Source organism: Oreochromis aureus, linkage group 7, assembly GCF_013358895.1.
Source record: "Oreochromis aureus strain Israel breed Guangdong linkage group 7, ZZ_aureus, whole genome shotgun sequence".
Taxonomy (NCBI): domain Eukaryota; kingdom Metazoa; phylum Chordata; class Actinopteri; order Cichliformes; family Cichlidae; genus Oreochromis; species Oreochromis aureus.
In genome coordinates this window covers 62307833-62426682 of record NC_052948.1, presented here as the reverse complement: position 1 = coordinate 62426682, position 118850 = coordinate 62307833, and the positions used below count along the sequence as shown (strand labels likewise).

Sequence of the window (118850 nt, the reverse complement as noted above, 5' to 3'; positions counted from 1 at the left end):
ACCCATGGTGTCAATTTGAAACACCTACGTCACTTCATTCTCGAGTTATCGCATTCACAAACTTGGATGTATACATCACCCATCTTGCAGAGTGATGACCCCATCAGCCTTTTATAGCTGAGGGTAAAAAAGGATTGGCCCAAGAATTGATCCTTGTGGGATTCCATTTGACAGAAGGACTGAGAGACATGCAGAGTCACCAAGGTGGACTGAGATCCTAGCGCCAAATCACAATAACAGCCACCTTTGCTTTAAATTTTTTAACTCTAATACAGAGGTCACAATGATTTAAGATTTAGTGCATCTTGGAATCAGTAAGCAACCAAAACGAAGCAAATGAGCATAAAACCACCCTTAAAATAGATCAAAACATTAGAAATGATTACTGTTAATATTCTAATTAATTGTCACGAGCACCTACAGATGCATCTTTGTTTTGGCTTTAAATTCTTTCTTAGATCCCAACTTTTCTCCACATCAGTTATACATTATGCCATCACTGACATGCGTGTGTGTTTCTGCTGCGCGTGTGTGAGTGTGTATTTAGAGGAGGTAGAAGTGTGTCTCTGTGGAGGTGGACGGGCGTCTTGTTTTTTTTTCATTTGCCCTGATCTCCAACATTTGTTCCTGCAGCTGAACATGTGCAGGACAATTTCTCGATTCTTCCAGCAGTGGACAGCTGCGGCATGAATTACACTAAAGCTGCTGCTTTGGGAGGGATTAGGTTGTGCACACTGTGTGTGTTTGTGCGTGTGCGTGTGTGTGTGTGTGTCTCCTGGGATATGTTAACCCTGTGTAGTCTGAGCTTCTCCAGGCCAGGACCAGACCCAGGATCACTGTGTTTACTGTTACTTCTATCTTTTTTTTTCCAAAATAAGGATGTGTTCAATAAAAAAAACATTTAATTTTTTTATACCTACTGAGTTTATTCTTGAAACTTGTGAATGAGAGGTGCAACTTTCACAGAGACGGGAGACTTCAGAACAACTGTATCTTTTTCTATTTACTGCTGCAGTGATTTTACTTCCTCTTTGGGATTAGTTTGATACATTGTGACAAATCACAGATAATATCACGGCTGTGCAAAGAGACGTTGGAAGCTGGCTGCCTGCTGGTTGAGTGTTTCAGTTTAATCTGAAAGTCTATGGATGACGACTTTGAAGTATGGCCTTTCAGCAGCAGCAGCGGGCTGCCACTGAGCTCAGAATTCGCTTTGGTCAGACATTCACTATGCATCTTTTTTTTTTTTTGCTATAGAGAATATATTGATCTCCACAGGAAGACTCTAAAACCCCTGAAAATCGTGCTGAGTAACAGGACACTGCGCGGCAGAGAGGAGATTTTTGCCACTCTGAGAGCCTCTTGTGCGTTAATGGTCTGCTCAATCTGCAGAATCTAAGCGTTGTGCCAAGTTGGAATCCTTTTATTGATAGTTTGAAGAGGCAGAGCGGGAGGCCATGCCTGTGCCAGAGGTTTAAAGTTCAAGTTTGGTCTGAAGCCAAGATTGCTATACTGGAAAAGACCTCTGACCTCTGACGGGGACAATGCAAGATTGAATCTGACTTTCCTGAGTTTCTGTATATTTATCTGTGAACTGCTTCGTGTATAGTTGTTTTCATCACAGAGTTTTATTTGTTACTGTTGAACAACAAGAATTCAGATAGGTTTAGAAGTGGGAACATCAGAAGCAAGGCGCATACAGAACATCCCACCGAAGCAGGTTCTTGGAATGAGGCTGTTTGCTTATAATGGGTGAGATTCAGCCAGAGTTCCTCAAGGATCTGAATGTTGTGGTGTTGTCCACAAAGTAGTCTGTGGCTCGTGGACCTGGAGAAGTTATTTCGCCGGTCGGTTATAGGCACAGCTGCGGCTTTGTAATGCCAGCAGTTACCCCGACTCATTCCCTGCGAGCACTGGGCGACACCAGGGCCGCCCTTGGTCAGAGGATCTGCTGCATGGAAATTGTTAATGTAAACATGGTGGTTTACATTAACAATTCTCCAAACTTTTTTCAGTAGTTGCATAATCAGACAATAATTGTTTGCACAGCACACAAAAAGGCAAAAAGCTGACCATCGTTCTGTTTGAAATACATTAGTTAGAGGGAACTGTTATTCCATCTGCAGTATTTTTATTGTCTCTGTGGCTCTTTTTCGGGCCCTTCCCATCCTTAGGTGCACATACATGTAGGGAAACAAAAGGAAAAAAAGGTGCAGATGGCAGCAGCAGCAGGACCCACTCACAGCACAGAACAGAGCCTGACATATCAGAAACTGCATGGAATAAATGAGGTGGGTTGCAAAATAGCTTGCACAAGTAGCAGCCACCAAATGCAGATTGAAGCAGTTTAAGAAGTATGGCACATATGAGACTGTCAATAGGATAAGCAGCCGGATGATTCAACACCAGCTTTCAATGAGGGGATGTGGGGATGAGCCTGACCCCGTGGCCAGTAGAACTAACGCGATGCTTAATTTACAGCCATATTTTTTTGCTCATAGCACTACAAGTTTGCTGATAAAGTGCCGTGTTCAGATGGATGAAAAAAGAGAAAGTCCAGAGTTAGCTTCAGCTGTCACCTCTAAAAATACTGTAAAATACTGAAGAGGCAAAGCATCTCTGCCCTGATTCTAACATCAGTTTTACAGTAAAATGGCATCTAAAATGGCACAAATGTTGCCCAGAATTTTGCAGTTTTCTTGAAGCAGTTTGTTACAGCGTGGAGAATAACTGCACTGGGCCCACAGCACTTTTGATATCAATCCTCTTCTCTAACCTGGCCTCCACTGAAAATAATACCATCCATCTTAAGTGACACTATAAAAGAAATGTTTAGCCTGACTGAGACACAGTATGTTTCCTTTAAAAGGTGAGCAAAATGGCACTGATCAGCAGTGAAAGCTTTGTCTTGGGGCTAATTTGTCTTTTGAAGTTAAAAACCATCTGTGTGTGTTGGTGAGGTGATCTTTTCTCGGACTACCATACTGTCCAATGATAACGCACTCTTTAACAAGGTGTTTTTATGCATTGGGTAAGTGGTAGCCTCGTGTGCCGCCACAAGGCTGAGTTTACAAGTGACCACACAAGCAGGTCACGGAGGGGCCCCAGTCTTTACTGAAAGCCTCTTGGGGGGCCTTTATACGGCCTCTGAAAACACGGAGGATAGGTAGATATGAGGATTAAGTAGACCAGGTGGAGTAGTGTTGGTGTCTTTAGGTAATGCTTAAAGTTTAACAGATGAACAACTGCCACAATTTTACATGTTTAAACTCAGCAGATCATCATTGCTGTAATGACCTTTCCTCCTTTGTCGAGAGAAGTATATGTGACCTTTTTTCCAGCGTAGACCAGCGTAAATGTTCTCTGATATCTACATTTCGAATTGATGCCAAAACCTACAACAATAATTGTGCAGCACACAAACAGATTTATATAACAAAACTGCAAAGGTTAACTTGTTGAATAATCAGTTTCAATCAATTTAAAATTGACTACCCCATATGATTCCAGTATTTCACCACAGTCATAACCCACTGTGAATATAGCAGTATATCAGTATGCTAATATAATATGTCTGTATATTAAAATTATTTCAGTTTTATTTATTTATATAGTGCCAAATCACAGCACCCATCGCCTCAAGGTACTTTACATTGTAAGACCCTACGATAATACAGAGAAAATCCCAACACTCAAATAACCCTCTGAGGGTTATTTATGGAGAAAAATGGCCTCAAGACCAGACAGAATACTTCAAGCCAGGCATTTGCATTGCATCATGGCATCATGTCTACCACTGGCGAGTGGAGCTTTTTACTCGAATATCCTTTGAACTGAATGCACTTTCTGTTTCTACTGTATGACAGCTTCAGTGTTAGACTAAACAAGAAGCAAAGTTTTAAAAAAGCCTTCTTAATATTAATAAAGCCTGCACACAGGCCTCTGTGGGTTTGAAACGGGGATAGACAGTATCTGAGGGAGTTCCAGCTGTAACTTATACATTAGCATGATAGGAGGAGCAATTACAAAATAACTGGAGCAAGTTTATAAAAAACCTTGCCTGGTTTAAAGTTGTCTGAACTCCTACTGAAGGTCGTCTTCTTGGGCATGCCCAGACAGCTCCCAGTGTGGCTGCTATATTCAGATCACTTTGTGGAAGTCCAGTTCTAACATTTACTCTGTGGTTTCAGCACAGATCTCAAACTCATGCAGAGAGCAAACCAACTTCTGCTCCATTTCCAAGCCTGAAGTCATGTCAGTTGAGACCAGGACCATACACACAGTTTTTCCTGATATGGATCCCAGAGGCTAGGATCAGATAGTTAATCAAACTTTAATATTGTTTACAATTTTGGCTTCAGGTGATTATTTAGTGGATAATTCTGATCAATGGTTGTAACTGAGTATCCATACCAGATATTTTTGTTAAATACCAAATCAAGTTAAAATTGATTTGTCTTCTTAGAAATTACGATTACCAGAATTTTAAAGATTGTGTTATGGAGCATATGATTTGAGACTGCATATATACAATTCCTAAAAATTTAAATACCATTAAATTCCATTCGTATTGCTGAAGATATTTTGCTCCAGGTTTTGGATTTTGACTTTTAATGTAAAGTGGCTAAACCTCAAAACCTGCATCCACTTTGAATCAAATTCATTGTGTTTTTGGGCTAAAGTGGCTCTCTGCAGACTATCTCTGAACAGCACAAGCAGAAGCAGCAGCAGAAGTGAAGTGACAGCTCCAGGTGGCCATGGGGGGCTACAGAGAGGACAAGAGGCAGAACAGCAACTGTTGGCCCAAGGCCGGCAGATAAATAATAAACCAACTGTGAGCTGAGTGCTGCTTGTCAAGACGAACAGAGAACAAGAAGCGATGCAGACGGGGGAGGAGGGCAGCAGCTTAAACCTCTGCACTTGCGGTTTGGCACAGATTGATCAGGCCGGGATTTTTGATTAAACAGATGTCACCATGAATATATCAACTTTTGAGTAACACGATATGGATGTTGGTGGTGTAATCTTTGGATCAGCCACAGTCACACTACTGCAGAAATTCTACACGTAGAGAGATCGTTCCCTTTGGTAGTGCATTTGGTGCACCAATTCAATTTGCCCTGGGTCCTCAAGGTTTGGTTTATCCAGTGGAGATTGTCATGTGACGCACAGTTAGACCATTTCTCTGACTTTAAACAGTATAAAAAACTAAGTGGCCCATTAGTACAGAAGATGGAAAAACAAAATCTGTTTCTTTGAGATTCAAAGCCATAAGATGCAGTCTAATCCACATGTGCCTGACCCCTCTGTCCTCATAGGAAAACTGGGACCTCTTACACAGCAGTGTGCCGAATGACCAAGTGACACGATGATGGAGTGAGATGTAGTAAGAATGACATTCAGCAACAGCCAACAAGAACAGGTAGCAATGCTAAGTGGGCGGGTCCCATCTTATTATCTTTTTTCAACTTTGCGGTCAGGAATTGAATGAGCTATCAACCGGATCAAAGGATACCACCGACTGACATATGACTGGGTGCGTTACCAATGCAGCGAGGTGCTGGAACCTCTACTGCCGACCAGCCTGCCGCCACAGAGCGATGGCTGATGAGTGAATCCCTTTATATGTGTGTGGAACAATAGGCACAAGTGCTAGGACCAAGCAGACCCGGGGACTGTGCCAGAAACTTTGGAGCTCCCATGGTATCAGTATCACGACTCATGAGTACTTTCAGTTTTAGATAGATCTACTGTGACAAAAGGACAAAACATAATGATGAAAACATAGAAATAGTTGTAATATCATAAACTTCTTATAAATATTAAATCACTTATTAAATCTCTAGCAGTTTGTGGGCTTTATACAGAACTGTTGCTCAGAGAGAGATGACCAAGAAGACCAAGCTTCTGATTTACTGGTTGAACTGTTTTCTGGCCTCTTTTTAGAGACCAAAACAGTTACACTGAGGGCAGAACATGAGTTTTGCTCATAGCTTAGCTGAGCTCATTGTCAGAGAAAGGAAAGAACTTTGAGATCCCCTGGAGCAGATCTGCTGTTCTAGTGAAAAGGAGAAGGTTTCAGTTGTTTTGGGCATCAGGATGCATCCTTGCCCTTCCTTTAGAGGCTTTCTGGGCCACGGCCAGCTTAGAGGAGACCTCAAGTAGTAGGAAAACTGTCTGCAGAGGTCACACACTTGCTGACCACAATTCCACGTGCATCTCTTCAAATACAAATCAAGGCAAATATTCAATCAACCAATCACACGGCAGCAACTTAGTGCATTTAGATGTCAAGATGACACGCTGAGGTTTACAGTTTTTTCTGATGGCTTGAGCACATTTTTTGTAACTATTGGCTATCTTTGCAAAACTCTACACACAAATAAGAAAACTCTTCACCCAATCAGCAAAACGTTGTAGTTTTCTTGTAAAAGCGAATAACCTTTGCTTAACTCTCCACACCTTTGTAAAAATGGTATTTTTGTATCAGACAGTAAACACAAGCCATCATATTAATAAGCACACAATGCACCAACTACACACTGATGGTATGAATGAAAAACACATCTGGCTTTTGCTTTCTCCGTGCACAAGGTAGGCTATGTCAGTTTGAGCTCATACTTTTGTCATAGATCCGTAAGCATAGAGGGATCCAAACTTCAAGTACTGGTGTTTATTCACACACATCAAAACAAACACAAGTGTTTATTTCCAAGTCAAAACGAAATAGTAATTTCACTGAGGAAAAAAAAGAAATCAGTCTACATTGTGTCATCTCTGTGGATCTGGCCACAAAATTTCGTCTACATCACATGAAATGTCCTCTAGTGCAGCGGCCCCCAACCTTTTTTGTGCCACGGACCGGTTTATGCCAGACAATATTTTCACGGACCGGCCTTTAAGGTGTCGCGGATAAACACAACAAAATAAAACTAGTACCGGTACCAAAAAAAAGAAGATTTATCCATAACACACGTGAAAAGACCCAGGAAAAGCGAGTTAACGATAAAAACGATAACAAAATAACACTGAAAACCGATAAAAACCCTGAAAACCATACATTTCACACCTGAGCCTCAACTCTCGCGGCCCGGGACCAAACGACTCACGGACCGGTACCGGTCCGAGGCCCGGGAGTTGGGGACCGCTGCTCTAGTCCAAGGCACAGGGGAAAATATCTTCTGGAATTTTACATCTATGGTATTGTTGTGTTTGTCATTAGCATGGCAGTGCTACAGATCTTAGTGCAAAGTGACTGTACGAACTGACTCTCATTTCAAAATGTCCTTATGATGCTTGCTACAGTGTAGCAGCTCGAGTTAGGCTGAACCCGTTGGCCAGCTTCCCTCAGGGTCACTCCATGGTTGATTACATGGTCCACTATTGTAGCTCTGATGTCATCAGCAGTTCTATTTCTTACTCTTCTTACCCTTCCTCTCCCCCCTCCTCGTCCTCTTCTTGCTCCTCCTTGTCCTTGTTGTCCTCTTCGTCCTACTTCTTCACCTCCACGTCCTCTTCCTCGGCCTCCTCTACTTCTCACTCTTCCTGCTCCCTCCACTGTACTCCACACACAGAGCTTACCTGTATTATAGTGCTTAGGCTGATTGCAAAGTGAACTAATTATCTAAAAAAGTTTTCACATGTGACAGTGTGCCAGACAGTTGGCAAAATAGTGTAAATAACAGCCATAAATGTGTATAGTTTTGCTAGGAGTGTGTTGATCCTTTGCAAATTGAGTGTAAAGCCGTGAGTTGTGTTTACAGTTCTGCAAAAAGAGTGCTGTGCAGTGGATTGTAGCTACAGGTTTGCAAAGTGTGTGTTACAAAATGGCAAACCGAGTGCAAAGCAGTGTTTGTGCTTTTAGTTTGGCAAACTCAGTGAGTGGTTTTGCTATAAGTAGTAATAGTTTTAGAAATTGTGCTATAAGAATCACAGTTAGGGTTTAAGCATTCAGAAAAAACTGTAAATCAAGCATCTGAGTGGGGAAGAAAGGTGATTTAAGTGACTTTGAACATGGTGTGGTTGTTTGTTGTTGTGGCAGAAAGGCAGGTCTGAGAAACTGCTGATCTTCTAGAATTTTCCCTCGCAGCCATCTCTGTTTACAGATAAAACGCCAGAAAATAAGAAAAACGAGTGTCAGTTCTCTGGGAAACCTGTTACGTTCAAATGGTAGGGTTATATTTCAGTTTTGTGTTTGTTAAATGCTCTGCTGTGTCACTGTGTGAGACGCATCCTATAAATATACAACTTGGATTCCCAGTTATTTTTATCCAGAACATCATCAAAGGTGTGTGTGTGTGTGTGTGTGTGTGTGTGTGTGTGTGTGTGTGTGTGTGTGCGTCTGTGTGTGTGTGTGTGTGTGTGTGTGTCTGTCTGTGTGTGTGTGTGTGTGTGTGTGTGTGTGTGTGTGTGCGTCTGTGTGTGTGTGCGTCTGTGTGTGTGTGTGTGTGTGTGTGTGGGTGTGTGTCTGTGTGTGTGCGTGTGGGTGTGTGTGTGGGTGGGTGTGTGTGCGTCTGTCTGTATGTGTGTGTGTGTGTGTGTGTGTGTGTGTGTGTGTGTGTGTGTGTGTGTGTCGGCTAGATAAATCCAGTCAGGAACCAGTCTGGACAGGATGGTGTCCACACAGAGATCATGTTTTATTCATCAGGCATATTTGCTCATGTATCTTGTCTTCTCTTTTTGCACACAGTAAATGCAGCACATGATGTTTTAGTTAAAGCATTTATTTTTATTTAGCAGGAAGTGAATAACTTGAGATTGTCAGCATCTACTACACTCACGCTGTCACAGCTTCAGAAGACACTCACGTTTACAGCAAACTGCAGTTACTACGGAACAAACAGAACACGTTCCTACAGAAAACCTGGAATTTTCTCTGATAACCTGCCATTTACAATATCTGTCTACAGTAGAAACTTCCTACTCCCCAAAACTTTCAAATTAAAAGCCCTAGCATCAGTTCACAAGGCTTTTACTATGAAACATTAGCAAACTGCTCAACTACCCCCTCTTACCCCCAATAAGTCACAGCAGATGGCTACCCCGGTTCTGTAGGAGGTCTTTTCCTCTTAAAAGGGAGTTTTTCCTTCCCACTGTCACCAAGTGCTTACTTGAAGGGGGTCGTCTGATTGTTAGTCATTACCTTACAATATGAATCGCCTTGAGCTGACTGTTGTTGTGATTTGTCATTATATGAATATTCTTTTTTGGGGGGGGGGGGGGCATATTTCCTGCTTTTAGTTCAGGAAATATAGTGTGTATATATTTTTGAAGTAATACGCTGAGAAAAGCAACCTTCTATAAAAACGAGAATCATCAACTAAAGAAGCATATCATATTTTCTCTTTCTTTGTGGCCCAGTGAAGGAGCTGTGAGTGCTTAATAAATCTAGGCTTCATTCTTATTTATTTCTCCTGTTTATTTTCCTGCTGTTACAAAGACAGTTTGTATCCCTGAATTGTACAAAGTATTCCCTGTGAGCTGGCAGGCACATGAGTCACCTCATCAGCGAGAGAGATTGACAGCTGCTGCTTTTGATGCTTTGATTTGACAGCCGATCACGTGTTGGTGATATAAAAGGCTTGACGCTCGAATTGTGACACGTTCCGTCTTAGAGGGTGAAGCAGCTGGGTGACGTGGAGCCCACGGGTTACAGGGGAGCGGGGGGTTCGGGCAGCTCTGTTGGTGTTATGGTGGTTGTTACCCCCACACCACCTTCTACTTTACTCCCCTTCCTCCAGATGCCCTATGATGACAGAGGCCCCCGCCATCGGCCACACCAGGACACTTGGCATTGATGTGAGTTGTCGGTTCTCCCCGAGACCGGAGCGTGCCAGGCGACAGCTGCAGGGCTCAGGGTCTCAGTGCATAACAACCTCCTCGACCAAAAAACATCCCCGCCATCCCCCCAAACTCCTCCATAACACTCCATCCATGCCAGGCCACGTGGGGCAATGTCCTCCTCAATGCGGCCATTGTTGTGCTCAGGGCTGGCTAAGCCATGCATATCACAGGGATGAAACCCCCTCCTCACACACATACACACACATAGTGTTGGTCATGAGTGTGGTGGTGTGTTAACACGAGGCCAGAGATGATGGACTGGACTTTGATAGCTCAGCAGCTGCTGGGGTGGGAGGCAGGCAATTCATTATTCAAAATACACAAAATTGTGCAGAACGATAATATGTTGACTTTAAAGTGCAGATGTTCACATAAAGTAAAGTGCGCTCATTAATGACTCTACTTCTAAGACTGCTCTAGCTCATCATCTATACCCCCACCGGGTAAAGGTATATGGTTACCCGTCCCTAAACCTGGTTCTCTTGCTCTTTTCCTGTTAAAAAGGAGTTCTTCTTCCCAACTTTCACCAAGGGTTTGCTCATAGTAGATCATCTGATAGTTTGTATCTTTTTGGCGTTTTATTTCATTTTCAAGCTTTGTCACTTTCTTAAATGTAAAACAGCTAACAGTAGGTTCAAAATCCATTAGCTATGATCATAGCTTGTGATATACTTGAGAAGGCTGCTTTTTAATAAGACAGCTTCTGCCCTTGAAGAATTGGACAATAAGACAGGTTTTGTATCCACAAAAGATTAAACTGTACACTGGCCAGGATTTCGTTGGACAGCTGCATGTGGAGAAAGCCAGGCAGCTACAACGGCCTGAAAAGGCAAAAGCACAAAAGAACCGAACTCTGAACCACTGTGTGTGTGTTTGTGTACCATGTTTACACATCTTTTTGGGGACCAAAAATTGGAAGTTTACTATACCTGTGGGGATCAACAACCATTATGGGGACAAACTCCCCATCCCCACGAGTTTGAAGACAGTTTTGAGGCTCAAAATCTGGTTTTAGTGTCAGGGTTAGTAGGTTAGGCATTCATTTTTGATCGTTACAGTTAGGGTAAGCAGCTAGGGAAAGCATTATGTCAATTAGATGTCCCCACAAAGATATGAAAACATGAGTGTGTGCGGGGCTGGGTTCGCTCAGCATGCTGGGCAGAACCCACAACCAGCTTATGTTACAGAGATAAACAGAGCTTTTAATTATAGCATCTGTGCATTTTCTGCATGGAGAAGTAGGCTGAATTTTACGAAAACTTTTAATAACGTTTTGGTATTACTCTGTAAAAAGGAATTTTACCAAAGCGGAATAAGATGAATGGATGGATGGGACTTCATCTTGGCACAGGATGTGCTTTCCTCGTGCCCCGGCCAACATATTTGTGACCCCACAAACTGGTAACCTGTGGGAAAGAAACAGGTTTTTTTTTTTTTTTTTTTTTTTTGGGTTCTGTTGTTGGTGCATTCTGGAGCATTTTAAAGGAATTATATGACAAATGATTATGGCTTAATTTTAAGATAACTATACAGTCTATCCCATGAGCCTTTCCAACACACCAAAATGAGAAAAATTCTCAAATCACTGGTTCCCAATGGACCTCCACAAACCAGTGGATGATGTCAGAATGGTTTGGAGCAAACTGCTGTTTCTTTAAGTGAATGAAACTCACACAAAGAATCTTGACTGATCAGCACTGATCTTAAGTATGTGGGAAGGTGGTTACGCAACTGCCCTCTTCCTGAGGACACCGCCTGACCTCTGACCCCATGACAGGATTTGATGAGCCCAGTGACGCTGTGGCATGTCACACTATGTGCCACATCAGGTATCACATGTCCAACTGCTGCTGGCAGGAGCACGGTTACTCTGAGCATGTACAGAACTCTGAAGTATGTTTACAGGTCTCCTTCACTGGATCCCTTATGATGTGTTTAAATTCATCAGGCATGATGAAAATGTAGGTCTCACTGTAAATTATTCAATGCTACGAAGACAGGATAGAGGCAGTTGGTCCAGATCGCTTACTTTACTAGACTGTTTAGCACAGTCTTGGAACGTGAGAGGACGTCCAGGGAATTGAGACGTGTACTGGTACTGATTTTCAAGAAAAAGGTTCATGTGCAGAGCTTTAATAACGGCAAAGGCTTAAAATGAATGAGCCAAACCATCGAGATACAGGAAAGAGTTGTTGAAACTAGGTTAAGGAGAGAGGTAATGATCAGTTAGCAGTAGTATCTTTATGCTGAAACTTCACTTCCTGTTTGTGGCTCTAGAGAAAGCATGTGACAGTACAAAGCGAGCAACAATGGCACTGCGTGAGGAAGAGAATCATGTGAAGGTGATGTAAGACATAAGTGAGCACAGCGGGACAGTGGTACGAGTGACGGATGGGTTTGAACACTCTTACATTTATCACTTAAAGCATTTCTAACAAAGCTAACGGCAGCGAGGACCTGATTTTGTGCATTTTTTCTTGTTCTGAACTGAATCTTTTCAACTCTGAGATGGCCGAGTGGAGGGCATCTGATGAACTGACATGGAATGTGCTGAAGTACCTTTAACGTGCATTCTTTTTACTGACCAGCAGGGGGCTGCAAAAAACAAGTGTGACCGCATAATCACATGCATCTTTTAGAAAAATGAGCTTTCTTGCTCTGTAAGCTCAGTAGCTGTTTCCTGATGACTTTGTGTTCTCTGTAGTCCTCTTCAATACATCATGATGTTAATTTTGTTTCAAAATTGATGGTGAAAATGCTCAAAGTCAGACTTCAAACACTGAATTTAAATTTGGCCCAGATAACTAAAAACTGTCAAAATGATGCTCAGTCAAAGTGTTGTGTTATTTCCTGATAACTATTCACACACAGTGTGTGTGTGTGTGTGTGTGTGTGTGTGACACTAACTGTGTGATTTACTCTCTGCTCTGACACTGAGAACAAACTGTTACCAGATCTTCAACACCACCCAGAGGACCTGAAACCCACCTAATCAGCACCTTTACACACACACACACACACACACACACACACACACACACACACACACACACACACACACACACACACACACACACACACACTTGCAGAGTGCTGAGGCAAGCCCCAGTGAAGAATGTGAGGAATCAGTCATTGGGCATAAAAAGGATGAAGGCGGTTTGTATTCTAAAGCTTGATCCATATCTTCATGACACCTTCACATGCTTAATTTTTAGTTTGTCTTTTGATCAGAAAATCCTCCAGAAAGTGAATTCAGATATGCTCAGTGGCGATCACCAGCATTCGTACATTTCTATAAGTGTCAAGCATTCACACATGTCGATTACTTTGAGGAAGGATACACTTCCCCTCATGCTGCTTATACATGTGTCTTATATAATCACACAGTTGTGTTTCTGTTTGTTGTGCTTGGTCTCTCAATCTCCATCTTTACTCTCCTCTCTCACCCCTCACAGTGCAACTGGTCACAGCATCCATGGCCATAAGGCTTTTAACAAGCTTATGATGAAAGTCCTGAGGATGATTGCAATGCAAACAGGGTATCATACAGCTGATCGTCCTGTTTTCCTTTCTGGAGGCTCCACGTCATCACTTTGGTTGAAACTGAGTCGTCCTCTTTACTTTCCTCTCCGTCCCTTCACACTCCAGCTGAGCCCAACAAAAAGCTGGACCTCCCTGTGCTTGGTTCTGCTGCAGATCTCCTCCTGTTAGAAAGGAGTTCTTCCTCCCCACTTTCACCATACTTTCTCATAGTGGATCATTTGATTGTTGACGTTCTGTCTTTAGTATTGTAGAGTTTTTACCTTGTAAAATATACATTTCTTTATCTTAACACATAATAAAAGTGTTTCTTTCATTTTTGTTGTTTGTGTTAGCCATTAAAATATAATACGATGAAAGATGCTGTCACAATTTGTGGTCACCTTCTAGGAGAAGCACTTTCTTTTAACACCAGTGTAAACTGTCCAGCAGATGACAACACTAAGTGAGACTTAAAATGTCTTCTATCTTTCTAGTGCTATGCTTTTTCACTAGAGGGAGCTGTTGGCTCATTTTCTTTTCTTCTTAGGGTCGGGTACATGCATAAGAAGAATGCTGAGGCCATTTTGCATGCCTTGACCTTCTTTCAGGTTGATTATTTCAGCAGTCTCTTCCCCTGCCCCAACCAAAATTTCATTCATTTGCTTCATTTTGATCAGACTCTGCTGCCAGGGTTTGAGAAGTGACCTTGTGACCTCTTTTAGCCTCCTGTTCTGGCTCACAGCATGTTTCTGAATTGAATTTAAGACTTAATATCAACTTTAAGGCTTTTATGATCCAGCCTGTGTGATCTGTTCCTGAGGTGAGCCCCAAAACTATGAAATGACCTGCCAATACAAATCCAATACACAGCCTTAGTGACCCCTTTAAAAACTCTTCAGGAAAACACATTTCAATCCGTCAGCCAGATTCTTGATTTTTTCATCTGGTTACATTTCCATCGTTTCTGTATTTAAATACCTGCTTGTGTTTATGTGTTTATCTGTAACTCTTTTTGTAGTGGTTGCCCTGAGCTTATTTAAACAAAAAGACTGTGACAGGAAAAAAAAACTACATCCAATAACCGGCAACTATTTTTAATCCAGTGTGACTGAGCCATTAAATAAAATCTGAGGCTGAATCTGAAGTTGTTTTAATAAAATTACCCTTCATTATTTTTATCTTGCCTCTGAAAAGCTTTTGCCAACAGTAAGTTGAGTCATGACGGACACTTTAAAGACAAGATCAGTGTCGCTTCTTAAAACACAGAGTGGACCTGATGCGGTCACAGCAGTTAAAGTTTGGCTCTTCTCTGACACTCTGATCTATTGATCACTCTGTGGTTATTCTTGTGACTCTGATCAATAATTAATGGGCGTCTGGGAACTGTGAAACCACCAAACTGCTGCCAACAGACCTGCACTTACAGTTCACTTTGATTTCTCCACCTGAGCACCTGCTAATTCTGCTCCTGAGGGGTTTTTACATGAACCGAGATGACGTCTCAATGTTGTGAGGAGCATTAAACTTTTGAAGTGAAGACACTCGCCCAGAAAGGAAGTAAAAACAAGTTGCAGGACTCTTAATGTGAAAGTCAGGATGGGACAGAATTGTGCAGCAGGAGGAACTGCGACTTCAGACTGACTCAAATTTCAGATTGATATGAGGCGGACAAACTATTTAGAGAGCCAACATGATGTGATATTTTTTGCCTCCCCTAAAAGTTATTTTTACTTCATGTCACCTTTCACAGTCAGGAGCACTAAAGGAGTTTTAATCTTAAAATAGTTTAGCAGTGTTTAACAGTGTTTATGTGTAACATAGATAATATTTTAGTTAGGCTGAAGAGTTTTTTGACAAAGCCGAACTAGATGAGCTTCACTTGAAAATAACAAATCTTACATAGAAACCGTCTGGAGCTGGTGTCTGACTGTAGCCCCAAAATCAAACTAACATGTTTTTCATCAGGCCTTTAGGGCTCTTTATTCATTTAGATTGTTCAGGGTGGTGGAGCTTACACATAGCATAGCATTGCACATATCCATCCATCCATCCATTTTCTTCTGCTTATCGAATTCAGCCTACCCCAGCTATCATAGGGTGAGAGGCAGGGTGCATACTGGACAGGTCGCAAGTCTATCGCAGAGTTAACACAAAGAGACAAAATGTTCACATTCACAGCTCTGGGCAATTAACCTAATCCCACTAACTGCATGTCTTTGGACTGTGAGAGGAAGGAGATAACACAATGTTTACAACAGATCAATTTTCTAAGAATTTTGCACCTCTTTTTGCCTTTTCCAGTTGTCGAGATAATGTTGTTGATGGGGTGGGATGACAATGGTGATATAATGGTGAGCCGTAATTGGTCAGCAGCTTTACCTCTAAGTGGGTTTTTATCAGCTTACTGAAGGTTTAAAGTCTTGGTGGATCTGGATCAGATGGTAGAGAGAAACCTTGGACTGTGTGTCTCTGTGTGTTTGGTTTAGCTTCATGACTTTAAACAGTGTCAGTAAAATGTAATTTATGTGAATGCTTGAGTGTGGGGTTTTTTGTCAATCAGCTGATTGTCTCTCTGTGTGTGTGTGTGTGTGTGTGTGTGTGTGTGTGTGTGTGTGTGTGTGTGTGTGTGTGTGTGTGTGTGTGTGTGTGTGTGCGTGCGTGCGTGCGTGTGTGTGTGTGTGTGTGTGTTGGGGCATTATGTCTTGTTAGCTGCTCTCTCTCTTTCTCTCTTTGAGCAGCCAAACTGAACCTGTGCTTTTTTTTTTGCTTTTTTTCTCCCTACAGCAGCTGTGATTGGTTGCTGGGGAGTCTGTCTCCACAAATTGCTCTAATCCTCTCTGATAAAACAGAGCCTGCATCCAATCCCCTGCTCCAATCCCTCCCCACTCATCTCTCTCTCTCTCTCTCTCTCTCTCTCTCTCTCTCTCTGTGACGCTCTCGTCCACGAGGAAGAGGAGTTTTTAATCTAAGTGGATTACGCCACAGATTGGGCGACAGGGAAGGCAAGTGGCTGCAGTGTCTTCTGCAGACAACCAGCTTTATGTTTTCTTTAATATCTGCAAGGTGGTGAAATGAGCCCACTCACTGTTCCTGGTCCCATAAGGAGTAACCTGGTGGAACTTGCTACAGTGGTCCTTCCTGTGGACCATCGGGTGGATTTGTAACTCTTTGTCCCAGTGTGCAATGATTTTGAGTCTCTCTGGATCTTTTGGAAGTTGCTCTGATGAAGATGAGAGGCTGAAGCAAACAGAGAAGATGCTGGCAGCAGGACCAGTTTATTTAGATGTGATGGAAAGAGTTCAGGGTGAAAAGTCTGTAACTATAAATGTCACCGTTTCCTGTCTTTAGCCAACATGAGGAAACCATTTCCTACAAACTCTTTATCATCTTCTTGAACATTCAGAGCTTCTCCCAGTTTGAGAATCTGCCTTTAAAGTCTGAGCCGTGAGGAGCTCCATGTCCGGACTTCAGGGATACAGGATGGAGAGTATTAATGTGTTGGGAATGAGGAACCTTTTGAGGCTGATGGGAATTCTTTGCCTTTTGATCACAGCTGAGGCTCAGATGAAGATCCCACCTGAGACGTAAGTGCACAATGTTTACTTCTCATAAGCTCTGCAGAGGGTTAAAAGGTTTTTTAAAGGCCTGCATCATTTTAAGATAGTGGATATCTTTGGAAACCCATGAATGGGAAAGCTGAAGGTCATTCACAGTTATGGTAACATGACTGACATGTTAATATGAACGCATATAGAATATAGTAAGCGTGTAGCTTGTAGAAAATAGTCCTTATTTATAGTCCTGGGCTTATTCCAGCTTCTGATAGTCAACTCCCAGAGTGCACTGCGCTTTCATGGAGGTCCTGAGAGAATAACTGTGTTTCAGCAGGCTGTTTTCCCTCAGGACTCCCTGAAATCTGCTCTCCACTGTCTTTGATTTTTGCAGGTGTGACAGTTAAAAGTGATGCAACACTTCTAAAAACTCAGATTTAGGAAACCCAAAACGTTATTGTAAGTCAGCTGTTCAACATGGGTCACATAAACTTGAGTACAGCATCCAGTTTGGCCAAAACACTGCAGTAACTTTGTTAGTAGGTTCTAAGCTGTGTAGGTTTTTTGTGTGGTTTATAAACTTTTTCTTTTGTTAAAATAATAAATATATTGCTTTGCACATTTTTGACTACATGCTCCTGCTCTCCTCTATGTGTGGGACCTGTGAGAGGCAACTGGAAAAATAAGCAAGGAGCTGAAATGACCTTCTTTGGAAAATGCCTGGTCTCACTCTTGGAGAGAGGTTGAGGAGCTCATAATAGAAATGCTGCTCCTCTACTTTGAAAGAAGTGAGTGGTGGAGGTTCAGACATCTGACTAGGATGCTTGTTGGATGGGTCCTAGGTGAGAAGTTTCAGACATATCCAGGGCAGAACCAGGACTCTGCCTTTCAGCTGACTTTTCAGCAGCTTGAAAAGGTTTGGGAATTTCTGCATTGATTGTTGCCTCTGCAACCCAGATGAGCAGGACAATATGGATGAATCAAGGTTTTCTAATACATTTCTATAAAGTTTTCATCATACGAATAATCTCCACTATAGCAGACTTCTGTCCCCCAAATTTTTGTCTGATTTTGAGTTTCTGGTTCAAATTGTTGTTAATATGTACAGAGGAGGTCAGGAGAGAACTACCAGACTGAGTGTCTACATGTGTAAAACATGCTGGAGGCTTTGTTTGGTTTGGGGCTGCGTTTCAGTCAGTGGTGTCTGAGATGTTTCCAGAATTTATGGAATTAAGAACACAGATTTTGATCGACCAACACCATCTGAAAAGCATCTGATTGACAGTGGCTTCATTTTTCATTGTGACAATTATTCCAAACTCTGCCAGCGCAATAAAAACACACCTGGATAGAAAAACACACTGGAATATCCATGGATTGGCCGCCCCAGAGTCTGGACCTCAACATTATCAAAGCAGTGTGAGATCATCCTGACAGAGAGCCGGAAAAAAGGCAGCCAACGTTCAAAAAGCTTTGAACATCCTTCAGGAATTCCAGAGAACGATCCCTGAAGACTACTTAAGGAAATATATAAGAAAGCTGCCTAAGAGAGTTCAGGCTGTTGAAGAATAAAGGTGGTCGTACCAAATATTTATTTTCAAGCTCATTTAAATTGTACCAACTGTGTTTTTCTCTTATACACTGTTTGTGACATGCAAAGCTCTTGCAGTTTGTTTACCTACCCAACATGTTTGTGGTTTTGTGTTGTCTGTTTTGCTGCCGTTGAAGCTCATTATCATGAATCTGTGAGGCAGTTAGAGAGCAGCAGCTCCCTGCAGCTGCAGTCCTGCATGGCTGCAGCTTCCTCACACGCTCCCTCCTCACCATCTGTGGGCCAGCATGGCTCGCTGGCCACGGTCACCTTTCCAAGCCTGACCCACATTCTCCACCAAACCGCCATAGGCCTGGACAAACAGGGCCACGTCACCTGGCTACAAATGCACCTAAACCCCTGCAAATCCACCTCAGCTGCTGTAACATGCAGCGCTAAAGAGGCAGGACACTCAGTGAGCGGTAACTGAGGTAACGCTATACTGTCAGACTTTCTCGCAGGCCGTCACAGAGGCAGCACCAACAAAATGAAATAAGAAGCTGCAGAGTTCACCTTCACTGGCAGTTCTGATGTAGAAGATCAGGCGTGTATTTCACACACAATAGTAATATTTCTAGGATTTATTTTATTTATTTTGCAAGATTCATGTAAAGTATCGATCTACTGAACGCTTTGTTTTTCATCCAGCTTGTTGTAGTTGTCATATTTTACCAGCCTGCTGCTGCTTGGTTGCGTGCTCATGCATCCATGCATGGATCAAAATAGGAAGATGCTGTGCTGATGTAGTGACCAGTTCTGCCTCATTACTGGTCACATTAACATTTGACCAAAAGTGCTTGACTAGATTAAACTGACTTTTTTTTGTCCATTATGTAAAGTTTGTGTTTCACCTGTGGGAGCGGCTCGTTTGTTGATATTGGTGATTAATGCCGTCTGTTGGCTGATTTGAGCTAGTGTTGCTAACTGTGATTCTATGAGATGGCAGATGAGGTTCACAGAGGCAGGAGCGAGTATAAAAGTCTTGTGCCTTGAATCCAACCTGCACACAGTCTACAGGCTGTCAGAGGCAGCCGGGAAACTCTCGGAAAGTCTTATTTTTTAGTTGCGTTATAAACACTTAATATAAAGCAATAAAACAAGTATTTAATGTAAGTGCTGCATCGTGCACAGTTACCTGTAGCTTGTCTCCAGGCTTAATCATAAAGCTGTCTTATCGGTTGTGTTACACAAAACTGATTTTTTTTTGCCATACATCAAAACGATGAGTTAGATAAGCAGTTAAAAAAAACCCTTGACATCGCTCCAGGTCACTGTCTGGACTGCTGACCTTTGACCTGGTTGTGAAATGAAATGATGGCTGTGTATTTTCTGTCAGTCAGTCTGCTGGGCAGATCACCCTCGGCACAGGGGATTAGCTGAATAGACTTCAGAGGTGATCTTGCTGGAGGATTTATTTTGGGAGCATTTTTAGATTGAATTGGAGACGGATGGGAGACCGTTGCTTTCATATATGCTGCAGCATTTTTAGGACTCTTAAACCTAACAGTGAATATAGAGTGATCAGCTGGTACTGTTAGAACTCTAAATGTGAGAAAATAAATTGCTTTATAGGGCTCTGCCCCCTCAGACTCATACTGGAAGCTGTTTTCACACGTGGACTGCAGCCCAGAACATTTCTACACGTTACCCAACATCGACGCAGGCGAGAACAGGTAACTGTCCAGTAACTGCACAGCGGTATGGCGTGTACTCACCTGAACCGAAGAGCGTACTTCTAGTTCTTTTTTGGACCGACCTGGTTTTGCCAACGTTGTCTGGAGTTCATGACCTATATAATCAGACTTTCAGTAGCAGGAATACCAACCCAGTATCTCAGTTGCTTCCATTCACACCTCTGAACACATGAAATACACTTTAACATTCTTATTTATATTTTAAAGGCTCCCATGCCTGGTAGTACTTATTTTAATGTATTTTTTTTTTAAATTTATTATTGGAAAAGGCTAGTAATTAAAATTATGACATCTTAAACAATGTGTCAGAAAAACGAGGCAACTCGGAACAGATGAGTTTACAGGGATTAATGAGCACTACCCGTTGTTTGTTATCAACAACTCCCAGATGTTTGACATGTGACATTTTAAGTTTATAGGCAGTGTAGCTGATTCATTTATTATTTATTTTTTTCAGACCTGCCACAATTCGTATTGAAAATGAAAACATTTTTATGTTATACCAGGTAAAAAAATGTCAGAGTAATCATTGCTACCTGTTCAGTGCGAAGCTCTGGTAGGAGTGTTGAATAAATGAAGTTTATAGTTTCGATCAATGATATCAGTCAAATGATTTGGAGACAAGGGTGCTGACAAAAACACAGAAGGTGGAGATAGAGGGGGCAGAGATTAAGGTAAGATTTTCCTTGGGAGTCACTTGGATGGACAGGCTTAGAAATGAGTATATCTGCGGGACAGCTCAGGTTGGAGACACAGTTTAAGAGTTGGGGCTGAGATGGTTTGTATATGTTCAGAGGAGGGATAGTGGATACGATGGAAAAAGGATGATGTAGATAAAGCTGCCAGGCAGGAGGAAAAGGGAAAGACCTCAGAGATGATTCAAGCATGTGTTGAAGGAGGACAGGATGAGCGACTCAAGGCATGAACACCAAAGGCATCGTAGACTCTAATGCACAGCCAACTGATCAAACTCAAGAACTTTGTTGTTTACAAGAAGCACTGATTTTAAAACACAGAATAACTTCCATGGGGGAATTTCTCTAGGATAGAGGACACTGGCAAAAGGCGGAATTCCTGAGTTTCCAGAGATGCACTTAGACGAAGGTTCACTGGGGGAGAGGAGAGCAGTATTAGATCCAGAAGGCTGGGTTCAAGAGAATAAAGGACTGAATGTGCAGGCTTACACATGAGGGTTGTTGGTAAGATCCAGGAGGGGTGCAGACCCACACTAAACACAGGGAAGGTCACAAGGAAGGGTTTGAATACCACACTGAAAAACAGACAATTGGGCAAAGACTGGATGTGTGAGCTGGTTCTTAAATACTTGGAGACAGGAAAATGAGCAACAGGTGTGCAGGCTGGTGTGCGGGAGATGGTGGCACCTCCACCCAAAGGTAGAGCTCTACCTGCCCAACCCAGCCAAGACCTGAAGAAGGAAAACAGGAGCGAGACAGAAACACAAGCAAACCAGTGCCTACCATGACTCCAGCTCAGTTTATGAGTGTTCATCATCTCTCTGAGCTCAGATTGAATAATTTGGGTTGTTCTGCTGACTGTTACATTTTGAACAGTCATTTTGTCTCTCTTCCACAGCATGTCTTTCATCCTGTTTTCCTTCTTTCACCCCAACCGGTCGCAGCAGATGGCCCCGCCCCTCCCTGAGCCTGGTTCTGCCAGAGGTTTCTTCCTGTTAAAAGGGAGTTTTTCCTTCTCACTGTCGCCAAAGTGCTTGCTCATAGGGGGTCATATGATTGTTGGGTTTTTCTCTGTATTTATTATTGTGCGATCTACTGTACAATATAAAGCGCCTTGAGGCGACTTTTGTTGTGATTTGGCGCTATATAAATAAAATTGAATTGAATTGAATTGAAATACGTAACTATAAGATGTTATCCAGCCAGCCTACTGATAAAATGTTCCGGGGTCAAATTTATTATTCTATTCATGGTGGTCAAAATCTGCCATCGGTGATATTTAAAAGAGTAAAGAGAAAAGGGACAGAAGAGATCCTTACAGGGGTGAACACAATTCAAACAAAATTATTGTTATTTTTAAAATTTTATACTGTCAAGAGTTCTGGGATTAAAGAAAAAACAGCTAAAAATCTAAAAAAAAAAAAAGGCTAAGCATTTTGTACTTAAATCACATGATCACTGATGACATCGGGAGCTTTAACAAACTACAGTTTTGGCCTCTCTTTGCTGCTGAGAGTTGCTCATATATAATAAGACATGTGCATGCTGGTACATTTCATAGTTTAAATGATTCATCAAATTAATCCAGCACCCAGAATTTAAATGAACAGTAATTAGCTATGTCTATAGCAGAGCAGTGTGTCTTACATGGGTTATTGTCAAACCTGTTACAAGCCCACAGTGTATTTACTGTGTGTGTGTGTCTGCACTGAACTTAGAGGATTAATGTCCAGAACAGATGGAGCGTTACCCTCCTCTTCAACACATGCTGGGAAAACTCTCTCTCGTCTCTATCTGTCTGTGTGAAGTGTCGTGAACACTGCTGACTTCACACTGTCTTCATTACGTGTGATTATTCATCACCTGGACATGGAATATTCTGATGATGTTTTTCCTCAGAATGGTTAAAGTGATTGTTATTCTCCTAATCTCCAGACTGGTATTTTTGCTCTCCAATTCCAGGAGTAACTTTGAATAATTCATAGTTTGAAATGGGCCTTCAAGTCATCCTGTGTCTGAAACAAACTGTTTAGGCAGTGTTTCTGGATCTATGTGTGCATCTATGACATGATGGAGCTTTAACCAGCCTGTGTGCATGGCCTTAGTTCACAATCAGTGATCATCAGCTTTCTGCTGAAATGCAGAAACCATGACAAAGCTTCCACTGGTTTTTACAGATGGTTATAGTACTTCACTCTTCTACAGCTCCTTCCTGTACATATTTTATTATATTATATTTCTATATCATATGATAGAAACATATAGTGTCTGTTGTGTTAATTGTCCGTTTTGCTATTCTGACACAAACCAAAACTTTCAGTCCCCTGGACTGCAGCTTTGTTGCGTTGCCTCGTTGCATTGCTGTGGGTCTGTGCTGAGTGGACCCCTGCAGCTCTCTGCTGTGACCCAGATGACGAGCAGATTATCTAAATCTCTTTCATCACTGTCATATTTAAGGGCCTTTTACTGCTGTAATGCACCGCTACTGAGCCAAGCGTTGTCATGGAAACACGCTGTCAAGCTTACGCTAAACACCTGACAGCACAAGAACTTTACCTCAGGATGAAAAGTTCTGTTGTTAAATGGTGGTATAGTATAAATAAAGAGTCCCTGCCTTTCTGCTACACAGACCATTGACGAGAAGTGTTCCACACTCAGTAAGAGTCCAGTTAGTCTGAGTGCACCAATGAATTGCAGTGGCTAACAGCAAATTTTAAACATGGACTTCTTTTATGACCCTTTTGCTGCAATGCTTTCCTCAACTAATATTTTAATGTTTAATCAAAGAAGTTAGAGGAGACCGTGTATGTAACAGATGGAGATCAAAAGGTCCGGCACACTGCGTTATTCAAACCCAGCTGGCATCGATAGCAGCTCAGACAGGTGCTACAAATCAGGCCAGCCAACCCAGGTGGTCAAACGCGATCCACATGAATCAGGAAACCAAGCAGGGTGAATCATATTATACAGGAATAAAAACTCATATATTCAAATCGGTAAGTACACAGAGTGAAACTTAACACAAAATAATCTATGGCATGACACTTTATACACACTGCTCCAAAAAATTAAAACAACACTGGAAAAAAAACAATCATGCTGGATATCAATACAGATATGGACTGCATAATGTGTTGGGAATAAAAGGATGTCACATCGTTTCAGTAGTTTCTACGGCCCGCATGCTTGTATGCATGCCTGACCCGGACCGTGCTCCTAATGAGATGATGGATGGTGTCCTAGAGGATCTTCTCCCTAAGTTTGAAGGCAGCGACACGTCTCAAAAAGTTGGAATAGGGCCATGTTTCCCACGGTGTAGTATCCACTCTACTTTTAACTCTACTTTAAACATCTGGGAACTCAAGAGAGCCACTGCTGGACTTCTGGGAGAGGACAGTTTTCCCAGTCTTGTCTGATAGAGGATCCTAGCTGCTCAGCAGTCCTGGCTCTTCTTTGTTCTATTTTTGCTTTCTTGATGCTTCAAATGTTCTCACACAGTGAAAGGTCTGGACTGCAGGCAGGGAGGTTCAGCAACCAAACTCTTCTACTATGAAGCCATGCTGTTGGACTAGATGAAGTATGCTGTATAGGTTATCTTGCTGAAATATACAAGACATCTCTGACAAAGACATCATCTGTAAAAAGTGTATATTTCTGTCAGCATTGATTTCTCCTTTCCAGATTTTCGAGCTGCCAGTTCCAGACACTGACACACCTCCATACCATCAGAGAGGCGGACTGAGCTGAATGCTAATAATGAGCTGGCTGGTCCGTCTCCTTATTGCTTGCAGTGTTCTTGTTTTCAGCTAATGTTTGGCTCAATTGTTCTAAAAATCACACTTTTACCTTTAAATTCTCTGACTCAATGACTTGTATCAGACTCGTTTCAAATCAAATCAAATCAAATCACTTTTATTGTCACGTCACATGTGCAGGTACACTGGTACAGTACATGCGAGTGAAATTCTTGTGTGCGAGCTTCACAAGCAACAGAGGTGTGCAAAAATACAATAACATAAAACAAGCAAAATATAAGAATGGCTAAATCTGAGAGTAATAAATATGTGTACAATATAAGAGTGTATGCATTACTGGATGTGTATACTAAATATGTTTTTCTACGTGTGTGTGTGTGTGTGTGTGTGTGTGTGTGTGTGTGTGTGTGTGTGTGTGTGTGTGTGTGTATACATATTTTACAAATTAAATAGAGTAAACAATAGAATAAAATATATAATATACAGAGGTTGGCAGTTGGATATTGTGCAAAACAGTGGCATTTATATACAGTGTGGAGTGCATAATGTTGAAGTTCCAGTAGTGAGGGTGAGGTGTCTATGACGTGTTCAGCAGTCTGATGGCCTGGTGGAAAAAGCTGTCTCTCAGTCTGCTGGTACGGGACCGGATGCTGCAGAACCTCCTTCCTGATGGAAGTAGTCTGAACAGTTTATGGCTGGGGTGACTGGAGTCCTTGATGATCCTTCCCGCTTTCCTCAGGCACCGCTTCCTGTAGATGTCCTGGAGGGAGGGAAGCTCACCTCCAATTATCCGTTCAGCACACCGCACTACTCTCTGGAGAGCTTTGCGGTTGTAAGCGGTGCTGTTGCCATACCAGGTGGTGATGCATCCAGTGAGGATGCTCTCAATGGCACAGCGATAGAAGGTCCTGAGGATGCGGGGGCTCATGCCGAATCTTTTCAGTCTCCTGAGAAAGAAGAGGCACTGCTGCGCCTTCTTCACTGTTTTGTTTATGTGTCCTGACCACGTAAGATCCTCAGCCAGATGTACACCAAGGAACCGGAAGCTGCTCACTCTCTCCACAGCAGCGCTGTTGATGGTGATGAGGGTGTGTACTTCTCTGCACCTCCGGAAGTCCACTATCAGCTCCTTTGTCTTTGCGACGTTGAGGGTGAGATGGTTGTCTTGACACCAGTGGGTCAGGGCGCTGACCTCCTCCCTGTAGGCCGTCTCATCACCGTTGGTGATAAGACCCACCACTGTAGTGTCGTCCGCAAACTTCACAATGATGTTGGAGTTGCTAGTGGCCGTGCAGTCATAGTTGTAGAGTGAGTACAGGAGAGGGCTCAGTACACACCCCTGTGGAGCACCAGTGTTCAGTGTGATGGGGGATGAGGTGATGCTGCCCAGTCTGACCACTTGGCGTCTGTCAAACAGGAAGCTAAGGATCCAGCTGCAGAGGGAGCTGCTCAGTCCTAGATCCTGCAGTTTTCTGTCCAGCTTCGAGGGAACGATGGTGTTGAATGCTGAGCTGTAATCTACAAACAGCATTCTCACATACGTGTCTCTCTTCTCCAGGTGTGACAGGGCAGTATGTAGTGTCAGGGCTATGGCATCATCAGTGGACCTGTTGTGGCGGTATGCAAATTGTAGAGGGTCCAGTGAGTCGGGTGGTGAAGAGCAAACGAAGTCCCTGACCAGCTTCTCGAAGCATTTGCTCACGATGGGGGTCAGGGCTACAGGTCGCCAGTCGTTTAAGGAAGAGATGGTGGAGGATTTGGGTACAGGGACGATGGTGGCCATTTTGAAGCAGGCTGGGACTACAGACAGAGAGAGGGAAAGGTTGAAGATGTGTGTAAACACTCCAGCCAGCTGAGCCGCGCATGACTTGAGGACACAGCCGGGAATCCCGTCCGGACCAGTAGCTTTGCGTGCGTTCACCTTCCTGAAGCACTTCCGCACATCCTCCTCAGACACAGTGTGCGCACTAACGTCATCCGCGGTGCGCACACTGTCCGGTCTCATGGTGTTCGCTCACAAAGTTTTACAGCCCAAATAGACATGGACACATTGACAGCTGAGGTAAACAAGAGCCTAAGAGCCTGCACTCACTTTACAGCCAGAGCAGTTTGTCTTACAGCAGCCATCTTAGTTAGAATAATACATAAAGTTCATTTGACTGCAATCTACTAACATCTAGTGGTGAGATTTTCTTTTCTTTTCTGTTTGCTTGTTTTATTTTGTTTTGTTTCCATATCTTTTGTTTGTGTCTCTTCGTGTGGTTTTCCAACAGTCTGTAATGTGAGTCCTTGATATTATCTGTTGTCTTTCTGTCTTGCAGGGTGCAGCAGTGGGCGTTGACATTCTCTGCAGAACTTCGAGAGTTTGCAACCAAATACTCTGGATCTCTGCTGCTGCAGAAGGTAAATGAAGCCAAAACTGGTAAAAGCATATTTCAAATTCAAAACTCTTCCTAAATAAAAAAAATGTTCCAGGATTTGTCATTTCGACAAGCCTCAGACTTTTACCAAACATTTGCACAAGGCTGCAAGAAAGCATGAATACTGACTGAGCAATGATTTGGCCAATGTGTCCAAAACTGAGAGGTTCTATTTCAGCATTTCATACTTCTAGAGCTTTCACTCTCTGTAGGTTCAGACACCATTGAGGTTTGTATTTGTCTTGTATTTGGCTTAGCCACTACGATGCAAAATGACTTGTCTTTTCTGGTGTTGTATTCATTTGGATTGAATTTTCTTTTGATAATTAAAACATGGCCAAAGTGTACTTTAGATACGAGTTTCTTACCCTCAAACTGGTCCTGAGACTTCTGACTGTTTGAACTGGAAACAAAGAGCAATTGGAAGAGTTCGGATGTGCATTCGTGTATGCTGGTGAGCGTGCCTATCAGTGTGTGTGTGTGTCTGTGTGCACATTTATGCTTGTTTGCCAGGACAAACACACACCCAGGGATCATGATAATGCCCAGATTGAGGACTGAGCCCTCTTTACCAGCGTCAGGATTTGCGGCCTGTTCTGATTTTAGACATTCATCCATTTATCTGTCAGATTTAGAGCCGTCAAAGGCAGTCAGCAGTTTGTATGCTTTCAAACACACATCCACCTTCTGCAGAATAAACAACATGCGTGTATAGGAACCAAAATAACCCCCAGATAACATTGTTTTCTGCCTTGCAAGTTTCATCTTGTTTTCATGTACGTTTTCTCTGGCTATGAATGAGAGATAAAATACAGCAGTTGTTAGAGGATAGCAAATCTATGAATGTATCAGTGCTAAAATGAATGTTAAATGATGTTAAAAGGTTGACCGTCAAGATCATCCTGTATAATAACAATCCCATAAACTCTATGGCATTACTTTATGTGCCTCCTTATCCTTCTCACGTCAGTGACATCTGAAAGATAACACGAAGAAATAAAAATACTTAAACAAAGGTTCAAACCACATTTTATCCACCATAAATGAAAAACAACAATGAAATGCCAATTTCAGGAATAGTAGTGCTAAGCACATCAATAATGGTGAGCTGTGTTTGTGTGTTGTTCACACTTAAAGTCTGGTTTGCTTGCAGAGATGGCCAGGGCAGAGCTGCTTCAGGCCAGGACTGGGACCAAATAAATGACTGGAACATCCCCAACTGCCTGATCAAGAAAACTTTTTTTCAGGGAGTTTAAGCCCACGTTACATCATCAGCATCACTCAGCAGTGTGGGGGAAGACAGGAAGTCAGAATATCCTGAAATAAATCCAGTTTTGGAAACTAGCATTTAAAACTAAGAGCACATGCAGCTCAGTGCCCTAGCACAGAAATATTAGGAGAAAAATGATACTACGGGTAATTACCTCTGCCAAGGAGGGTTTTGGTAGTGTTTGCATCCATGTGTCATCATTCTGTAAACATCATAGCTTAAAAAGGTTTGAATGATCTTGTGATAAAACTGTGGGGGTGTAGAGTGGGGTCATGTTAGCAGTCCATTAAATCTGGCTTACATCCATCGAGGTCTTCAAAGTCAGCTTAATGATTTATTGGTCACAATTTAACAAAACTAATTTACTAAACAATGCAGTTAATGTTATACATGTAATGTATCCACATAAATGATAGAAAATAATTGCACTTAAAATGATGTCAAGTATATTTAATTTGTTTTTAAGAAGGCAAATTTTAATAAAGCCTGCACTTTGCACTTGTTTTTACAACACCACAAATTTCTTAAAGTACATTTGGTTTGCACTCTCTGAATTATTCTACTTTTCAACATTGTTGGGTTTTTTGTGTTGGTTCCCTCGTGCTAGGACCAGTTCTGTTAACAATATTAATGGTTTCCCTTGGCAGTATCTTCAGAAGGCATAGCTTTTTCACTGCTGTGCAGATGACACCCAGCTTTATCTATGCATGAAGCCAGAGGACACACACCACTAGTTAAACTGCAGGACTGACTTAAAGACATAAAGACCTGGATGACCTAAATTCATTTATTGTACTTGGCCCTAAAAATCTTGGAGGCATGGTGTCTAACCTGATAGTTACTCTTGCATTTCCTTAGCCTCCAGCAGTACTGTGAGTAATCTTGGAGTAATCTTTGATCAGGATACTGTAAGCACTTTAATGTGTAAATTAAACAACTGCTGACAGATAGGAGTGCTTTCTTGCATTTGCACAATATCTCTTGTCTAGCTCTGTCTCCTTATACTGGCTCCTCTTCATTGGCTCCCTGTTAAATCCAGATTTGAATTTAAAATCCTTCTCCTTATATACACAGTCTTGAAGAATCAGTGCTGTCTTATTCTAACCTCCCAAGACCCGAACTCTTTCATGGCATGCATTTTTAATTTCTCCTTGCTATTTGGGCTGATTGGGACCTGATGAATGTAAAAACAAAGAATTACGTGATTTTTTTTTTTTTACCGATTTTTGTTTCTGAGAAAAATGAGACGCACATATGAGGACATTCGCTTTAAATTTCGATGGAACAGTTGCAGTATAACGTCCTTGTCAGTGGATATCAGGCCCTTGTAGAGCAAAATTTTGTATTTTGGTCTACACAACCCAAAATGTGTCCTAGGAGGCTAAAGACCTCATAATAGCGTATCACGCCAAAGGAGAGTACTGTTGCTGCACAGCAAGAAGGTCCTGAGTTCAATTCCACCATCAGGCCAGGGTCTTTCTGTGTGGAGTTTGCATGTTCTCCCCGTGTTGGCGTGGGTTCACCCCGGGTACTCTGGCGTAATGGTGCGAATGGTTGAATGGTTGTCTGTCTCTGTGTGTTAGCTCTGCAACAGACTGGCGACCTGTCCAGAGTGTACCCCGCTTCTCGCCCTATGACAGCTGGGATAGACTCCAGCGCCCCCCGCGACCCTGAAAAGGATAAGTGGAAGTGAATGGATGGATGGATATTATTAATCTCTGGCTCTCTTCCACAGCATGTCTTTTGTCTTGTCTTCCTCCCCTCACCTCCAACCGGTCATGGCAGATAGCCGCCCCTCTCTAGCCTGGTTCTGCTGCAGGTTTCTTCCTGTTAAAAGGGAGTTTTTCCTTCCCACTGTTGCCGACTGTTTGTTCATAGGAGGTCATTTGATTGTTGGGGTTTTCTCTGTATTATTGTAGGTTCTCTACCTCACAATATAAAGTGCATTGAGATGATTGTTGTTGAGATTTGGTGCTATAGAAATAAAATTCAATTGAATTGACCTCTCAGTGATAGGTCACTCTGCAGCAACCCATCATAATCAAAGGTACACTAGGTCACATTTCCACGGAGGCCCCTTCCTCTAAGATACCAAACAACCACTGAGAAACCCTTTCTGTGAGTTCATAGAGCTTTATACGGCAAGTGTGCAGGACTGAGATAGAAGATTTTCACAGAGGTTAGACTCAATGTTTGGCTCTGCTTGTGTATTTGCTTCAGTTTGGGCAGCTTGAACTAATTGGAATTAGGGAGTGACTTAATGAAGAGATTCAGAGTGTAAATACCCAGACTGGGCTGACCCTCCTCACACTCAGCTGGTTGATCCACCTCGAGCTTCTTGATCCAGAGAAAGTGACCCAGTTACCTCAGATATCCCCTCAGTATAAAAATACAGACAAACACACACAGCACACACACACATACAGATAGAGAGAGAGACGCCTCCACTGCAGTTGATTTAATCTGAATTATCTCATAAAAAAGGCAGCCGCTTTTTATTTATACTGTAAACACAGGATAAGACATCAGATCTTGTTGGGAATATGCTGAAATGTTGTAATAACTGATGACACTCAGTGAGTTTGTCTTTCTAAAGTTAATGTTTATGTAATATACAGATTAAATGCTTTTCTTTGTTATTACCAGAAATGTATGCATATTCTGGTGGCTGCAGCTCAGGAGTTAGAGCCTTGGCTGCTCCACGGTGCTCTCTGATGCATTCATCTAAGTGCGGATGTGTTTAAATGTTAGATAGAAAAACAGTTAGATGTTGAAGAAAGTGCCTGTAGGAATGTGTGTGCGTGGGTGCATGGGGGATGATGTATAAAGTGCTTTGAAATAAATATTAAAATGCTAATGTGGTGTCAGTGAGACACGGCGGGTCCAGAAATCGTTAATCAGAGCCATCTTTATTCATTCCGGCTGCAGCTCACAAGCTGCCAGCCGCACATAATGTCACACCACACCTCTCTCAACCCCTGCTTCCCCTTGGTTCTAAAGACGGTGGGCGTGACAGCGGATGCCATGCAGGTGCATCTGCACGGCACCGCCGACCACGCCTCACCACAGATATATGTGTTGTTATTATATTTTTTATTTTTTTTTTTAACTTCTGGTGTGCTCGACTCTGTCTTTGTTTTCCCCTCAGAAATTGAAGGATGTGGAGCCAATCATTAAGATCATAGAGGTGGATGGACAAGACCTGGTGAAGGACTACTCTGATGAAATCGAACGAATGTTGGGAAGTAAGATGAAGTCGGTGAAGGTGAGGATCATTAAAAGGAGGTTTTTCAGGATTATTCCTGGGAGACCAAACTAGTTTGAACCCATCTTTTTTAATATAATGCGATTCCTGCTTTTGCCTTACAAAAGCAGAATATCTTTACAAGATTGTGTTTTTCAGTTCATGCCATTATAATTTATGTTTTATGTGTATAATTTATATTTATGTCAAGAGTTTGCTGCCTAACAAAATACAGCAGAATGATCCGTTAGACAGTTTTCTTTGGGCTTTGTGGGATGAACAATATCACTGTGATCACTTTGTATAAAGTGTGCAGCTGGAGCAGTTGAAGTAGAAGTAGTTGGGTCTGACTGGTCTCATGGAAAAACGTGAGATGGTCCTAAATGTATTTCAACTGGAGGAATGTTTCATGGCTGCACATCAGGCTGGAAGCTCAGAAAACCGAGCTTTAAAAAAAGCCTCTGTTATATATGCATTCGAATCATGATCTATTTCTAACCTTGATAAAAATCATTTGAGTGCTTAAAAGTTGCCTTTGTTGTTGAACTCTGAGCTACAGTAACCATTTCACTTTTTCCCAACGCAGCTAAATCCAGCTGTGCATAGTCCTTTAAAGCCATTCATATCTGGATATTTTCTTAAAGGAAGCGCTTCTCATATTGTTGTGGCTCTAAAGTGTCCTGTTAGTATTGATAATAAAAATGAAAAGTATCTGCTCACAGAAGTCCTTTTCTTTCTATACTCTTTTGAGACTGTATAGTAGTAATAATAATAATTCTTTAGCTCATTGTAGCAAATGAACCTTTAAAATGTGAATTTTGCACGTTTCATCATTTTATTTCTCTCCTCTTTTTCTTGTGCCAGAGGTTAGCAGAATCTGCAGAAGACTCAGATTTGTACCATGAATTCAACGCTACATTAGAGGTCAGTGCATCTCTTTGGTTTTGATGATGCCTGATCAGCTGGCTGGTTTGGAATTACCCAGGACGTATTCTGTATGTTTAAATAATGCTTCCAAGTCTGTCATGTGTCAGTGTCGGGTGTATTTGTACTTTTCTTATCTTTAGCTGAATGCTATCATTAGCTGACTGTGTGTGGATCAGAGTTGACAGCAGGCTGTGAGGCCGGAGCAGACTGGGGGTTTAAACCTCAGCTGACACCTGAAATTAGATTAGGTCAAACTTCACTGATCCTATGAGGAAACTGGGTCGCAAAGAAACGCACAATAAGCATCAGGGAAGTTTAGTATTTCTGGATTCTTCCATCTGTAGTTTTGTATTTCTGATAATTTGCCGTAAAATTGTGTGAATGAAACAAATGTAATTTGTTCTGTGCACATTTTCATATTGTGAAGCTAGAGATGTTTAAGCAGTATATTCAAACACAAGCACCTAATGATAGTTAGAGTTTGTGATGTTGTACACGATAGAAGTCAATTCAGCTTCATTTAAGCAACACTAAATAAAAGTTATATCAGGACACCTTATATCATAAGGTCCAAAGAATAACCCAACAATACCATTACCATCACTTGGTGACAGAAGGGAGGAAAAACTCATTTTTGACAGGAAGAGATGCAGAAAGGTACTGTACAAGGAGAGAGAGGACAAAGAAAAACCACAAGATAAAAGCTTAATGATATACAATATTAGTGAGAGAGTACACAAGAGGCACTCATGCATTATGGGAAGTTTAGGACCTCAATGAGCCTAAAGCAGCATAGGGTCCCTGATCCAGTCGAACCTTATTAAAAAGGAAATGTTTGATGCAACATGTTTTTATAGCTTCTGTCAACATCAAAAACCTTTTTCTCAGCCTTTGCTGCCAAAAACCTGACAGTTTTCAAGCTCTGCATGCTTATGGTGGCCCTGAGGGGTCAAAAACACTGCAGACTAAGAAAACTAGATTAGAGCAGATTCTGACTCCTCAATAATCAGAATAAACTGAAAATCAGGATTTCTGTGTAAAAAAAACAAAACAAACAAACTGAATTTCCTGTTGCTGCCTCTCCCAGTTTGATTACTACAATTCGATGATGATCAACACCGCGGATGAGGATGGGAACTATGTGGATCTGGGTGGAGAATTTCCCCTCGAGGAGAACGAACATTTTAATAAACTGCCTGTCAACACCCAGATGAGCAACATCCAGGTTCCCACCAACGTGTACAACAAAGGTCAGAGGTGCTTCCTGCCTGACTCCCTCAACATAGGCCATGGCTCTTTAAAAGAAAGCTCCAAATCAGCATGTTTTTCCTCTGTGTGCAGATCCTAACATCCTCAATGCCATCTACAACACGGAGGCTTTAAATGACGTCTTCATCAGTAACTTCCAGAAGGATCCCACACTCACCTGGCAGTACTTTGGCAGCTCCACAGGTTTCTTCAGGATCTACCCTGGTGAGTTCAGCCATAAAGTGGGTCTCTCCTGCTCGTTTCCAGCTCCATGATTTTATTTTTGGCTCTAATAGAGTAGCTTTGCATTATTTCACAATTCAAAATAATCCTTATGGTATCATTTACTCTTTTTCATGCATCTGTTGTCACTGATGGCGCCTCTGTTCTGTTCTGGGCTCTTGCTGTGGAAATAGCAGTCTTTGTTTGACCCTAATGGTCCTGACTGAAATAAAACAAGTGAAATTAGACAGTTTGACATCATTTTGGAATGATCATATAATAAAATTTCATACAGCCCACACAAACTTCCCTGTTTGTCTTTCAATATTTCTTATATCCCTGTATCCACATACGTTTTTCCTGTTGATATCACAGGTGTCACTCTGAACTGACTCCTTGTCTTTCGGTCAGGTATTAAATGGACTCCAGACTCCAACGGTGTTGTAGCCTTTGACTGCAGGAACAGAAACTGGTGAGTTTGTTCTACCAACCGCTTCTCATTTGTCATTGCCTTCTGAGGTAACTCACAGGATTCTAAAATTACTGCACAGCTCATTTGTATGTTTTTGTATTTATGGTAAATGGTAAAGTTCAGTGGTGATAATCATGCGGGGGACACATTACTCCAGAACCCGAGAACCTCAAAAGCTTAATGGGCCCAGGTTTTCCTGCTTTTTATCTCTGAGAGGCTTTGAAGTGAAGTCACACTACTCACTGGGGCTCTGCTATTTTTGGAACAGTAAAATAATAATTTGTGAGGTTATGTGCTTTAGCATAACAAGGTCTATATTTCACCTTGGCTGTTTGGTTTGATGACCCACTGCAGCCTGCTTGATTAGAGTTATCTCTCACTTGAATGATATTAAATACTTAAATGTCCTGCGGGCAAACACTGAGGCAGCTAGGTTGCTAAGTTTAACATGTTAATTTTAAAGGTGTCAACTCACCAGCAGCAGAGAAACAGAAACACAAAATCCACTAATGAGGGAGGCTGGAAGCACCTCAGTCAAAGTGTGAATTTAATCTTTTCACAGATGCAAGAAGAAGAAGACTTCATTATATTTCACTGCCTTCAGCTCCCTACACAAATAAAGCCATTTCAGTTAAATACATAAATGTTTCTGCCTGAAAGTAAACCAGCCAAACATGGTGCTTACTCTTCCAGTGGGAGTTAGAAAAGCTTCCAAAATTCTGAACACTTGTAGAATCATCATCTTTAAGAGTAAAACCTCATTATCAGGGATGTACCAACTGTGCTGCTGTGTATATACTTATCTATATAACAGCAGGAATTAGTACAATGCAAAAATGGAATAAATCCCTCCATGAGGCTGAATTTGAGTCAGTCTAAGCGGCCACTCCGCTGGCTTTGCATTGGTTGAGCAGAGGCCAGACAGACACTGATCCTCTGGAAAAGACGATAAGCTGCTCCTTAGCCGGGTCACTGCAGCCCACATGGCACCATATGTGACTGCTCATGCATTTCTAAATAATACCAGAGAACTGCATATGTCCCCGAACGCCTCATCACTCCACATTACTGCAGCTGAGCTGCCATACATCTGCAGGGACTTACATTGAGAGAGACTGTGAAACATGCAGATTGAGTTTGTGATGATAGATGATTACGTTTTTATCTGCAGGGGCTCACAAAGAACCTGTTGAGGATGTTCGCTGGAAATCAGACAATTCTGCCAGAAATTAATAACAAACTACTTACATTGATTAGAATTCACCAGACTATAAAGATTTGATTCTTACACAAATCCCCAGTTCCCCTGTCTGAAGCCAACAATCTGTTCAACCATGAACATATTTTATTCTGTTCATTGCTGGACAGTCACAGTCTAAAAGTTTAAATTCACCTTTGCAAAGTAAAGGAACCAGATTTCTGTGGGTTATATGATGGGTCCACTTTTCTTTTCTTTCTTTCTTTCTTTTCTTTTTCAAAATTGGCCCAGGAGCATCCATACAGTTTTCCCCAGAGACGAGAAGATCTGCAGTTCATTGTTCCCTCGAATATCTCTGTCCATGTTTGAAAATGACAGCTTAAAGTATGTTTTACTGCTCAGCTTTTAATTTTTATGTGTTATCATATTTAGTTAAGTTGGACATTTTGCAGCCAGCCTAAAGTGGCCATTAGGGGAAGTGCAGTTTTTGGTTCTTCTATATTGGCTGTACTTTGCAGGCTCGGAGGTTGCCTGATCCTCCTTTTCACATTTGACGTTTGGCTGCTGGAACTGTTGCAGTTAGATTTTTTTAATGATGTTGAAGGACACTCCAAGATTCCTCAGTGTTACTGGAGGCCAGTGTAATCCAGAGTAAGTATGTCGCCGCTAAAACTAGTGGATATAAATCTTCACCTCCTAGTCCGTTCACATACAAGAGGAAGGGGAGTGAGTGGGTCAGCGCTCAGGGCACAGAGACTAAGTTGGCCTTAAACACACCATTTATTTCAATGGAAACACAGACACAACCAGAATTACAAATAGAGTTTAAAATCCCCCTATACAATAAAAAGATTGTTCTCAATACGCTAAAAACCCTGCCGGCAGAAATAAGTATACACTATCAAAATAAAGGCTAAACAAATGTTACCCATATGGTAAAATCCCCCCCACCCGCCACAGTCCCATAATCCCACAGTCCAGCCACACGCGGGCAAATGTTCCTTATCTGAAACAGGAGAGGGATTTCTCTTCCGGGATGGAAACCACGCCAGCCAGAAGAACAAGGAGGGAGCTCCTGTCGCAGACCTGTCTCCTCCTGACAGCGCGTCACCGCACAGTCCCGCCCCACTCCACACCTGAACACGGCCTCCCGCGTAGCACCGCCAGATGCAGGCAGAGGGACACCGCTGCCCTGCTGTGGCTTGCGGGCATCGCCTCCCACTGTCGCTGTTCCTGCCGTTGGGACTGGATCGCTGTGTTCCGCTGGCCGGTCCATCACCGAACGACTCGTGGCACCCCACCATCAGGCAGCAGGTCCTTCGACACATATGCTGGCTTGCACGCGTTTCTTTTCCTCCTGCTCACCTTTCGTGCGTCGCTCTCTCGTCTCTGCGCTGACTATCCCCTTTAACAGGTCAGTTTGGCGGCTGATAGGCCGCCTCGGTGAACGCCCCCACCTCCACAGGTGCCTACTATTGTCCGCTTAGTCCACAGTGGATTAAAAGAATATTGTGCAACAATACTAAAACACACAATATAAATATCAGGATAAAACCATGCAATATAAATATCAATAAACAAACATGCAATATAAATATCACAATAAAGTCATGCAAATAAAATCAACACTATGTACCAACACACAGTCTGATCCAAAAGAACATTTATACAAAACATAAAACACAATTTTCCACTGTGTGACAAGTATCGGGTTAGACACCATGCCTCCAAGATTTATAGGAGTGACTACAATAATTTCAATTTTGTCTGAATTTAGAAGCAGGAAATTCGAGGTCAACCCCTCCTTTGTCTTTAAGACATTCTTGTGGTTTAAGTAATTGGTGTGTGTCATCTGGCTTGGTGGATAGATAAAGTTAGGTATCATCTGCATAGCAATGGAAATGTATGCTAATAATACTTCGTAAAAGAAGCAGGTATAATGTCAGGGGCACTGGTCCCAACTCTGTGGAACTGCTCCACTACTCTGTGGAGTTGGGACCAGTTTTATTGGTCCCAACAGCCATTTTTTTATATCCTGTAAACTTGGTTGCCTCCACTTCCTGTGTACAGGTACATCCAGGCTGCCACGTCTCCCAAAGACATCATCATCATGGTGGACATTAGCGGCAGTATGAAGGGACTGAAGATGACCATTGCCAAACACACCATCAACACCATTCTGGATACACTGGGAGAGAACGACTTTGTCAACGTCATCGCTGTGAGACATGCGCACATCTACTTAAAAACTATTACAGTGTTGTGACTCTGAGCAGTGTTTTAGCGAAAAATGGCAGGAAAACAACAGTGATGACCAAAAGTTTCACAAGTGGCATAAATTTGGAGTTTCATACATTTTTTTTATTTAAATTATTTTTACTGGTTTCTAGAGTTAAAAATAACCATAATTATTTACTTACTTTTTAAGACTTATTGGATAATAAATCACGTTTATGCAAAGAGATGGTATTTACAGTGATGGTAATCCATGCCTGCTTCATTAGCGCTACAAGCTCATAAGTTATCATATCGTGCATATCCTGAACCCCTGAATGCCCTGAAAGGATTCAGATGCAGTACTCAGAAAACTAAATACAAAGTACCAGAGACAAACACTATTCAAATGAAATGGAAAGGAACTAAACAAGAACAAGGAAGAACTCCTAACACAGAAATGTCACAAGCCAAAAGTTATAACCAAATAACTATAAGATCATTAGATTAACGTGTTGGAACCAACATGTTAATTTGATGTTGGATTAAGACCTGGCTGGTCAGGAAACCCCTCAGATCTTGGTCCAGTCAAGAATCTATGGTAAAAATTGTAATCAGTTCTCAGTTTCATTATCAAAAGCATGTGTTGTGCTGGTGTGAGCACTTTTTAAGTCTGGGTAACATCAACATCATTGTTATTCATGGCTTTATTACTAAAACAATAAAGGTTCAATTACTGGATTCGTTAATGGAACCACTGACTGCCTTTTTTTGCTCATGAGCCTGGCTCGTCCTGTGTTTCTTTCCCTGTCTGCAGTACACAGACTATGTTCGCTACGTGGAGCCGTGTTTCAGAGGAACTCTGGTCCAGGCCGACTTGGACAACAGAGAGGTGAGACCATTATCTGCTTCATGGAAGCCTAAAGAGCCCAGGAGGCATCTTAGCAGCCATTACACAGACACAAACACAGAGGAATTCCCCGAGTGTCATTATCAGATCAGCCTCTTAGCCTGCTTCTTAAAGTGGCATCAGAAACCACAGCAAGTCAAGCTGGAGCTAGAGAGCCTCTATGCTTGTGAGAGTTTCAGGGTTAAGGCTGAAGGTACCGTGTTTTTCAAAACTACCTCAAACATAAGATAAAAATTAGTCACCTAAGTTATAAATGATTGAAACTTGGTTGTAGTTGACTGACAGGATATGAGGAGGCACATATATTCAAATTTTCTAAATTAAATCAGAATTGCTTTAAATCTGGGCAATAAAAATGAATGTCTGTCTGTATATGAACCTCTTTGTATTCGTTTCCTGTCTCAGCACTTTAAGGTGTTGGTGGAGGAGCTGCACGTCAAAGGTGAAGCAAAGATCAAGAATGCCATGAAGGAGTCCTTCAAAATCCTGAACGAGGTTAGTGTCCGCTCAGCCCGCTTTTTACGACTCCTCTAACCTATATTGATTTTATCTGCTCCATCTTTGGCTGATTTCTAAATAACATGGCCTTGTCTACCATTTTTTTTTATCAAGATGACACTTACATTTACCTGCCAATGAAAGTAAAAATCAAAGTAAACATTCCCATCATTTTTTATCCCTCAACCGTCAAAGGCTCGTGGGTTATTTTTGTCACCCCGCCGAGTAATTCTGAGTGACCTCGACAACAAAGTCAAGGTCAGAGGTCAAGTTTTCTGAAAATCACCTTGGATTTTTCCCATTTTTCCCAGTGGTGCATTGAGTAGCACTACTGGCTTTTAGTCAGACTACTTTATCTTTTTATGTTTTTGAACATCTTGTCCATGCTTTTATGACAAGATGTTTGGACTACTGTAATGCACTTATTGTTTTCTCTGTTGGGTGTTTTTGCTGCTCTGTACAATACTTTGTTAAACTGTTCTTTGGATGTTGTTTCCCTGGCTTAAAAGGGGCATAAATCTAAAAAATGATATCTAGCATCACAGAGTGCTTTTTTATTCTCTTTTAAGAGTAGAGATCGATGTTGGAGTTGTTGCTGTGTCTAAGCTGTGCGTTTGTGTGCAGGCGAGGGCGAACGGACAGGGCAGCATGTGTAACCAGGCCATCATGCTGATCACAGACGGCGCCATGGAGGACTTTGAGTCCGTCTTTGAGGAGTTCAACTGGCCTGAGCGCAGGGTGAGGACCACGAACTGAGAGCTTGGAGATTTTTCCATATTAGAAATTAATTAACTCTATAATATCATAACCTGTTTCACCTCATTACTTACTATTATTACACCATTAATATCACCATATTTGTTTTTTTTTTAAATTACTGTTACAATAATATGTAAATATATGAATATAGTTTATAGTGACATCACTTAAATGTCACTATATACTGTAACCTTTGAATGTATTTTGTCTATTGTTAGACACTTCTATATGCAATTGTTATATCAGCTTATTGCTTGTGTATTACTTTGGTAATTTATTGATTATTACCTCTTTATTGTCAAAGTATCACCTCATTCTTACTCAAACTGAGTAAAAGTCAGGTGCTCTAAACCACCTGACTTCCTGTGTTTAGCTACAGTTGCCTGCACAAAAACATTAGGAGGTAACTTTGTAAAGCCAATCAGAAGCTGAATTTTTGTAAACAGGCAAACACAGTAACAAACATAAACAGGTGAGCTTCTCTGTTCAGGTGCGAGTCTTCACCTATCTGATTGGCAGAGAGATGACCTTTGCTCAAAACACCAAGTGGATCGCCTGCAACAACAAAGGTTGGTCCTGTGTGTGATAATTTCCTGCTTTTTCTTCATGCAGACACTAAAATGCTCACATGTGTTTTTTCAGGTTATTACACACACATCTCCACACTGGCAGATGTGCAGGAGAACGTCATGGAGTACCTGCACGTGCTCAGTCGGCCAATGGTCATCAACCATGACCATGATATCATCTGGACAGAGGCCTACATGGACTCTGTGGTGAGCCTGCCTGGCCAATCAAAGGGCTTAAAGAAGCCATTAAACATATTTACAGTATACTTTAGCCATTCTATTTAAATCTGGTGGAAAAGGGCTCATTTCAATCAGAACAATGTCATTATTGTCATGTCATCTTCATGTGTGTTTTTTCTCCTCATCTCCATGAACCCATTATCCCATGATCCTCTGGGCCTTCATCTCCATCACCCCAACAGCTTCCAAACACAGAGGAGGTAAAAAAACAGAAGTTGCAGTTTTAGATTAATAGTTAGTTCTTCATCTGTTGGACTTGTGTGAAGCTCCTACAGGTTCGACCATCAGTATATAACATGGAGTTTAATTTGGCATTTTAAAGGCAGAATTACTTATCAAATTAAATGCCTTAGTAAAAAAAATTATCGGGCAACTTTTCACCTCTTATTTTATTTTTGGCATTTCTTTTATCAGAAGATCCAAAAGCAGTGCAAAGTTCAGCTTTTTAAGCTGAAATGGTTCAGAGCTGCAGAAACAGAGCTAACAAATAATACAACACACCTGTGTGAAGATATCTGAGAACTGCATGGGCATGTTTGGATCTTAGGTTTTAGGCCATGTTCTTCCTCCTGTGCAACAGGAGAAGCCTTTCAAATAGCCATTAGCAGCCATGCCTGAGCATGAAATGCTCTGTAGGTAAGGGTGAGGATTTTAAACAGCATTGTAAGTGCTACAGGGAGCTTGTGAAGTGACATCAAACTGGAGTTTTATGAGACTGTCTGTTTGATGTAGAAAATTTGCATTTTTAAAATTGCATCCAGGCAACCCAGGGTGTAGACTTACTGACTGCAGAAAAAGAGAGTCACAGAGGTCTATACAAGAAGAGACCAAACACAAACAAGCACCTTGCTTTGATGATTTTAGAAATGACTGATATCAGTGAGTTGGAAAAAACAGCATTTGGAGAACTCTGGGTGTCGAAGGACAAGGACTGATCAACATGAACCCTTAGATTAGGTACACTAACAGGAACAGTTGAGGGCAAAGGCCTAGATTATTCTTGATCAGGACGGGCATATTTTCTGGTGCTGAAACTAGAACCTATGTCTTATCAGCTCTGAGCTTCAGAAAATTAGACTTTTTAGATTCTTTTATATTTATTTTGTTCATGTAGAAGATCATCCATTCATCCATCCAGCTCATATTGCCACATTCAAATAAATAGATATATGGGTTGACTTTTAAAAACATGTCTTTTTCTCATAGTTTCCTGAAAGTTGCTTGATGACTCCCTGAAGTGTTCTCAAACTGATTGTAGTGCTCATATCATGGCCGGTTGGCTGGTCTGCATCAGGACCACACCACCACCTGGAGTTCAACCTCAGATGTGCACATCAACACACCCACAAATAACATTGTCTTTTTTTAAATCTGCAAAACACCTTTAAAATTAAGAAATAACCCAAAAGGCAAACATATTATATAAAACCAAAAATTTAAAAACTGTACGGTCCCGTCTGTCAGAGTCTATCCAGCGACACTTTGTGTAATGTGGACAGTAATACTGTGTGCACCTGTTACAGATTTGTTGTTCATTATATTGAGTGTTTGTCTGTGTACTTCAGATAATCACACTTTGTGCCCAATGTTCTCCCGTCTCTCAGCTTTTCACCACCAAGGCTCAGAGTCTGCTGCTCATGACCTCAGTGGCCATGCCGGTGTTCAGCAAGAAGAAGGAGACGGTGAGTGTCAGCTCTGATACACATCAGCCTGACGATGCAGAGCAGCACGTCTGTGCAGTCAATGAAAACAGAAATAAATCGATACATAGTTCAGATGACTTGTCATGCCGTCTGATATCTTCAGTAAATTTACTATGACATTTAAATTCTGCTTTGCTTTGGAAAACGTGAAAGAGAGCAAATATTTTGTACTTTTGAACACTAAAAACTGCTGCAGAAATAGCCTGCTGTTGAAATTGCATATCTTTTCTTATATTAAAATTTCACAGGCATTAAATGTGTAGTTAAACCTCTTTACGGTGATAGAAAAGGAAGCTTCACTGGGACACCGCACTGAAGGTCAAAGTGGGCTGAATGTAAAAAGAGCTTCATCCTGCTCTGAAAGAAGCACAAACCAAAAACACTGGTGCTTGATTATAACTCTGAGTTTTGACTGTGCGTCTGTCTCCAGCTGTCCCATGGCATCCTGCTCGGTGTGGTCGGGTCCGACATCCCACTGATGGAGGTGATGAAGCTGGCACCCCGATATATGGTGAGCTCTGGGCGGTTTACTCTGTCCGGCTGTTTCTGCTTTATTTTATTTCCAAAATAAAGGCTTTAACCTCCTAGGACCTGGCGTCCACATATGTGGACATCACATTTTGGGTTATTTAGACCAAAATACTCAATTTTGCTCTACATGGGCCTGATATCCACTTACGAGGACATTATACTGCTACTGTTCTATCAAATTTTTAAACAAATATCCTCATATGTGGCTCTTATTTTTCTTAAAAACAAAAATAAGGTAAAAAAAAAATATCTGGTAATTCTTTGTTTTTACATTCATCGGGCCCCAATATGCCCAAATATCAAAGAGAAATTAAAAATGCATGCCGTGGAAGAGTTCGGGTCTTAGGAGGTTAAATATTTTCTGCCTTCCTCTCAGCTGGGAGCTCACGGCTACGCCTTCCTCATCAACAACAACGGCTACATCCTGGCTCACCCTGACCTTCGACCTCTGGTAAGCTCTGTTTCAAGGCCACTTTGGAAGACACATTTAGCTCAAGGGCTCCGTGGCAGCGGCTCTGATTTACTTGAGCTATATTTAAAGTAATAAAAGTTTAGCAAATCTCCTGAAGGGTGCATTAAGAGGGAACGGTATCAAATATTTATGAGAAGCGTTGTACAGTATTACACACACACACACACTCAGTGACAGTGCCTCTTCTGTCCTGCAGTACAAAGATGGAAAGAAACTGAAGCCGAAGCCAAACTACAACAGTGTGGATCTGTCAGAGGTGGAGTGGGAGGACACAGACGAGCTGGTAAACACAAACAGATTATTTCAGGACACAATTATTGATGGTTTTTTTCCAGATATCATCATGTGAATGTCAAAAGTTCCAAAAGCAGGAAAAGGGAAACAAAACCCTTCACATATAGTAATCTGATTTCTCTCTGCACGAGAGAATTTCTATTCTTCTTTTTTCTTCAGGCAGAAATACATCAAAAATATATCTCAGAGTTTGTTTTAAACTCCTTTCTCTACTTTCAGCTGAGGACGGCCATGGTGAAAGGAGAGACGGGCACTCTCAGCCTGAACATCAGAGCGTCGGTGGATAAAGGGGTAATACTGATGTCTCAGTCAGTCGATCGTAGAGTTTGTTTATTACATGTGCTGATAAGCTGCAGCATCACTGATAAAATGATTCCGTCTGCCACAGAAAAGGCCGCTGTACCTCACCAACGAATATTTCTACACCAACATCGATGACACGCCTTTCAGGTAAACGCGCAGTGCTTTGTGCTTTTGCTTTGACTAAAAAGATCCATCAGGCTGCTCTAGTGCCCTGTTTGACTGTTTGTTCTTCCCATTGCACACGCGTAGCACAGTGACATCATCACTCGCTGAATTTTCAGTCATACTTGTCAGTCAGCTGTAAAAGCATGTAGGGCTGCATGACGTTTACATTTAGTCAGGATAAAGGAAGGAAAACTTATCATAATATATCACATAATTTACACAACATAAAATTTAGGTCGTCACATGTTGAATGTTATGCTTTATTCTATTGGAACGCCAATAAAGGGCACAAAAGAAAAGAAGAGATTTAAAGAAAAGAAGAGATAATCAAAAATACAGAGGGATGGATCAAAACGTTTTTTACTGTATATTAGTACAGAAAATAAAACTATCATCTTTAGACGTCCTGTAATTTTTTAGCTTCATCCAGGAGGCCTCTAGAGGGCAGCATGGCATACTGTACGGTGCAGAAATCAAATCAGTGTCCTTCACCGTCTCCCCATCTGTCTCCACAGCTTCGGCATGGCGCTGACCAAGGGTCACGGGAAGCTCATGTTTATGGGAAATGTGTCTGTGGAAGAAGGTGAGATTTCCCACAACTGCCCTCAGCACAGACTTGAAATCGTGTGCTGTGTGGAGACTGTTAACTACATGCTCTGCAACACATTTCTTCAGCTGAAGTGAAGTAAACTTCTGTGTTTTCATTTGAACAGACTAAACTTTTTGTACCTTCCTTCTCAGGGCTGCATGATCTGACCTCACCGGATCTCACCATCGCGTCTGAGTGGTAAAAACCGTCCTTGATGATGATTTAACACAAACATTTTCAGCCATTTCATTTTTCTGTGCTGACACAGACACTGCTCAGACAGCCTATAATTATATTAATGTTATTGGCCTGAAACCCTGTCAAACGTCCTGCAGAATACAGAGGTTCTGTGAACCTGATTTAATAGATCTGTTTTCCTCAGGACTTACTGTGAGACGGACATCGACCCTGCTCACCGAAAGTACTCACAGCTGCAGGCCGCCATCCGCTACCTGTTGGGGAAGGAACCTGACCTCGAATGTAGGTTTTTGACACTCGAGCTTTAGTTTGTTCCACTTTTCTGCATTCAGTTTGAAGCTTTGGTCCAGGCTTCATTTAACTGAAGCTTTCCCATTAACCAGGTGACGAGGTGCTGCTATCGCAGACGCTGTTCGACGCTGTGGTCACAGCTCCACTTGAGGCCTACTGGAACACCCTGATGCTGAACGACAGGTCAGGCAGGAGACATGACATGCCCTGACGTTTTATTGGTTATGAGATGTCCTAAAACCTAAACAGATAAAACCAGAAATATCTGGAAGATCAATCGAGGTGTTTTACTTGTAAAAACTTTTGGGGCTTTTCTTGGAACGTGTGACGTTGTCAGGTTTTTGCTCCTGATAAGGAGCTGATTTCCCTTTCAATCTCGTGTTACTGTTGTTTGTATGCAGGGTGGAGCCAGGGGTTGAGACGGCTTTCCTCGGTACTCGATCAGGCCTGATGAGGGTTGTGAGATATGCAGGAGTGGAGACCAGAGTGGCAAAGTAAGACCCAAAATGAACAGAAGCACCAAAAATACCTGAATAGTGGAAAACATGATGGCAATTTACTTTATTTTTTAATGATAGCAACTCAGTTATGTTATGTGCAAGCATAGGGTTTACCTAAACGCAGATTCCCTACTTTTCCTGCTCCCAGGACTTTTTAGCAGCAGATTATTTGCTGCAGAGATGAGCCGTGCCCAAAATCATGAACAGAATACTAATGTCTCTACATTTGCCCTACCAAAAAGTAAAAAGCAAAATATTGAGATTTTTGTGACCAAGAATATGAGAAAAAGGTGCTCAGCAAATAGGGCTTCTCACTCCTGCTAACCTGACACTAAGTGCTCTTATTTTCAGTGTATGATCACTAGGTTTAATTTACTATTTACAGAATATTTACAAGTGGCTCACAGCTATATAGAAGCCTGATACCAGCATCTACAAACTCCAGTTCTAATTTCCACTCATCCTATTTCCTCCAAACTCGCAGTTTAAACAGGAAACTTGATGCTGGCTGATTGTTGGGTGCGGATTGGGGTGAAGAGAGGAAAGAGGTGGATGTGACCCGTGTCACCATCAAACACTCACACACACAAACTCAGCTAAGAGGAGCCAGAATATACCTGCAGCAGTTACAGTGTATGCTCAAATATTTTTTAAATTAATAAATATACAGGAAGTGTTTTCTTAGCTGATGCGCTCTTCTGCGTAATATTAAAGGATTAGACAATCAGTCAAGTCAGTCAAGCTCTGTGTTCAGGCAGGGCCTGAGCTTCATAAACACTGATTATGTTACCGCAGTGCTGCAGTCCACAGCTTCAGATGTTCCCGTGCAGGTTATAACTGGTATATTGCACTTTTATCCTAACTCAGACATGAAACCAATATCCCTGCCTGAACACTCACATTATCATATTCCAGCGATTTCCCTGTTTTAAGCAGCCGTGTTTGTATTATAGTTCAAACTTGTCTTGCTTCTGCATTTTTACAGTGGCCTGAGCACGCACTTGTGGCTCATTCGGATGCTTTATAGCTGTACTCAAACCTGCATCTAACCTTCTGTGCCATCACTCATTTTAAATTGGTCGTATAGCTCATCTCACTGCACAGCTGCTATCATTAACATGTACGTTTGCACAGTTTGTTAGAACGTATATTGATCGACTTTATCTGCAATAACTCGAATGATAATAACTGTAAAGTTAATCAGAGCCTTTTTACAAGCTCTGTAATAATCACAGTTACCTCCGACAAGAGAAACAAAAGTAAAATAAATAAAAACAAAACAAAGCATTATAACGTCTTCAAGGTATTATCGCTTTTCTGCAGGTCTGCTGCATTGGTTCCTTTTGAGAAACAGCCAACATCTCCACATTTCCAGTATTTGCTATTCATTATTTAAATCTATTAAAATTCAGCTGTCACATTAAGAGTATTTCATGTAAGAAAGTCAATAAAGATAAACTGAGCGGACCAGATTATTAACAGTCTACGTCATCAAACCTTCTGGTGTCAAAAAGCTGCTGTTAGGTTTACCAAAGAGGCTCAGGGGCAGTTTTGGAACTGATAGCCCACGACAAACAGAAGCCTGATGCATGCTGGTTCATACACGAAGATGTAGTCGTTCATTTCAATAACTAGCACAACGCAGTGAGGGAGTCAGATTGTTGAGGGAGTGATTGATATCCTAACAAAAATATTCCAGTGTAGGTTTGACTCGTGCTTCTCTCTGAAAACAGTGCAGCAGTTCAGATACATGAGAGGAAGCTGAAGAAGAATCAGTTTGGTTTTCTGTGAGGATGAACTCGTTTAATAAAAACTGCTGTGTGAGGTCCTGAGGACTGAGGCTTAGGTGGAGCGCAGGATTTATCCAGAGGAGATCTGTGTTACTACAAACTATTCTGCCGGATAAACCTGAAATCTGTGTGGAACAGCTGACCTGTGTGATGTGTAGAAGAACACCAAACATTATTTACCCCCAGATTTGAGATACAAGTGGGGCAGGCCACGAAAGCCCTTTATAGTGTTTTAACTGAAGCTCGAGATTTGGGATTATCTGTTAAAGTTGTTTGACCGTGTGGTTTCACGAGAATTGCTGTAACGGTCAGAGATGTGAGGCCATGAAGAAATTTCATTTATTGAATCTTTTCATGCTTTATTTCTAAAGGGAGCTACTTAAATTGAATACAAATGCTGCTGTTTGTTTGCTGCATATGGAGAAGTGGGCTGTTAAAGAGAGCTGTAGGATGATTGGCTTCTGGTGTAGATCATCAAATGGCAGAATGAATAAATTATGATTTCGATAAAGATATTTTTGAATCACAGTGGATTATGAAGCTGAAGCAAACGTTTGATTATACAGGATTTTATCATTTGTGGGGACAAACCAGAGTGGTGAATGACAGGTACATAAAAGCAGCAGTTGAGATGAAACTAACTGATATCCTGAGGCAAAATTAGAAATCTGACATGCTTCACAAAAGCCTCTGTATAAATCATAGAATATTTAAGCAAGAGCGCCAACTGAAAAATTACTTGTGTTGTTTAGACTATTCCATTTGGTGTTATTTCGAGAGGTGTAGATGCGGGGCTATAGGTATTCCCATGGTTATGGGCAGATTTTATGATGTTCAACATGCTAATCATTTATGCATACTCTGCAGCTTATGAAAGCTGGTACATAAGTGTCACTGTTTATGTGAATGTAAGTAAATTAAGCTGAAATAACAGAAATCTCACTGTGTAGTTTAGGTTGAGACCAAACGCATATAAGATGTAGAATTTGTTTAACTCAAACCATTATAATTAAATTCCATTCAATTCAATTTTATTTATACAGCGCCAAATCATAACAACAGTTTCCTCAAGATGCTTTATATTGTAAGGGAGACCCTACAATAATGCAGAGAAAACCCAAACACTCATGTGAACAAGTGCTTTGGCAACAGTGGGAAGGAAAAACTCCCTTTTAACAGGAAGAAACCTGCCGCAGAACCAGGCTCAGGGAGGGGCGGGGCCATCTGCTACGACCGGTTAGGGGTGAGGGGAGGAAGACGGGACAAAAGACACGCTGTGGAAGAGAGCCAGAGATGAATAATAACTAATGATTAAATACAGAGAGGTGTATAAACACACTGTGAGGGAAAAGGGGACTAAAGAAGAAGAATAATCTAGAAGCCTAGACCTATTGTAGCGTAACTAAGGGAGCATTCAGAGTCACCTGATTCAAACTTAACAGGTCCTAGCAGGTCAGAAGGTTGGTGGTTCGATTCCCATCTGCTCTAGTCTGCATGCCACATATCCTTGGGCAAGATATTAACTCCTAGTTGCTCCAATATTTGTGAATTTTAGATCGAAGAGCATAGAAAAAAGTGCTTGTGCAATGGGTGAATGAGGCAAGTTGTGTAAATCTTTGAGTGCTCAGATAGAGAAGAAAAGTTCAATATAAAAACCAGTCCAATTACCTTTTACATGGTATAAATAATAACAAAATGACTGGCAATGTGCACATTTACTCACGTGACACAGTTACAGTGTAACTCCAACAGGTGGTCTGGACCTGACAGCAAATATATCTTATGTGCTCCTGCAAAGAGTTCAGGTTTATGTGGCGAAATACTTTGTAATAAAGCAGTTCTGCTTTCAGACGCGCACCTTCTGTGGTGCTCTCCTAGCTGCAGCTTTTCAACACTGTGTCTGCTCATTATTTGCTAGACAATTCATCTGTACTATTACCATCAAGAAAATTGTGTTATAACACTAACTGCTGGAACCATATCTTCTCCCTCCCTCCTTCTTTCTTTAAAAAAAATATTGTCACACTTCAGAGCACGATCCCAGCTGATACACTCCAGCTGGTTTAAGAATTGTTGTTATACCTGCTTCCTGCTGTGCACTATCAGAGTTTGTAACCTTTGTGAGTTCTTTGAAGTGACTGAAGTAAAAAAATATTCATCAGTAGCATGAAAAACAGTTTTTTGTTTGAAACAGTCGATGATTAGAAATAAATAGTAAAATTAGAGCTTCCTGTGCACACTGATCAGTTCAGTCAATGAGCCTAGGAGTGAATTTCAAAGTAAAATGTTATCTGAGGATTATTGCTCACTTTGCAGGAAGTTCCTGACTCCAGCTGATAAAGATAATCTGTTCACCATCGATCACTTCCCGCTGTGGTACCGCCTGGCTGTAGAAAACAGTCCTGGAAAATTCTACTACTACCCAGTGAATGACAAAGGTTTGTTTGTGACGAACCTCTGAACACGTCTGCAGAACAAAAAGTAACTCATTATCATTGAATAACTCCACATTTAGGTGATCTGTAGTTAATGTGGGTGAAATGTTTTGCTCCTCAGGAGTGAAGTACATCATAGCGACGACATCGGTGACCGTGTCATCCGAAGGAAAGACAGCCATGGCTGGAGGTGAGTTTCAAACAAGTGGTGGAAGAGCTATGATGTTCACCTTCTTCATCTTCATCACAAAAACACAGCACGCACTGTCATTATCGCGTTTTCCTCTTGCTTCAGTTGCTTACTGTTTCCTTTATTAATCCGTGACAGCCAAAGCAAATCAGCATCTAACAGGGAGCTGGAGCTAGCTGTGGAGACCAAACATGTTTATTTCTGTTGGAAAATTAGACATTTCAACATGGGAGTCTATGTGGACGGAGTCACTTTTGAAGCCAGCTGAGAGTGGCACTTATGCTGACCATTTTCAGTTGTTCTTCTTGAGTTGGGCAAGTAGCAAAAGATAATGATGAAAACATTGAAGGTGGAGCAGTGGTCAGCAAGAATCCTCACTAAAATCGCTTTGTGGGATTTTTACACCACGTGACATGAAGCATGTGGTGAAGCCACCTGCAACAGCTGCGGCTATCGTCTAATGAAACTGTAACATGCAGTGGAAATGAGGTTCAAGGTAACTTCTCCTCCTCTGGTCAAAAGAAAAGGAGAACATGACTCTCAGGACTCTGTAAGGAAGTAGTCACCTCATTGGCATTTCGGAATGGTTATTTGGAGGTTGTGAAATGGACCAAAAACACTCCAAGGATTGTATTCGCACAAGTAATGCAAGGTTAACCACCATTAGGATGCTTGCCTAAAGGACATACCATCATGTTTGCAAGTTTGTTGGTAGAACCTACACTAGACGCCACATTTCTTAAATATTTTCAGATGAAACAAGAAAACTGACTGGCAGAAAAGAAGGATTGCCACTCTCAGTGATTCAACCATCATAACACTTGGGTGTGTAATAATGAATGTGATGAATGAGCGTTTTCCTGACTGTTTGTCACTGGTTAACTCTGTCATCATGTTAGAGTCTGTCTTGTCGTGTGGTTGTGAGGCATTTAAAAAGAAAAAATACCCAGTTTAGATAAATAAAGAGTTTATTACCTTCAGCATGATTAACAGTCCTTGAGTTCAATTACACTTCAATTTATTTCATGTGCTTATCACATGTGAGCTGATCTCCTCACGCTCTTTCTTTACTTCACAATGCTGGAGATAATAGTAGTAATCGCTGTTTCTTTGTGCTGGATTAGAAGCTGTTGCAGCTCTAAGCTTGGCCTCTAGGCGGCAGTACAGTTCTAGTATTGTTTGAATGCAGTTAACCTGTGATGAAGCTTAAAGCAGCGTTTACCTGACAGCAGCAGGACTCTGATGTGGTTCAAAGTGTTTGTTATTCTGAGAAGATTCAGCAGGGGCATCCACCTAACACAGGTACAAAGAATTATTCTGCAAAATGGGGAATGTAAAACACGCACAACTGATTAAGAGAAAAGTAATTTTTTGCAGCACACATCAAGAGAAATGTCACACATTCACAGACGTTTGTACTTTTTGACTTTGTGCTTCTTGGGCTCAGATCCAAAGGTGGAAACTAAATGTAGATTCATATTTCTAAAGAAGAAACACACATGAAGGGAAAGTCAAGCTGCAGAAGTGCCAAACAGCAGCTTGAGAGAAGTTTCAAAGCTGGCTGAGGAATGCAGCGCAGGGAATAACAATTCACAGAGCATCCATACATTAAAAGAAGTACTGCAGAATCACATCTTCACTGGATTTAGTCCGCTCCATTCAGCTGCACAATCAGTCCCCACCCGGAGAGTTTCGCCCAGTGAGCTGCAGGGTTTCTCTCTGCAGACCTCGTCTCATCAGTGATGAGAGCTGAAGTACAGAAGCAGAAATCAGTGTGTTAGAAACTGCTGATTCTATAACTGTGCACGAAGCTGCAGGCCTCTTTGGGCGGCGTCTCCTCCAGTGAGGTCGGGGATGACGTCTGCCCGTCCTCCAGGTCTGTGTCAGCTCCAGACTCAGCCATCAGGGGCTGCCCGCGGCTCTTCATCTCTTTCTGGTAGCGGGCTACCAGCGAGGCGTAGACGCACCCATAAGTTGCTGCCACCACCATCATGACGCACACTGTGCCGCACACAACGGCCGCAACTACCTGTGTGCCCTGTGCCCGGCGGACGCTCACGGGTCTGTAGCGCTGACGGATGCAATCATCGGCACCTCCGACCCGGCCGGGCGGGCAAGGAGGCCGGGTGGCACCTTCCTTGGTTGAAGTCTGGAGGCAGTAGCTGAACATCTCTGCTGGCACGCTGCGGATGTCCCTGCCCTTCAAATCCTCTGGGAGGCTGCACTGCATCACATCTACCTGCCCGTCTATAAAACAGATGGAGAGGGGACACAAAAACAAGGGGAAAAGAAGGAGGAAGGGAGGAAGAAGGGAACCAGGAGAGACAGGGAAGGATTGAAAGATATAGAGGTCATTGTACTCTTAGATGTCTTTGCTCAGCATACATCCATCCTGCAGAGCGGAGATTAATACACCCCAGACTCACTCCGGTACAGTCTTAAAGTATTTGAGATATGGAGAGGCCTGCTAACAGCCCTGCTCACCCCTGTAAATCAACCACTCCATCCAGTGCTTGAAGTCTCTCAGCTTGCAATCGCATTTCCAAGGGTTTCCCACCAGCAGGAGGTGCTGTAGCCCCACCAGGGGTTCAAATGTGACTCTGTCCAGGGTCACAAGCCAGTTGCTGGCCAGAGACAACCAGGTGAGTCTCTGAAGCCCATCCAGCAGGCCCTTGGGCAGCCACAGAAGGCCGTTGGAGGACAGATCAAGTTCCTGCAGCTGCCATAGCCCCTTGAAAACCTCCTTGCTCAATCCAATACTCCCCTGACTTCCACTGAAGGCCTCGACTGTCACTGTGCTGCTGTTGAGTTTACTGAGGTAGTTGGTGGACAGGTTTAAGCGGCGCAGGCTGTTCAGGCCTAGGAAAGCTCCAGGCTGCAAGGTTGAAAAGTGGTTCTGGGAAAGATCCAGTACCTCCAGGCTGCTGAGGTTGGACAGCTCAGCTTTGCCCAGGAAGGTGAGATTGTTCTGGGGTAGGTGGAGTGCCAGAGAGTCCTGGGCAACCAGCCCGAGGATAGGCGTCAGAGAGAGGAGTCCAACAGCAGTGCAGTCAGTGGTATTGCCATAGCAGGTGCAGACACCAGGACAGCCTGTGACGGATCCCAGAAGTCCCAGCAGAACCAACACCAGAGTGGACAGAGCCACGCAAACTGGAAGACACGAGAGACAAACAGAACAACAGCGTCTTTTACACTTCCAAAACTACTCAGTACATATTTTAGAAACATTTAAATCTCATACATTAACTCTGTGAAGCTATATTCAGTTTAATGTTGTAAACTTGCAAACCTGCTTCCCTCAGTTCACCTAAATTTGCTTTTTAATCAATCATAGTAGATTTTCCTCTGTTATAAGCAGATCACTTGATCACTGAAGCTCAGAAAGAGAGCGATGTAGAGAAGAGTGTGCTCCACATCTTTTCATGTGAACAGGAGCATAAATGAAAGTATCAGATTAATTCCTGTAGTGATTCATGTCGACGTCTCAGTCACCAGTGCTGGAGTCTCTCAGGCACTTAATTTTAGCTTAGTGGTAGGTAAACTATACGTTATATTTAGGTGAAGATATAGGTTATGTATGGTATAAGGATTGGACTCACCCAGTCTCTCCAGATGACTTCGTCCATACTGGTACTGGTTCTTCATGTCTGCCACATCAAATCCACTGAAACCTCAGGCTGCCATCCAGCTGTTCTTTCTCTCTGCCGGGTCACGCAAACTTTCAGCTTTGGAGAGAGTCCTGAAAAAAAATGTACAAGCAGAACTAAACATGTACATTAAAATGTACTATTTTACCTTACTATAAAAATATAGTAAGGTAAAAGTGCAAAGAAATACTGAAGTAGAGTATAAGTATTATATGAATATAGTATATGGGCATTGTAATAGTACCATTACTAAGGCTACTGAAACAAATGTAGGGTTAAGAGTCAAAGGAAAAGGTTCAGTCACCAGTGCCGATCGCGCCATCGGCCGATATGGCAGCCTCGCTTCTGTCAGTCTGCCCCAGAGCAGCTGTGGCTACAACTGTAGCTGCCTCCACCAGTGTGTGAATGTGAGAGTGAATGAATAGTGGAATTGTAAAGCACTTTGAGGGTCTCGAAAAGAGCTATATAAATGCAATCCATTATTATTATATATCCTGTGTGGATGCGCCCCTCCCCCTACACACAGAGTGGAGAACAAATTTTATCCAAAATATGAAAATCACTCATTCAAATGACTTCAAACTCAGCACTCCGCTTACTCGGGCTCCCAGCTACACACACAGATAGTTTGAAGAGGATTGATGAGTGTTTTTGGAACTAGATGAAGAAAATATGAAATGACATACAGACTCATAGCGTCCAGTGACCGTCCTAGACATGTCTGTTAGGTAAGACGAGAAGGTGAACTGGACTTTAATTTGGGAATTTTGGACGACTGGGGAAAAAAGCCCCCCTTTTAGAATAACAGGCCATCTTTGTGATGCTTTATCTTTATTCAGGTTTACATTGTTCACTTCTGCGTTCGTTAGCACTGAAGCAAATGAAAGATTTATCCACTCACTGCTTGCTTTTCCTTCTGGTCCAGGGCTTCAGACGGATTGTTTCCTTTCTACAAGCCTGTTTTTAATTTAAATCACAAAGAGTGCAGCTCAGTATGGAAGATTAAGTGGCGTATGTCAGATTAAAAACTGCAGACTTGTGCTGTAATGGGCAGCTTTTTTGCACGCCCTCAATTCTTTTCATTCTTCTCCTTTCTTGCTCAGAGAAAACACACAATGCGCTTCATGGTGAAGTGGAATAATCCTGTGTTTTCATCCACCAACATCAGAGGAAAAGTCATTGCCAACTTTTGTCTTCTTAACGCCCACTCGTAGTTCCTGTACGCTGCGGATACAGTACAGCATTGTTTCATACATGCAATCAAGAAAACTCTTTAAATTTTTTGACGATTCTCTCTTTTTATAAAAAAAAATCATTCACTTTACTTCTCTTGATATCTTTGGATGTTTGGGGCACTTCTGATATGCAGAGGAAAGTGTGCAGGGGAGATAAAGCTGCAGTGGAAAAAGAAAAGTGCTGTCACTCCACCATCCATCTTTAACTGCTGTAAAGAGCTGGAGAAACGCTGCCTCAAGGTCTTTCTTTTGTTGCAGGTCCTTCTTTTGTTAACTTGGCACAAAGATGTCCGTCACTCTGCTGTGAACTGTGTGAGGCAGAAAGACGCCTTCAGGGCACAACTGACATTAAAAAACAGGGGAAATTACAATGCAGGTATAGAAGCGAGATAATGGCTCCCTCAAAGAATATTTGACGTCACTTTACATCATCAAGAGACCAGAAATCATGAGAGCAAAGTCAGGGCCTTCATCCCAGGATGATATAGACAGGCACATCCTCTGTGTATGAATAGAAGATAATGTACTGTAAGTACTGGTGCTCAGAGTGTCTGCAGGATTAGACTGTCCTCATCAGAAGCTGTCACCTCAACGAAACCAAAGCAGAGGCAGAGTAACCCCAGTGTGTTGGCTTTTGTGTTCTGCACACTGTGAAGGGGACTGAAATGAGAATCCTGCAACCAGACTTTGAGGGACAGCTGTCATTTGCATTTGATCTTCAGAGTTGCCCTTAAGAGGATGAGCGTGCAGAAAAAATCACCTCTGATGCTTTCTGATGTTGGTGCTGGATCCTAGAAAGAAAGAGCAAAATCTCACATTGTATAAATCCTTCAGGCAGAGCTGAACAATAAAAGGTAAAGGTCCATCTCGACGTCTTTATCCAGATCCCTTTACTTTGGGATTAAAGTACCAGTGAGCACCTCAACACTCGCCCGCCGCTGCACACATGTGCAGCTGCGAGCCGAGGACCAAAAACAAACGTAGGGGCTGGTGTGTCATCTTCTGTTTATCAAACTGTGAAGTTGCTCCTGGCTGCTTTTCTGCTGTTCCTCTCCTCAGTCGTTCGCTCCTTGTAGCTCGCCCTCCTCTCTGCCCTACTTGGCGTCTCCGTCTTTGGACTTTTAAGGACACGCCTGAGAGCGCAGAGGCTGCTGGGTGTAGGTCGAGGACGCTAGGTCCAAAATCAAATTTTCCCAGCGGGTTTATTCATAAACAAATACAGTCTCTGAGACTGTCAAGGAAAGACTGCTGGGGTTTTGGGGGTTTTTCTGATGGAGACTTTTGATGATAACTCTGGTAAATACCTGAGTTAGTCTCTTATATGAATCAAAATTTCTGTATAATGGAAGCAAATATTTATAATATAATAAGGATAAAGCTTTAGTTGCATGTTATTGTTCAGATTTTAAACTCTAAATCAGCGGTCCCCAACCTTTTTTGCACCACGGACCAGTTTATGTCAAACAATATTTTCACAGACCGGCCTTTAAGGTGTCGCAGATAAATACAACAAATGAAACCAGTATTGGTACCAAAAAAAGGAAGATTTATTCAAAACATGGGAAAAGACCCAGGGAAACTGAGTTAATGATAAAAACGATTAAAAAATAACAAGAAAAACCCTGAAAACCATAAATTCCACACCCAAGCCTCAAATCTCGTGGCCCGGTACCAAACGACTGTTGGGGACCACTGCTCTAAATTATAAAAAATAAAAATACTAATCAGCAGTGTACAAGGAGTTAAAGTCATCTATAGCTACAATGCTAAACTGAGGAATATGTTAATGAATCTGTAATAAAGTATATGTAATAAAGTTCACCCTTATTTCTTCCATGGGAAGTGGAGGGTAAGTAGCAGCAAGGTGCTGCTAATCAAATTACTTGATTAACTGATCATCAGCAAGTGTGATCACCTCTATTAAAGCACAAGTTTTGTCAGTTTCCTCATTTAAAGTATTCTACTCTGTGTTAACACATTCCCAACAAATTCACCCCAAGGTCAGAGAACTGTAAAAACCAAGACCTCCATCTGAGACTCTGGTTAGCTCAGTTAGCACGTAAATGTCAAAGTTCATGACAGTACAGTTAGAAAGAAACTGAACAAGTATGGCTTGTTTGGAAATGTTCCCAGGAGAAAACCTCTTCTCTCTAAAAAGGACAGCACAGCTTAGGTTTGCAAAGCTGCATCTCAACAAACAAAAAGACTTTGGGAAAGATGTTCTTTGGACAGACGAGACCAAAGTGGAGCTGTTTGGCAGTAATGCACAAACAGCTCATACCAACTGTCGGCACGGTGATGAGGGCTGATGATGATGATAATGATGATGATTTGGGTTTGTTGTGCAGCCACAGGATCCAGGCACCTTGACTGAGTCAGGTGTTCTCGAGCTAAATGTGAGGCCAACTGTCCAACAGCTAAAGCTTTGTCCAAAATGGATCACACAACAGGGCAATAATCTCGGATAGAATGCTGTGACGTGCCCTTAACCTCCGTGAACTGAAGAGTGGACCAAATTCCTCCACAGTGATGTGAGAGACTGATAAAGTCATACAGAAAACAGTTTCTGCAACTTGTTGCTGCTAAAGGACATTCTCCAAGTGACTACAGAGTCCTGTGAAATCCTCCTTTTCACATGACTACTACTGATTCTATCAGGATGCTAAAACATCTTCCTTATTAAGAATTATTATGACTTTTACTGAAGGAAAGAGTAAATATTTGTTTACCCACTTTGTTTGGCATTGAAACCATATTTTACAATCTTTAATCTCTGGTGTAGTGCTACTTCTGTGCTGCATTTATTTGAGAGCAAATATTCTGATTTCCTGTGGGACGTCTCTGCCTTGTTCTTGGTCTCCTTCTCTTTTCCGCACCATTTAAAAACTCCTGCAGACGCCCCAGAGACTGAGACTTGCAGTGCCAGTATGGCCTCTGAGGTTCTGCAGAGAAAGCATTTCATCCTATCCTGTGCTTTCCTACGTTCTGATAGGTTAGAAGTGTAAAAGTGCACTGTGCATGCTCTTCTACACAGAGCCCGGAGAAGCATGTTTTTGATATATACGTGTATATATTTTCTGGGGCCATAAAGTACAAAAGTTTAATATCCAGCTCTACTAATCACACAATATTGGGTTGTAAAAGTCTTTGAAATAATTGCGTTCCTGTGGTTTGAGCTATACTGTAATATTCTTTGTGGGTTTTATGTCTCTTCAACATTCAAACGTTTCCCACTCCAGAAGCCCATATTCCTCCTTGTTCTGCAGGACACAGCACGGATCCTCCCACAGTGACATCCTAGTAAAAGCTTTCCCAGTAACAAAAACTGAAGCAACATTTCCCTCGGTTCCTCCTGTGTTTCAACTTTATGGAGGTTTTGTGAGCAAACGGCTGTTGAGTTGAAGCAGCTTGTCAAATGCACCATCAGCCAGATTAGACGCCACCCACACAGCAGCTAGGGGTCGCAGATTAAAACCCCAGTTTCAATCCCTGAGCAGGACAGATGCCTGTGCAGGAGTCCAGATGTTGTTTAAACATCTGATCCCAGAAAACACTTCCTCCCGCCCCGCCCAACCACCCCGACCAGCCTCTGACCCGCTCAGTCTCGGTTTTTATTATCGTACTATTACCACACACACATCTGTTTTGTTTGGCCTGTCAGTTAAATCACAGGACCAGCGGTAAACCATATACATGTGAGCCGATCCCCTCATACACACTGAGCCACTCTAACAGCTAGCATCATGCAGCCATGATTTTCTTTTTGGAGAATGTCACCTTGTTGGTTGTTTCTCTGCAGCAGTCCAAGTGAAGTCCCACACTGAGTGGGTCTTCCTATGTGTATATCAACAAAGTGAGTTCGTTGGCTTATAGAAGTTGATGCACAAGCTCAGTTATTATAATATTAAATGGTTGCTTTGTAGTTGGGTTAGTTTGATCAGACACATTGGCGATTGGTAGCTGTAATACAACCAGTTTTATACCCATTTATTTGTATAAAATTGCTTGTTGCAAACAATGACCCAAAAATCCAAATATTTACTTAATGATGGTGTATAACAGTGTAATGCTTGGCAGGATTTGTCTTTATTTCAGTACCATGGTTAGCTCCTGTGGTAGATTAGCAACAAGCACTGTTGCCTCTGTTGTGAATCGCTGCTGGCTAACACATTCAAATAAGTTTGGCATTGTTTTAATTAACTGCCTTTTATCACTAGTTTAAACAAAAAACAGACAAATAGTGACTAGTAAACGCCCTGGAGTTCTACCTGGGCTTTAATAGGTTAATTCCAGTGTGTCAAAATAAATATTTCCTTATCATTTAGCAGATTACATTTGTATTAATGGACTGACCTCAAAAGCATTCCCCCCGACTCTGAGATTAGTTGGGTTCAAGAAGCGAGCGTCAGTGAGGTTTGAATTAGGCCACAATGTTTTCACAATGCAGGTGACGTCTCTGAATTATTGGGGATAATTCAGAGGATTTTGCTTTGTTTCAACCATTACTAAGTGAAAGTCACTTGAATGAGTGACTGAAAACACTATGTTATATGTATGTGCTAAATTACTGGGTGAAATTGATGTTTCAGTTATCCTTCCTGACATCTGCTGAAGGTAAAAGGCTACAGGGCTCTGTGACGTTTTACCTTTAGTTATTAACTTATCCCCAAGCTGTAACACCACAGTGTTTCTTACAGACACTCTGTGCTCCAAAAATCTGTTGTTGAATTGAGGTGAACTGGAGTTTCCGCCCTCGGCTCCACGTCTCTGTGATCAAATTAGGTTTTTGTCCCCCTGTAACTGCCAGCAGTGTTTCTGGTCATTAAATCAGACCTCGAGGCTTCAAAAACATCCTCAAAAACCTTTTAAGCATTAATGCCGCTCTTATTTCTTTATATCATCTTTTTATTGACTCTGCAGTGATTCTAACAACAGCCTTCTCACTTAAAGTTCTCTCTTTAAGCCTTTCATTATCTGCTCAGGCTGAAATGGTGTAAGACAAATCAGCAAACAGCTTTCCACTTATGTGGAAAAGTGGAGGGTTATTATCTCGATTTAAAACTCCACTGTTCGGATTTTGTCATTGAAGTGCTGCCATGTGACGTTCCCCGCTTCATCTGCAGTGCATCGCCATGCTTTTCTGGGCTCTAACTTGGCATCCCGCGAGCTGCTTAATGGCCTCTGACAGGCAGTCTCTCCCCCACCCCCCACCCCCCGTGGCTGCACTTTTCCTCCAAACAGCCTGAGAACGAGGCAGCCGAGTGTTGGGTCCAAAAGGCCGAGAGCATAAACACACTGCAGCATCCACACTGAGGCGGGCAGGGAGACAACAGGGAGCAAGTAAACAACACACACACATACACACACTGAATACATGCCAAAAGCGCGCACACACACACACAAGCTCACTCCCACTCGCTTTTAGACTCTCTTTCTATTAAAAGCATCAGCTTGTACTCTGCATGGCCTGAAGTATGTGGACACCCAAAGATTTCAGCCATGTGTGTTGGATGAACGGGTGACTCCAAAGTCTGGACATTAACAGGCGTCACAAACAGCCCGGTTTCCCATTCAAGCTCATAAAATTAGTGAAGTCGAACACTGATGCATGGTGATTAGGTCTGGCTCACAGGCAGGATTCTGTGCAGATCTCCACACCACACTGGAAAAATCATTCTTTTATGGCAGTTTCCCGGTGCGTGGGGGGAGATGTCATGTTGAAACAGGAACAGGGGCAAACTGTGGAAACCCAAAGTACTCATTACATGCCCTACAGCTGCAACAGTAAGTCAAGATGCTATTTTAATCTGTGGGATACGGGACACGTTTGTCCAGTTTCACCATTAAAAATGGAAATAATCATCTTCCACCAGAGACGAAAAGTTGCAGGCACGAGAGATGAAACAGGCTGAAACAAACACTAAGTTAAAGTTACAGTGGACGAGAGTGTCCACTTATTTCTGCTCACCTATTGTTCACCCTCATGCACAGGTGTATGGGCAAAAACACACACTTTCAAAGGCATGTTATCGAGCATACAGTAACCCCCCCACACACACACACACACACACACACACAAGAGCCGCTCACCATCTGCTGCAGTTTCAGCCTCCAAAGAGAGAAAGAGCAGAGGAACTGTTCTTCTTCTCCTTCATCTGCAGCATTCGGCAAAGAAGCAGCTCTAAAAGCAGCGATTTCTGGTTTCTGATTGAACCAGCTTTTCTCTCTTCAAGGGCACAAAGTGGTTTCGATTTAAAAGCCAGAGGCTCGAGTCTTTGTTCAAACCAGAATCTGGAGTTTTATTCCGGATCAAACACGGCTCACATTCGTTCTCCTCGTCTTCGTTCACGTTGCTCGCTGTCTTGGCTTCCTCTGATCGTTGTGCGCTCTGTCCAGCACACACCCAGCCCACCGACTGAGGACGGGCGAGCCTCTGTTTAAAAAAAAGAGGGAGAGAGAGAGGGCTAGGGAAGCCACATGCTGCTGCTAATGCTGCGTGTGTGCGCGTGGGTGTGTGTGTGTATGTGTGTGTTGGTGCGCTGGAGCACCCGTCCTCTCTGTGTTGCATTGAGTGTGTAATGTGCATTAAAGCCGTTTGACAGGAATAGTAACAGCAGAGTGCGTTGCAGCTGCAGGCTGAGCTCTGAATGAAGAGAGACGGAGAGAAAGTAATCGGTAGTATTTCTTCACAGTACCTTAACTGCTGCATGTGCCAGGGCAGCAAATTTACAACGTGCTAGAGAGACTAAAACAATCTAATTTGTCAGAAGTATTAGTGTTTATATGAGACATCATAAGATGGAATTTGGAAGATGATACAAAAACTTTGGCTTCAAGTAACTGCTGATGCAGAGCGCTGATCCCTTATCAGTGTTAAATTAATTAGGCAGACCCCAATCTGGTCCACTGGACGGCTTTGGAAAATGTGTGGGAGGGCATAAACTTTTAACTGTTTTATGGCAATTCCTGCTGATAAGGAGCTCCCCCACTGCCACTAAAGTAAATAAGAAATAGATGAATAATTAAATGACAGAAAATTCCTGTTTTTCACAATCGACAAGATACATTTCTGATTTTAAAAGTGTGGTTTCAGTAAAAATGGACAATGGACTGTCAAAAAACCAAAAAGTTCCACTTTATAATTACAAGAAAGTATGTGCAATGAGCTAACAGAACCTGTGTAATTTTACACATTCATTTCTTACAATTTATGCCCAAAGAGTCATGCTTGGCAGACTTTTAATTTACTACAGCAGCATTTCTTTGTCATGTAGGAAAAAAATAAGATTTATTATTGAAATTGCACTTTTTTTCCTTTCAATTTAAATATATCAGGGATTTACTGTGTAGTGAGTTTGACATCCCTGGAATAAACTATATTTATCACTTTGAGGACAATGCTGGGACTCATCCTCTTATGTTTGAGGCAACATTAGGCTCGACTTAAACACTTCTCTCTTCACTTAGCAACAAAGTATACCAAACAAATACATTCAAGAATATAAATGTACTGAATTTCTCTTTGTTAGTAAAAGAAAAAAGAAAAGAAAGGAAAATTACTTAATAATTAGACAATCAAACACAGAGTGGAGCAGAGAGACACAGGTGGCATAAAATAATGTGTCTTTGACAACATGTTACATCAGCTTAATTAAAGTGTTCCACCTACAGACTGTCTGTGGCTACATGAGACATAACGAGTTAACGAGCTAAGTCAAAACCTTTTGCACACATTCAGAGAGAAGCTCTTGGTGTATGTGACGATGCGGAATACCTCCAAACTGTTGATCCTTGCAGTTAGCATCCGTGCTATGTTAGCTCTCCGATGCCAGATGTTGAAATATGCATTCCTAAAAATATGTCAGTTTTCTGTTGATCTCCAAGCTCTGCGAGGGGAAAAATATGTATAACTCGACCAGTTGGTGCTGGCTGATTGCACTTGACTACATGCACTTGCTAACTAACCACCAAGTTAAAAACGGTGATACCAACCAAATATTGAGAATGTTCACCTTTTAATATAAAGTTTTAAGCTGAAACTAGTGCATTTTAAATGGCGTAACTTTTACTTTCAAAGTCAGAGTCTTTAATACAAACTATAGGCAACCTGTTAGCAATAAAAGCAATCACAAGGAGGTTTTTTGCGGAGCACCATATACCTCTTTTCAACCAATTTCACCCAGCAAGCAACCTTCTGCAATCACCTGTCAGGCACTCGGGGTTCACCCTGATTGGTTGTCTCTGTTTGTCTCGGGCCATAGCCTGACTGTTACTGGGGCTCTGCAGCCTGCTTTGCAACCCAGCTCCTCCTTTTCAAGCTGTGTGTGACTTCATCAGTGTTATATCTGCTGCTGCTATCAGTGCCTGCTGTGGTCTGTATTGGGGGGTTTGCCTCTCTGCTCATGTATGTGTGTGGAAGAGCAGGGAGGTCTCGGAACAGACACATGCTGACAAGTATAAATTAGTAAAATGGAAAGAGAAGGAAATAACCACCCTCTTTGTACTAACGTGGTCCTGACTGAACTAAAAATAATGAGTCTTACTGAAGCACAGTGAAAGATGAAACAGCAGATGCTCAGAGGCTGAACTACACAAGCATTGGCCAGGAAAATAAAACATATATTTTCTAAGTAAAAATAAAGAAAGAAAACAGAGCAGGCCACTCGGGGCTCTTACTGCATCGTCAGATTTGCATTTCACATTCATAAAAATGGGTTAGATAAAACTATATTGATCACTGTGGTGAAATCATCTTACCTCAGCAACACTGTAGCACGATCCAGAAACTACAAATGCAGTTATCAAGAACAATAAGAGGAATTTTCAAAGATTGCTACTGCAGGTAGAAAAATGTACAAGCCAGTAAAGGTAAGCATAAGTATATGGAATATTAAAGAATAAGATTAACACTATAAACAGAGCTGACAATAAATTGGATGATAAAATTTTTATGTTCTGAATGGTGCTCTCACTTTTTCAGCACACTCAACACAAATGAGAAGTTGGTGGTCTATTAAAATAAAACACAGGCTTCAGCTACAGATTCAAATTCTCAGAGACAAAGCGAGAATAACTGTTATGTGAATCCCTCAGTATTTGTGTGCATTTTTACTTTATGTCAAGAAGCATGAATAAATGTGGTGCTTGTTTTGTCCCGTTGTGGACTCGTCCTTGCAGACTGCAGCAGAAACAGTTCAGCTGCAGCGCTGAAGGGCGGCGATAAGGACGCTGCTGACAGGAAAGGAGAAAAAAATGGAGAAATGAAATCAAACGGCAGAGCAAAGCCGCAGACCACTGAGTCTGCACAGAGGCTATTTTAAAGGAATGACTGAGAGTGATGCCTTAAGAGGTTTAAATGCCCAAAGGTCAGGACACTCCCCAAACACAAATGCAGTGTCACATTTCCCCCTTCTGCTACGAGCCTGCTATTACACACTGAGCTCGGGGGGTGTCCCAGTTCAAACCTGTACTCTCTTAAAGTGCAGACAGAATTTCCTTGCTGTCCTGAGGATCAGGGCCAGCACATGCAAGCAAGTGCAATTTGTGACGAAGAAGTTAATGCACTCACTCTCAGCTTCATGAAGTCTACAGAACTGTACTGTACCCTAAGTTTTTAACCTTGAAGATGAACATAACAATCTCTTCACCGAAACATCAACAGGGTAACCAGAAGGACCTACAGCTGGAACCAAACATCAACCTGCAGCCAGCAACCTTTGAACTGGCAGAAGCTGATTGTTTTCTGGGACTAGCAGAAACAAATTTTAGGCACAACATTGATGTGACATCATCTTTTAATCCCTTAAGATTACAGTTATGTTCACATCTGTGCCTTTATATGGATACTTTCACATATTTGTCTAGCCAAATGTGACATTTTATTGTAAAATGCATGTAAGAAATATGATCTTGTTCCTATTAGGAGCTGTTGTTGTTTAGCCTGTGGCTAAATGAAGTCTAACGTTACGCCTATCTGCAATTTTCTCTTTATCAGCAGAGCTGAGTTCGTTATTAGCATGCTAGTGCCTGTTTCCCCATCCAACAGTGACAGATCAACTTTATCCGTCCAGTAATTCTTCTCTTTTGCCACTGTTTTTGGAGGGATGTTCACATTTAGGACAGAGAAGACAGACGGTTTGAAAGAGGAGTGAAAGAAGCCATCTATGTCCACTGTGAGCGACCATCTTTGAACAGAGGCGGTGGTTTACGACACCAACTGTCTGCCATCTATAATCCAGTTTTGAGATCCCTCCCCAGATGCCTTAACGCCCACTCACATCCTGGGCCATTTGACCTCAGTAAGTCGCATGATAGGGTGGGGCTAGGTCTCACAATGGGTTCACCCAAAACCTTGGCTGATCATGACCCACACCCTTTATCACACCTTGGCTCGTGTGATTAGGTTAGGATCAATATGGCATCCGTGACCCTCTTGGGGACACTTCCATAGGGCTTAAAATCTGGGACTCTCAACCATTTGACCCTAGAACTGAGGAAGCTTCTCGGATGAGAGGGGAAATGTCTTCAAGCAACTTAAAGAAGTCCAGATGCTTTTTTTCCCAAGCTCCTTAGACTACCATGACCTGGATGACTGCGAACCTTCACAAACATACTACCAAAATTACTTCTGTCAGTCAAATTATTCTGAAGAGGTCAATGACTCATTTGCCTGCAGCTGCAGAGTCTGTAGTTAAGATACTTAGCAAGTCCACAGACAACATTACCTGTAACATGAAAAAACAAACAGCTTTCCTGCACATGACTTCTTTGAGCTCTGTTTTCAGTCTCCACCACTTTCTGTGGGGAATATCTGAATTAGCTTTTTATCTGCAAAATGCTCTACAAGTTCCATTCTAGTCTTTCAATTTCTGGCTGCCAAGAGAGTGTGAAGGGGCTTTTTGTGCCTCTTTCTCTGGAAACTAATAAGAGCAAAAATGGTGTCCAGACAAGTAAAATGGTGTCCAGACAGCTAATCAATGTGCTCACTATGACACACCTTAAAACTGAGCAGAACCACCAAATGAGCTGAAAACACTTTGTCAGGTCCAATGCTGCCAGAGACAGTTTCCACTTAGGTTTATACAGATATTTCTTTAATTGTTAGGAAGCTCTTAGAGTACTTTATGCTGGGTATTTGTATTGAATGAGGTGAGAATGAATAAACAATCTTTTCCTGTGAGAGAGGCAAATGCATTTCTTCCCACAGGATGGACTGGCATCTTTCAGCTTGAAGACATCGAAAGCTCAAAGCTGAAAGATCTTTAATCAACCCGAACAAAACTGAGAGTCTCTGGATCACAAACTGCACAGTTCTCAGCAGCACAGCAGAACCAGGAGCAAAAATGTGGCTCAAAGTAAAAAGTTGGAGGTCAGTGTGTCAGAGATCGTTAATGATGAGCTGCGGTTCTGTTATTAAAAGCACAGCGAGGAGCCTCATTGCCTCTGCACAGCCAATTAGTACTGAGTACTCTCTGTTCTTCAGAAACTAGACTACAATGGTGTCTAAAGTGCAGGAATTGAGGTGAAACTCTCCCAAACAATTGATATTAAAATGATAATCAGAATAAAAAAGTGGACATAAAGCAAAGGGAATACTACAGCAACCAAACGGACAAAAGTGTATTATTTTTCTTCATACTGCAGCATCAGAGCAGAGTCTGCAGTCGGTGGAAGGCTCAATAACTAGCAGCTCGATAACAAGCAATGACCACAAATAAAAGGTTTTACGGCTCCTCGGCTTTTCCAATAATACCAGAACACAAGAGGCTCGACGTGCCACCTCGTATCTCTCATCTGTAGGCTGCAGACCAGCTGCCTGCGTGAAGAAAGAGTTTTCATTATGAAAGTGACAAAAACAGTTTCAGATATTAAGTTGCTCTGTGGTGAAACGACTCCCACAGGTCCTGTAATGGGGAGGTTACCAAGTAATATACGGAGGGCGGCGCTGCCAGGTCTGACTGGATTTTGGAGTCTTGCTTCAATTTTTGTGAATCTCGAACATCTGGATCAAAATCCAGTATTGGCTGGGCTCATTTATCAGAATAAATGAGGGAAGGTTCAGGACCACCTATCCAGCCCTAAATGTATCAAAAGGAATAATTTGATTGTAAGAGTAGAGAGGGTGTGTGTCTCCTGAAAGCAAGCTGGGAGCTGGTTCCACAGGAGAGGTGTCTGCCTCCCATTCTACTTCTAAATGTCCCGTGGTGGCACGAATGGTAACGAGATCATTCACTCTGACAACAAAGCAGAACACGATCATCAGAGGCTGAAGTCGATCCAGTTTTCTTTTCCTAATTTTCGATGTTGTTGTTTCGATTGATTTTCTTTGTTTCCCGTGTCCATCTGTTCCCGTCAACTATAATGTGTTCCAAAAAGGTTTATCTTGGTGGCACAGGAGTTCCTCCTGTCCACCTCATTCATCACTGCTCATTAAAGGCCTTCAGCGGTGCCTCTCTCACTGCCTCCAGTGAACTTCTGATCACCTTTTTTTATGCAATGTCAGACTTAGTTTGAAATATCTTCACAATAACCCAGCATGAGATCTTAAATCCATTCAGATCTGTGCACACTTACTGACTCTCATTTATGGTGACAGTAACATCTTCGAGTACTCCTTGTTGTTAGTTATAGAGCACTAAGAAGAATATTTTGGAGGTTGATAGTGTTTTTGTTCTGGTCTTATTCTCACTTTCCTTGTCCATTAGCTGTGTAATTGTTCTCATCCATCAAGCTTTTTCTTCTCACACAGCACATTTACCTTTGAAATGGATGGTGGTAATTAAAACACAGACCAAGAGTTTAAGACAGATGAAAGCAGCTTTTTAATTTTAGTTATCAGCTTTTACTTTCACCATAAAAATGACGACTCCTGGAAAACTATTTTAAAAAATACCCTATAGTTAAAACACTGAAAGAATGAAGGGTAAAGCAATATGAAATGTCATGACTCACAAAAAGTAATTTTTCACAAGAAGCGTTTAAAAGTGTTTTCAATGATGGCAGGGTTTGAAACTTTCATCTCTTCAGTCATAACAAAGGAACCCTTTCAGATCAGTTTGTACCAGTTTTAACTGGTCATCCTGGAGACTTGTGCCGAGAGAGGGGGCAGAAATCTCTGCGCTTAATTAATAATATTTGAAATCAATTCTGCAGGGAACAAACAATCAGCGCAGTGCCGTCCAAAATGCGTTCATTGCCTCATACTTTTAGATTAGCTGAAGGCCTTAGAGAGATTTTTTACTGATGCCAAAGAACAAGAAATTACCACAGACTACCTACAGTTTAGCATGTGACATACACCATCTAAGGCTTTACCTGCTTTAGATACTTTGGTTTGGTTGTAGAGCGTGACAGAAATGCAAACATCAGCTTAAACCAGCTCAAAAACTAACAGACACAAACTAAATTACATTGCATTATATGACTACTGTACTTATATGTACTTACAGGGATGGCTACAGTGTGCTGATCTTGTCACACCAAGATCAGTGATTGGCTGTCAGGTTGGCACATTTTTAACTCACTCACACTTCTGTTGGCTTCTTTCACTGAACACAGTTAATCCAGTGTGAGCATGATCATCTTGAATGTTATATTATATCCAGAGAAGAGGGGCCATTAAAACTGAAGGCTCTGCCTCCCATTCTACTTTTAAATACTCTAGGAACAACAAGTAGGCCTGCAGAGCGAGAGCGAAGTGCTCTAATAGGGTGATACAGTACTACAAGGTAGTACCATATCAATCTAATGTTTTTTGTTTTTGTTTTTCTTAATTTGAGGATAAGGATTTAAAATGTGATTCCAGATTTAACAGGGAGCCAATGAAAAAAAGGTAATGTGGGAGAAATCTGCTCTCTCTTTCTAGTCCCTGTCAGTACGCTCACTGCAACATTTTGGATTAACTGAAGGCTTTTCATGGACTTTTTAGGACAACCTCATAATAATGAATTACATTAGTCCAGCGTAGAAGTAATAAATAAATGAAATAATTTTTCAGCATCACTCTGAGACAGGATGCTTCTAATTTTAGAAATACTGCAAAAATTAAAGAAAGCAGTCCCACATATTTGTTTAATATACATGTTGAAAGATAAAGAAGGAGTCATTTAAACTGTGAATCATGCAGAGCTACTCTAGAAAAACACTAGATGAATCTGCTTTGAGTTACAGTTTGTACACACTAATTGAACCAATGTTATTCAGGCGAAGGTTTGAGCAAGTGGTCAGCTGGGTTTTAGTGAAGTCTTTAGACACATCAGCCCAGATTTAACTTGACACGGATTTTCAGCAGAATATAAACTGTTCCCCATTCAGCTTGCCCCTAAATGCTTGCTGTGTACTACAGTCTGATGCTCACAGTAATGAAGCTGCTACAGAGCATTACCGAGAGACGTGTCATTACCCAGCCTGCAGGGAGCACACACACCATCAGGCTCATCAGTGTTTACATCCCTTCATTGGCGTCAGGACACGACAGAGGTGAACCGAGGGTCGAATTGATTTCCTGTCCACCTCCCTTTCCTCCACAAACACAGCAAAATGTTCAGCGCCGCCTCTGCAGAGTCCATCTTACCCTGCGTCTGTCTTAATGCTGCGCGTGTCTCTGTGTGTTTTCTATTTTTAGCTGTCGGGCTGCAGATGTCCTTGGATTGGCTGGAAAAGCGGTTCTGGGCCATCGCCAAGCAGGTGACCGCAGGACTCACTTTCACACAAACACACATTGTCTGATTTCTGTCATTTTTGGGGACATTTCATTGACCTGTGTTTATTGTCTAGAGGTTGACAGGAAGTTTAAGTGATTCATACCAAACTCTTTTCCCTTAAAAAGTGGGCTGAAGCTGACTACAGAAACACAAACCAGTTAAAGGTGTTGGTGGAGATTGTGTTTTAAGTGTACCTTTTGGGCCATCACAGCCAAGCATTTGCTTGCTTACCAAAACCTTTGAAATGTGGGCTTTTTTCCTTATTTTGCAACCTTTGCTGTTTACATGTAGAGATTTTCTCTCATAATCTTTCAGTTAGGGATCATCATATGAATTTGTCAGAATAATGTGACAGGCACAGCATCTGTTCAAATCAAGCACTTTAAGTTACGAGTTAATTTCAAACCAAATGCAGGGTCCGCTTAGAGAGACCATCCACCTTGCAGTGGTTCTCCTGAGCAGTAGAAACTGCTACAGTTCAAGATAGTGGATTTGATGTCTGTCAGACTGCAGGATGACAAACACCACAACGGTGACCAGGGCTGAGGATTTCTTAATATCAGAGATGGAACTTTTAAAATAAGAACGTGGAGGACAGCAGAGCGTATTGGAGGAATGAAAAAGACAAAGAAAAAAGACACTAAAATCAGTTGTTAAATATATTTGAGTCATTTAATTGGTATATCTGATATACTGTAGTTGGTATAAATAGCTGATTTATTTGTTGCACATGTACAACCCTCTTTGCAACCCACTTTTTCCTTTTGTGCTGTTTCTGATTAAGTGCTGAGTTCTCTAGCTCTGTATTTAATTTATATTTAACATAGCATTCTGACTTCGAATGAGCTTTGTATTTGACTTTTATTAATTAATTAAATATCTCTAAAAAAGAAAACAGTTGGCTTATGAAACTGGCATTTGTAATCTTCTGTATATCACAAAGATGAATTGGAGCAACAGACTGCAGAGACGAACACCTGCCAGTCAAGACTCAGGGCCCAGCAGCAACAACTAAAGCTGACGTTAACATTATCTCAAAGGCTTTAATTGCCTTTTTTCTAATGTGGATAAAATATGCGGATGTATTTTAATTTCTTTGTTTCTTTCCTATTTCCTGCCCTGATTTGGGGAAATGAAACATGCACATCGTGTTACAAAATTCTCATTCACACCATCATTTTCAATGGATGGAGCAGCTGGGATTTCAAAGACCACGTCACCAGTTTTCTGTCAAATTCTGCTAAATTGACCCTGAACACAGAGACTTCCTCAACATGCACCTGGTGGGAGTCTGGCATTGATCGGATATTGATGTTACAGAACTGATAACTTCATTGCAGAATAGAATTGAAGAGTAACTGATTCACAGTTGTGTTACTTTTCTGTGTCCTCTGATATAAAAACTAAAATCTGACTGAATATACAGTATTAGAGGACAAACAGAGGCTTGTTTTTAGCATCCTAATTCCCTGCTGAACTGTATTCTGGCTGCGACCTTGTACAAACTGTCTGCTGTTGCAGGTTTGATCTGAAACAGTGCAGACTTTTGAGAATATTTTAAGCCAGAGGTGCTAAAATGTAAATAAGCTATCAAGCCATCCAAGTTTTATATCTCCGCCTGCTGTGGGATCATAAACATCTTCGTGGTGGAGATGCAGCTTCGTCTGCAGTTGGGTCAGAGTCTTCCAGGTAGTTAACAAGCAGCACCAAATGTCACCAAGTTTCCAAGGACACAGAAGAGATTCTTGCTCTGTGACTGTTCAGTTATAATCCTCCAGATTCAGAGGTCATTTTTTCAATTTTCCTTTTTGTTCATTAGGGAGCAGAAATCATTAAGTGTAGGCGATAAGTCTCTCAGACCTTTCATTAAGATTAAAGCAGAATGTGCATATAGAATAAAGTCAATAAGAACAGAAGCAAGTGGATTTTATCCTTATAATACATCAGAAATGGATTGTGCTCTTTAGTTTGTCCTGTTGGGTCATTCAGTCTAAAGAGGTCCCACTTTTGCTCATTTCCTTCTCCACATGTCTCTTCTTGGACTTATTAAGCTTTTGCACAGAAACATCAGAAAGTGGGTGATGTTGGTACCTTAGAACACAACAGACCACCAAGCTTCCTTAGAGCTAATCCTAAATCGTCCGTTTATCCCAACACAAAACCCAGCGTTGATTTTCCTTTCAAGAAAGACCCTTAAGTAAATTATAACAATGAGCTTTGATTGTGATGATCCCTCAGATAGTTGAACCAAAAGAGATGAAGGCCCAACTCCAGTCTGGCCCTCCAACCTCTCCCTGAGGCGTGAAAAGGACTGAACATTAAATGTTTTAAAAGCAACTAGCATTGTGGAAATGGGCTGTAAAGCTCTCCAACACCAAGTCTGCTTCTTGCCAACCACACTCTGAAGGTGCTGCAGCCTTTTCATGTAAAATATCAAGGAAACTCTGAACACTTTCAATTTCTGTGAGATTAGTTCAAGATTGTGACAGAAGTAAATAAAAATGGCTTTATTTTCAACTTTCAAAATCCCCACGAAAAATTGACCTGACAGCACCTGGCATGGTAAGGAATAGTGTCTCCACACTTTAAGCAGAGGAACAGGAGATATATGAGATAACAGGACCTAATCCAAGCCACACATTATCTAATAGTTAATGGTTTTGATCTTGATCGTCTCTGTAATAGATGTAAGAAGGTGCTAATTACAAAGGCTTTTTTCTCCATCTGATAAAAAGAAGGAAAGATTGGTGCTGTATTTCTACCTACTGAAGCAGAGGTATTTTTGTCATGGACTGGAACGACTACAGAGCAGAAGAAGAGCCCCTTATAATTTAGGAAACAGACTTTAGTTTTTTCCCCCTGATGTTTAGGATCTAAACTGAGCTCTGCAGTTTTCCTTCCTGCTGTGTAATAAGCTGAAAATTGGCTACAAACTTTTGATCCTGTTGAAAAAGTTGTCCCCAGAAGGCCGGCTGGTATTACACTCTCTCCGCAGGTCTTTGACCTTGCAAACGTCCCCCCTGCAGTTAAGTGAAGCAGAAGCAGAGCTGCAGATGTCCCGTGGAGGTTGATGGTGTAGATAATGTTATTAATAGGAGCTGACAGCTGTGACGGGCTGGATTAATGTATTTACAGGATAGCCTCAGTGCCGACAGTAACTCATCCGACCGACTCAACACATTTACATTCTCTTGCAGCTGATTTACAGTTTCTGAGCTTCGTAACGTGTCATTCCCTTTCAGTAAAAACCTCTCAGCCTCGGTGGAGTTTAAAATTTGGGGATTAGAGGTTCTCGCCTTCAAAACAGGATGTAAAAATATGCCTTCATGCCTTTTTATAACAAAAACTGATCCTGGCAAGTTGAAACTGAAGCTGTCGGTGCTCTTAAACCAAATGATGGAGTGTGACCTAAAATAAAACCACATTTTATGCAAGTAGATGCTCTTTGTGACAGTTTAAGCAGATTTAAGGGATCATTTAAGGAAGCTCGAATCAAAAACTTGAATTTAAAAACTGCAGCAGCGTGAGGGTGAAAGCTGCTATCATCCATCCTCACCTGCATCTGATAAATTTTCTGTGTTTATCACAGAAACTGATTCACAGCCAAGCTTTAGTTTTCTGCAGGATGCCAACATAAATGTTGCTTAATGTTTCTCATTATCCCTAATTTGTTATAATAATTACATTTTAATTTATGCATCACTCATTTCACTGTCTGTTTCATCTTGCAGCCCAACGACACAGATGTAAGTAAACATTAGTTATATCAATTATGTTGTTTTTACAGTTTTATTACTTTCCATAAAAAGAAGCATTCAGACTGAATTCTCTCAAATCTCCACACTTTCCTTTTCCTTCCCTTCCTCCCAGTGTTCAAACATTGAAGGTGTGTGTCCTCTCAGCTGTGACAGTGCTGTAAGTACACAGCAGTTGTTTCTTGTTTGTTGCTCATCACCAAAAATCTTCCTCTGTGTTAGAAGATCCTAAAGAGACCCGTTTCTTTTTGCTTCTTCCTGTTCAGGATCTGAGCTGTTACCTGGTCGACAATAACGGCTTTGTCATGCTGTCCAAAGAGAGGAGCGAGGTAAGATCCACCACTCTTTATCACTATGCCTTTGGTCAAGTCATTTTAAAGGGACCCTTCACCTCTGAATCAAATCTCTGTATTCTTCCTCTGGCCTGTTGGACTATTTGACCATCTGGATCCATGGGCGTAACTTTGTGCTGAACATTGTGGGGGTGAAGATCTCTGTCTAAGTACATCAATAAATCTGGGTAAATTCCCACATGATTAAACATGCAACTATTTTGCTGGTAATAACTGAAATGAGTAAAGAAAATCAACAGCCTATTTATCCAAGATAATTCCTAATTTTATTGGGGGGGTTATATTGGCTGGGTCTGATTATTAAGGGGGTCATAACCCCCCAAACCCCCCTGGAAATTACGCCCCTATCTGGATCATTTTGTTTTGGAGATGTCTGTCTTGTGATGCTCAAAGTCCAACAAAGAAATATACAGACTAAAACGTCAGTAGCAGAAACTATGATCCAAATAAAATAAACACACCGAACTATTCTCTGTCTGCTATCTCAACCAAACCAAGTCACATCCACACTTCAGTTTACTTCAGTAGAAAAAGATGGGAAATATCAAATGACCGCATCAGTTCCCTGTTTTCTAAATGACTGTTACACATTGTTTGGATATATAAAAAGTGTTGGTGGGTATTTTGAAGTCAGAATTTTTGTCTACTTAAAAATTAAAGTTAATACCCTGCAACCATATCTGTGCCCTTGCCTACAATTTTAGATCTGCACTGCAGAGTCATTTTGGCCTGCGATGATTTTGAGCAGTGACTTCATAATAGCAGGAATGAGTTGACAAACCTCTGAGGATGCACTGTCACTCTCTCCTATACACTGTATGCTTTCACAATGACGTTTGTAGCACGAGTACTCTCTGTCTGTTTGTCTCTCTCTCAGTAATAGTGCCTACCTGCTTCTCAACACGTAGCATTAGACAAATTGTCCGGGTTAACAGACAGTTAAAGGGAAGGTGAAAGGCAGGACGGTGGGGGCAGCTAAATGCTGCATTGCCTGAGAAGCCTGAGTTGTGTATTATATTCAGTATAGTATAGTTTTTTGTATGTTTGTTTTTTTAAATAGCACCAAATCACAACATGTGCTCCAAGGACTTTTATACTTTAAGGTAAAGACCCTACAGTAATACAGAAAAAAACCCAAATGGCCCCCTGTGAGCAAGTGCATGGCAACAGTGGGAAGGAAAACCTCCTTTTTAACAGGAAGGAAACTCCAGCAGACAGCTTGGAGGTTTGGGGAGGAAGATGAGTATGTGAAAAATATGAGTATGTGTATGAGTATGTGAAAAGTATCTTTACACCTAATTTATCGAGGTTGTAAATATGTAGTGTATTTGATTTAAGAGTATTTGAAATAATCCACAAGGACATTTTCTCTCTCTGTGTGAAACAGATTTTTGTTTGTTTGTTTGTTCGTTCTAAGCCTTGTTTCCTATCTTGTTTTTCTATTGTTGACTTTAAGTCCTGTTGTCATGTATGAAGGGAAAATATTTTTTTTAAAAACAGGCTCTGGCTGTTCAAGGGGTTTCTTGCTGTAAAATGGGAGTTTTTCCTTCCCACTGTCGCCAAGTGCTTCCTAATATTGCGTCATTTGATTGTTGGAGTTTCTTTCTGTTAATGTAGGGTCTTTATTTTACAATACAAAGCACCTTGAGGTGACCGTTTTTTGGTGCCAAAGTCATGGATGTGTTGTCTGTCTGTCAGACCTGCAGTCAGAGTCAGGAGGTGATTTCTCAGTTTCGTGGCAGCTCTCTGGACCATTTAATGTGCTCATAAACAACATCTGGACACCTCACAGGATTTGAGGACAGTTTGGGTCTTAATCTGTGTGCGTGTGTGATGCATTAACAGTAAACATCACAGCTGCTGCGCCTGCCTCCTTCGTCTGACCGACTGTGAAGCAGGATAGATCTGACTTCACCAGGCTGAGATCACACTTGTGTTTACGTGTAGGTTTAAGTCCATCATATCTCCTCTTAGAGAAAAGCCCTGCAAGTAGAATTTTGTTGCAAACTAGGAAAACTTTTGCTTACTTCCCTGAAGCATGTTCATTAAAACAGGGGCACAAACCTCCACTTCCATCAATGCCAGTGTTAAAGTAAGTGGGACAAACTCTTGGATCAGCCCTTTATGGTTGCACCATCAGTGCGCACTTGCATCATCACAAACTTCCAGAAGAGGAACAGTAAGCCACTCACACAGCACATATTTACAGTATTGATGAAAAACATTAGAGGAAACAGGAGGGTTGGAAATGGCACTTCATGTTTCTCAAATGAGAATGACTGCAATCTTTGCCTTGAGTGATTGTGCTGCAGATATTTCAGCTCCAGTTGTGTTTTAAGGACAACATTTTAATTAAACACAGAGGATTTATTTTTTATGTGTTGACAGTGGTGAAAACCCTTTTAAAAGCAAGTTTTGCCACTCGACAGGCCTGTGGGCAGTCATTTTAATACCTCTGTCTAAATCGGTGGGGATTCTTAACTTATGTAAAATGGTAAATAGCCTGCATTCGTATAGCGCTTTACTCAGTCCCTATGGACCCCAAAGCGCTTTACACTGCATTCAGTCATTCACCCATTCACACACTGGCAAGCTACATTGTAGCCACAGCTGCCCTGGGGCGCACTGACAGAGGCGAGGCTGCCGGACACTGGCGCCACCGGGCCCTCTGACCACCACCAGTAGGCAAACATGGGGTTAGTATCTTGCCCAAGGATATTTGGCATGCAGCCAGGAGGCAGCCTGGGATCAAACCACCGACCTTCTGATTGGTGGCGGACCTGCTCTACCACCTGAGCTACAGCCACCCCTATGTATGGAATTGCTTTTCAAATCTGATATTTTTTAAACTGCATCAAGACTTTTTGAGTTGTCCTAGAATAAGTTTTAAAAGTTTTTTTTCTTTTTCCACAAGCTACAAAACTTGACGGCATCATGGCTTCATTAATGGTACAACCCAGGGCTCTAATGCAATCGGCATCTCTACAAATCCCACAAGGAAACTTAACAGTCGCTCTTCTAATTTAAACAAAGAATGCAGCAAATTAAGAAATGCAAAAAATAAAGAGTAGATTAGTCTGCAACCACACAGCTGAAAGTCTCATGAACCTCTGCAGTGTTACTGCATCAGCACAGCACAGCTGCCTCTTTTAGCTTTTTCAAAATTACTCCACAGATTGATGGCAGAGCCAGACACTTAATATATTTTTTATATAGATTTTTTTGTGTTTCAGTTTTAAAACGTGGCAGTATTTTTCCCATTAATATTTATTTATATAACAGAGCCAAAACATTAATACTGTTACATAATGATATCATGTGGTAATTTGCAGACCTCATCTTGGTGTAACATCATTACAGTTTGGAAAATCTGGCGGTTGCTCGTTGATTGCAATTAATGTTTGCTGTTGTTCTAAACTGATTGCCAGAAGTTGAATGTGCAGCAGCCTCAACCTCTGGGTGATCACTTTTAATCAATTAGCAATTTCGCAGATTGAAGGCAATAACCTTTCTTCAGACAATCACAGTCCAGCTCGAACTGACTGCAATCAGTCTCAGATAGATTGGCAACAAATAATTGCTGTCATATTGCCCTGACTTGTTTACGTTGTGTCTCTTTGCAACTGGGGGTTTCGCTGGTTGTATTTTGATTATACAGTATTGTGTGAAATGCATGTCTGCGAAGGTTCTCAGTCATCCAGGTCATCGTAGTCTAATGAGCTTAGAAAGAAAAGCGTCCGGACTTCTTTAAGTTTCTTGAAGACGTTTCATCCGAGAAGCTTCTTCAGGTCTAAGAGCAAATGGTGACAAGTCCCAGATTTTTAAGCCCCATGGGAGTTTCCCCCAAGGGGGTCATGAGCCCCCTATTGATCCTCTACCTAACCACACGAGCCAAGGTGTGAAAACGAGTGTGGGTCACAATCAGCCAAGGTTTCAGGTGAACCCACTGGGCCATTTCCTGAGGTCAAATGGCCCAGGATGTGAGTGGGTGTTGCTGTTAAGCCACTCCTGATTTCTTTATATTTTGCTGGGAAAATGGGAACTAGGTATTAGGTTTATTGAGCCCTGAAATAGTGACCAGTTTGGGCAGCATGGTTTTAGCCCTGTTACTTCACAGTAAGAAGGTCCTGGGTTCAAATCCACCACCTGGCCGGAGCCTTTCTGTTTGGAGTTTGCATGTTCTCCCCATATCTGTGTTGGTTCTCTCCAGGTACTCCTGCGTCCTCCTCGGAGAGTTATTGCTCAAGACCACTTCAAAAATGTACAAAGAAGTCTGGCTCCTGTTGTGGAAGTTTTCCACTTAAATAAAGCCTGCAGATGAGTGGTGAGCGGTAGCCAACATTCTTTAATCAAAACACACAGAACAGAAAACCAAGCTTGGTGGAGAGCCTGCATGACCACGGGGCAGGGTCAGCAGAGTCTCACCCGAGAGTAGTGTGGCTCTCACTTAAATACCTTCTCCAGGAACAAAAGGCAGTACACAGATGTTTCACACCTTAAGATTCACCACTCCCTGGAAGAGACAAAAGACTCTTCCTGTGGAGTTGTCTGCTTCCCCCAACTTCCTAACTAGACCCCCACCATTTGTCTTACAGTATGGGTGTCAGACATGTTAAAATCCAGTGGCACCAAGGCATTACAATAAAATAATGTGATTAATACATAAGTGAAAGAAATTCCTTTACAATCCCCCCCTTTGATTCTCAAATCAAGAATCACATTAAAACCAGAATTTCTTTCCCAACATTCTGTATATTACATCAACATTATTTTACACTTAAAGGAGTTTCACACTGTGTATCCTAACTTCACTGGTCTCCCACCACCCTTTGTTCATCTTTAAACTTCCCCCCAATCTAAGCTCTCACATGCTAATGGCAACAACAATGATACAGAGGAAAGGTCTTCTCCAGAGTGTCAAAGTACTTTGCATGGCAAAGTGAAAAAGCATTAGATGGTCATTCTCAGTTCCTGTCATGGCTCCTGGTGTCTGTGCCATTTACAGAGTTGTAATTCCAACGCTGATCTCCCTCTGTGCTGTCACCTTTGGAGCTTGGCACGCTCTCTCCATCCCTCGATTTCCATTCCAACGCGGCTGTAGATTTAAGGCAGAGCACGTCGTACACCTTAGTTGTCTTCCTCAACGTCAACGGCGAAACTCTTTCATTTTATTTTAAGATTTTGCTGTTCAAAATCTTCTCGTGACAATCATTTGGAAGCCCAGTGGTGCAGCCCACTGTCGTTTGTCTGCTGTCCTGCAGATGGTCCCTGCTTCTCGCTGGTCCTGTTGAAGCGTTCTCTCCCGGTCGTGGTCTGTATCTGCATCAATCCTTCCATATCCCTCATGTCACGGTCTCTGCAATTTAAAAATGAAAACTTCCCCGGAAAACCCTCTTTTGCCCTATGTCAGCTTAGCACAATTAGACATGCACAATGAAGTTGTGCATTGTCTCTTAAAAATTCCCAGGGATTCTCCCCTGAAGTAGCTTCACTCCAGGCCCTGTCGTAAGAAAACATTAGCCAGTGGTGTGTCCTGCTGTAAATCATGTGATTAGATCATATGATTAACCCTTTGCTGTGGAAAAATAGATGTTAGCGCAGCGCATCTGTATGCACACTTTCTCACAGTGACCTCTGCACTGTAAACAATACAAGGTCATGAATAACACACCGCTGGTAAATTCAAAGACACAGAAAGTGACAATTAAAAGGTTAAACCAGCATGGCCCAAAAGCCCATGCAACCTGTTGATGTCACCTTTCTGCTCCTGTAAAAGAAACATACATACATCCACCCTTTTGTCAGGTCAAGGTGGAGGTGCAATCTTGCATACTGGTGTCAAGTCAGTCAAAGCTTTTGTCAGTCCAGTCAGTCCCCATTTTTTATTTGCTGACAGTAGAACCTCGTGACGCAATAAGTTTCTACTACCAGCAATGACGTCATTTCAAAAAAGAAAAAAGAATTTAGACTGGATTACCTCGCTGAATCCTTTTTGACAGGGACTTGTTTTCTGATTGTCCCAAATAAGTGGCTTTCTCCCGAGCCCATTCTAATTTTTGGAGAAACTCACTTGCGATTGTTCAACATGTTGTGTAGCGCTTTCGATCCCGATATTGCAGGCCTGCTTCAAAAGAGAAAATTGCCAAACAAAAATCTCAGTGCACTGTTAAAAATCAAAAAACATGAAGGCCTCTTTTTAGAAGTTGTCTAAGCATACTCTCTTAGAGTGATAGATCCAAACAAAACTAATTGGCAGTTTCAAAGTGGTACCAAAGAAAATGCAAAACTTCCCCAAAACTTTCATCCACCAGTCACACACCTCACACAACAATATTCTATTAGATAACGAGTTTTTGTTTTCCCCCATGTAACCAGATGTGTGTCATGATAAGACCTCCCCCACACATCAGAAACAAGAAACTCAATAATCTATTAGTCTCCACTCATCTGACCCCCCTGCAGCATTCTGTTCACCCCTGCTATGATTCAATCATCTTTCTCCAAAAATAATACTAGTTCACTAGTCTATGTATCACTTCTTAACCCACTAAGTGAACCAGACAAGATGATGGTAACAGAAATGCATGCTTAAAATGCTATTTGGTCTTCATGAGCTTCATTGTGTGTGTTTGTGTTAGTAGGATTAATGCATTTTCTGTTTGTGTAATTTTGTGTACCTCTCCTCTTTGCGGTGCTCCAGACACTTTTCAATTCTCCACGCAAGGCAGTCGTTTTTTCTTCCCAGTTTCCTAAACCCAAATTTCATTTCCCACACTAAAACAGCCATGTTCTCCATGTCCTCCCCTGCTCCTTCCACTGTGGTCTCATCTCTTCTCTCCCCCCTTGCAGCAGTCCAGTGAGTCAGTTGTCTTTCAGCTTCGTCCTGTGTTTTCCACTGTCTCATTTTGCCATTTTCCTCCAAAAGTGGCAAATGTTCAGCTCAGGCAGTCTTTTCAAAGGTCCATTCACACACAGTGAAGTTGCAGCTCGTTGGAAATGCACATCCATCCATCCAGTCATGATGATGCCATTTTTCTCCTTGCTGTCGCTGTCTTGCACAGCTGCTGCTGCAACTTTTCTTCACTGCTCAGGACCCTGCTGTGAGCTCTTGATATCCATCTCGTTGTTCTGGAACTGCATTTCTTGTCTTCAGGGAGAGATTCTTGGAGCTTGTTTTCTCAGGGTGACAAACACATGGAAGTTAAGCTGTAAAACAATTCAGCCAAAACTTGGCTTGAGTGTTTCTAAATGATGTTAACCTATAATTTCTTGCGACTGCTGCATGTGAAAAATTGATCAGGGTCTGCTCTTCACCTGCAAGTGACACACTGAGACATTTTGATCATTCTTATCACTGCTTAAAACAACACATCTCCCCTCTCTGGTTCTGAAGTTCCCTTTCTTAAAAACCCAGAAAGATTGTAGTTGTTCTACACTGAAAATCACCAAACCCTCTTCCTATTTTACTTATTTTCATCAACAATTCTGCTAAAAAGAAATTTGTTGTGTGTCCACACTAGGGGAGCTGGTAGCCTGCAGTACCACCCTCTCCCGCTAGTTGGAAACAACTTTTACGCACATTTCTACACTCCTCTCTTTTTTTTTCTTTTCCTTGTTTTGTTCCCCATTTCAACATTTTGAACCCCATTTTTCTCTGTTTTTTTTTTTGTGTTTTGTTTTTTTTTTTCCACACACAACAACTTTTCCCACACATCCATTCTCTGCAATCTCACAACATACTTTTACCCACAGTTCTTAACATACAGTCACACTTTGAGTTTTGTCTCTGGCCGCCTGGTGGAACGTCTGCCGCAGTCGCCTCTCGAGCCACTAATCCGGCTCCGCTGACTGCCCCTGGAATCTAGATTCTCTTCCTACTACACGAGGCGTCCCCCGTGAGGTTCCTTGCCTTCTACGGACCAAGGAACGAACACCGCCACCCCCAGTCTCCTTTGAAGAAGTTAGGATCTTTTAGAAGACGCTAGAGATGTCACTCCGTGATTCTACACGAAGACTCTCCGTGATTCTACACGAAGACTCCCTCGGAGCTCTTGCCCTGGAAGGTCGTAACACACCTTCTTGGGCTCCCCGAAGGCTGCAACACGCTCACCTCTTGCCAGACACAAAACTCTCGTGACTTGTTACAAGTTAGCTATCACTCACCCATCTGCAGGAGTCCCCTCAAAATCGATGGTCTCGGTGGCCACTGAAACACACGGCTCCGTGACTCCTCCATTTCCTTTGCTTCAACAGCCGGTAGGACAAAGGTACCTTTTCCTTCAGGGGTGATCAGCCCGTCCACGGAACCATTGTTCAGCGACCACACGGACCACCCTGCTCACAGCGCCATTCTGTTGTGGAAGTTTTCCACTTAAATAAAGCCTGCAGATGAGTGGTGAGCGGTAGCCAACATTCTTTAATCAAAACACACAGAACAGAAAACCAAGCTTGGTGGAGAGCCTGCATGACCACGGGGCAGGGTCAGCAGAGTCTCACCCGAGAGTAGTGTGGCTCTCACTTAAATACCTTCTCCAGGAACAAAAGGCAGTACACAGATGTTTCACACCTTAAGATTCACCACTCCCTGGAAGAGACAAAAGACTCTTCCTGTGGAGTTGTCTGCTTCCCCCAACTTCCTAACTAGACCCCCACCATTTGTCTTACAGTATGGGTGTCAGACATGTTAAAATCCAGTGGCACCAAGGCATTACAATAAAATAATGTGATTAATACATAAGTGAAAGAAATTCCTTTACACTCCTTGGAAGCAAAATATAAAGAAATGAGGGGCAAGACTTTTGCACAGTACTGTATTGCTATGTGAAAGTGAGGTTTTAAAACTTGTTTAGAAAGAACAAGGAGCTGAGCCTCACTCCTGAAAAACAACCCCACACCATAATCTCCTCTCTATGAAAATGTACACTTGGCACAGTGCGGTTAGTTTCATTCTCCTGGCAACCACCAAACCCAGACTTATCCACCGGAGTGCCAAATGGACAAGCATGACTCTCGACTCCAGAGAACACTGCTTTACATCACTGCATCCAACACTTTGCATTGCACTTGGTGATGTACAGCTTGGATGCAGCTGCTCAGCCATGGAAACACATTCCATAAAGCTCTATCCACTCTATTCTTGAGCTAATCTCATGAAGTTTGGAGGGCTGTAGTGACTGGCTCTGCAGAAAGCTAGCGACCACTGTGCACTATACACTTCAGCAGCACTTTGTTATAATAACACTAACAGTTGACAGTGAAATATTTAGTATCAAGGAAATTTCACAGCTGAACTTGTTGCACGGGTGGCATCCTATCACGGTACCACCCTGGAATTCAACGACAGGGACCAGGTCTTTCATAAATGTTTGTAGAAGAAGTCTGGCTACGTACTTGATTTTAAAAACCTGTGGCCATGGAACATATTCGACACCTGAAGTTAATTATTTGGAGTGAGTGAATACTTTTGGCAATATAGTGTTTGTCACCATATAGTGATGTCATCCAGTAAAGAAAAGTGAGGACTGCGAGTTCGCTGTCCATCTGACAGCTGCTCGTTAACTCTGGATTAACCCAGCCTGTTAAAAGCCACATTACTGAGGATTAATCCTGAACCCACCGAACTTCCATACATACACAAACTCAACATATACACACTCTGGTACGGAGTGGCTGTACCATGTTCCTATCCTACATCTGCTGCTCCGCTTAAATGTTTGTTTGTATTTCAGCTTTTTAACTTGCCTCTAATACAGCTGTACATTGGCAGGCCTGATGTTTGTGTTACAGGACAGTCTTAGTGATCTTAAGGCCAGATGATCCTTAATGTATGCTGACCTTCTGGCTGCCGGAAGCACTTTGAGTTTGAGGTTACAGGGGACGAAATGTTCTATGTGTGCTGCAATAAGAGAAAATTTAAGGTTACCTTTAGCACCTTGACTTAAATGAGCTCGGTCAGCTTGTGATGTCTTTGAATCAGTTTAGTAACTTAGTCCACAGTCCAATAGATGTTAAAGGATTTCATAACCTGTCTTTATTGAGTCTCTACTCCAAACAAGCTTCACCCTAGCTCACTCTTTAGAAACAGTCCTCAGATTAGTCTTATTAAGTTTAAGAAATTTAAACTCATCATTTTCCTAAATTCAAGTCATAAAATTCATTATTTTTTTCATTAAATATTTCGATTTTTAAAAATTACATTAATCAATGTATAAACTGAAAGGTGACACCAGACCGTGAGTCCCCGCTGCAAGAGATTCCTTACTGATAAATTCACATGAACCATATTTCAACAATAAAAACCTGCACGGCAGACCTGATGACATTACAATGCTTTTCAGTATTTACTTTATTCACACTTGTAAATGGTCTGTATTTATATAGCGCTTTAATTGTCCCTAAGGACCCCAAAGCGCTTTACATACACACTGGTGATGGCAAGCTACATTGTAGCCACAGCCATCCTGGGGCACACTGACAGAGGCGAGGCTGCCGGACACTGGCGCCACCGGGCCCTCTGACCACCACCAGTAGGCAACGGGTGAAGTGTCTTGCCCAAGGACACAACGACCGAGACTGTCCAAGCCGGGGCTCGAACCGGCAACCTTCCGATTACAAGGCGAACTCCCAACTCTTGAGCCACGATCGCCCCCCTTGTGCATTTTCTTTTCTCCTTATCTTTCCTCATGTTGTGCTTTTCCATGTTATACCTCTCTGACCTGTCTTCCCCATGTGATGTTTGTGTAATGTATGTATGGTCGGAAGGGTAATTTCCCTCGGGATGAATAAAGTATGATCAATCAATCAATCAATTAACTCATATGGTTGCTGTAACTGAACACACTCATGGCTGCAGCTTTTCAGCCACCAGCCGAACACAACAACAACAACCAGACAAAGCACAGCTTTTTATGCTGGCAGTTGTGATTGCAGATCCCATTGTAAGGAAGAGGACTCCCTTACTACATTTATTTATATTATATTATCTGTATAGCACTTTAGAGCACACCTTTCACTTTATTAAAAGCACCTTATCAAGCACTTTATTTAGCATCGCACTTTAAGCATGGATTTGCACACAAGAAGTTTAAAATATTTATTGACTATTTATTGGGAATTTTAAAATCAGTTGGTAGCCTTATTTCAGATCCTGCACAGCTGCTCCTCATCAAGGAATGTGGTGGTTGTCTGTCAGGAGAGAAGAATGGTGATTGAGATTGTGATTAAGGTTTAACAGTAAGGAAAACTAATGCAAATGTGTGTGTGAAATCTAGGAATAAAAGTGGTGCCGTGTTTGTAAGATAATGATTACTCACCTTCCTTGCCTGTGTCCTCTTCAAGGTGTTTGGGCAAATGTTTCCCCGGGGGTCCAGACACCATTTAAAGGTTCCGGGAGAGACCATTGGTAAAGAGAGTGTGGTGAATCTTTTTGTGCTTGGGTTTTTGGGTTTTTATAATATTGCTTTTGGTGTAAAATTAAAGGGTGAAATATTTATTAATATAAAAATGTGAAATGTATTTATGTATTTATTTATTCTAATTGATATATTGTATACTGTGGTGGAAGGTTGGGATTTAAGAATTTACCTGAGAGTGGAAGAATGGTTTAGTCTGTGACAGCTGAACATATTTAAGGCTGCCGGTTGTCATCAGAGGGGATTGATTGTGCTGTGAAGAAGCTTGACAAGTCAACTGTTGTAAGGACAGCTGTATAGTAGTGATGGGCAGATGAAGCTTCATGAAGCACTGAAGCTTTTCATCCAATTGGTTCACCCCAGTGCAAAGCTTCTTGAAGCTTCATTTGCTCTAGTAGGACATCTACTGCACGTAAAAATATTAGTTGGCATGAATTTGAAGAGTGTGGCATTTTGCACACAGCCTGTAAATGTCAACAACAAAAGGAGTGTGTAAAACATGTATATTGTAGTTATGGTAGTATACTGTGTATATTTATACTGGCAGTATGGAAAATGATTATTTGGAAATGCTTAAAATAGAAATGATCATTTACTGTGAGGTGAGGTGTGGTGTGGTTGGGGTATGGACAGTGGTTGTGCTTTTGTAACGCTGAGGTATGGACAGCTACACACTTTGAGCCTCAGTCCTGCCTGTTCACATTTTATTCTGTAAAAACTAAATTTTCACTGCTTTTATGACCTTTTTAGTGGGGAGAACATAGCTAGGACTTAATGATTTAACAAATCTTTTAAATCCTTTGTCCTCCACAATGCTAAATGTCTGGGGGTCCTCAATCACCATGCTAACCAGGTCTTCATCTATTTGAGATTGTTCTCCTGAGGAAAGACAATAAAAACAAAGCACAAATATAAATATCACACACGTAATTTATTACAGTTGTATAATATTGTTATATCATTTAGTAACATTACGGCATGCTATATTATCATGGCATTTGATGGCTCACCTGGTCTTGCTCCACAATCGGTGTTCCCCTTATTCTCATGCAAAGCTCTGTAGTGCCTAAGCATGGATGAGGTGTTGCTGTTATATCCCAGCTCCCTGGCACATAGCAAACACTTCACCTTGTACAAAAGTAAAGACAGCTTAACATAAATTGTATTGCACCATCAGTATTATGAAAATACATCTTCTGTAGAGATTTACATACCTTGTTGGGAGGAATAAGATCAAAATGTTCCCACACAGGGGAGGACATCCTCCTCTTCTTAGCTGGCTCCATTCTCTCCTGACTTTCTCTCCTCACTCTCCTAAACCTCCAAACTGTCTCCAAACTGTCTCCAAACTCTCACTAACCGCGACTCTCCATCAAACACCCACATTTTGAATGAAGTCTGAGGGGTTTATATCGCTATCACAGCTCGCGGCAAAGTTCAAACCACTTCCTGAACCAGTCACGTGGCACAGCCGGGCAGCGAGGCTTCGGACGTCATCGTTTTCAGCTCCTCCCATAAATGAAGCAAGCCTCGTTACGCGCAACGCCCCCTCCATTACTCGACACAAGCTTTGAAGCCTCGACACAGAACGTCACATCACTACTGTATAGCAAATAAATACTCTTTGTTCCACTACACTTGCCTTGGTCCGTCTCACTGTGTTTCCAGCCGCTAAGGGCTGCCCTGTTACACCCATGCAGGTGTGTCCATCTCCCCTGCAGCAGCATCACAGACCACGCCCCACCACAAAACCCAATCCAATTTTCAGCTTTTCCCCTAATTTCTCAATATTCACTCTAAATACCCAAATATTTGTAAGATTATATTCTTGAAATAACACCTATTTCAAGGTTATGAAAACACGAGATCTAAGGTCTGGGAATGATTTCTAGAAAACAATATAAATTTGGTTTAGTCAGCATTAAGTAGATATGTCGGTTCTCAGATGTGTAGGTTCTCAGTTATCCTGATCATGTTAGTCTTGAGAGCTTGAAAAAAGAAGGCGACTGGACATCTTTAGGTTTGGGAAGATGTTATATGTCTTATTCAAAAGGCTTCAGAAGTCCAGACACCTTCTTTTTTCAAGCTCTTACGATTACCATTAAGAACCCATTTTAAATTTCAAAATAATGCCCTCAGCTCCTGAAAGGCAACTTGTAGCTCCTCAGCAGTTTAATTCAGAGGAGAGCCAGCTCAGTAAATTATGGTGTCATCTGCATAAAGGTGCTCTTTTTAGCTGTAGACATATTATTTCCTATATTAGTAATAAAATGGAAAATAATTCAGTTCATGAACTGAATTGAATTAAAATGACCTGAAATGATCAAAATTAATTTCTGCAAACTGGAATATGAACAATCTGTAGACAAGGGATGAGAGTTTTAGGGCTGCTTCTGATGTTTCATGTTTCAGCAGTCTGTAGTTGTATAGCAGTTGCATCGCATTTCTACTCACCATTTATGAACACAAATGGTGTCCGGGGGACGGGAAATGGGAGGTCTTGACCCAGATATCTGTGACTGACGTAGCCACTGTGAGATCACGATTGGTCAGTGAAGTCTCGTAATGAAGCACGATGTCTACAAATAGAGCCTGTAATCTCATAGACGTAAGTCTTGTTGCAGCCAGAGTAGTCGGCCACTGCTGGTCATTAGAAAGAATGCACATTTAATGACTTTTCCACCTTGGCTGCACTTTTCAGACCTGAAAGGTGTGTCACTCTCTTATACTGTCTTTATTAAGTCTGTTCAAAGAATAAAGGTAGTGTCTCCGTCATGCTGCAGGAGATCTTTGAAAGCAAAATGGAGGCGCAGAGCGAGTGTGAGGGCGGAGCCATGTGCTTTGGTGTTTAATTCTAAACCTCTAAAAATGGATATATCACACAGCCCTATGATGTTTAGATTCAGATAGGACAGTGATGGAGAAACTGTCTTGTTATGTTTATTGAAGTGTGCTGTTAGGCTAATTATTACATCATTCTATTTGTGTTTAATGCCCTCTGTATACAGGGAGTGCAGAATTATTAGGCAAATGAGTATTTTGTCCACATCATCCTCTTCATGCATGTTGTCTTACTCCAAGCTGTATAGGCTCGAAAGCCTACTACCAATTAAGCATATTAGGTGATGTGCATCTCTGTAATGAGAAGGGGTGTGGTCTAATGACATCAACACCCTATATCAGGTGTGCATAATTATTAGGCAACTTCCTTTCCTTTGGCAAAATGGGTCAAAAGAAGGACTTGACAGGCTCAGAAAAGTCAAAAATAGTGAGATATCTTGCAGAGGGATGCAGCAGTCTTAAAATTGCAAAGCTTCTGAAGCGTGATCATCGAACAATCAAGCGTTTCATTCAAAATAGTCAACAGGGTCGCAAGAAGCGTGTGGAAAAACCAAGGCGCAAAATAACTGCCCATGAACTGAGAAAAGTCAAGCGTGCAGCTGCCAAGATGCCACTTGCCACCAGTTTGGCCATATTTCAGAGCTGCAACATCACTGGAGTGCCCAAAAGCACAAGGTGTGCAATACTCAGAGACATGGCCAAGGTAAGAAAGGCTGAAAGACGACCACCACTGAACAAGACACACAAGCTGAAACGTCAAGACTGGGCCAAGAAATATCTCAAGACTGATTTTTCTAAGGTTTTATGGACTGATGAAATGAGAGTGAGTCTTGATGGGCCAGATGGATGGGCCCGTGGCTGGATTGGTAAAGGGCAGAGAGCTCCAGTCCGACTCAGACGCCAGCAAGGTGGAGGTGGAGTACTGGTTTGGGCTGGTATCATCAAAGATGAGCTTGTGGGGCCTTTTCGGGTTGAGGATGGAGTCAAGCTCAACTCCCAGTCCTACTGCCAGTTTCTGGAAGACACCTTCTTCAAGCAGTGGTACAGGAAGGAGTCTGCATCCTTCAAGAAAAACATGATTTTCATGCAGGACAATGCTCCATCACACGCGTCCAAGTACTCCACAGCGTGGCTGGCAAGAAAGGGTATAAAAGAAGAAAAACTAATGACATGGCCTCCTTGTTCACCTGATCTGAACCCCATTGAGAACCTGTGGTCCATCATCAAATGTGAGATTTACAAGGAGGAAAACAGTACACCTCTCTGAACAGTGTCTGGGAGGCTGTGGTTGCTGCTGCACATAATGTTGATGGTGAACAGATCAAAACACTGACAGAATCCATGGATGGCAGGCTTTTGAGTGTCCTTGCAAAGAAAGGTGGCTATATTGGTCGCTGATTTGTTTTTGTTTTGTTTTTTTGAATGTCAGAAATGTATATTTGTGAATGTGGAGATGTTATATTGGTTTCACTGGTAAAATAAATAATTGAAATGGGTATATATTTGTTTTTGTTAAGTTGCCTAATAATTATGCACAGTAATAGTCACCTGCACACACAGATATCCCCTAAAATAGCTAAAACTAGAAACAAACTAAAACTACTTCCAAAACATTCAGCTTTGATATTAATGAGTTTTTTTGGGTTCATTGAGAACATGGTTGTTGTTCAATAATAAAATTATTCCTCAAAAATACAACTTGCCTAATAATTCTGCACTCCCTGTATGTATATGTGTGTATTTGTATTATACTGTTCTACATACCTGTCAAGGAAGTGCAGATGGAAGCTGACTACCTTCTAAACATGAGACTAATGTTTATGTGGATTGTCCCTGACAAAAAGAACTGAACTAAAACGCATAATGAACAAATGCCCATGAGAAGCTTTTAGGTTGAACTATTGCAAATGCAATGCCACTGGATGTTTGTGTTCAACTGGTGCAATATCTGATGAGTAGCAGTGAGATATTTGCTGTTAAATGAAAACTAGACATTCTTGTAGGGCCGTGTTCAAGTATGATTAAAAGGAGAAACATCAGCTACATGCAGCAGCAAAATATTCTGTAACCCTAAAGCCAGAATCAGCTCATTCTTCATTATTTGCATGCCTCCTGCATTCCCATTGGTCTTACTAAGCAGATATTATGATGAAGCACTTCCTCGATGTTTTGCTGAGCTCTGGGATTTGCAGGAGGTTTGCAGAAACGCCCCGAATCCACTCCAATGCCGAAGCCGCTGTGGTGTGAAGGTGTAGCCTGTAGTGCATTGCAGGGCATGCTAAATATTTAATTAGCAGAGAAATTAAGTCAGTGCTGACTATAAGAAATGGGTCAGTATGAGAAGGTGTAGTGAGCAGGGTGACAAAGCAAAACACAAGGTTTGTTTTGGGTGGTGTTGGCCATGTGTGGAGGAAACGTCCGAGTGATGATCAATGATCCTGTCTGAGAACCTGCTGTGAGAGTACAGTGTTCAACCTCTGGGCTGAAAGCAGGTTAGACTGAAAAGTACAACTATGAGGTGTGATAATGTGATGAAATGAACACATCTTGGAGTCTGTAGCCTGCTAGCAACCCTGTAAGGGGAAACATAATTACCGGAAACTACTTACAACTAAAAAAGATGAAACTGTTTAGATTCAAGGATTCAAGGAGCTTTATTTGTCATTCACATCACATGTTAACATGAGTTAACAAGTTATAAATAAATAGTTAAGTTTTTTTTTGTTTTGGTTTGTTTTGGTTTTTGGTTTTTTAACAAACAGAAATGACAAGTAATAAGACAATACAATAAATAATACTATAACTAGAGTGCAACAACCCGAGTACCAGTATGGAGTATGGGTATAGAGTGTGGGTATAAATATAGGTGTAAATAAATACTTTAGCAGCAAAGGGCATGATGACCAGCATTGATAAAGTGACAGTGTCAGTAAGTGTCAAGTAGTGGTTAAGGTGCTAGGACTTAGACTGTACATACTTTGGACATTTTAGAACATTAGTCTGTCAGAATTAAACTTTATTTATTTTATTTTATTTTTTTAAATTCTTTATTTCTAAACTATTACTTCACGAAGCTGATTACAGGCATTAATCAACACAATTTACAAGGGGAAAAAGAGAAAAAAAAAACAAAAAGAGAAAAAAAAGAGGCACTGAGCAGTCGGGAGTGACCAGTTAGCCAGGTTGGAAATTTCAAACTTTGAAAAGAAGATTCGGCTTATGGGTATTGGCATATAGGACCCACTTATCCCAACACGAACGAAACCAACACACCCTGTCATTGACATACGCTGTTAGCTCCTCCATCCTATAAATCTCTATCGTAATTTCCCACCATAATGACAAAGTCGGTATATCTTGCAATAACCATTTCTTAGTTATACATTTCTTACTTGCAACAAGTAAGGCTCTTAACAAACGTGTCATTTTTAGACCAGTTCTGTGGCATACATCCAAAAAAGATGTCCAAGGGGAATGTACAGTCAAAAATGCCTTGTAATGTTCCATGAATGTCTTTCCAGTAGATCCGGAGCAAAGAACAATCCCACATAATATGGGTGTGGTGTGCTCGTTGGTGTCCACAGTTTCTCCAACACGCAGGAGGATTCCCATCATAATGAGCCTTTTGACACGGAGTAATAAAGAACCTTATCAAAGACTTCCATCCAAATTCCCTCCAGCTGCTGGAGGAAGTACTCCTCCATTGCCGTTCCCACATCTGAGTCCATTCATCCCTTGAAATACACACCCCTCCCTCCTTTTCCCATAACATCTTCACATAGTCAGTTGAGTGGGGAAGCTTATTTATAAGAAAATTATACAAAAAATAAATAAGTCTTGTATCGACATCCCCACTATACGCCTGTCTAAACAGAGTTACCAATTCCACATTAGTGTTTGACATCACTCCGATTGTTGTCTTTATATAATGTCTTATTTGCAAGTATTGGTAAAAATCCTGTTTTTCCAGATTGTACTTCTGTTTCAGTGTGTCAAAACAAATTAAGTTCCCATCCTTAATCAAACTATCGAATGTAGATAACCCTTTAGCAGACCAACTTTTAAAACGTGAGTCCAGTTTGTTCGGGATAAAGTCAGAGTCATATGCGTACCACTTAAATAGAGCCAAATCCCGTTCCAGTTTAAATTCCTTCACAACATTTCTCCATACAGTAAGTGTACATGACACCCAGGGGTTGCAAACATTGTCTATACATTTCCGAATGTTCGAATCCATCAAGACAGCTTGTATTGGAAGGGAAAACATGCTCTCCTCAATAGTCTTCCATTGTGCTTGGTAGCTTGTATCACACCAACTGACCACAGTCTTCAGCTGAGCAGCCCGAAAATAATTTTTTAATGACGGCAGCCCCCATCCTTCTTGTGTAGTTGTAAAGTTTTAAAAGAAACCCTCCCCCCCCCCCATGTAATCCGCGATATTATTTTATCCCATTCGTTGAATCGGCTTGAATCAATAGGTATTGGTAGTGTTTGGAATAAATATAATAATCTTGGCAGAATATTCATTTTTGATGGATTCAATTCGTGAGTGTAGAGAAAGAAAGGGGATCATGTTCCATCGTCTAATATCACCAACTATTCTCCTTTGTAGGGAACCAAAGTTCTCCTCAAATAGTTTAGTTAAATCCTTAGTAATAACAACTCCTAAATATTTCAATGATTTTGCTTGCCATCTCATTGGATATCGAACAACCAAGTGAGCCGGAGGGCTATAATTATAACTGAGAATTTGAGTTTTAGACATATTAATTTTATAACCAGAGAGTTTCCCAAATTTTTGGCATAGATTCATCAGCGCAGGCAGGGAGTCAGTGGGCTGATCTAGATATATCAATATATCATCCGCATAGCAAGCAAACTTGTGTTCCTGTCCCGCGATGGTAATCCCCTTAATATCTTTGTTTTGTTTAATTGATTGTGCCAAAGGTTCTAAATACAAAGCAAACAGAAGCGGGGACCAAGCACAGCCTTGTTTATTTCCTCTCTGCAGAACAAAGCTGTTTGAAAGATAACCATTAACCTTAATTCTTGCGGTGGGATTAGTATATAATGCCCTCACCGTATCTACAATTCCCTTATGTAAGCCAAATTTATCCAAGACTTTGTATAGAAAGTCCCAATTTACGGAGTCGAAGGCTTTTTCTGCATCAATACTCATAAGCATGGCTGTACTCTTAGATGTCTGTATCTGATGTATTACATGAAGAGTTCTGCGTATATTGTCCTGGGTCTGTCGTCGTCTTATGAGCCCCGTTTGGTCATTACTAATCAGGTCGGGTAAAAATTCTTCCATTCTCCTGGCCATTATAGAAGTAAACAGACTGTAATCGATGTTAAGAACAGAGATGGGTCTATACGAGCCACACTCCATTTTGTCTCTCCCTTCTTTCGGGATAGCCGAGATGATAGCTTCCTTCCAACTCGGCGGAATTTGCGCTGTTTTTAACACCCAATTGAAAGTAGTGAGTAATGTAGGGATCAAGTTCCCGATACCACTCCGCGGTGTAACCATCGGAGCCTGGTGACTTATTTGGTTTCAACCTATTGATGGCATTCATAAGTTCAGATTCCATCACCTCCGCTATCATCATTTTATTTTGTTCCTCATTAACGCTCGGTAGGCATAAAGAATTCAGAAAATCATCCATTTCATACTCAGCCCCCCCCCCCCCTAGGACTCCCGCGTATAATGTTTTATAAAATGATTCAAAAGCATCCTGTTATATTATATTATATTATTATATTATATTATTATATTTCCTGTCTCTGGGTGTTTAATTTTAGTTACAGTTTCTCCGCTATCTTCTTCTTAAGTTTCCACGCTAAGATTTTCATTGATTGCGATCCCCCTTCATAATATTTCTGTTTAAAATATAACAATTTTCTCTTTATCGCTTGTGTACTCAGCGTATTTATTTCATTTCTGATCGTTGTTCATTTCTGCAGGGTGCCCGCTGAAGGCGTATGTTTGTGCTCACTTTCTAGTTGCTTTTTTTTGGAAGGAGGCGAACGCTATGATCTTCCCCCTCATGACAGCTTTTAATGCATCCCATAGTATCGGGGGTGACACCTCCCCATTATCATTAATTTCGAGATAATCTTTGAGTTCTTTCCTTATTACTTTCCTAAATTCCACATCTTTAAGCAGAGATGAATTCAATCTCCAAATTGAAATTTTAGGATATACGTTCAGATCAATCGTCAGATACAGCGGTGCGTGGTCACTTATATCTATCGAGCCCATCTCGCATGTTAAGATTTTATCCCTATCTCTTCCAAACGTCAGAAAATAATCTATCCTCGTGTAAAGGGAGTGTGGGGCTGAAAAATGAGAGTAATCCCTCCTTGTAGGAAAACAATTTCTCCAAACATCAATTAAACCCACCTCGTCAAACAATGCTGAAATTCTTTTATAAAGGCTACGTCCACACGTACCCGGGTATTTTTGAAAACGCAGATTTTTCTATGCGTTTGCACCTTTCGTCCACACGTAAGCGGCATTTTTGGTCACTGAAAACGGAGATTTCTAAAAACACCTGCCAGGGTGGATATTTTCGAAAACTCCGTTTTTGCATTTACGTGGACGAGGAAAACGGAGAAAACGCAGCGTCAAAGGTGTGCGCCTTTTTTGACGTCACACTGTGCGCCACGTTATTGTTTCTGTGAAATGAATTTCTACAATACTGTTACCTTAAGTGTACTCTCTGCGGTGTTTAAATGCTTACATATACAAACGCAGTTACTGTCCCTCCACACATACCACTCGGTTCTGCTTCTATGCCCCATCTTTGTTTACTATTTCCCACTGAGGCTTCTAGACTTCTGATTGGCCAACATTTCTACACGGTTAGGAATATATCGCCACCTGTTGCTTTGGCATGTTCCTAGCAGCGTTTTCCTTCATGTCTGCGTTTACGTGTGGACGGGATTATTTTTTAAAACGGAAAATCTCCGTTTTCAAAAATACCCGTGTACGTGTGGACGTAGCCTACTCGATTCCAGCTTCCTTCTATTGGAACTATCTAGATCCGGCCGCAGGCGTACGTTCAGATCGCCGCCGCAAATGAGTTTCTGTCACCATTATATTAACAATGTTCTTAAAAAAAATTCAAGTCACTTCCTGGTGGGGCGTACACATTCATTAAAGTAACCTGATTACCATCAACTGTTCCCGAACCAGTATAAACCTCCCCTCCTTATCTTTAATTTCAAATGATTTTTCAAAGTTCAAAGCCCTGGAGATCAAGATCACCACACCCCGTCTGCGGCCGGATTCATACGATGAGGAGAACATGTTTGTAAAACCCATCCTCCTAAGTTTTTCATGTCAAATCAAATCAAATCAAATCACCTTTATTGTCACATCACATGTGCAGGTACACTGGTACAGTACATGCGAGTGAAATTCTTGTGTGCAAGCTTCACAAGCAACAGAGTTGTGCAAAATACAATAACGTGCAACAAGCAAAATATAAAAATGGTTAATCTAAAAAGTAATAAATATATGTACCATATATAAAGGTATATACATTACTGAATGTGTGTACTAAATATGTTTTTCTACGTGTGTGTGTGTGTGTGTGTGTGTGTGTGAGTGTGTATATACATGTTTTACAAATGAAATAGAGTAAACAATAAAATAAGATATATAAAATATAAAATATACAGAGGTAGGTATGTGCAAAACAGTGGCATTAATGTACAGTATGGAGTGCATAATGTTGAAGTTCCAGTAGTGAGGGTGAGGTGTCTATGACGTGTTCAGCAGTCTGATGGCCTGATGGCCTGGTGGAAAAAGCTGTCTCTCAGTCTGCTGGTTCATTATTATTCAAGTGTGTTTCTTGTAAGTATACAATCTGTACTCGATCTTTCTTCATTTTAGTCAAAATTCTACTTCGCTTAATAGGATTCGTGAGCCCATTCACATTAAAGGAAATAACCTTAATTCCCTTAGCGCTCATTTTTCCAAAATAAAGTATCCAAACTTAAATAACTTATCGACTGGTCAACTCCCACTAAAAACCCGAACAGTGAACAACAACAATCGTCCAAAACCGGACAGAAAAAAAAACAACGTGATTCCAAGGTTGGGGTCAGTCCTCTCAGACCCTGACACATAAATCCCATGAACAGGGGGAAGCCTCCCCTGGCTAAAGGGCAAGGGCCCCTAATATCTCCTTTAAGATGCATTTCTCCACAGTCTCTCTAACAATCTTAATTATTCATCTAGTAAGGGGAAGGTATTTGTTATCTCACCCACTTTGACAGAGCATTAATCTCCTGTCATGGAGGGGGAGCACCTTCTAAAAAGCTGAAGCTGCTCACGAATGGCTCTTTCTCTGTGCCCCTCCGTGTCACGCCGCTGCGTCATTCCCGTCTTCTCCCACGCCAGGCTTGACAGCTGCTCCATTAGGGTCTGCTTCGAGACGACTTTAGCAATCTGGAATCCCCTGCTCCGCATATCCGTCGTCGCCTCCTCCGCATTCGAATAAAACACAGTTCCCTCTTGATAGAAGACCCTCAATTTGGCAGGATAAGGGGTCTGGAATCTTATGTTCTGTTGTTTCAAAGCCCTTTTAGCTTCAGCGTAGTCCTTACGTTTTCGCAGGATGGCTGGCGTGTAGTCCTGATCGAAATATATTCTCTGACCGTTCAGCAGAACAGTCCTCTTGGCCCATGCTTTGCGCAGAACTTCTTCCTTTGTGGTAAAGCGGGCAAAACGGATCAATATCGAACGTGGGGTTTCCTCTCGGTTCCTCACAGCTCCCAGAGCCCTGTGTGATCTCTCGATACCAAGCTCTGTGCCCTGGGGGAGGTCGAGGCATTCCGTCAGTACTTTTTCCACAAAAACTGGCATCGAGGACCCCTCCACTCCTTCAGGGACATTATATAGCCTCAGGTTCTTTCGCCGGGCCCTGAATTAAACTTTATGACACCAAAACAGCCCAAATACCTCAGGACCTCAGAAGACCTCAGAGGTCCTGGGATATTAGTCACTAAGACATGACATATGAGATCCTGGATAATAGGCTTGTTTTTACAGCCCATCTCAAGCTGGATTGCATTGAATAAAGAATTAGATTAAGGAATTTGGAGGCCAAGTCATACACCTGTTGTTACATTTTGGCAGGTTTTGGTATTCCTAACTGCTTCCTGTGTTTTCCTTTCTTGGACCATGTTTGGAAGCTTTTCATATATACTACATTTTCTTCCAAATATCCAGGGCTAAGCGTACATTTGACATTATACTGTGTTTCTCTTTTTAAGTGCAACTTTGAACTAAACAGTTTTTATGTGTTGCTTTTGAATGCCGTAAAGTTGGACATTTTAACATGGAGTCTGTGGGGACTGACTCAGTTTAGGTGCCAGCCTCTAGTGGACATTAGAGGAACTGCAGTTTTGACACTTATTACATTGGGTTCATTTTTTAACCCTGTAGGTTGTTCCTTAGTTTTCACACACTTTCAAATGAATACCGTGTTCTCATCTGACTTTTTTCACTTTGAGATTCAGCATCAAGAACCATGTACCGTTTCACTCATGTCATTAACGTTTCATTAGCTGTTAAGGATAATAAGTAACTAAAGGTAGTGTTTTTGGCCCAACTTCAGGTTTGGCTTTGTTTCTCAACCCTGGAGATTTCTGCTTGTTGAACATAATCAGTGTTAACCTAGCTTGTTATAAATTAGAGCTCCTAGAGGAAACCCTTGAAAGCATTCAGGGTTCACACTTAGGATCCAAGCATGCTGTTGTTCTTCTAATAAAATTTACGCCATGCCCACTTTTAACTCATTGCGAACGCCTTACTTGTGACTCACAGATTTGCAGGTTCTCCAGAAAAACTTTGTCTGAAAAACATTTAATTTTGCTTTAAATTGAAGTTTCTGCTTTTCTTTGTTAAGATGATGTTTTGGTGAATACTGATCTTTACTGGTGGATGTTTTTTCAGACTGTTAAATATAATGAGCCAGTTTTGATTGAAACCCTTCAGAGGCAGCATGGAAACCTGAACCTGCCTGGTTGCCTTTGCTGCTGCGTGCCCGCCGAGCTCCTGGCACTCGTTCTGCTTTTGTTTACTTCAGTGTGTTTACACTCTGCTGCAACTGCTGCTGCCAGGAAAACAGAGGGTCAAGTTTCGTATGTAAGCAGCATCCAACTGCTAACACTCAGCAACCTGTGAATCCTCCGAGGCTGCTGGGAGAATCCGTCCAGACAGAGATGAAGTGTGGGCAGAGAGCAGCTTGTAAACGTGAACAGAGCCGCTGAGACAAAATGCTCTGAATAATTCAAAGACTCTGGTCCTGCTGCTGCTGCCGCTGAGGGCCGGGGAGAGCCGACACACTGCGGACTCTCAGGCTGAACGCAGCAGTGACTTTAAATCTCTCTGAAACATTCCTTATCTTCGTGTAAACCTGCTGACTGATCATGTTCTATTTACCTGCTATCTTAGAATAGATGAGACTGCCAAGAGAGTAATATTTTCCACAAACTCAGAAAAGCTGAGTGTAGGAAATTTAATTTGAGGTAACTTTTTTAAGGATGTGCATGCACTTAGATTACCAGCTAAATGGGTACTGGTCGGCATTTATGTAGAGTCATTTGGCCTTAGCACATGATTATGACCAAGAATTTCATTTTATGGCAACAGCACCCTCTGGTGACTACAGTAAAAATAACAGGAGTAACAGAGGAGGGCAGGGTGGATGGATGGGTCAGCATGATGACTTTACCGTTTAACTACCCAAAAGAGTTATTGTGTAACTTTGGCTGCAAGATTACAAAATAATTCTCACTTTTAGGAACCATTTTCATTTTCTCTCCAGCCCAGAGTGGTCTGGGAATTATGGTACTATGAACTGCGCATGGCAAAATCTAAGAGGAGCTGATTTTTCTACCTGTGTTCAGACAGCAGTACCTAGTGAATGTTTTGTGCTACTGGGATACAAACAAGATACAAATAAACATAAAGTTTAATTTCTATTCTTACCAGAATACTTAGACTTTTGTCTCCAGCAAAAACAGTCATGGAGTTACAGCCATTTAAAAGGTGCTTGTCAAGAGACTGTAGTTCCCTCATTTCCTCTTTCAAACCAATGCAGCTGTTTGAGATTCACGATCACTTATTATTATGAAACAGCAGCTTGCACACAGACATGGTAGTGTTATTTCACCAAATGAAACTAACAAAAAAAAAATCCAAAATAAAATCATCAAAACTGAATCTCAACATTACAACAAAGTGTGAAAGATGATTCAATGGTCTCACGGCCCGAGGAAAGAAACTGTTCTGAAGTTTTGTGATAAAGCAGAAACTGTATTTCTTGACCAATGGCAGCAAGATGAGCAGGCTCTGGCTGCTGTGGGTGTTACCCTTTAGTATCCTTTGGGTCCTGCAGAGACACCTCACAGGTATCACTGGTGCTCAGCAGAGGCGTGATGGTTTTATTACCATCCAGTTTTAGTCCATGAACATCCCATTCCAGTTTGCTGTTAGTTTTACAGCTCTGTAAAAGTACACCACACTGTAAATTATTCTTCATTTTCATGTTGCTGAATTCTAATAACAAAAGCCTGTTGGCTTCATGTTGTCTTTCACAGATTGGTCGCTTCTTTGGCGAGGTAGACGGGTCCATCATGGCTTCATTGCTCAAGATGGGAATGTTTAAAAAGTATGACTAACTCAAGACATATTTTCCAATGATGTTTCTTTTTATTTTGAAATATGTTGGTATGAAGAACAGAGCACACTTTTCTCCAGTCACAATTCATCCTGAGCTTTCTTTTTTTCAGAGTGTCCCTGTTTGACTACCAGGCAATGTGCAAGACGGGCCACCATCACGCCAGCAGCGCGCGACCTCTGCTCAGCGTGAGTCTCATTACTATTTAGCTACTGATGACAACAGAGGCTTACCTCTTATATTATTGATATTATCTGTTATAAAGTTCTTGTATACCAACACATGGGTAACATCCAAAGATTAAAGAAGTATTCTGATGATTTTTAAGATTTTATTCTACCAAAAGTTCTCGTTTCTTGTTTTCCCTTTTGCAGCCATTCTACGGCATCGTGGCTTTGATAAGATGGTTCTTCTCAAATGCGCTGATGTAAGTGCTAAAGAGTAGCATCCCATAATCAAAATGTCCTGCACTGATGTGATCATGCAAACAAATGTAAATCAAGGCTTAGAATCAAATAAAAGATTATTTTGAACTAGGCTGGTTTCAGTCATTATGCAAATGTACTGTTTATAAGGTTTGGGGAAACCTGCAGTCAGCTGAGACTGAAGAAGTCACTTGGATGAGTGACGAAACGTTTCTCCCACAAAACGCTACGTCCAGATGAACAGATTCAACTTTTGGAGATTATTTTGAACTGTTAATCATGCAAAGCTGCTCTGGTAGAGTACAAGAATAAAAGAAGGAGCTGGAAATGGACAGAATAGGCACAAAAATATGTGTGGTCACTTAACCTGTGACAGACAAAAAGACCATCATATATTTCGTATATTTTGTACTGTATATAGTTTCCAACCTCATTGTAGTGTTGTAAAGGTATAACGTAGGATAAAATCTACATACTCAAGTACGATCTCTCAGTCACTATTAATGTGCTTCTGTTCTTATTATATTAGAAACGTTTCGTAATGATGTTAACAGCAAACACACTGTAAGTCCAGGGAGACTTTTGTCTGCTTCATGTCTTCAGGGTGTGAAATACTACCTGTGGATAATGAGCCAGTGTGCGTGGTTCACATTTTTAATATGCATAAATCATTTTAACTGCAAACTGAACCTCCCCACCACTGAGAGATTTTTAAAGCTTAAAAATAAATCAAATGGTGGTACTTAAAGACTGCTGGACTTTTATATCACCGAACCGAAAGACTTTTACTGACTGAAACCTGCAGAGTTAAATTTTGCTTTGTGCCTCAGTTGTTTCACAGTTTACCTCACAGCACTGACTGCTGCTGCTGGATGTCAGGTGCTTTTTTTGTCTTTAACAAGGTGTTTTTGTGTCTCTGTCAGGTTCCTGCTGGACTTTAACCTCTGTGGTCTCTGGCACTCTGATTACTTTGTGGATGGTAAGCTCAGACTGACCTGACTGGTCAAGTTATCTGACAGTGCACTTAATCACCATCAAATCTTGGTAGTCTTTGTTTCTCGGGAAGTTCAATCTTATGAGGAGCGCTGGTTTGGGAGTAATGATCTCTTGAGTCGGCCTCAAGAGGTCATTAGTGGAGCTGCATGTTTTAGCATTGGTTTCATTTTCAGTCCCACAGGTCGACGCTTGCTCAGGACATTACAGTAGAGATCAGTCTGATTACAGTGGATATAACACGGCACGACCCTGTGAAGGAGAACAACAACCAATCTCAATGTATCCGTACAACCAGTACTGGTAACTGGGGATCACAGCACCATGAGCCTCTCTACGGTTTATTACAAACTGTAGGGCTTTGACCCATTGTTGTGATCTGTATGCTCGAGTGGGATGGCCTTCGTTGTCCTCCAGGAGGTTTGCTCACTGGTGCATCTTTATTTATAAGGCCCTACTTGGACAAATGCCCACCTACATTTGCGATCTGCTTACACGGAAAAGTACTGTTTCTTACAGCCTGCGTTCAAGCGATCTTTTGTTGCTCAATGTTCCATTTGCCAGAACTGAACTGGGAAAGAGGGCTTTTACTTATGCTGCCCCTTTCACATGGAACATGATGCAAAAAGATTGGAAGATAGCAGATCTTATTTCATTAAATGCTTTTAAGTCTAGATTGAGAGAGCCAGAGAAAATCGTTTTTTAAAATGTAATTGTTATTTTAAAATATGTATGTAACTTTGTAATTTCAAAGTGTTGTCGCCTCTTGGCCAGGACTCCCTTGAAAAAGAGGTTCTTAATCTCAATGGGACTTTTCCTGGTTAAATAAAGGTATAATAAAAATAATGAGCTCCACCTCTGACTGCTGCCTGATCCCGAAAGTAAGAGCAGGCCGTAGGAACCAAAGGAAGGCAGGGCCATTTGGGTTAGGCCAGACACAGTCTGCTAGTTTAGAACAGGTCCCTTGTTTTTCTCTTCATAGGGAATCACATTTAGCCTGGCCTCCTGCTCAATCGATAGTTTGGACCCTACTAGGGCCAAACTGCCTCAGACAGCATAGCTCATGGGGTTACTTGGGCAGAAAAAATCCTTTACTCACCCCTCCACCATAACGGCAAATCATCCTCTCACGTAGGACCATGACCTGACCAAAAGAATAATCCAGGTGATGGGTGTCTGACCTCCGCCTTAGAGATGGGGTATAGAGCTCTGTCTCCTCCCCATTAAACCGAGTCCATTCAGGTGGTTCAGCATCTGACCAGGATTTTCCTGGATGCCTCATGACTGAGGAAGCGTGTCCAACTAAGTGGAGGGACTACGTCTCTCAGCTGGCTCAGCAGCACCTCAGCATTTACCCCAAAGAGCTACAGGAGGTGGCTGGATACATTTTCTATTATTTATATAGAGTTATGTGCGTAACTTTATCATTACACCTCATATTAGTGGAGGAATATTTGTAGGTGGCAGCATGCTGTAGCTGTCTGGATAAATATGTGGAGCTATTCAGAAGGTTTTCGTGCTCCTCTCAGGATGAACTCAGTAACTTTGGTGATCCTTCTGGCTTTCCATCGTTATCACATTAGTGAGCACAGGTGTCGGTGTCGTGTCTCCAGAGGCTGAAACTTTACCGATCAAAATTATGAAAGGAAAACGATTAGAAAAGTTTTGTTTTCTTTTTGTCTCATTAATAAATTGCTCATCTTCATCATCATCTCTCCATCACCATCCTCACCTTCATCACCTCCGTGTGCCATCTTTGTCGTCACTGTGATCCATCTTCATCCGTTCAGCCAAAGCTGGCTATCACACATGTGAGTAAGACACATCTGTGGACATCATCTGCTCATCATAAAAAGGGACTAGCCATCTCAGGTGTAGCGACGCTGTGTAACGTGTGTGTGTGTGCGTGTGTGTGTGGTTTCCTCAGCTCATAAGCAGAAGAAGGTGGACGCGCTGCAGCCCTGCGACACGGCTTACCCTGGCTTCATGTACGACCCGTCTGTCAGAGAGGCCAACAGCCTCATCAAGTGTGGACGATGCCAGAAGTATGACACACACACACACACACTTTAAAAATCAAAACAAGCTTCATTCATAGTTTGTTAATCTTAAATCGAGGAAGTTTCAACTTAAAATCAAAAATAAGATTTCTTTTTTATTTTAATATCAGTTGATTGTTTCATGTGATATTTCAGAGATCACTGTGACCGCTGTTAATTTGAAACACTGTCCACTGGCTGCTAGTCTGATAATCGAATGATTGGCAGTGACTGACTGTGGCCTTCTTTGCGTTTCAGGATGTTTGTGGTGCAGCAGATTCCTGACAGTAACCTGGTTCTGGTCGTGACTCAGGCCTACTGTGACTGCTCCCGTCAGTATGGAGCCATTCTGCTGGAGCCCAAAGAGATCAAATATATCCTTCACATACTCAGCAGCAAAATGCTGCCCCCTGCTGGATGCTTACAGCCACAAATACTGCAGGGAGGGCTAGACTGCGATCAGCCTGGAAAATCACATTTGTGCTGTAATCTCCTTATTTTCCCTCAGATCAGTGATGCAGTCCACTGGCACTCCAAGGCCAGTAATGAGAACATTAATAGATTATCTAAGCAGTCTCACAACATCTGTTTGCTCTTAGCTGAGGCTTTGAAACTTCAGATTTATACCGTGCTTTGTTTCTACAAAATTTCGTCCCCATTATATATTTAGTCCCAAAAAGTCAGGCGATGCCGATCGACAGTCGTTGACATCGAGCTTCCAGTTTTCCTTAACATCTGTGAACATAACGCCACAGTGAAGTGCAACAGGATGAAATCCCAGAAGGTGCGGCGGCGCCCTGAGTCATGCCACGCCTACCACCCAAAGGTCAGTGCTGAGCCTCACTGCTGACTGTGAACGCAGAGAACTGTAAGACTATTTAACAAAAACAAACGTGGTGATTTTAAAGGCTCCAAGACAAAGAATCTCACACAGAAAGCTAGCAACAACACATAAGGTGTGTGTGTCTGTGTGTGAAATAAATAGAGGTGAAGCAGGTCTCAGGGTCAATCGGGTACTGATGCACCTCTGTCCTGCAGCACATCCAACAAATCCTTGAGTCAGCTGAAAAGCAGAACATCACCTCTTTTGTTAACAGTGATTTTTTTAAGGGATTCAAATTCTTCACTTTAAAAGTTCCACTAATCATTTAACAGTCGTTGTTGCAGCTTGTGTATAATCTCTAACATCAGTCCTGAGTCACACTTGATGGCTGTTTAAAGCAGGTGTATTGGGCAGATTCCCAGCTCCTTATTTTTATTCTTGGACTCCCCTAGAAGAGCTTTGCATGATGGGTCATAGCTTGTAATAATCTACATTTGGCTTACACTGGACTGTGGTGCATCATTTATGTGAAACAAGCTCCGGACACTCAGGACGATCTCCAAAGGAACACTCAGACTGTGGGTTAAATATCTCAGACTCTCCATCAGTTCTGTCTGATGTGACTCAGGTGTCTTTTGATTGGCTGCCCCATGTAAACAGAAAGTTTGAGTGCATCTAAGAAAAGCAAAAAAAGAAGAAGAGAGAAAAACTGTGATACTGTAGGTATACTCGCTTTAAGTATGCACGAGTTAGAATGTAATGTATGCTAAAATCAGTCTAGAGTATGGACAGAAAATTAACTTCACTGACCGCTCATACATCAAGTCATCCATAATCTGCTGTTCATTCTGTAAGGCTAACTAATGACTGTCTGTTGCAGCAGGTGAACACTGATGTACTCAGAGAAACTGATATGAGAGGACTGAGCATCACATTTGTTTTGTCCTACAGGAGAACGCTAAGGACTGCGGCGGGGCGGCAGCCATCTCCCTGTCGCTCTCGCTCTTTTCTGCCTCTCTGCTCGTCTCATTGGTCACTGAGTACTAAACCAGAGTGAACCCACCAATCAAGATAAACATGACAGTGAGGCGGAACATCCAGCAGGTAGCCAAAGGATTTTTTTCTTTTACTGGAATAAGAGACAAACTTGGATGGAGAAACTGTCTCAGCTGCTGATCGGCCTCACTTTGCAGCACAAATAAAGGGCTACACTAGGTTTTCTTTAAAACCTGCAATAGACTCTAAACTGACTCTGGATCAGCTTTGCAGTGACTCTGCAGCTGGAGGAGAAATGATAAGACTCCTGGGGGGGGGCCCTCCTGGACAGTGCAGCCTGTGCGTGGAGATGCGTTGCCATTACACCCGAACAAGAATGTAGCACCTTTGTAGCTTTTTTGATACAGAGCTGATGTGTAAATGTAGAGTTTTACAGCCTCGATTTACCAAAACTCTCAAATTAGGACAAAAAAAAGCTGAACTTTAAACACTCAAAGACTTTCTCAGCAGCTTTAAGGGTCAAAGGTTAACAGAAGATGCCGCACGCCGTATGCGAGGAAACGCTGCGGATCACTAAGGAGTGTGACGCCTGCCTGTTGAAGGTGAAGATGGAGAGAAAGTGACGTCTGGATGATTTTGTTGGCTGAGATAGAAGCGGTGTAGCGGCTTTAGGTGGAAATGAAGCTACAGCATTCAGGGATTAGTTTTTATAGATAAAGATGTACTGGAACTGTTCTAAATGTGAACGCAATAAAAAAAAAAAAAAAACATTTTTCACTTTACACAGCAGCACATTTGTGTTTTTTTCACATTTACAAAGAAAACTTGTTTTCGTCTTCAGGGCCTCGAGTGTCTGAGCACGTACAAAAATTGTATTCTTAGATTCATCGTCATTGTATATTTTCTGTCATTAATGGGAAATTCCAACCTCGATCTTCTTCCCAAAACTGACATAACTCAGATTTGCTGATTAAAACAAGACTGATGAAATGGAGACCTTCCTACTTTTCTTATGGAGCTCACGGGCTTCACTGCTCTCTTACCTCTGCACCGCTGATCAGCTGCAATGTGAAGCAGGTGTAAATGCACAACAGTGCTGCAAGAGATCATGTTACGCTCATATTAGCTTCTCTTCATTGGCTCCCTGTTAAATTCTGAATTTTACATCGTTCTCCTCAAATACGAAGTCCTGACTGATCAGACTCACATCTTAAAGACCTCAGAGCGTCTCATTATCAGGACAGAGCACGTCGCTCTCACACTGCAGGCTTACATTAAACTACACTCTTCGAGTTTTTAAAAGTAGAATGGTAGGCAGAGCCTTCAGCTGTCCCACTTTGGGTTTGGATGACAGACACTCAACTCAGATTAGGCGTAGAACTTTCGTCTGTGACAGAGAGTGGAGTTGGGGCTGGATCAGGTGACCCTGAATCATCTCCTAGTTACACACCTCCACTGACTCCCAGTGACGGCCCGTATGTCCTAGAAAATCCTTCTCACATGCAAATCCCTTCATGCTCTTGCTCCCGAGGACTCATCAGACATTCTTCTACTCCCCACGCTGGACTCTACCTTCCTCAGTTAAAATTCTCACTCTCCATCAAACACTCCAGACAGCAGTCCTTTGGGAGCAGGGCATTCACCGCTGCTGCTTTCACTCTCTGGAACATGCTCCCCTCTGAGATCTGCGATCCTCCATCTCAAAAAGCAGCTGAAATGTCACATGCTCACTGAAGCCTTTTTTCTGTGTGTAAAGAAACCTCAGGTATCTTGAAGGGTGCCACATAAATCTAAATTATGATTCTCGTTACTAATCTACAATATTATTATTGGTGAATATATTGCAATAGGCTCAGTACTTCCTCGCTGGAGCTGTATGAGTTCCCCCTCTAACATTGTAGGGGCTCCACCTTCCAATATAAAGCTTAATAATAAACTAAAAATTCCATCTTAAAAATGAAAAATCAGTTTACACAAATCAGGACATGAAGTATCCATCTCCTGTGCTGGGAGACTTCCAGGAGGCGCTCAGCACTGCGTCTCATTTGGATGTTAACAGGCTTCAAAGTACTCGTTAGCGAGATAAGTTTAATTAGTTTCAGTCCCTTCAGGGATGCTGCTGATGAAAATTTAAAACATAAAATAAGATGAGCCTTTAACTCTGAGGGGAACGGCTCGTGTTGGGGCTGAAATGCGAAGCCTGCAGCCATCATTGACGGTCTGTGTTTCAGTATTTTAGGGGGACTTTTACTTTAAATCAGCAGAACTTACGCGAAATGTTTCATTTTTTTATTTTCTGTTAACATCACACAAAAATCAATATGATCAAAACGTTTGTACAAAAGGAATCCAAAGTGACGGCCGCTGCTGGGGTGTTTCGGCCCGACGACTCTTCGTGTCAGTATGAAGAGTAACCGCTGTCCACAAAAAAAAAAAAATTTAAAAATGATCCAGTGTTTTTAGTCTGGACGCACAGAAAAAAATCTTCCTTATTATCAGCAAGGCATCGGTCAGGAAGGGGTCTTCTCTTTAGAAGAATAAATAAAGGAAGAGTCAGTCTGTGTGCATCGTTTAAATGCGCATTGTGTACATTCAGTTCAGGAACAGCCGGCCTCCTGTTTGAGTCTTAAAGGCATTTTGAAGCAAATTTCTGTCCAGATGTTGGAAAGAAGAAACCTCTGGATAAATTCTACAAGCAGAGACTGACCAGAGACTGGTGGATCTGAGGAGGAGGTATCTGACGTGCTCCCAACGTTGCCCGTTTGCCCAAATCCTTACTTTATTTTAGCATCTAATTAAAATCAAATCCGCCTGGACGTGATGCCAGAGCAGAATATCAACGCAGTTCTATATTAAAATACAATTTTTAAGTAGTAGGAGGAAATTATAACCACCAACCCTCATTTTTCTTCATATTGGTTATACAGATCACCAGCTTTTACATTTTAAAACAGAGCACTAAAGAGCAGTGCAGCTGTCTCAGATTGTGCGGTATAGATCCTCTGCAGGACGGACAAGTAAAGTTAAAGTTGACTGAATAAAAAGTAAAATTTTATTGAAGTCTGTGAAATCACCTGGTGAAATCTTGTATTAATATGTTTAAGTTCATGAACGTGCATGTGTTAATTTCACCTTATCTTAAACGTGTTAAACTAGAAAAAGTTTCTTGAAGGTAGAACAAATCGGGGTGAATGGCCACGTGCTCTTCCTTAACCCAGTACCTCCCCCAGACCCTTTTTTTTTTTTTTTTTGCTGCTGGTACGTGTTGGGCGTTTTTTGGACTCTACATGGCCTGCTGTTTGTCCTGAGTTGAATTGGTGTCCTCCGCCTCCCCTCCTCTCTCCTGGTTCCAGTCTCGGAGGCCCTGCGGCAGGCTCGTGTCCTCCTCGAAGCTCCCAGTCCCCTCCACAAACTCCTCATACGTTGACTTCTCCTCAAACGGCCGAGGGCCCAGCAGCTCCAGCATGTCAGCCTTGTTCAGCACCTCCCTCTCCAGCAGGCGCTTCCCCACCTGAGGATCACAGCAGGGGTGGAGCTTAAGTGGCTTGTTTCAGACAGAGGATGAACAGAGGCCCAGATGTGGATTATTTTGAACTATGATTCATGTAAAGCTACTCAGTGTTTATCTGAGGTGATGTTGTGTTTTTGTGCACTAGAGAGTCTCACCAGCTCCACCAGGTCCTTCTTGTCCTGGATGAGCTGCAGGGTGTGCTCGTACGCTCGATTTACCAGCTCTCTGACCTCCTCGTCAATGAGCTCCGCTGTCGCCTCGCTGTACGGCTTCTCCATGACCACCTCGCCCTGTCGGGGGAGGTCAAACGACACCTTTCCCACCTTCTCGCTCATCCCAAACTGCACCACCTGCAAATCAGGGTACAGAGTGAGGTGTCACAGCACAAACAGCACTCTTCTGCTGGTGGGAATAAAACAGGGAGTGTGTTTTTATGCATGCGTCCATACCTGAGCGTAGGCAGACTGCGTGACCTTCTTCAGGTCGTCCTGAGCTCCGGTGGTGATCCGTCCGAAGAAAACCTGCTCAGCCACGCGCCCTCCCAGCATCATGCACATCCTGTCGAACAGCTGCTCTTTGGTGTACAGGTACTGCTCTCTGGGCAGGTACTGAGCGTAACCCAGACCCTTCCCCCGCGGGATGATTGACACCTGGATACAAACCATGTGTGGTTAGCCCACAGCTTCCATCTACACCTGTAACTGGTGGAGATTTACAGAGCAGCTGGAGTCATAACAGAAATGACACAGCCCAAGCTCAGAGACAGAGCTCCTACCTTGAGCAGAGGGTCGGCGTGCTGCAGGAACCACCCGACGATGGCGTGACCAGCCTCGTGATAGGCAACGGTCTTCTTCTCTGTGGGCTGCAGGACTTGAGTCTTCTTCTCCAGACCTAAACACAAACAACCCAGGAGTCAGATTGTAAGGACGTCAGAGCCAAACTGTCCTGTATACCACACAAAGAAACAACCGTACACAGCAGTTACATATTAGGTGATGTCACACTCACCTCCGATGACCCGGTCGATGGCTTGTTCAAAGTGTTTGCTGTTGACAGATGGGTTCAAGTGCCTGGCAGCGATCAGAGCCGCTTCGTTGCAGACATTAGCGATGTCGGCACCTGATTCATTTAAACAGGAAAAAAACGACATCAAATATAATGATCCAAAATAAAAATAAAAATAAAAGTTTTGCTATAGCGGCATTAAATTGTTGTTATTTGATCCAACTGTTACAAACCAGTGAATCCTGGTGTGGACGCTGCCATCTTCCTGGCAAGACCGTCTTTGTCCAGATTGGGGTCCAGTTTGATTGGTCGCAGGTGGACTTTAAAGATGGACGCCCTGCCTTTGATGTCCGGTGGACCTGACAGAAGACAGGAGGGAATTCTTCCTCTGCATTCCAACTAAAACTTATTCTGTGGAGCTTCAACATGAGCATGACTTTACATGGCACAGCTAGCGTCCTCCAGCAGGCTGATCACATTGGAAAAGCCAGATTTCCCTCGTAGGTACATTTCACTGCCATGTTTACACTTAATCAGGTTTCTAAACGCCATGTTTGGAGAATGCCAAACAGCAAATCAACACCTCACACCAACTGGCAGCACTGTGTTTAGTAGGATGATGATTTGGGCACATTCCAATACTTTAAGATGTGGAGACTGCAGTAAGGCAGTAAAGACTCTGCTTACCTATGTAGATCTGTCTGTCGAAGCGTCCTGGTCTCAGCAGTGCAGGATCCAGGATGTCCGGTCTGTTGGTTCCAGCCAGGACCACCACGTTCGTAGCGGTGTTAAAACCTGTAGAAAAAGATGAAGACACTTAAATCTAATGAGGGGCTGGGGGGATAGTATGTTCCACTTCAAAATGCAGATTGCCTACCATCCATCTCCACCAGCAGCTGGTTCAGGGTGTTCTCCTGCTCACTCTGACCCCCAAAGTTCCCCCCTCCTCTCTTCCTCCCCACCGCGTCGATCTCGTCAATGAAGAGGATGCAGGGGGCATTCTTCCTCCCCATGGCAAACATGTCCCTCACCTTCACGAGGAGAGAGAACAGTCAAACATTCAGTGACTGAACAGAGTCATCTCAGATGGTCCAGGATCTGCTCGGGGTTCATTCACTTACTCGGGCCGGACCGACGCCCACAAACATCTCGAGGAACTCTGAGCCATTGACGGTGATGAAGGGGACGTTGGCCTCTCCAGCTGTAGCTTTAGCCAGCAGAGTCTTTCCTGTACCAGGAGGTCCGGACAGCACTGCTCCCTGAGATAAAAGCGGCATCAGTTAAAAGTGATTGAGAGCAGTTTACATCCAAGACAAACCGTCCTATTAAAAAAAAAAAAAAAAAAAAAAAACCCACACAGCAGGGAAAACAGCTCAGTGTTTTTACACTAATAATGTGCTCAAAAAAAAAAAAAAAAAAAAAAAAAAAAAAAAAAAAAAAAAAGGTACTTTATCTTCGGTATGGAACAAAACTCTGAAAAATGGATTAACAGTAAAAGCTTAATTAATAAAATGTGCAGCAGGGACTCATCGATGTGAAATAAACTCTACATAAGCATTTCTTCACATATCTGGGCAAAGCAATGCAGACAAACAAGATTGTAAGCAAAGACATTAATAAAACACATGATCAAATGCAGTAAAGGTAAGTCATTGGCAGTGATGGGAGTAACGGCGTTACTTTTTTCAGTAACAAGTAATCTAACTAATTACTATTTCTATCGTTACAACGTTACTAACAAGAAAATGCGGTGCGGTCGCGTTACTATTTGTCAACAAACAGACGGCTGAAGCTGTCTTCAGCTTACCGCACCTTACCGCATCAGTTGCATGGAAGTAGCTGTAAGTAATCTGGGCGCTACAGCTTTAAGCAGCTGCGCGCGCTCCGCGGACGGCAATCACTTTCTGCCTGACAATCACTTTTTGGCACAACACCTGGACCTGGGCAAAACAATTGCACGAATGCTGCTGTTTGACTGAGGAAGAATAAAGTAGTCGTGGTAAGCCAATCACATGACCACTTCAAGATGACAAAGCAACAATGTGATATATACCAGTTTTTAAATCGTGTTGATAGGCCACGTAAAACCAGAGTCATGATAAACAATATATACGCGGCGGTTTTTCCTCAATAGTTTCGTCATGTTTACTGTCTAAGGACAGCACTAGCGAGCACTCTCTGCTTATGACCAAAAAAAACAACAACAACAAAAAAAACCACAAAAAACAAAAGAAAACTGCCCTTTCGTGTTGGTGGAAAAATGTCGACCAATCAAAAAATGATATGGCAACATGACATTTGGTTGTTTAGGAAGAGGAGAAAGTGTGTTATTAAAAAAAAAAAAAAAAAAAAGTGGTAAAAGGTAAATGGCTGCATAATTAATTACTTTTTCAAAAGTAACTTGCCCAACACTGGTCATTGGTATCGCAGAAACTAGGGGTAGGAGATATATTGAATATACTCGATGTATCGAGAGTTTTTCCACGTACGACAGTTAAAAAGACTTTATTGTAACCATCAAATAAAGGCTGCCGTGGAAATATTAAGTTGTCTAGACCTAATTCACTCAGAGTTTTTTTTCTCCCACACACTGCAAATGCATCATTAATCCCCCCTCCCAACCGTACCCGGCACACTGCGCTGAGCATGCGTGTTTATATACTACCAGATAGGGGAAAATATGGCAATAGTGGGAGTTTTACAGGGAGGATGTTGAACAAAATATTTTCCAAAACATGCTGTAAAACTACTGTCGCAAAAGGTAGCAGTACCACGAAATTATTCCACCAGCTAAAAAGTCATCCGCTGCAAGATTCGGATTTTTACCTTGGGGATCTTAGCTCCAAGGTCCTGGTACTGCTGCGGGTTCTTCAGGAAGTTCACAAACTCCATTATCTCCAGTTTGGCCTCCTCACAACCAGCCACATCCTTGAACTTTACTTCGATGTTGTCCTTCATCATCTTGGCTGTTGACTCGCTCATGCTAAATGGATTCCTACCGCCTCCAGCGCCTCCTCCCATTGGTCCCCGCCGCAGCGTGAAGAGCAGGAAGCCAATCAGCAGCAGGGTCGGGATCATGCTCAACAGGAAAGAGCTGAAGGAAGAAAAAGCAGCATTAGGAAAGCTACTTTTTTGACACATCAGATGTTATTATATAAACTGAGGTTGTTAGGCCCTTTTCAATAAAGATCTTACCCCTGATTAAAGTCTCTGGCTGACATAATGCATGCGGCGTTTGTGTGTTAAACCCACCCATCGCTCTCAGAGCTGTAGACGACGGCAGGTCGGTGCGTTGACTCCATTCCGAGTTCCAGAACTGCCGTCTCGAGGTTTCTCTCAAATGTGTCGACGCTGCCGATGTTGAACCAGACGTAACTCTGAGGGATAAATAACATCACGCATCATTCAACTAGAGAAAAGTAGCCTGAACTGTGCGACTTGTTAACTCTCTCCAGGGGGTCAAAATTCGGTTCCTAGGCCATTTGTGCTTTTAATCTATGCAAAATAAAAATAGTCTTTGTGCAACTTTGACATTTTTAATTAGTAAAAAACCTCAGGGAATGTCTGACAGTGTAATTAATATTGACTTGTACTGTATGTAGCAGCACCTCACTGTGACACTTTTTATACATCTGAAGATTCCACTTTAAGCAAGCCCAAATCATCAGCCTTCCTCCACTGTGCTGTCAGTTCGTATGAGGCGTTTGTGCGAATATGCTCTGTTCGGTTTTCTCCAAATGTTCCAAACATCTCCACTTTGGTCTACACTGGACGGTCAGACGATGGGGTGAATTTGCTGGTTGTTTTCACAACGAATGCTAGTGGTAAATGGCTACTCTGGTTACATTTATTTTACTTTTTAAACTTCTCTAGCTGCCCAAACTTTTTCAGGCTTTCTCTAAATGTACATAATACCCAGATTTTGCCTTTTTAAAAAAAAAAAAAAAAAAAAAAAAAAAAAAAAATTCCTTAAACAAGAAACTTTTAGTTTTTTAATGTAAACATGTAAAGAAATTTAACCAACTGAATTTGGTTAATTAAACAAATTAATTAACTGACCACATGCAATACTTTGAAGAGCCACTGGGATTGTGACAGCTAGATAAAAATCTATTTCAAAATCAGTCTGAGCATTGCTTTGCTTTGCCTTACCGCATCAGTGTCGGCTCCCGGCACCAGAATGACTCTGACATACTGCTTGTTGACGACCTCCAGTCGATCCACCTGGAAAGAGCATGAAACTGTTAACCTGCAGAAACATTAGTAACAACAAAGAGTCTAGGCAGTGAGTGTCGAGGCCTGCAGCAGCCAAAAAGTGCGTATGCTTCAACCTGGAAAGTTGACTTCATAACCGATAGCAACCTAACAAATTCCAGGATGGCTCACACACAGCAGTGGCTATCCATCCATACAACTTACCCATCAAGCCACCTTTTCACTCCATCACACAGACAGAGGACTGGAGGCAATGTTTGAGTTTGAGCGCCAAGTCACCTTACAAAGATCCACTCTGATAATAGGGATTCACCAAATTCAACTTGACTCTTAAACTTAACTTAAACTCTCTGCTTTACATTGAATGGACCAATGTTTACTGAAATTTAATTACAGCATTCTGTGTGTTTTCTTGCTGTTTTTGCAATCTGTGGGCACTGTGTGAACAGTTGGTTAAAGCGACCAGACTAAGAACAGGTTAACTCATGTTGGTGGCTGGTTGTATCTTAAAAATTGTCCCACGCTGTGACTCTGACTAGCATCTTGTCATCTGCCAGCAACCACTACTATCAGAACTAAATATCCCTGCAGTCTGGGTGCGAACATCCTCACCTTGCCTCTGCCCAGGTAGCGGTGGACAAAGTCCTTCCAGCTGATCTCTCTGCCGGTGTCTCTGAAGTAGAAATACAGCAGAGCCGAGCTCACTCCGGCCACCGTGATCGCCACGTAACGGAAATCCTTCTCATCCCAGGGGAAGTCGCCCTGCAGACCAACACAGGCACAGGTGGAAAGTTACCTGCAGGTTATTATTTGTTAATGCGATGGCACGCTAATGACAGAGGAAAGGATGATGCTGATTTGAGGAAAAATTGGTCAGCTGCAAGAAATAAGAGATGAGTAAGAACAGCGTTGGGCTGCTCAACCCTTACGTAAAATAAATATATTGAAAAACTGAGGCTGTATTCATATTTCTGTTACACTTATGTTGTAAAATAAAATAATTGAATGGTTGTTTCAATGTTTACGACATACCTTCTGCATTCGACTCCACCAGTCTTTTCCTCCTCCTCTCTTCCCCCCTCCTCCTCCTCCTCCTCCTCCGGTTGGTCCTTTTTTCCCATCTGAAATTCAGAAATGTAATTTTAGCTACAGTTCCTTATTTTAGTTTCTCAGTTTTTATCCATGAAATATCAGGATATTCTTCTCTAAACCGGATTACTTATTTCAGTTTGACATGCATTTGATCTGAAGTTACAGCCCCATCCCTGCTCCTGTGATCCCCGCTCACTGGCTCAACTTGAAGACGCCGCTCAGGTATATTTTTAGGGTTTTTTCCTATTAAAAAAAATTCTGATGACCACCAAACACATTTTGGTCTTGCAAAGGAAAATGACCAGTAGGGGAGTGCTGGAGCTGATCCCAGCTGTCATAGGGCAAGAGGCAGGGTACACCTGTACAGGTCATCAACCTGTCACAGGGCTGACACAGGTTTGCATGAGCCTCGAGAAGCTGATTCCTCATATTGAACGTCAGCATATGAAATGTCTAATTTAACATGCGTTATACCACCAGTGCATTTAGCCATTTTGTTTTGTTATTCACCTTCTTGGTAATAAAAATTTGTGAATAACTATTCGCAATAATGTCAAATGAAACAAACTTTGTGGGGTTTTTTAATAGTTACTGATGTTTGAGAAAAGCAGATCTCACCTTTGGGCTCTGTGGCGTAGAGTCGTCGCTGAGCTAACTGGAATCTGCGACAGGACAGGAAGTTAGCTGGAGTCCGAGTTATGTTCTGAAAAAGACCACAGAGTCACCGCTGGTCCACTGGACACCATCTACAAACAACAACCTGCTGAAGAATGGCTTTTAGCAACTATAAACCTCTAATCAGTGGAGGTCACATTCATTCAGTGGGTCCATCAAATATTATATATTATAGTTAACTGATACAACCCTGGTTCTTGAGGAGAAAATGTAACAGTAACTCAAATAACCACTCGTTACAACCAACATTCAGTATGCAGAAGGGCATCTCTGAACGCACAACATGTTGAAGCCGCAGCAACAGAAGACCACACCAGGTGCCACTCCTGTCATCTAACAATAGGAAACTAAGGCTGTAATTCACACAGGTTCACCAAAACTAGATAACAGAAGACTACAAAAATGTTGCCTGGCCCGATGAGTCACGATTTCTGTTGTGGCATTCAGAGGGCCACAGCCCTCAAACATTCAGTAGGGCCAGAATCTAATTCAAACAACATGAAAGCTTGGATCCATCCTCGCTTGTATCAATGGCTCAGGCTGCTGGTGGAGTAACAGAGTGGAGAATACGTTTTTGGCAGACTTTGGGTACCAACTGACTACAACTTAAACACCACAGCCTGCCTGAGTATTGCTGCTGACCATATCATCGCTTTATGACCACCGTGTACTCATCTTCTCACGGCTGTTTCCAAGCAGGAAAATGCACCGCGTCACGAAACTCAAACCATCTCATGCTAATTTCCTAAACTCATCCGGTAGGTCTAACCGAGTGGCAGCAAGATGTACCTAATGAAGTCATGAGCGTATAAAATGTTAAACTCATAAGGTTTGTTTTTCTTTTCTTGACTCTCTCCTGCATAGTAAGGCAATTGAGCTCACAAGCGCTGACTATTGCCCCTGCACAGGCTTCCAGAAGTTGGCCAATTAGAAGACAGTGAGCTCATATGATGTTTAGGTGCTGAAATGGCTTTTTTCTGGGGCTAACAAAAAAAAAAGGTACAAGTATAAGATAAATATGACTTTACGATCAAAGTTTGAACTAATTTGCTTTTAAGCAAAAAAAGAAAAAAACTAAACAATTGTTTCAACTAAACTTGGCAGGCAGTCGTCCTCGCTAGTAGCTACTCATGTCTCGTCTTTATTTAGTTAATTAAATTTCTAAAACACACAGAAAGGAAACTTGCTTTGACTAAGTTTCTGGTGGATTCTTATATTTCTGTAAAATAATAATAATAATTTTAAAAACTCTTTCGCAGACACCTTCCGTCACTTACCGGGCCGGTGGAGTTTCTGTATCCGGCTCTGAAGAGCTGTCCTGCGGTCACAGCTGAGAGCCTGGCCCGGGCTCCTCCAGCACGGCAGAGAGGCAAAGCGGCCGCCGAGAGAAGCCTCAGTAGCTGAGACATCCCCGCTGTGCCGCGTGCCCAGATTTTCAGGTCACAAAACACAACTTTTTAATTTAGTTGGTCTTACTTCTATCCCTGGGATCCTTCATGTAACGCCTGCAAGTGTTATTGAGTAACAGCGTGAAATGTCAACGGGAGGATGATATAAAGGCCCTTGAGGCTTCCCATAAAATGCCTGTCAGAACTTGTTACTGAAGGAAATATGTTTAGCAATAATGAAATAGTCATTTTCCTCATTTTCAAATATATTACAGCAATATTGCTATTTTGAATTTATTCAATGAAATCACATTTATTTATGTTAAATATAAATTTGTTACAATCAGGCATCAGACAGGTCCCCGTAGCACAGCTACGCTCACTTATTGGCTTAGAGAGAAAGCCTGGCTCGAGTGCTGTTACCAAAACATGCAATGACTTCGCTTTTTTCCTCATGGCATTCATTAATACAGTCCCAATCAAAGGTTTAGGACCACATGCCTTTAAAAAGCCAAAAATGTGGAGTAATTGTCATTTTGTGTCAGGTAGTCACACTGTCATGACGTTCTGATGGCAAAGGAGAAAAAAACGTTCCCTTTTTGAATGTGGTCGGGTTGTTGAACTGCATAAGCGGGGTCTTTTGCAGCGCGCCATCGCTGCTGAGGTGGGACTCAGTCAGACAGTCATTTGCAATTTCTTAAATGATCCTGAGGGTTATGGAACAAAAAAACCAAGTGGAAGACCCCAAAAAAAATTCACCATCACTGAGCCGGAGGATTAAATTGGCTGTCCGCGAAGACACTGGACGATCCTCGACCCAAATTAAGGCCATTACTGATGCTGACTGCATCCCCATAACCATCAGACGGCATCTGAGACTGAAGGGCTTAAAAAACAAAAAATGTCTTCAAAGGTGTCGTCTCCTTGACCGCCACAGAACTGAACGTTTGCACCAAACGTGGGACACTGAAAGGTGGAAGAAAGTTTTATTCTCTGATGAGAAGAAATTTAACCTTGATGGTCCTGATGGTTTCCAACCTTATCGGTATGACAAGCAGATGTTTTCTACGCGCAACGGTGGAGGGGGCACCATAGTGGTCTGGGGTGCTTTTTCTTTCAGTGGAACAATGGAACTTCAGGAGGTGCGGGGGCGTCAAACAGCCGCTGGGTATGTCCAGATGTTGCAGAGAGCATCCCTCGTGACTGAGGGCCCTCGTCTGTGTGGTAGCGACTGGGTTTTTCAACAGGACAATGCGCCAGTACACAATGCCCGCAGAACAAGGGACTTCTTCCAGGAGAATATCGGATGTTTTGGACCATTCCCCTGATCTAAATCCAATTGAGAACCTTTGGGGATGGATGGCATGGGAAGTTCACAAAAACGGACAACAGTTCCAGACAGTAGATGCCCTTCGTGTGGCCGTCATCACCACTTGGAAAAATGTTCCCACTCACCTCATGGAAACGCTTGCAACAAGCATGCCGCAATGAATTATTGAAGTGATCAACAATAACGATGGAGCTACTCATTACTGAGTTCATGTTTGGAACCTTGATTTCTGTGTTGGGGGGTTTACGGGGTCCTAAACTTTTGATCAGCTGTAAAACAGCCTGTTTCAGTTTAAGCCTTGTTTTCAATAAATTGCATGCAGCAAAAAAATGTTTTGTCTCACTCCCATTTCTTCTTATTGTATGTCTAAGCTCTACTTGGAACCTTGTTAAGAGCCAACCATGCAAAATAT

General features: G+C 41.9%; 3 protein-coding genes across 3 annotated transcripts; 1 reads left to right on the top strand and 2 right to left on the bottom strand.

Moving 5' to 3' along the window:
- Nucleotides 1-16853: 16853 nt before the first annotated feature.
- On the top strand, nucleotides 16854-103919 carry LOC116325242 (voltage-dependent calcium channel subunit alpha-2/delta-4-like). The gene is made up of 39 exons (XM_039614770.1): nucleotides 16854-16949; nucleotides 26973-27054; nucleotides 31490-31606; nucleotides 32450-32509; nucleotides 33600-33762; nucleotides 33854-33985; nucleotides 34394-34454; nucleotides 37723-37873; nucleotides 38684-38758; nucleotides 39182-39271; nucleotides 39899-40012; nucleotides 40524-40602; nucleotides 40676-40809; nucleotides 41025-41042; nucleotides 42447-42524; nucleotides 42976-43056; nucleotides 43453-43527; nucleotides 43745-43831; nucleotides 44062-44133; nucleotides 44231-44292; nucleotides 44826-44893; nucleotides 45052-45097; nucleotides 45282-45379; nucleotides 45481-45571; nucleotides 45790-45882; nucleotides 49995-50116; nucleotides 50235-50303; nucleotides 69809-69870; nucleotides 73619-73633; nucleotides 73758-73802; nucleotides 73909-73971; nucleotides 99867-99937; nucleotides 100059-100134; nucleotides 100321-100373; nucleotides 101295-101350; nucleotides 103155-103175; nucleotides 103292-103409; nucleotides 103662-103798; nucleotides 103912-103919. Exons 1-39 carry the CDS (start codon nucleotides 16870-16872, stop codon nucleotides 103917-103919), a joined length of 3123 nt encoding a protein of 1040 aa, XP_039470704.1. The 5' UTR covers nucleotides 16854-16869.
- LOC116325256 (leucine-rich repeat and transmembrane domain-containing protein 2-like) lies at nucleotides 52081-61515 on the bottom strand. The gene is made up of 4 exons (XM_031746099.2): nucleotides 61276-61515; nucleotides 53903-54042; nucleotides 52788-53453; nucleotides 52081-52550 (listed from the first exon to the last, which is right to left on the bottom strand). The coding sequence occupies exons 2-4, from the start codon at nucleotides 53946-53948 to the stop codon at nucleotides 52081-52083; spliced, it is 1182 nt and encodes a 393-aa protein (XP_031601959.1). The 5' UTR covers nucleotides 53949-54042; nucleotides 61276-61515.
- Nucleotides 103920-107496: 3577 nt separating the features above from the next.
- Nucleotides 107497-117265, bottom strand: afg3l1 (AFG3-like AAA ATPase 1). The gene is made up of 16 exons (XM_031746083.2): nucleotides 116998-117265; nucleotides 115664-115748; nucleotides 114986-115074; nucleotides 114566-114715; nucleotides 113891-113962; nucleotides 112991-113115; nucleotides 112565-112832; nucleotides 110860-110997; nucleotides 110616-110769; nucleotides 110426-110533; nucleotides 109972-110097; nucleotides 109742-109852; nucleotides 109509-109624; nucleotides 109183-109383; nucleotides 108889-109083; nucleotides 107497-108733 (listed from the first exon to the last, which is right to left on the bottom strand). Exons 1-16 carry the CDS (start codon nucleotides 117127-117129, stop codon nucleotides 108506-108508), a joined length of 2298 nt encoding a protein of 765 aa, XP_031601943.1. The 5' UTR covers nucleotides 117130-117265; the 3' UTR covers nucleotides 107497-108505.
- Between the last annotated feature and the right edge of the window lie 1585 nt (nucleotides 117266-118850).

Bases quoted from the DNA above. Each gene is read 5' to 3' on its own strand.
- LOC116325242 (XM_039614770.1), top strand. From the start codon at position 16,870: ATGAGGAACCTTTTGAGGCTGATGGGAATTCTTTGCCTTTTGATCACA. The intron at 16,950-26,972 runs GTAAGTGCACAA...TCTGTCTTGCAG, and splicing joins ATGAAGATCCCACCTGAGAC to GGTGCAGCAGTGGGCGTTGA. The intron at 45,883-49,994 runs GTAAGACCCAAA...CTCACTTTGCAG, and splicing joins GTGGAGACCAGAGTGGCAAA to GAAGTTCCTGACTCCAGCTG.
- LOC116325256 (XM_031746099.2), bottom strand. From the start codon at position 53,948: ATGAAGAACCAGTACCAGTATGGACGAAGTCATCTGGAGAGACTGG. The intron at 53,454-53,902 runs GTGAGTCCAATC...CGTGTCTTCCAG, and splicing joins AAGTCATCTGGAGAGACTGG to TTTGCGTGGCTCTGTCCACT. The intron at 52,551-52,787 runs GTGAGCAGGGCT...TCTGTTTTATAG, and splicing joins GGAGTGGTTGATTTACAGGG to ACGGGCAGGTAGATGTGATG.
- afg3l1 (XM_031746083.2), bottom strand. From the start codon at position 117,129: ATGTCTCAGCTACTGAGGCTTCTCTCGGCGGCCGCTTTGCCTCTCTGC. The intron at 115,749-116,997 runs GTAAGTGACGGA...GGTCTTTTTCAG, and splicing joins ACAGAAACTCCACCGGCCCG to AACATAACTCGGACTCCAGC. The intron at 108,734-108,888 runs GTGAGACTCTCT...TGTGATCCTCAG, and splicing joins AGAAGGACCTGGTGGAGCTG to GTGGGGAAGCGCCTGCTGGA.